Source organism: Oncorhynchus keta, chromosome 4, assembly GCF_023373465.1.
Source record: "Oncorhynchus keta strain PuntledgeMale-10-30-2019 chromosome 4, Oket_V2, whole genome shotgun sequence".
Taxonomy (NCBI): domain Eukaryota; kingdom Metazoa; phylum Chordata; class Actinopteri; order Salmoniformes; family Salmonidae; genus Oncorhynchus; species Oncorhynchus keta.
The window spans coordinates 29,871,274-29,998,013 of NC_068424.1; the positions used below are offsets into that span (position 1 = coordinate 29,871,274).

At 43.2% G+C, this 126,740-nt stretch overlaps 2 protein-coding genes and 1 non-coding gene across 7 annotated transcripts; 1 reads left to right on the forward strand and 2 right to left on the reverse strand.

Moving 5' to 3' along the window:
- Positions 1-571: 571 nt before the first annotated feature.
- Positions 572-18,835, reverse strand: LOC118373102 (poly(U)-binding-splicing factor PUF60-like). Of its 4 annotated transcripts, none has more exons than XM_035759186.2 (12): positions 18,696-18,835; positions 17,968-18,053; positions 17,551-17,646; positions 17,348-17,437; positions 16,706-16,756; positions 15,238-15,399; positions 14,976-15,068; positions 13,345-13,558; positions 13,062-13,252; positions 9,895-10,060; positions 9,291-9,550; positions 572-1,239 (listed from the first exon to the last, which is right to left on the reverse strand). In XM_035759186.2, the coding sequence occupies exons 3-12, from the start codon at positions 17,629-17,631 to the stop codon at positions 940-942; spliced, it is 1,608 nt and encodes a 535-aa protein (XP_035615079.1). In that variant the 5' UTR covers positions 17,632-17,646; positions 17,968-18,053; positions 18,696-18,835; the 3' UTR covers positions 572-939. The 4 variants fall into 4 exon arrangements, with proteins under 4 accessions (XP_035615079.1, XP_035615064.1, XP_035615084.1 ...); XM_035759171.2 differs by having other exon boundaries at positions 13,020-13,252; XM_035759191.2 differs by having other exon boundaries at positions 9,913-10,060; positions 18,696-18,834.
- On the forward strand, positions 13,678-13,752 carry trnaa-ugc (transfer RNA alanine (anticodon UGC)). The gene has a single exon. It is a non-coding gene; the product is annotated as a tRNA-Ala (tRNA).
- Positions 18,836-32,357: 13,522 nt separating the features above from the next.
- Positions 32,358-83,732, reverse strand: LOC118373133 (nuclear receptor-binding protein 2-like). Of its 2 annotated transcripts, none has more exons than XM_035759198.2 (17): positions 83,180-83,732; positions 57,834-57,956; positions 56,954-57,055; positions 56,680-56,769; positions 56,358-56,398; positions 55,922-56,016; positions 55,648-55,671; positions 55,451-55,537; positions 54,564-54,619; positions 39,490-39,585; positions 39,152-39,284; positions 38,666-38,819; positions 38,341-38,476; positions 36,297-36,350; positions 36,044-36,107; positions 35,894-35,949; positions 32,358-35,796 (listed from the first exon to the last, which is right to left on the reverse strand). In XM_035759198.2, the coding sequence occupies exons 1-17, from the start codon at positions 83,297-83,299 to the stop codon at positions 35,710-35,712; spliced, it is 1,518 nt and encodes a 505-aa protein (XP_035615091.1). In that variant the 5' UTR covers positions 83,300-83,732; the 3' UTR covers positions 32,358-35,709. The 2 variants fall into 2 exon arrangements, with proteins under 2 accessions (XP_035615091.1, XP_035615100.1); XM_035759207.2 differs by lacking the exon at positions 83,180-83,732 and adding an exon at positions 63,097-63,333.
- Between the last annotated feature and the right edge of the window lie 43,008 nt (positions 83,733-126,740).

Genomic DNA, 126,740 nt, shown 5'->3' on the forward strand with positions numbered 1-126,740 from the left:
ATTGTTTTGATTGAAAGTATGAATTTCAGCAACCAGCGGTTGTACAGGGCAAACATAGGTAAGTTTTCAGAATCAACATTTTTACAATGACCAACATATTTTCATGCAACACTTGCAAAGACACAGTATAATTAAGCCTATTATAGACTACAACCAGTCAATTATTCAACCTTGTAAAAAAAGCTTCCAGAATCTAAAGTTTAATATAAAATAAGCTTTATGAAACTGGGAATTCCACAATCAGAAACATTTTAACAAAATAACAGATCTCAAATGTGTTCAGTATCCATTTTCAATGCATCTAATTGATTGAAGCTCAATTTATAAAAATGTGGGGGAAAAATATTGTCCCAAACCCCAGTGATGTTGACAAAAAAAAACAAAAAAACATGGTCTTCACAGCAAAGGTCAATAATTGCTGTCAGACCGTTTTGAAATAGCTACAGTATATTTAATCATTTTAGTTAACTGAAATGACTACGTTCTATTGAAATGTCAAGAAATGAGGAATATTATTTGAAATGGGATTTTTCCTTCCCAAAACACGTAAGAAATTCACAACAGACATTCACATAGTTGAAGAATTTATTTGTGGGTAAATGGGAACCAATAGCTCTAAACGATTTTTAAAGAGTCCTGACAACTGAAAAATGGGGGTAACCTAATTAATGACTTCTCAATTTGATAACAAAAAAAAAACTGCAAATAATACAAAATAAATCAAGTCTTCACAGTAGGTGACAAAACAAAATCCATGAGGTGCAAATATTATTTTCTTAACCAATCCCTCAAAAGAGACCATTAATAATATTAATATCAACATCAATAAAAAAAATTACAATTTAAAAAGAGGCCCAAATCTCTAGCAGCAGTGATAGTGGCTGAAGTGAGTTTGAGCAACGGGTATGGGATGGGTGTTGGGCGACCATTTCAGACAGTTTATGCGGAGAGGTCACTACTGTTAAAGCGCTCTTGGTCGTAGACCTCCGCGATGACCTTGCGACCCCCAAACCAGCGGTCGTTGAGTGCCTGGATGGCCTTGTTCATCTCCGAAACCATGGAGAACTCCACAAAGATCTTGACGATGATCTCTGCATCCTCCTCCTCCCCCTGCTTCTCCTGGTAGATGATGACCCGGTTTACGGCACCAAACTTGCCGCACTCCTCTGTCACCTCGCCCTCCAGGTCATCATCGATGTCCTCTGGCCCCACCATGTTCCGTAACACCATCACCGTAGACTGGGGAGGGGAAGACAAGTCAATATGTATTCCTACCCAAATCGCATTTACATTCAAAATAAATCTAAAATAAATCTACTTTTCAGTGAAAGTATTGCAACTTTTGTACATATTTTGCAATTAAACAAGGCAAATACAGTGCATTCGGAAAGTATTGAGACATTGACTTTTTCCAAATTCTTCCAGCCTTATTCTAAAATGGATCAAATAAAAATCCTCCATCTATACACAATACTACATAATGACAAAGCAAAAAAAAGAAATTGCATTTACATAAGTATTCAGACCCTTTACTCAGTACTTTCTTGAAGCACCTTTGGCAGTGATTAAAGCCTAGACTTCTTGGGTATGACACGACAAACCCGGCACACCTGTATTTGGAGAGTTTATCCCATTCTTCTCTGTTTTGTTCCATGGAATAAATGTTGTCGATCTTAATGTTTTTCCTCATAATCCTGGACTATCGGACCACCATTTTATTACGTTTGCAATTGCAACAAATAATCTGCTCAGACCTCAACCAAGGAACATCAAAAGTGGTGGAATAAATTCACAGACAACAAAGATTCCTTGATGTCTTTCCAGATTCCCTCTGTCTACCCAAGGACGTCAGAGGACAAAAATCAGTTAACCACCTAACTGAGGAACTCAATTTAACCTTGTGCAATACCCTAGATGCAGTTGCACCCCTAAAAACTAAAAACATTTCTCATAAGAAACTAGCTCCCTGGTACACAGAAAATATCCGAGCTCTGAAGCAAGCTTCCAGAAAACGGAAATGGCGCCACACCAAACTGGAAGTCTTCCGACTAGCTTGGAAAGACAGTACCGAAGAGCCCTTACTGCTGCTCGATCATCCTATTTTTCTAACTTAATTGAGGAAAATAAGAACAATCCGAAATTCCTTTTTGATACTGTCGCAAAGCTAACTAAAAAGCAGCATTCCCCAAGAGAGGATGACTTTCACTTTAGCTGTGATAAATTCATGAACTTCTTTGAGGAAAAGATTATGATTATTAGAAAGCAAATTACGGACTCCTCTTTAAATCTGCGTATTCCTTCAAAGCTCAGTTGTCCTGAGTCTGCACAACTCTGCCAGGACCTAGGATCAAGAGAGACGCTCAAGTGTTTTAGTACTATATCTCTTGACACAATGACGAAAATAATCACGGCCTCGAAACCTTCAAGCTGCATACTGGACCCTATTCCAACTAAACTACTGAAAGAGCTGCTTCCTGTGCTTGGCCCTCCTATGTTGAACACAATAAACGGCTCTCTATCCACTGGATGTGTACCAAACTCCCTAAAAGTGGCAGTAATAATAATCTCTTGAAAAAGCCAAACCTTGACCCAGAAAATATAAAAAGCTATCGGCCTATATCGAATCTTCCATTCCTCTCAAACATTTTAGAGAAGGCTGTTGCGCAGCAACTCACTGCCTTCCTGAAGACAAACAATGTATACGAAATGCTTCAGTCTGGTTTTAGACCCCATCATAGCGCTGAGACGGCACTTGTGAAGGTGGTAAATTACATTTTAATGGCATCGGACCGAGGCTCTGCATCTGTCCTCGTGCTCCTAGAACTTAGTGCTGCTTTTGATACCATCGATCACCACATTCTTTTTGAGAGATTGGAAACCCAAATTGGTCTACACGGACAAGTTCTGGCCTGGTTTAGATCTTATCTGTCGGAAAGATATCAGTTTGTCTCTGTGAATGGTTTGTCCTCTGACAAATCAACTGTACATTTCGGTGTTCCTCAAGGTTCTGTTTTAGGACCACTATTGTTTTCACTATATATTTTACCTCTTGGGGATGTTATTCGAAAACATAATGTTAACTTTCACTACTATGCGGATGACACACAGCTGTACATTTCAATGAAACATGGTGAAGCCCCAAAATTGCCCTTGCTAGAAGCATGTGTTTCAGACATAAGGAAGTGGATGGCTGCAAACTTTCTACTTTTAAACCCGGACAAAACAGAGATGCTTGTTCTAGGTCCCAAGAAACAAAGAGATCTTCTGTTGAATCTGACAATTAATCTTAATGGTTGTACAGTCGTCTCAAATAAAACTGTGAAGGACCTCGGCGTTACTCTGGACCCTGATCTCTCTTTTGAAGAACATATCAAGACCATTTCAAGGACAGCTTTTTTCCATCTACGTAACATTGCAAAAATCAGAAACTTTGTCCAAAAATGATGCAGAAAAATTAATCCATGCTTTTGTCACTTCTAGGTTAGACTACTGCAATGCTCTACTTTCCGGCTACCCGGATAAAGCACTAAATAAACTTCAGTTAGTGCTAAATACGGCTGCTGGAATCCTGACTAGAACCAAAATATTTGATCATATTACTCCAGTGCTAGCCTCTCTACACTGGCTTCCTGTCCAAAGCAAGGGCTGATTTCAAGGTTTTACTGCTAACCTACAAAGCATTACATGGGCTTGCTCCTACCTATCTCTCTGATTTGGTCCTGCCGTACATACCTACACGTACGCTACGGTCACAAGACGCAGGCCTCCTAATTGTCCCTAGAATTTCTAAGCAAACAGCTGGAGGCAGGGCTTTCTCCTATAGAGCTCCATTTTTATGGAACGGTCTGCCTACCCATGTCAGAGACGCAAACTCGGTCTCAAGCTTCAAGTCTTTACTGAAGACTCATCTCTTCAGTGGGTCATATGATTGAGTGTAGTCTGGCCCAGGAGCGGGAAGGTGAACGGAAAGGCTCTGGAGCAACGAACCGCCCTTGCTGTCTCTGCCTGGCCGGTTCCCCTCTTTCCACTGGGATTCTCTGCCTCTAACCCTATTACAGGGGCTGAGTCACTGGCTTACTGGGGCTCTCTCATGCCGTCCCTGGAAGGGGTGTCACCTGAGTGGGTTGATTCACTGATGTGGTCATCCTGTCTGGGTTGCCCCCCTTTGGGTTGTGCCGTGGCGGGGAGATCTTTGTGGGCTATACTCAGCCTCGTCTCAGGATGGTAAGTTGGTGGTTGAAGATATCTCTCTAGTGGTGTGGGGGCTGTGTTTTGTCAAAGTGGGTGGGGTTATATCCTTCCTGTTTGGCCCTGTCCGGGGGTGTCCTCGGATGGGGCCACAGTGTCTCCTGACCACTCCTGTCTCAGCCTCCAGTATTTATGCTGCAGTAGTTTATGTGTCGGGGGGCTAGGGTCAGTTTGTTATTTCTGGAGTACTTCTCCTGTCCTATTCGGTGTCCTGTGTGAATTTAAGTATGCTCTCTCTTTCTTTCTCTCTCTCGGAGGACCATGCCCCAGGACTACCTGACATGATGACTCCTTGCTGTCCCCAGTCCACCTGGCCGTGCTGCTGCTCCAGTTTCAACTGTTCTGCCTTATTATTATTCGACCATGCTGGTCATTTATGAACATTTGAACATCTTGGCCATGTTCTGTTATAATCTCCACCTGGTACAGCCAGAAGAGGACTGGCCACCCCACATAGCCTGGTTCCTCTCTAGGTTTCTTCCTAGGTTTTGGCCTTTCTAGGGAGTTTTTCCTAGCCACCGTGCTTCTACACCTGCATTGCTTGCTGTTTGTGGTTTTAGGCTGGGTTTCTGTACAGCACTTTGAGATATCAACTGATGTACGAAGGGCTATATAAATAAATTTGATTTTGATTTGATTTTCTGCAGATGTGTGGTGCCAGGACAACAACCTCTCCCCCAACGTGATCAAGACAAAGGAGATGATTGTGGACTAATGGAAAAGGAGGACCAAGCAAACGCCAATTCTCTTCAACAGGGCTGTAGTGGAACAGGTTGAGAGCTTCAACTTCCTTGGTGTCCATATTAACAAACTTATTTTTCTTTCATCTTTATTTAACCAGGTAGGCCAGTTGAGAACAAGTTCTCATTTACAACTGCGACCTGGCCAAGATAAAGCAAAGCAGTGGGATAAACAAACGTACAGTCAATAAAACAATAGAAAAGGTACAGTGAGTGCAAATGGCATGAGGTGGTAAGGCAATAAATAGGCCATAGTAGCGAAGAACTTACAATTCAGCAAATTAACACTGGAGTGATAGATGTGCAGATGATGTGCAAATAAAAATACTGGTGTGCAAAAGAGCAAAAAAAGTAAATAAAAACAATATGGGGATGAGGTAGGTAGTTGGATGGGCTTTTTACAGATAGGCTGTATACAGCTGCACCGATCGGTAACCTGCTCAGACTGCTGATGCTTAAAGTTAGTGAAGGAGATAAGTCTCCAACTTCAGCTATTTTTGCAATTCGGTCCAGTCATTGGCAGCAGAGAACTGTAAGGAAAGGTGTCCAAAGGAAGTGTTGGCTTTGGGGGTGACCAGTGAGATATACCTGCTGGAGCGCGTGCTACGGGTGGGTGCTGCTACGGTGACCAGTGAGCTGGGAAAAGGCAGAGATTTACCTAGAAAAGTGGGTCTGACGAGGAATATGTAGCGAGGGCCAGCCGACGAGAGCATACAGGTCACAGTGGTGGGTGGAATTTGGGGCTTTGGTGACAAAACGGATGGCACTGTGATAGACTGCATCCAGTTTGCTGAGTAGTGTTGGAGGCTATTTTGTAAATTACATTGCCGAAGTCGAGGGTCGGTTGGATAGTCAATTTTACGAGGCTGTTTGGCAGCATCAATGAAGGATGCTTTGTTGCGAAATAGGAAGCCGATTCTAGATTAAATTTTGGATTGGAGATGTTTAATATGAGTCTGGAAGGAGAGTTTACAGTCTAGCCTGACACCTAGGTATTTGTAGTTGTCCATATATTCTAAGTCAGAACGATCCAGAGTAGTGATGCTAGTCGGACGGGAGGGAATGATCGGTTGAAAAGCATGCATTTAGTTTTACTAGCGTTTAAAAGCAGTTCGAGGCCATGGAAGGAGTGTTGTATGGCATTGACGCTCGTTTGGAGGTTTGTTAACAGTGTCCAAAGAAGGGCCAGATGTATACAGAATGGTGTCGTCTGCTTTGAGGTGGATCATGGAATCACCAGCAGCAAGAGACATTGATATATACAGAGAAAAGAGTCGGCCCGAGAATTGAACCCTGTGGTACCGCCCATAGAGACTGCCAGAGGTCCGGACAACAGGCCCTCCGATTTGACACACTGAACTCTATCTGAGAAGTAGTTGGTGAACCAGGCGAGGCAGTCATTTGAGAAACCAAGGCTGTTGAGTCTGCCAATAAGAATACGATGATTGACAGAGTCGAAAGCCTTGGCCAGGTCGATGAAGACTGCTACACAGTACGGTCTTTTATCAATGGCGGTTATGATATCGTTTAGTACCTTGAGCGTGGCTGAGGTGCACCCGTGACCAGCTCAGAAACAGGACTGCACAGCGGAGAAGGTACAGTGGGAGTCAAAATGATAACTTGGCCTTCTAAGACTTTAGAAAGGCAGGGCAGGATGGATATAGGTCTGTACCAGTTTGGATTTAGGAGTGTCGCCCCCTTTGAAGAGGGGGATGACCGCAGCAGCTTTCCAATCTTTAGGAATCTCAGACGATATGAAAGAGAGTTTGAACTTATTGGATTTAGAGCTACAGGATGCACATTTATTTTTGAAAAAGCTAGCCTTTGCTTTTCTAACTATACACAGTCGTGTATTGGTTCCTGACTTCCCTGAAAAGTTGCATATTGCGGGGACTATACGATGCAAGTGCAGTCCGCCACAGGATGTTTTTGTGCTGGTCAAGGGCAGTCTAGTCTGGAGTGAACCAAGGGCTATATCTATTCTTAGTTCTTCATTTTTTGAAAGGGGAATGCTTATTTAAGATGGTGAGAAAATAATAATAATAATAATAATAATAAATGCCATTTAGCAGACGCTTTTATCCAAAGCGACTTACAGTCATGTGACTTTAAAAGAACAGCTAGGCATCCTCTACTGATGGGATGAGGTCAACATCCTTCCAGGATACCCGAGCCAGGTTGATTAGAAAGGCCTGCTCGCTGAAGTGTTTTAGGGAGCGTTTGACAGTGATGAGGGGTGGTCGTTTGACCGCGGACCCATAGTGGATGCAGGCAATGAGGCAGTGATTGCTGAGATCCTGATTGAAAACAGCAGAGGTGGATTTGGAAGGCAAGTTGGTCAGGATAATATCTATGAGGGTGCCCATGTTTACGGATTTAGGGTTGTACCTGGTGGGTTCCTTGATAATTTGTGTGAGATTGAGGGCATTTAGCTTAGATTGTAGGATGGCCGGGGTGTTAAGGATGTCCCAGTTCAGGTCACCGAACAGTATGAACTCTGAAGATAGATGGGGGGCGATAAATTCACATATGGTGTCCAGGGCACAACTGAGGGCAGAGGGGGGTCTATAACTAGCGGCAACGGTGAGAGACTTGTTTCTGGAAAGGTGGATTTTTAAAAGTAGGGGCTATAATTGTTTGGGCACAGACTTGGATAGTATGACTGAACTTTGCAGGCTCTCTCTGCAGTGGATTTCAACTACTCCCCCTTTGGCAGTTCCATCTTCACAGAAAATGTTGTAGTTGGGGATGGAAATTTCAGAATTTTTGGTGGCCTTCCTAAGCCAGGATTCAGACACGGCATGGACATTAGGGTTGGCAGAGTGTGCTAAAGAAGTGAATTTAAAAATATATATATATATTAAAACTTTGGGAAGAGGATTCTGATGTATCAAATACTTATGTTATGCAATAAAATGCAAATTAATTACTTAAAAATCATACAATGTGATGTTTTAGATTCCGTCTCTCACAGTTGAAGTGTACCTATGATAAAAATTACAGACCTCAACATGCTTTGTAAGTAGGAAAACCTGCAAAATTGGCAGTGTATCAAATACTTATTCTCCCCACTGTATGTAGCCAAGTTATCATAGGGTCCAATGAACAGCAACAGATGAAACAGGGAAGCCGCTAGGTAGTCGTTACTACGCTAGCAAGCGGGAGACACTGCGTTCAAAAAAAAAAGTTAGCAGGCCAGGGCTAGTAGAAGCGTCTGCGCCGACGTCCGGCAAAGGCCGGTTGAGGGCACAACGGATGGAATTACGTCGGCAGACCAGTCGTGATTGAACGGCGGGCCTCCGTGTCGACAAAGGGTCCAGGCCAGTTGGCAAAAGAGGTATTGTAGCTGGAGTAATTTTGTTTGCTAGCCAGGAGATGCGCCTGGCTGGCAGCTAACTAGTGCTTGCGTCAGGACAAGGGAGTTAGCCACTATAGCCACTCGGTAGCAGCGATGATCCGATGCAAAGATCCAGAGCTTACGGCAAGAATCCGGTGGTGTAGTGGATTCTAGTCTTGTTAGTTAAGAGTCCGGGAGGCATCAGCGGTGTAGCCGAGTGATCATAGGGTCCACTGAGCAGGCCCGGGAGATGGGCCTAGCTCAAGGACAGCTTTGGGCTGGGCCACTCGGTGGCAGCTTGCTTGCTGTGATGATCAGGAGTAATGGTTCAGGGCTTACGGCAGGAATCCGGTGTTGTAGTGGAGAAAAACAGTCCGATATGCACAGGGTTAGTAACGCAGGTAAAACCTGCTGCAGAGCACTCAGGACCTCAGACTGGGGCGAAGGTTCACCTTCCAACAGGACAACGACCTTAAGCACACAGCCAAGACAATGCAGGAGTGGCTTCAGGACAAGTCTCTGAATGTCCTTGAGTAGGCAAGCCAGAGCCCGGACTTGAAACCGATCTAACATCTCTGGAGACACCTGAAAATAGCTGTGCAGCGATGATCCACATCCAACCTGACAGAGCTTGAGAGAATCTGCAGAGAAGAATGGAGGAATTCCCCAAATACAGGTGTGCCAAGCTTGCCAAGATACATACCATAGAAGAATTGAGGCTGTAATCGCTGCCAAAAGGTGCTTCAACAAAGTACTGAGTAAAGAGTCTGAATAATTATAAAATGTACAAACATTTGTAAAAAACTGTTTTTGCTTTGTCTTTATGGGGTAGGTGGGGGGGGGGGGGAAGAAACAATTTAACCTATTTTAGAATGAGGTTGTAACGTAACCATGTGGGAAAAGTGTAGGGTTCTGAATACTTTCCGAAAGCACTATATACACACAATCTTCATGTTTGATCTTACCTCTGATTTCCTCAGCAGTTTCTGCATGACCATGTGCCTGGCGCTGCTTCCGGAAATGCTCATGTGTTCTTGGTCGCTCAACATCTCCTGGCCTGTCCCATCCTGCAGCATCTCTTTCTCCTCCTGCTTCTTCTTCTGAAGCTCTTGTAGAGAGGGGTTGATTTGGGCCGGGTTGGTGATCACAGGTGGTGAGGCCAGCACAGGGTTGACCAGGCCCACCTGGGGCAGCACTGGCAGGTTAGGACGCACTGGTGTCACACCTACAGGGACATTCACACACATCAGCCATACATAAATACATCTTCATTGATATGGTTTCTCCGAGAGAACATGGCCATTCATAGGAGTCAAAACCTGTTGCAATTTCATTGTTTCTCTAATTGGTCGCATGTGAACCAACTGTAGTCAAGCTTTTTTTAACACACTCAAATAAGCAGGATCAGATGGAAAAACTACATAAACTGGCTGACCAGATAATCCTGCTCAACACAGTAGCATTGAGTAGATAAGATACACACTTGAAATAATTTAAAACGATAATAATCTAACCCTCTAAAAAGATTCAAAACAGTGCACAGGTCAGTGGGCAATACTCTGTACTCACACATGTCTCGATACACACCTGTGATCATTCCGGGGGCCTGGGCAGCCATGACTGCCTGAGGGATGCCCATAGAGCCCATCGGACCCATTTGTCCCATCTGACTCATTTGGCCCATCTGGTTCGCCCCGGCCATCGCCCCCAAGATGGACGCCCCGGTCACAGCCTCCTTGAGAGAGGGGCGGGACGCATTAGCAGGAAAACACAGTGAGGTTGCACAGTCAGACTTGATACAGCATGTATAGTGCTCTACTCTGCATTAGGGTTGGGGGATGTCCACCTTTGTCCTATCGTGATTAAGTACCCATAAAACATTGCGATATTCAATGATACTGACCCCTACTGGCCAACCACCCAAAAGACGTAACAAAAATACAATTTTTAAAAAGACTGGTAAAAAAGGACCACTAGCGCAAGCTCGCAGGACAGTCAGAGGGAAAGTCATTCATATTCAGGTGACTGGTTGAGTCTTCTTGGGTGAGTGACGTCACAAGTGTTTCTTGTTCACCACCATGAGCACTAAGCACTGAACAACTTGGGAAACCCAGCTTCAGCTTAATTAAGAAATATATTAAAGCCTTACCAGCTAGCTAACCAATCCATTTTACTGTCTGATCCTTCATAAAACGAGTCCACTAATTGTTATTTTTTTACCTTTCCGCAAGCCATCTGTTGCTTGATATGAGCAAGTTCACACAAATGAATCAAATCATAGGTCATCCACAACTAGTTGTCTAGTAACATTAGTGGCTATTGGCTGGCCAGTCAACTTAGTGTATGTAAACTTCTGACCCACTAAAATTGTGATAGTGAGTTATAAGTGAAATAGTCTGTCTGTAAACAATTGTTGGAAAAATGACTTGTCAGGCTCAAAGTAGATGTCCTAACCGACTTGCCAAAACTATAGTTTGTTATCAACAAATTTGTGGAGTGGTTGAAAAACAGGTTTTAATGACTCCAACCTAAGTGTATGTAAACTTCCGACTTCAACTGTATATATAAATCATTCTGACAGGACATTTTGTGCTGCTTTGTTGAAAATCTTAGCTCCGTCTACATTGTTCTTTCATTGTGTAAATGGTTTAACATTTATTGAAACTGCTACAGCCCGCATAACCTAAGGAATAGGCAACTTGCCGTGGCCCTCACTACAATTGTCAGATTAGTAGTGCCAAGCCAATATACAATATTCTACAACTACAAATTGCCAATATAAACTTCCACTGAACTCAACAATACTATTTATTACTAAACAGAACTATGACTACTGTTAACAGTGCCAGATATAGCAGTGAGGGTGTGTGCTTGCTTAAGCAGTGAGACTCCAGGGAGTAATTAGCTTCCACACCCAAAAGCACTGAACAAAAAATATAAAACACAAGTGTTGGTCCCATGTTACATAGGCTGAAAAAATAAATCCCATAAATGTTCCATATGCACAAAAAGCTTATTTCTCAAATCGTTAACAAATTTGTTTACATCCATGTTAGTTAGCATTTCTCCTTTGCCAAGATAATTCATCCACCTGACAGGTGTGGCCTATCAAGAAGATGATTAAAAACGTATGATCATTACACAAGTGCACCTTGTGCTGGGGAAAATAATTGTTTTGCAGTTGACACAACACCACAGATGTTTCAAGTTGAGGGAGCATTCAGTTTGGCATGCTGGCTGCAGGAATATCCACCAGAGCTGTTGCCAGAGAATTGAATGTTAATTTCTCTACAACAAGCTGCCTCTAATGTCAGACCACAGTAGAATTGCTTCTTAGTATTATAGTACTTAGAATTACAAGGGAAGAGGGCCAGCCCTCATTTCACAGGGGATAAACTTTTGCAACAGTGGGTTGAGCTCACATCACAACAAGCAGACATGGCACAGCAAATGTTGTTAGCAAACACAGAGCAGTGAGCATAGAAGACTTTATATTGCCCTGCACGGGTTCTGCATTATCAATTCATCAAATACTGTATTAAATTCTACAGCAGGGCACATCAAAATATATGTTCATGTGCACAGAAAATAGAAGATTCAGATTTATATACACATACATTATATTTCTTATACTTATCACATTTTAACAAAAGGTCACACCTAGCTACCTACAGTGAGCTCCAAAAGTAGTGGGACAGTGACAAATATTTTGTTGTTTTGGCTCTATACTCCAGCACTTTGGATTTGAAACGATACAGTAACTGAGGTTAAAGTGCAGATTTTCAGCTTTAATTTGAGGGTATTTTGATATCGGGTGAACCGTTTAGAACTTACAGCACTATTTGTACATAGTTTCCCCCCCATTTTTAGGAGACCAAAAGTATTGGGACAAATTCACTTCTGTATTATACATTAAAATGTTTAGTATTTGGTCCTATATTCATAGCACGCAATGACTACATCAAGCTTGTGACTCTACACATTTTTTGGATGTATTTATTGTTTGTTTTGGTTGCGTTTCAGATTATTTTGTGCCCAATAGAAATGAATGGTAAATAATAGAGTCACTTATTGTAAATAAGAATAGAATCTTTCTAAACACTTCAACATTAATGTGGATGCTACAGTGATTGTGGATAATCCTGAATTAATCCTGAGTAATGATTAGTGAGAAAGTTAGAGGCACATATATTTTTTGTAGTTAGACTTGTCGCATCGCTGCAACAGGAGTCGCTAGAGCGCGATGGGACATGGACATCCCGGCCGGCCAAACCCTCCCCTAACCCGGACGATGCTGGACCAATTGTGCGCCGCCTCATGGGTCACCCAGCCGGCTTCAACACAGCCTGGGATTGAACCCGGGCCTGTAGTGACGCCTCAAGCATTGCGATGCAGTGTCTTAAACCGCTACGCCACTCGGGAGGCTAGCACAAATATTTGTACTAGTTTAATACACATAAGTGACTTTGTCCCAATATGTTTGGTCCCCCATGTACAAAAAGTGCCGTAATTTCTAAATGGGTCACCAGATACGGGTGAAAATACCCTAACATTAAAGTTGACAGTCAGCACTTTACCCCCAGTCATTGTATCATTTCAAATCCGAAGTGCTGAAGTACAGAGCCAAAATAACAAGAAAATGTGTCGCTGTCCCAACACTTTTGGAGATCACTGTATATCAGAGGTATATTTACCTGGAAGGCCAATAGATCCCTTTGGAAGGGAATCATACTTGCCTGGGCCGTTATCTTAGCGGTGGCTGCTGCAGCAGCCACGGCTGCAGCGGGCGGCAGGCCACCAGGCTGGGTGGGGGTCAGCATGGGCATGGGCGGGGTTACGGCCTTGCCCACCCGCAAGTACTGGCCCCCCAGGTCAAACAGGTTCATGGAGGACACTGCATCCAGGGAGGACTGGGGCTTGTCATACTCTGCCAGGTAGAGAGGGGGGAAAAGAGGAGTTAGGAGGACAAACACACAGCAACAGCACATCCTGAGGGCTGCCAAACGCCTCTCTGCTCACCGATGAAGCCAAAGCTCTTGTGTCTTCCTGTGGTGGGGTCCCTGGCTAACGTGCAGGACTTGATCCTCCCGAAGGCCTCAAAGACGCTCTTGATGTCCTCGTCTGAGAGGTCAGGGTGGACGGAAGCCACGAAGATCCGGTTGTAGGCGCGCGCCTCCTCTGCCAGCTGGTCGATGATGGGTTGCGCCTGACCAATGTTACCTGGCCGCCCCACCTACAGCACAGATACCAGCACAGGGCCAATGAGTGGGGTGTCACAGCCCACTGACCGAGCAACGCAACACCTCGAGCTCCAAAACCGAAGATCGAAGGAGACCATTTCTCTTTGCAATTGGTCCCGTGTGGCTCAGCTGGTAGAGCATGGTGCTTGCAACACCAGGGTTGTGGGTTCGATTCCCACGGGGACCAGTACGAAAATGTACCAAAAAAAAAAAAATGTACGCACTCACTACTGTAAGTTTCTCTGGATAAGAGCATCCGCTAAATAACTAAAATGTAATCGCAGCCCAATGTATTCTTTGCCAAGTTTCCACTAGCCTTGCTAAACAGCATCTTTCCACCAGGGCTTTCTGCAAAGGCTTAGGTAATACGAGTGATGTGAAACGTGACAACCTGCACTATAGAGTAGAGACAACACCTTCTATTGACACTTTTCTCACTCTCCCCCCCTTTTCTTTCTGGATTTTAGAAACTGACAACATACCAACAACTCAGATAGTCACTTTAAAATCGTCACCTGGAAATGAACTAGAGCGAAGATCACGTAAAAAAAATAAAAAACGAAAAGGAGATCAAGAAAATAGCCTGTCTAGAACTAATGAAGATAATTCTACTGTAAAAGCTGCTTCACTCACTCAGGCAGTTTCGAACAACACTGAAAGGCCTGTTCAGAATGCCTCAGCCAGAGCTGCGGCTGAGGATCAACTAGTGGAAATGCTTAAAGAATTAACAAGATAAAACCACACATGTGGCTAGCACTACACTTTCTAGAGTAGTTGGAGGTATTTCCTCTAACTGTCCATCTATAGGCTAGTGTTTGGAGCGTCTCTATTAGCGGCTATGTAGTATATGATCTGTGCTGCAGGTGGGGCGGCCAAGCGACACCAACCAGGCGCAGCCCATCATCAGCACATCTCGGACACAGAGCAACACATCATCGTACGCTGCCCGGGCATCCTAGAGGAACTGGTCACTAAAACAATGTGGTGATGACATCATGGAAGCAGAACACAGCAGACATTCACAAAAAAACACCCGCGCGCACACAGACATGCGCGCACACACACAAAACACACACGCACCCAAACACACACACGCATACCTGTAAATGAATTGACATACATACAAGCAAAGAAAGACAAAAGAAATGAGTGGCTTTAGATAACACTTCCATACAGAATTTAGAGAGGCTACCAATTAGTGATTCACACAGAAATAATAGTTCAGTTACACGGAAAGAGCGAAATGAGGATTTCGAACTGGATCCATGCATTCTCGATAGAAATGAAAAGAAAACAAAAAGAAGGTTAAAAAGGTAATAGCAGGAGCACCCATCTTTCCAGGGGTATAGAGGGGGTTCTGAGAGGTCCACTTCCACTGGGCCGGACAGGCTGACTCTCCAGGCCACTCACCTTGATGTTCCTGCCCCCAAGCATGACTGAGTTCATCTGCTCCAAAGCCAGCTGTGCCGCCTCCGGGATCTCATACTCCACAAAGGCAAAGCCCTGCACAGACAGATACAACCATGGGACAACAGTCCACCGCATTACAGACACGTGCATGCCACATTCCCCTGTAGTGCTTCAGTTTCCCCTCACATCATTTAGTATAGATGTGATTCTAATCACATTGCAACGCTGTGTGATGTGGTTTAAGGGTGCTCTATACACGGACCTTGTGCTTCATTGTAACGGAGTCCCATGACATGTCAATGCTCTTGATGGGGCCAAAAGGGGCAAAGGCCTGTCTGATGGTATCCTCCCCGAGCTCATAGTATATGGAGCCCACATACACCCGGCACATGATGGCTAGAGCACGCTGACGCTGAGCCGCCACCTGGTAACCCCGGAGAAAAACACACCATGATGTTTAGGGGGTCTATGAAAGCAAGAACACACTAAAATAAATATATCTAGATGTGTATGGGCAAATAATTTTTTTATATTGGAAATGTAATTTATTTGTTTAATTCTGTATGGTGTTTGCTTTTCCCAACAATAGACGTACAGGCCAATGTCAGGGACAGACGCAATCTGGGCATACGCAACAGAGTCCGGGACAACGATTTTGCGACTATCTACACAAAGATGAACAATTTGGTGAATGCTGGCACCCAAACAGCTACGTAATTTAAAAAAAATGTATGTTTCTCATTACTGCATTAATATGGGTGAATGCACTGAAGGTGACATGGATGTCCTTCGCTAATATTTGGCCCCTGAAACAGACCTGTAGTCCAGGGCTGCATATAGTGTTAGTGTATATTGTGACATTTCAACATGGCAAACAAATTAAATAAAAACACCTATATCAGTTGAATAACATCCATTAAAAGCCTAAGGAAAACATTTTACACTTACGTCTCTAAGGGGAGTGAGGGATGGTTAACCACTGAAAGCAGAGTTTACTGGGTCCTTTACTCAAGTATTTTTTACTTGAGCATAGCTGCTTTTACTATCACCCACAGACAAAACTAACAGCCTAATCTATTACAGAAGAGAAAAGTGATTTCCCCTATTACAGCATCAAATTTGAGATTGCCAAAAATTCCTGTTTGAGCAGTTCTCTCATCATAGGTTATTGAAAGAGACTGCTAACCCTCTTTAGCCCCACACCAAAGATGGCTTTTTCAGCTTCAATCAATGCAAAGTACAAGCATATTTACAAAGAAGACATGGACTTCCCCCATGTTAATTTTCTCAACCACCCTTGGATAGCCATTTCAGGCTAGTGTAAAAAGCCATCATACTGCTAAAATGGCCCGATGAAGTTTGTATTGTGCTCAAATGTATGAATTCATACATAACGTCCTAATATAAATCACTTTCAGTGTAAAAACAAACAGAAAAACACATCAACAGCTGTTGCCACTAGTGGAAGTACTTCTGGGCATTTCTTCTGGAATGGTGCAGTGGGCATACAAACACAGCTTCAATAACCAGACTGAATTAAGCTTAAACAGTGTGTGTAAGAACTGGTCCCTCATAATTATTATGTTAAAAACCATGTCTTCTTTTGAAATATGAGTTCTTTGGTCAGCTGCTATGGCTATGATTGAGGCCAGAGTGGCCAATCAAAGAAGGGTAACTGTCCTTTTTAACAGGAATGCGAACAGAGAAAAAAAGTTTAATAATCTATTGACCGATTGTAAAGGTGAGAGAGGATCTCCAAAGCCCATTGTCACTGCTGCCATCTGAAAGACAGTAAAGATGAAAAAGGTGCTGAAAAGTAGGTTAGATATATATTTAAGCTTTGCTTTTTCAAATGTCATTGCTTTGATATACATCAGCTAGACACACATCCCCTAAAAGACTTTCAGGAGTGATTTGACTTTCCCTCTGCAGTCCCACCCACTCCAATCTGCCCCAAAGCATTTCACAATATTACCCCACATTCAAGACATTCAAAAGCCCTATGTGGGACCAAGTGCAAAGCATTCAACATGTCTAACTAAGTCTTCATGTTGATCTTCTCCAGCTGAAAAAGAAGAGGCAGAAGCAAGAGGACAAACATCCCTATCCCATCACCGTAAGCAGAGAAATACACTTGTATATGCTGTACTGCAGTTGTGAAGGATGTTACTATTGTTTTGTGCTACTGAACAATCAAGTATTGTTTGTAACTACAAAGTTACTCGGGCAGATGCTTTTAACTGTACATGTGATTTTCCAAGTTACTCTTAGAAATAAGGCTAAAATTGAGTGTGGTTGGTGTTAAGGGAAGAACATATGGTCAAGAGGATGGAGAGTTTAGTTGCAGGAGTACAGAATTCAGCACATCTCACCTGCAAGTTGGTGAGCTGCTGTTGCTGATGGGCAATGGTCTGCTTCACCAAGACACTCTTAATGCTCTGCTCCATGGCATATTTCTTTGCCTGGAGAAAAGTCCGTCAGCGTGAGAAAGAATCGTGGAACCGCAGGCAAATTGACTGATCTTGAGTCATTACGTATACACCTGTATTTAGTCATGCTTATGTAGTAGGCTCACCCTTTGTAGAGCCTCCTGCTGCTCCGGGGTGAGAGGCGGCAGGCCAAGCTTCCCACCTGTGCCCTGTCCATTCTCCATCATCAGAGCTGTCCCTCCCTGAAGAACCACAGCAGGAAAGAAATTAATACACATCTGAGCATCCTCAGAGACAGGAACACTTATTCATTGGAGAAATTGCCATGCACTGCACATTTGGTATGCCGCTTGTCTGTTCTTCTATGACCATCTTTAAGAGATTTGAGGTATAGAAATTGAGAATCATCACAGTGCATATATCGTACTGGAGAAGCAGAAGCAGTTAATCTGGATTTGGAAGCAGTAATCTCGATTAGAATAGTTATAGGCCTAAAAGCACAAAATCCGACCAGTAACCAGTGATTGGAACGCACAATGGGTGCGTAGAGATGATTTCCTTACCTACAACCTGATAAACGCTGGGACCACCAGAGGCAGGATAACCCCAAGGGGAAGAGTGATGGGGAAGCCTTAACAATTCAAAAAGTCTGAGAGAGAGAAAATGCTTTCAGACTAATGTTAGCAGCTGCAAGGCGGTAAACATGGTATCCTCCATTTGCACCGAGTGTTTGCCTAGGTAATTTCCTACCAATTTAGCTAGATAACTATGTAGCTAGTTAGTATATAATGCATAGTGTTCGTAAGCAAGTACAAAGCTAGCTAAAGTTAACTAAATTCGTTGACTAACTTGATACACTTCAGTAAAGCTCAATTTAACGTCGGTTGGGCTAACGTTAGGCGAGCTATAGTCAGTTAACTAGCAGTCTAGCTAAACTGGTCGATGCATCGTTAGGCTAAATAACATTTCACCATTTTCAATCTTGACTCGTGCATTGTAATTCCAACAATAGTCTGTCACACTAGCAGTTCGATCTGTGATTAGTTGGCTACAAATACGACACATTTAGCGATTGCTTTATTTGTGTAGCTAAATAGCATTAGCCAGGAGCATATTGTCGCAGTAGATAGCAAGCTAGCTAAAAGGCCTCATGCCTAAATTCAGGTTTTGTAAATTAAACATGGTTAATGGGAATAAACAAATAATTCCCACAATATATGTATACACACAACTATTAAACAAAGAAAACAATAACGGAGTTCATATTTAACTTATTTAGCAAGCTATTTACCGCAATCTCCGTCACCGCCATAAGCACACCTTCTTGAATAGGCCCCGCCGTTCTTCTTCTTCTTTAAATTGAATTAGCGGATTGCGTCAAACTGTGAGGTGCATACATCGCCATCTCCTGTACTGGAGTGTGAGTCCGGTCACGGGCCACTGACTGTATCCCTATATAGCTACACAAAAATGGAAGGGAAAAGGACTGGGAAAAGGGAAGAAATATTGCCCTATAAGCAACAACAACTCAACAGTATTATGCTACTTGGTCCTATCTGATCCTACACCAGGCCCGGCAGCTTGAGAGAACGGCAAAACCATCTTCAACCATCTTGTACACCCAAGTACTTCTCTGTAGCTGCCACCACAGCATCTATTTTATGTGATTTACGTTCCATTTATGCGGTACAGTAGATAACCATGGCTTTGAATGTTAAGAAGCCTTAATGCGAACCTTAATGAAGCACATGGTATTCCTATTGCTCTCTATTGGCCTTGACCTACTCACGGGGAGCCTCTTAGGATGCCTTGCCCTGGACCGATCTTCCTCTACTACTCTCTTCACTGCCTCAGAATAAGACACCTTGTGTGCTACTCTGACCCTGGCAACCTCGACCTGTCTTTCTCTAACCGGGACACTTCTGATCTCCAGCAACATGGGTATCCCTCAATGATGTATATAAGAATAAGGTATTTTATTGTCACATACACAGGATAGGTGCAGCCGTTAGGCTACTTGCCACCTTGGATTGCTGATGTTATGTATTGGCCAATAACAGGCCATATTGGCACTACTCAGAAAAGCAGTCCTCCATAGAAATTAATGAAATTCTACAGCCAGGCATCAAACCCTAAGGGATTTTCCCCCCTTAATAATATCACAATCAACCTTTACCTGTTCAATGTAGACACAAATATAATACTTTTTTGTATAAAAAATATTCAGAAATATTGTATGTAAATATGCAAATGAGGCAACAATGAATTAAATATAAACATATTTGCATATCCTGCAAATACGTTTTCTGGACACTGGATTACGTCAGCCTAAATATTTGGGTTTCATATTGTTAAAGATGTTTTCACATATAGTCCTCTTTAAGGGTGTTTTCACCAATTTCTGTGAACTCAGTGCGGTTCGCGTTATTTTTTGTGCAGTGTTAACACTCCAAAGAAACTCAGACACCTTCAAAGAGCCCCCCGAAGCATAGCACCTCTTTAAAGTGAACTCTGGGGTAAAAAAAAAAAAGCTATAGAACTCAGTTCTCTTTGTATTCACACTGCCCTTGCCTTTGAATGTGTACCCTTTTGCCAGTTCACTTCACCTATTTTGTGGTCTGTGTCATCTTTGCATTTTCCAACATCCACTCAAAGCACTCTGGGTTTTCACAAAGTGCAGGACAAGCCATTCTGTCAGATATATATACCTACTTACATTTTGGAAGCTGAAAGACTGCATTTAGTTGAAAGATGAGACATAATACATATAATCAGAAGATAATATTAACATGTACATGATATTGGTAACTAATAAATATCAGAAAATTGTACACCCAATGTAGGCTTCTGCCCCTTTATGAGCTAGCATTGATTTTGTACCCGATGTTGTGATTCTCACCAAATATTGTTTTCTCACACTATTCAAACCAATGATTCATATATACACTGGATGACAAATAGGGGTGCTGTGTTGAAGCCATATTGGCATTCCCCCACTGTTGTAAAAAATATGTTGTAGGCTATAGAAATGCATTTATTAATGTCTACATTAGTTTTTGACCAATGTATTATATTACAGACACCTTAATGCATACTTTTACATTATATTATGTAAGCTAAACATGATCAAATATAAAAACATTTTCCTTAAAGGATCTTTTTCAGAGATTATTAATTAACAAAAAGCATTCAAAGACATGTAATATGTCCTTGAAACATTTAACTGAAATACTGTAGAATTCAATTCATTCCTATGGAGGACTGCTCCTACTGGGGAGTACCAATATGGCCGACCGACGGTTTCAAAGCCTCTCAATGGCAAATACGTAGCATCGGGCAATCAAGGGTTTATATACATTTTTGATTCAAATCCACATCTGAATAAACAGCTTATGAAGGTCTCGTAGCCTATAGATCACATACAGTATTTCAAACAAATAATCTGAGCAATGTGTCGGTACAAAACTCCATACCTGACAATCACTAATCAATGTCCAAAAACAGCACAGGGCTCATTTGAGGGGTCTGAGTTCAATTGGAGCATTCACACTGCAGAAAAAATTATGTGAACAGCACTGACTTCACAAAAATAGCCCGAAAGGGTCCAAGTGTGAAAACACTCTTCCAGTATGGAAGACCAAACCTGCCGTAATTAGAATGAAATGAATAAATATATGCAGACATAAATAGATAAATATATCCACACATAATTAAATAAATGAGCAAGGAAATACTAAAATGCTGACTAAAATGTATATATTTTCTCTACATATCTGTATGTATTTCATTATTTCTGTATGTGTTATCTAATTATACAAACTTTAATTGTATTCATTTATATATTTATTCATTTATTTATTTCCAGTGGGGAGAACAAGTATTTGATACACTGCCGATTTTGCAGGTTTTCCTACTTACAAAGCATGTAGAGGTCTGTAATTTTTATCATAGGTACACTTCAACTGTGAGAGACGGAATCTAAAACAAAAATCCAGAAAATCACATTGTATGATTTTTAAGTAATTCATTGGCATTTTATTGCATGACATAAGTATTTGATACATCAGAAAAGCAGAAATTAATATTTGGTACAGAAACATTTGTTTGCAATTACAGAGATCATACGTTTCCTGTAGTTCTTGACCAGGCTTGCACACACTGCAGCAGTGATTTTGGCCCACTCCTCCATACAGACCTTCTCCAGATCCTTCAGGTTTCAGGGCTGTCGCTGGGCAATACGGACTTTCAGCTCCCTCCAAAGATTTTCTATTGGGTTCAGGTCTGGAGACTGGCCAGGAGCTTGATATGCTTCTTACGGAGCCACTCCTTAGTTGCCCTGGCTGTGTGTTTCGGGTCGTTGTCACGCTGGAAGACCCAGCCACGACCCATCTTCAATGCTCTTACTGAGGGAAGGAGGTTGTTGGCCAAGATCTCGCGATACATGGCCCCATCCATCCTCCCCTCAATACGGTGCAGTCATCATGTTCCCTTTGCAGAAAAGCATCCCCAAAGAATGATGTTTCCACCTCCATGCTTCACGGTTGGGATGGTGTTCTTGGGGTTGTACTCATCCTTCTTCCTCCAAACAAGGCGAGTGGAGTTTAGACCAAAAAGCTGTATTTTTGTCTCATCAGACCACATGACCCTATCCCATTCCTCCTCTGGATCATCCAGATGGTCATTGGCAAACTTCAGAAAGGCCTGGACATGCGCTGACTTGAGCAGGGGGACCTTGCCTGCGCTGCAGGATTTTAATCCATGACGGTGTAGTGTGTTACTAATGGTTTTCTTTGAGACTGTGGTCCCAGCTCTCTTCAGGTCATTGACCAGGTCCCGCCGTGTAGTTCTGGGCTGATCCCTCACCTTCCTCATGATCATTGATGCCCCACGAGGTGAGATCTTGCATGGAGCCCCAGACCGAGGATGATTGACCGTCATCTTGAACTTCTTCCATTTCCTAATAATTGTGCCAACAGTTGTTGCCTTCTCACCAAGCTGCTTGCCTATTGTCCTGTAGCCCATCCCAGCCTTGTGCAGGTCTACAATTTTATCCCTGATGTCCTTACACAGCTCTCTGGTCTTGGCCATTGTGGAGAGGTTGGAGTCTGTTTGATTGAGTGTGTGGACAGGTGTCTTTTATAAAGGTAACGAGTTCAAACAGGTGCAGTTAATACAGGTAATGAGTGGAGAACAGGAGGGATTCTTAATTAAAGAACAACTAACAGGTCTGTGAGAGCCGGAATTCTTTCTGGTTGGTAGGTGATCAAATACTTATGTCATGCAATAAAATGCTAATTAATTACTTAAAAATCATACAATGTGATTTTCTGGATTTTTGATTCCGTCTCTCACAGTTGAAGTGTACCTATGATAAAAATTACAGACCTCAACATGCTTTGTAAGTAGGAAAACCTGCAAAATCGGCAGTGTATCAAATACTTGTTCTCCCCACTGTATGTATTTCTTCCTCCAATATGATAATGAGGGTGAGTCAGTCAAATGTCTGTGACATTGATCAAATCATTGGTTGATCAATGTTACAGCGCATTGCTTGATCCATAGGTATCAATCAGCCTACTAAGTGACACCCACAGAACACAACTGTGAAGAGTTTACAGACATATTAAGGTCACATCTTCTACTGCAGGACTTTGATACCACTGTGAAATGAGCCACATTAGCTCACCAGTCAATAGGCTGAATAGTGAGGTGATTTCCCACAGTCAGTCCTGAGAGCTACGACACCAATATTTGTGTACACTATTCACATTTGTGTTCTATGGGTGTCACTGAGTAGGCTGATACCTAATTTCATGGACCCAACATCCTTAGGTAAGACTGTACATTGCAATTTGAATGTTCAATACACATAGTAGGTTGACTTGTGAAATAATGTGGCTCATTTCACAGGGGTGTCAAAGTCTTGCAAAAAGAGCTTTGACACTAATATTTGTGTGAACTTTTCACAGTTGTGTTTTGTGGCTGTCACTGAGTAGGCTGATACCTATGGATCTTGAGTCCATGAAATGGGGTAAGGCTGTACATTGTGTATATAAATGTGCAATACGCATAATAGACTTACTGGGGAGGTGATTTCCCACACTCAAAGTCCTGCAATAAGATATTACACTAATATGTGTAAACTCTTCACAGTTGTGTTCTCTGGAGGTCACTGAGAAGGCTGATACCCCATTTGCATGGACCCAAGATCCATAGGTAAGGCTGTACATTACAATATGAATGTTCAATATTCACAATAGGCTGAATAGTGAGTTCTGCAATAAGAGCTAGGAGGTTAATATGTGTGTAAACTCTTCACAGTTGTGTTCTGTGGGTGTCACTGAATAGGCTGATTCCCAATTTCATTGATCCACAATGCAGGTAGCCTAGTGGTTAGAGTGTTGGGCCAGTAACTGAAAGGTTGCTGGATCGAATCCCCAAGCTGACAAGGTAAACATCTGTTTTTCCACCCCTGAGCAAAGCAATTAACCCATTGTTCCCTGTGTGCTGTGGATGTTGATTATGGCAGCCCCCCCGCCCTTTAAATACGTTACTCATTGCTTCAAGCCACACCCTGCACACCCACTGAACTGCGGTGTTGTTTTCATATAATTTGGCTGATTTGGGGGGCTTGTGCACAGTTCGCTACATGACAGTTTCATTTGCTAGTTAGCAAAGTTACTGACTTGACTAAGCAAATTATTTTTCATGTTTTTGTTGCATTTCAGGTGGAGTGGCATTACTGTCCGGCCAGCATACTGACAGGCAAGGGCCCATATTCACAACTGAGTTAATTGGTCAGGTCGGTTAAATCAAAAACATGAAGTGCCTGCAGTTTTTGGTTAGGCGTAGTCCCCCAGAAAATCAATATTTTACACGCAGACTAGCCTATGTTCTGTTCAGTTTGAGAAGGAGAGCACGAAAATGAGAATGAGGACCAGAGGGCAACTTTGATATTTAAGGAAAAACAGGTAGGCCTACCTGTTCGACAGACAAAATTAAACTAAATACTATATCTATAGATTTGTCGGTCAATTCCTTCACCCACCATGCCTACCTCCATGTCAGTGAAGGGCTGTTAAGTTAAAACCAAGACTTGAATTGAGGGGGTATGAGAGGGTATGCCATAGGCCTACCTTTTTATTAAAGAAAATTGCAAAAAGCACACCTTAAAACAGATCAGAATATATAAAGTGATCTGTAACAGCGCTTTGGTCTGCGATACGATACGTTGAGAAGTAATCTAATTCTGTCACTATCATTTGATTAAACTACTGTATTCACAGGTAAAACATTTAACTTGTTTAGTATGATCCATTTGTAACTATTCACTACTTGTAGCTGTATAATCTGTGTGTTTGTGTTGTTGGTCTTGGCTAGCTTAATGTTCCGATCAGTAGTTAGCTAGTGACTCACTCATGTGGCTGTTAGCACGGTCATGAAAAGGGGCATGAAGGGAAGCCCTACAATATTACGGTTTTCTAACTAGTGAGAACGCTAATGAGTAGGCAATGTTTAAAAGTAATCTTTATAGTTTTGTAATTGACTAAAACAAGGAGACAAGACAATTGCTTTTGAAAAAGGTAAAGTTTTTACCCTGAGCAACTGGAGTAACCTAGTTAACCACAGGTTGCTTACCCCAATGGCGGGCGGGACCGCAACATTTTTTCTGATACAGTGGCATGCAAAAGTTTCACCCCCCTTGGCATTTTTCATATTTTTTTGCCTTACAACCTGGAATAAAAATTGATATTATATTATATTTTTGTTGGGGGTGGGGGGGGGTGGGGGGTTGTATCATTTGATTTACACAACATGCCTAACACTTTGAAGATGCAAAATATTTTTTTACTGTGAAACAAACAAGAAATAAGACCAAAAAAAAACTTGGGCTTGCATAACTATTCACACCCCAAAGTCAATACTTTGTAGAGCCACCCTTTGCAGCAATTACAGTCTCTTGGGGTATGTCTCTATAAACCTGGCACAACAAGCCACTGGGATTTTTGCCCATTCTTCAGGGCAACACTGCTCCAGCTCCTTCAAGTTGGATGGGTTCCGCTGGTGTACAGCAATCTTTAAGTCATACCACAGATTCTCATTTGGATTGAGGTCTGGGCTTTGACTAGGCCATTCCAAGACATTTAAATATTTCCCGTTAAACCATTTGAGTTTTGCTTTAGCAGTATGCTTAGGGTCATTGTCCTGCTGGGCGGTGAACCTCCGTCCCAGTCTCAAATCTCTGGAAGACTGAAACAGGTTTCCCCTCAAGAATTTCCCTGTATTTAGTGCCATTCATCATTCCTTCAATTCTGACCAGTTTCCCAGTCCCTGCCGATGGAAAAACATCCACACAGCATGATGCTGCCACCACCATGCTTCACTGTGGGGATGATGTTCTCGAGGTGATGAGAGGTGTTGGGTTTGTGCCAGAAATAGTGTTTTCCTTGGTGGCCAATTATTTAATTTTTTAAGACTGTGGAGTGTACAGCTTAAAGTGGTCCTATGGACAGATTCTCCAATCTCCGCTTGCAGCTCCTTCAGGGTTATCTTCGGCCTCTTTGTTGCCTCTCTGATTAATGCCCTCCTTGCCTGGTCTGTGAGTTTTGGTGGGCGGCCCTCTCTTGGCAGGTTTGTTGTGGTGATATATTCTTTTAAAAATGTAATAATGGACTTAATGGTGCTCCGTGGGATGTTCAAAGTTTCCAATATTTTTTTATAACCCTACCCACAACCTTGTCCCTGACCTGTTTGGAGAGCTCCTTGGTCTTCAGGGTGCCGCTTGCTTAGTGGTGCCCCTTGCTTAGTGGTGTTGCAGTCTCTGGGGCCTTTCAGAACAGGTGTATGTATCCTGAGATCATGTGACAGATCATTTGACACTTAGATTGCAGACAAGTGGACTTTATTTAACTAATTATGTGACTTCTGAAGGTAATTTGTTGCACCAAATCTTGTTTAGGGGCTTCATAGCAAAGGGGTGAATATTTCTGCACGCACCAATTTTGTTTTTTATTTTTTTTAATTAAAAAAAAAAAAAACATTTTTCATTTCACTTCACCAATTTAAACTATTTTGTGTATGTCCATTACATGAAATACAAATTAAAATTTAAATTACAGGTTGTAATGCAACAAAATAGGAAAAATGCCATGGGGGATGAATAACTTTGCAAGGCACTGTACCCACTTGGAGTATTGGTCAACAATGATGGCAACCCTTTTTCACAATAGCTAAATTGTGAATAAATTACTGATCTACAAAATTAAAATGACTGCTTATTTATGATGCAAGGTTTTTTGTATATCAGTCAATCGGCAGTTGCCTGCACTGTCATTGGCTGCAATGAATAGAATTGAACTATGCTCCTACGAAGGTTCTAACAATAAACTAAAGCGCTTTTCAGACAGCCAGTGGAATATCGCCATGTACAGTACACCACTTGTCCCTCTAGTCAAAGCGGCTAGCTAGTGCCTTCACACACAAGAGTGACAGCCACTGAGGTATAATAAGAATTGGAGACTGCATTCAAGATGTCCGACTGTTATTTTCAAGGTAATCTACTCAAGTTCGCATATGATGATTCATGAACCTTCTATATCCCTGTTGCATCCAGTTTAAACTGACCAACATCACATGTGCACTAGCACTCAGTTAGCACAGGGAGCAGAGCGAGCAGTGACTTTGTCATCACATCATCCAAAAACATGGCAGACTTTAACTTCGGAAAGTAGTCAGACCCCTTGACCTTTCCCACGTTTTGTTGCATTACAGCCTTATTCTAAAATTGTTTTTTTTGTAAAACCTCAGCGATCTGCACCCAAATACCCCATAATGACAAAGCGAAAACAGGTTTTTAGAAATGTTTGCAAATTGATTAAAATTTTAAAACGTAATATTACATTTACATAAGTTTTTCAGACCCTTTGCTATGAGACTCGAAATTGAGCTCATGTGCATCTTGTTTCCATTGATCATTCTTGAGATGTTTCTACAACCTGATTGGAGTCCACCTGTGGTAGATTCATTTGATTGGACATGATTTGGAAAGGCACATACCTGTCTATATAAGGTCCCACAGTTGACAGTGTATGTCAGAGCAAAAACCAAGCCATCTTTGTGGGCTATACTCAGCCTTGTCTCAGGATGGTAAGTTGGTGGTTGAAGATATCCCTCTAGTGGTGTGAGGGCTGTGCTTTGGCAAAGTGGGTGGGGTTATATCCTTCCTGTTTGGCCCTGTCCGGGGGTGTCCTCGGATGGGGCCACAGTGTCTCCTGACCCCTCCTGTCTCAGCCTCCAGTATTTATGCTGCAGTAGTTTATGTGTCGGGGGGCTAGGGTCAGTTTGTTATATCTGGAGTACTTCTCCTGTCCTATTCGGTGTCCTGTGTGAATCTAAGTGTGCGTTCTCTAATTCTCTCTTTCTTTCTCTCTCTCAGAGGACCTGAGCCCTAGGACCATGCCCCAGGACTACCTGGCATGATGACTCCTTGCTGTCCCCAGTCCACCTGACCGTGCTGCTGCTCCAGTTTCAACTGTTCTGCCTTATTATTATTCGACCATGCTGGTCATTTATGAACATTTGAACATCTTGGCCATGTTCTGTTATAATCTCCACCCGGCACAGCCAGAAGAGGACTGGCCACCCCACATAGCCTGGTTCCTCTCTAGGTTTCTTCCTAGGTTTTGGCCTTTCTAGGGAGTTTTTCCTAGCCACTGTGCACCTGCATTGCTTGCTGTTTGGGGTTTTAGGCTGGGTTTCTGTACAGCACTTTGAGATATCAGCTGATGTACGAAGGGCTATATATGAATAAATTTGATTTGATTTGATGAGGTCTAAGGAATTGTCCGTAGATGGCGTAGCAGTGAAGACGTGTTTTGTTCGTGTCTCGTGTACTTTTGTATTTTTCGTATTTTTTGTATATATATTTCAATTTTATTTTCAATCTCTTTTCGATTTTTAATTCGATTATATCTTCCGGTAACCTGCCTCACCCAATGTGATACGGTATCGCTAATATTTTTAATTTTAGAACACATTCAAGAACCTCCAGAAGCTAACCAGCTAATTAGCTATTCAGTCATTGTTAGCCACTGCTAGCGGCTTTTACCTTCTGCACAGATACCAGCCCTGTTCTTAGCCTGGATAATACTCGCCAGTCTACCAGTATCGGACTGGACCACTACTTCTGATCTTCACAGCTAGCTTGCAGCTAGCTAGCTCACAGCTTGCAGCTAGCTAGCTCAGTGAGCGAGCTCACCGTGGCACCCAGTACCGAAGCTATCCCTGAGGCCCACCTCCCAGCCTACTCAGCTGTTCACCCGAACCCCACTCATACACGGCTAGAGCCCGATACTCCACCGGATCCTTGCTGTAAACTCTGGACCTTGGCACCGGATCACCGCTGCTACCGATTGGCTATAGTGGCTAACGCCACTGCCACGAAGCTAGCGCCAGTTAGCCGTGAGCCAGGCGCATCTCCCAGCCAGCAAACTAAATTCTACAATACCTCTTTCGCCATCTGGCTTGGATTCTCTGTCGACACAGCGCCCCGCCGCACCACCACGATTGGTCTGCCGACGAATACTCCATCCGCTGTGCCTTCAACCGGCCTCCGTCGGAGGGCTACTAACTTTAAACGCCTTGTCGCCTGCTAGCGTAGTGGCGGGTTCCCTGTTCCATCTACTGCTGCCCCCTGGACACTATGATCACTTGGCTACATAGGTGATGCCTGCTGGACTATCCATTAATCACGGTACTCCATTCTGTTTATTTATTTTTAATCTGTCGGCCCCAGCCACGAACTCAGGCTCTGTTTGTAGTTAATCAGACCCTCTCTGCCTAGTCATCGCCATTTTACCTGCTGTTGTTGTGTTAGCTGATTAGCTGTTATTGTCTCACCTGTTGTTTTAGATAGCTCTCCCAATCAACACCTGCAATTACTTTATGCCTCGCTGTATGTCTCTCTCAAATGTCAATATGCCTTGTATACTGTTGTTCAGGTTAGTTATCATTGTTATAGTTTACAATGGAGCCCCCAGTTCCACTCTTCATACCTCTGATACCTCCTTTTTCCCACCTCCCACACATGCGGTGACCTCACCCATTACAAACAGCATGTCCAGAGATACAATCTCTCTTATCATCACCCAGTGCCTGGGCTTACCTCCGCTGTACCCGCACCCCACCATACCCCTGTCTGCGCATTATGCCCTGAATATAGTTTACCATGCCCAGAAATCTGCTCCTTCTATTCTTTGTCCCCAACGCTCTAGGCGACCAGTTTTGATAGCCTTTAGCCGCACCCTCATACTACTCCTCCTCTGTTCCGCGGGTGATGTGGAGGTAAACCCAGGCCCTGCATGTCCCCAGGCACCCTCATTTGTTGACTTCTGTGATCGAAAAAGCCTTGGTTTCATGCATGTAATTTTAAAAATGACCCTCACCAGAAATAAGTCTCTCACTGTTGCCGCCTGCTACCGACCCCCCCTCAGCTCCCAGCTGTGCCCTGGACACCAATTGTGAATTGATCGCCCCCCATCTAGCTTCAGAGTTTGTTCTGTTAGGTGACCTAAACTGGGATATGCTTAACACCCCGGCAGTCCTACAATCTAAGCTAGGTGCCCTCAATCTCACACAAATCATCAAGGAGCCCACCAGGTATAAACCTAAATCTGTAAACAAGGGCACCCTCATAAACGTTATCCTGACCAACTGGCCCTCCAAATACACCTCCGCTGTCTTCAACCAGAATCTCAGCGATCACTGCCTCATTGCCTCTATCCGCTACGGGTCCTCAGTCAAACGGCCACCCCTCATCACTGTCAAACGCTCCCTAAAACACTTATGCGAGCAGGCCTTTCTAATCGACCTGGCCGGGGTATCCTGGAAGGATATTGACCTCATCCCGTCAGTTGAGGAAGCCTGGTCATTCTTAAAAGTAACTTCCTCAGTATCTTAGATAAGCATGCTCTGTTCAAAAAATGCAGAACTAAGAACAGATATAGCCCTTGGTTCACTCCAGACCTGACTGCCCTTGACCAGCACAAAAACATCCTGTGGCAGACTGCAATAGCATCGAATAGTCCCTGCGATATGCAACTGTTAGGGATGTCAGGAACCAATACACGCAGTCAGTCAGGAAAGCAAAGGCCAGCTTTTTCAAGCAGAAATTTGCATCCTGTAGCTCTAACTTCAAAAAGTTCTGGGACACTGTAAAATCCATGGAGAACAAGAGCACCTCCTCCCAGCTGCCCACTGCACTGAGGCTTGGTAACACGGTCACCACTGATAAATCCATGATAATCGTAAACTTCAACAAGCATTTCTCAACGGCTGGCCATGCCTTCCTCCTGGCTACTCCAACCTCGACCAACAGCTCCGCCCCCCCGCAGCTACTCGCCCAAGCCTCCCCAGCTTCTCCTTTACCCAAATCCAGATAGCAGATGTTCTGAATGAGCTGCAAAATCTGGACCCGTACAAATCAGCTGGGCTTGACAATCTGGACCCTCTATTTCTGAAACTATCTGCCGCCATTGTCGCAACCCCTATTACCAGCCTGTTCAACCTCTCTTTCATATCTTCTGAGATCCCCAAGGATTGGAAAGCTGCCGCAGTCATCCCCCTCTTCAATGGGGGAGACACCCTGGACCCAAACTGTTCCAGACCTATATCCATCCTGCCCTGCCTATCTAAGGTCTTCGAAAGCCAAGTCAACAAACAGATCACTGACCATCTTCGAATCCCACCGTACCTTCTCCGCTGTGCAATCTGGTTTCCGAGCCGGTCACGGGTGCACCTCAGCCACGCACAAGGTACTAAACGATATCATAACCGCCATCGATAAAAGACAGTACTGTGCAGCCGTCTTCATCGACCTGGCCAAGGCTTTCGACTCTGTCAATCACCATATTCTTATCGGCAGACTCAGTAGCCTCGGTTTTTCTAATGACTTCCTTGCCTGGTGCCTTGACTACTTTGCAGACAGAGTTCAGTGTGTCAAATTGGAGGGCATGTTGTCCGGTCCTCTGGCAGTCTCTATGGGGGTGCCACAGAGTTCAATTCTCGGGCCGACTCTTTTCTCTGTATATATCAATGATGTTGCTCTTGCTGCGGGCGATTCCCTGATCCACCTCTACGCAGACGACACCATTCCGTATACTTCTGGCCCTTCCTTGGACACTGTGCTATCTAACCTCCAAACAAGCTTCAAAGCCATACAAAACTCCTTCCGTGGCCTCCAACTGCTCTTAAACGCTAGTAAAACCAAATGCATTCTTTTCAACCGATCGCTGCCTGCACCCGCACGCCCGACTAGCATCACCACCCTGGATAGTTCCGACCTAGAATATGTGGACATCTATAAGTACCTAGGTGTCTGGCTAGACTGTAAACTCTTCCAGACTCATATCAAACATCTCCAATCTAAAATCAAATCTAGAGTCGGCTTTCTATTCCGCAACAAAGCCTCCTTCACTCACGCCGCCAAACTTACCCTAGTAAAACTGACTATCCTACCGATCCTCGACTTCGGCGATGTCCTCTACAAAATAGCTTCCAATACTCTACTCTGCAAACTGGATGCCGTTTATCGCAGTGCCATCCGTTTTGTTAGTAAATCACCTTATACCACCCACCACTGCGACCTGTATGCTCTAGTCAGCTGGCCCTCGTTACATTACATTTACATTTAAGTCATTTAGCAGACGCTCTTATCCAGAGCGACTTACAAATTGGTGCATTCACCTTATGACATCCAGTAGAACAGTCACTTTACAATAGTGTATCTAAATCTTAAAGGGGGGGGGGGGTGAGAAGGATTACTTATCCTATTCTAGGTATTCCTTAAAGAGGTGGGGTTTCAGGTGTCTCCGGAAGGTGGTGATTGACTCTGCTGTCCTGGCGTCGTGAGGGACCCCAAGATTCAATAACATTAAAAAAGCCTCTGTAAACCCAGTCTCACCATGATGTGACATCACATTGTTTTATTTTCATTCATTGCAGAACAATATTTTACAGAAGGATGAGTAGAACACGTCCAGTACAATACAGAGCCGACATACAACAGAATCCAGACTCGGGAGAAAGAAGTGATCGCTACGGAAAAAGACTAATGGATAAATGGGCTTTGCTTAGTCTGAACATTCATTTTTCCTGATCAAGTCAATGGAGCTCCGTCAATGACTAAGGCAATCTTGGAAAAGAAGTGTCTGAACAGTTTGGAGCTATTATTAAGACATGCATTGCAGACTACTAGACAACAGTAGCACCACTCCGAGCATTCATACTTCTGTTCAAGGGAAACACCTTTGAACAGACACATATTTATGTACACCATATCCTACAGATAAATGACTGGGAGAAGCGCTTTCCCCAAGAGATTAGCTGATAAAAGGCTTGACATTTTAAGAGCAATGAGCATATTATGCAACATCTATACAGGAGTGTAATTGTAATAGGACCAGAGATTTACAGATAGCATAAGAACTAAAACGTCATATTGTTAACAGAACGGGGGTATGGTAGTATGTGCCAGGTGCACTGGTTTAAGTGTGTTAAGAACTGCAACACAGCTGCGTTTTTTACACTCAACAGCTTCCCATGTGTATCAAGAATGGTCCACCACCCAAGGGAGATCCAGCCAACTTGACACAACTCTGGGAAGCTTTGGAGTCAACATGGGCCAGCATCCCTGTGGAACGCTTTCGACACCTTGTAGAATCCATGTCCCAACGAATTGAGGCAGTTTTAAGGGGCAAAGGGGGGTGCAACTCAATATTAGGATGGTGCTCCTATTGTACACTCAGTGTATACTGTTCAAGATTAAGAAAAGTTGTTTTTAATATATATATTTTTTACTTTAAAGCAATCAATAAATTACTAAATCCCACTGCGATAGATCTATTATTGACTTTTCCTTGCTTTAGAATGCTTCGGACATCTGTGGACACTTACGCAGAATTCAGCTTCAACCTCCAGAAGTATATAATGCTTTTTTGTGTGTTGTGTACTGTAGTAGTTCAGTGTAGTTCAGTGTTGTGTACTGTAGTAGTTCATATCGTTCAGTGGAACAGTAATTAATTGCTTTCAAAAAAATATATTCTGGGCTTTATTTATTTGAAACCCTTCACTATTCAACAAAACCCTCCATTCAAAATCGCGTTCTCAAATGGCTCATTCGGCGTGGACTATATTCTATGTGTTTAGCTGATCCATTTCCTAGAATGGATTTAGACATTCCTAGGGTACAAGCTGTGGCCCCTCAACACATTCACAAGCTGGTTTTCAGAATAAATGAAAAGTATAGCATTCTGTTGACACCAACCCAATAGACTGAATCGTTGACTGTCAGGAGTTTTTGTCATTTCTGAAGTTGCGTTATGTTGCTGTGTGTTTTGTATTATGGGTTTTGTACATAGTGGGTTGCCATCACAGGCACTTTGCAAGTCTTTGGCTTACAGAACACTTTCACAGGGAAAACCCTTAAGAGCACTACAGGCTAAAAGAGAGGCATCATCTCATTGCTCGTTACTACTAAATGCACAGAGATTCATTCAGGCTAGCAAAGCACTGTTAGAATGCGCTGCGAGTGTGTTTTGAAGACCATTATACACCATTAAAACGTCAACAGAAAAAGGTCTGTGCAACGCTAATATTGTTCATAGAACTAAGCAAAAATAATGAAGTTAACTTAAGTGTTAGCATGTTGACCATGCATGTTGGACGGTTCTCATCTTTGTCATCAAGTTTGCTCTCTAAGAGCTAGACATTTCTATGGTAGGTATTGCTTGGGCTTATAAAACTATTTATTTAAAAAAAAACGTTTTATAGATTATTTTCCAAAAACAACTTCCAAATGTACATTTCTGGAGTTATCAACTATTAATTAGAAGACTGTAAAATAACATAAAACAGCTGTTTTATTGGTTTGTCTTGAATGCACTACATCCATTCATCATTGGAAACATCTCTACTGGCACTACAGTATAGTAGTGGCATTATGGATGATTACATCTTAATGCATTACAGCCCTTTTAGGCAATCTTCCACTGCATTGTGGGATAGCTGAACCTAGCCGGGTAAAACCATTTGAATTCAATCACTTTTTGACAGCATCTCTTGATTTAAACAAAACTTTCCATACACGTTTGCCCATGGAAGAAGTGGTCAGAAAGAACAGATTTTCAGAAAGATTTAAAACAACAAATATTCCCATTCAAGTTAACATTCTCTGATTATCTTTGTGGTACCATTTGAAAGTTGACATTTTCATTTTATTCCCATTTTAGTACATTTTTCTGCCAAAACATGACACTCACCCTGTACCTTAGAGGCTGCTGCCCTATGTACATAGACATGGAATCACTGGTCACTTTAATAATGGCACACTAGTCACTTTAATCATGTTTACATATGTATATATATATATATATTCCATTCTACTGTATTTTAGTTAATGCCACTCCGACATTGCTCGTCCTAATATTTATATTACTTAATTCCATTCTTTTACTTTTAGATTTGTGTGCATTGTTGTGAATCGTTAGATACTACTGCACTGTTGGAGCTAGGAACACAAGCATTTCACTACACCCGCAATAACATCTGCTAAATATGTGTATATGATTTTGATTTATTCAAGAGCATGTTGTGTCTCAACCAATGGCGGGCATAACACAAAACCTTAGATGATGTAAAATAGGGTCTAAGTTGCAACATATGTGAAAAGATAATTGACGTTAAAGGTCAAAAATAAAACATTTGTATAATGTTTTTATATTTTTGCCAGAAATTATAAAATATTTGACAACCCTGTTTGTATGCATTTAAATTATATAAATCTCAACTGATTATATTTTCCAGTGATGAAGACATGGATGTCTCATGGTATGGTGGAGTTTGCAAAATCAGTCAACTTTGAGCACTTTTATCACTTGAATGTCACTTTCGGAGCACTTCTACAATGGGCAAATATGTATGGCAGATTTTGTTCAAATCAAAAGGGGTGTTGTCAAAAAGTGATTGAATTCAAATGGATTTAACAAGCCATGATGCCTCTGAGTCATCCAACCGGAGATGCTTTCAGTCCCTCTCAGTCCTGGCCAGCCTAGCCCTCTTTGGGATGATCCACCAATCATCAGGCCCAGTCCCAATCACCACTCATCAGGCTCAATCCTTCAAACCCTCACTGGAGCCAGTCCCTCTGATCCTGGCTGAGTCATCCTGCCTTCTAGCCCCTGTCTTGCTCTGTTTGAGTGGTCAATGCTCGAGGCCCCTCTCTGCAGGCCAGCTTCCGGAGAGGCCCCTTCTCACTGTGTGATCCCAGAGGCCAGCGCTTTGCCCTTGTGTCTGGTGAGCGCGTCCTCAAGGAACCCTGCCAGCTTCCCACAGTCCTCCTGCATGGGGTTACACAGGGTTTGAGGTTAGATCATTACAGGTTATTGCAAATGACTATGGCCGTTTGCAATAACATTAGGCGACAAAGATACCTACCTCACTTATGAAGGCGTAATGAACAAGTTCATTGGCAAGGTCTTTGGAGCTGTCAGCTGAAAGATTCATACAAAATAGTTCAGCCTCATACCACGATATGTAAAAAAACAAAACATAATAATGGATATGAAAGTGTCCATTAGAACTCACTCGGAAGGATGTCACAGCTAAGTTGTCGATGGAGCTTGTCGTCCATCTTAAGAAACAGAGAGAGCTAAGGAGAGGACAGGAATATATTTTGTCAACACAGAATATGCTTATCCCCCAAATGCAATGAGGATCAGAATGGATTTTTAAAAATAGTGATGTTATGTCATGTTATAGTATCTCCAAAAGGCCACGTGACATGGGGGGTTGTACACATTGACACCATTATTTAAAAGAAGACTATAGTCAAACTCACATGAGTTTTGGTCCCTTCTTCATTTGACTCCAAGTTACAGTGCATCTGAATCACCTGCAACACACCATCAGACCAACCATCAGTTAGAGTGATCAGCGCACTTTAACATGCACTATTCTCTTTAAAGCCTGGGACTAGTATTATTACAGACGTCGGTTATGTAATCATTATCTCAGCATGGGCATTATTTCAGAGGAAGATTGCACAGGATTCTTTATTTTCTTTTTCATTCAATTGAGTCTTCGATGGAAGCCTGGAGTGGAGGTTTTTATATTCTAGACATGAAGATATTTCATCATCACGTCTAGACGATAATAAACTACAATTGTAACTTGTGCTTAGCTGCCAAATATATACAGTAGCAGTCAAAGGTTTTTGACGAACCCACTCATACCAGGGTTTTTCAAGAGTGTGCAAATCTCTCATCAAGGCAAACAGTGGCTACTTTGAATAATCTAAAATATACAATATATTTAGATTTGTTTAACACTTTTATAGTTAATACATGATTCCATATGTGTTCTTTCATAGTTCTGATGTCTTCCCTATTATTCTACAATGTAGAACATGATAAAAAAAGAAAGAAACTCTTGAATGAGTAGGTGTGTCCAAACGTTTGACCGGTACTGTAGGTGTCCTCATAATATTTCAAGTGTAATTATAATGATTATTTTAGCGATCCACGGTAGATGTCCCTCCTAATAAAAATTTGAGAGTCTGGACAGTATTTGCTTGATATGATTTTATGGATGATAAACTTGCTATTTACTAAAAGGTTAGCTCAGTGGGGAATACGGGAATGCCCTGCTTTGTCATCTGTTGCCTAATTCATCAACAGCCAGGGTTGAATTAATTAAGATTATAGGCACACGTTTTTTTTATTCCACATTTAGGCCTACTTAAACTGACACATTTGGCGATGTTCAACTTTAATTCTATGGCACAAAATGTTTAGACACAATAATTCACTGTGAAAGTTGCTAAATGCAGGCCATTCATATGAAATATATGCAGCACTTTGTTTAAGCATTAATTCTATGTTTTCTTGCTCAAACTTCCAGCAGTACCTGTCAAACGCTGTAATATCTCTGTAAACACAAAGATGTCGATACGCACGGAACTAGTATTATGAGAGGACCTTGGAGTTTGCTGAAAAACAGTAGGTTACTCTGTCCGGAATTGTATATTGGCACGAGACTAGTACATCCAGAACATCCGTTATTCCAGAGTACGATTCAGACAGGATTCATTTTTTCCAAACATGCCCCCCCGTAATTCGTTATTTTTTTCTAGGCGTGATACTATTTCAACAAGTCCAGGCGATAACAGGTCTACACTGACAACTCAAACCATACCAAACCCTCTTTGATATCATGTCGGCGTAATATTTGAATTGAGGAAGTGTGATCATAAATTAATTCCACAATAGACGTCCTAAACGCCCCCCATCCCTCAGACGTGAGCTAAACGGTGCAATTGCACTTGAGATGCGTTTTAAGTCGTTGAATGAGAAAGTGAACTTATCATTTCCAAAAGTTTAGTTAAGCTGTAGGCTGCTTTGCCATCTATTAACAGCAAGGGTTACATTATTATTATTTTATTTTTTTACATCGGCAATATTAAATGAATACGCACAAAACATATAAATAAAAGCATTCACTGTGAAAGTTGATACATAGGGCCTTCATATATATAGGCTATGCGCAGCACTTCGTTCAATTTATTGAATCACATTTTTTTCTTGCTCAAATCATGAGCAACACCTTTTTTTGTAATTATTACGTAATTACATAATTACGTTACCCGACCTGTCCAAATAGGGCTTAACACACACAAACAAATAGAAAGACAGACAGACAGACAGACACACACCTTTGTGGTCCTTCTGTAGCTCAGTTGGTAGAGCATGGCGCTTGTAATGCCAGGGTAGTGGGTTCGATCCCCGGGACCACCCATACGTAGAATGTATGCACACATGACTGTAAGTCGCTTTGGATAAAAGCGTCTGATAAATGGCATATATTATTATTATTATTATTATTACCTTTCTGCTCTCTGTCTCTTGGGGCTCAGGGGTGGGGGACTTCGCCGTCTCCACCTGTTCGTGGGACAGGGATAGGGCACGGGGGACGGGGTGGGGCCGCGACGACGCAAAGTTCATGAGGGGGTATATCCCATTCCTAAAGAGGGATGAGTCAGAATGATGTCAGGGGCCACAAGGCCATTTCTTAATGACACCCTACACAAAGCCCATAAGAGGCAATGACCAAGGCAGCTCTTTAAGGCTGCATCCTAAATTGCACCATATTCGCTATAATAGTGCACTACTTTTGACCAGAGCCCAATGGGTGAATGGAATTAGCCCTTACTTGACGTCCTCCAGGAACTTGTCCAGCTCCAAAGGAGACACATGGGAATACTTGAGCTGAACGCCAGGCCGGTTGCCATGTTTAATTTCTGCCATGAGACCATTGGGGTCAAAGGACTTGGTCTTCTCCTCCACACAGTTCTCTGGCAGCAGGTCTGCAAAGAGAGATGGGTAAGGGAGTGTTACATGGATGCCACACCAGTTTGGCATATAGCAAAACGAATCAAAAAACATTTCCACTTCCATTGTAACAACAGACGTTCAAAGAAATCCCACAAAATCCAATGAAGGATTTCAGTATTTTTCAGCTGTCCCATAACAAAAAGGAAATAAGATGTGGAAACATTTTCTCTCTCCCACACAAATGGCTAGCCTGGTTTGCATTTTGTTTGTGCCATCATGCCACTCTCTGTCAAAAAATTGGCAGTTGTCAATCCACAGATTGCATGCCATGTGCATGGGCGGCTTCAGAGATGGAGACACTCACACTGGTTGCTGATGAGGCAGTGGGCAGCCAGTAGCTTGAGGGAGTGAACCTCAAACAGCACGCGGTGGAAGAGCAGGTCGTGGGCTGTGGGACGCTGCTTGGCCTCGTGACGCACACACGACTGAGTAAACTCCTGCAAGAGGGAGTGGAGGTCAAAGGTCAGAGCTATGTAGTGTATTAGTTAGGGTTTAATTTGTGTGTTGGGATCCGTTAAAATGTACATTCAATAAACTTGATTTCATACGGTGTGGGTTTTAATCAAATGTTTTTTTGCACATTGGCCAATTTTGATGCTTTGCTATATTTGGGCCATGGATGGAAACATGAGTGAGACTGACTCTCATGAGGGGATCCTCCAGAGACTGGCCTGCGTTGGTGATGGCCTCTTTGGACACAACAGCATCTCCATTAGCCTGTATTTCCAGGACAGCCATCTATAAGTAAATACAGAGATTCCATTAAGAATTGAACATGGGTATATTAATGTGGTCTCCTTGGTGTGAGGGCCTCTTGGTGTGTGCTGGTATACAGTCTGTGTCATCTATTAGACTGAGATAGGGCATGTGAACATATGAACACAACTTCAATTTTTTACTTGAGTTTATTTAGGAAATACTTTTCTTAACTCTTATTTTTCTTAAAACTGCATTGTTGGTTAAGGGCTTGTAAGTAAGCATTTCACTGTAAGGTCTACTACACCTGTTGTATTTGGCGCATGTGACAAATATATTTTGATTTGATTTGATACAAAGAGGACAATGCAATTAGGGCTGTAGCGGTCATGAAATGTCAGCTGGTTATTGTCACGCAAAAGACTGCCGGGCTCAAGGTAATTGTCCGTTAATGAACATAAACACGTTAAGCATCTCCTGCCCTCCCCACATACAAGCTGCCGATGTGCGCCTTTGGAACATGTCTATTTAAAAAAGTAGAATAAATCAATTTAATATACACCATCACAAAAATGTCATTATTCATTTTAGGCAGGTATATAGAAACATTATGATATTAGTATTTATTATGCATCCCCATTAGCTGCTGTTAAGGCAGCAGCTAGTCTTCCTGGGGTCCAGCAATATTAAGACAGTTATACAATTTATAGAACATTACAATACATTCACAACAGATTTCACAACACATTAATTGTGTGCCCTCAGGCCACTACTCTACTACCACATATCTACAACACAAAATTCATGTGTGTGTATAGTGCGTATGTTATTGTGTGTGTGTATGCATGTGTCTCTTCACAGTCCCCGCTGTTCCATAAGGTGTATTTTATCTGTTTTTTAATATATAATTTTAAAGCTTGCATGAGTTGCTTGATGTGGAATAGAGTTCCATGTAGTCATGACTAGTACTGTGTGTAGTACTGTGTGCCTCCCATAGTCTGTTCTGGACTTTTGGACTGTGAAGAGACCTGGTGGCATATATTGTGGGGTATGCATGGGTGCCGGAGCTGTGTGCCAGTAGTTCAAACAGACAGCTCGGTGCAACATGTCAATACCTCTCAAAAATACAAGTAATGATGAAGTAAATCTGTACTTTACTTTGAGCCAGGTGAGATCGACATGCATATTATTAATGTTAGCACTCTGTGTACATCCAGGGGCCAGCCGTGCTGCCCTGTTCTGAGCCAATTGCAATTTTCCTAATCCCCTCTTTGTGGCACCTGACCACATGACTGAACAGTAGTCCAGGTGCAACAAAACTAGGGCCTGTAGGACCTGCCTTGTTGATAGCGCTGTTAAGGCAGAGCAGCACTTTATTATGGAGAGACTTCTCCCCATCTTAGCTGCCGAGTGGTGCAGCGCTCTAAGGCACTGCATCTCAGTGCAAGAGGTGTCACTGCAGTCCCTGGTTTGTATCCAGGCTGCATTAAATCCGGCTGTGATTGGGGTGATTGGGAGTCCCATAGGGCGGTGCACAATTGGCCCAGCGTTGTATGGGTTTGGCCTGCGGTAGTTGCCATTGTAAATAAGAATTTGTTCTGAACTGACTTGCGCAGTTAAATAAAGGTTAAATAAAATTAAAAAGATACTCTTGTATCAATATGTTTTGACCATGACAGTATACAATCCAGGGTTACTCCAAGCTGTTTAGTCACCTCAACTTGCTCAATTTCCACATTATTCATTACAAGATTTAGTTGAGGTTTAGTGAATGATTTGTCCCAAATACGTTGCTTTTAGTTTGTTATATTTTTTATATAACTTATTCCTTGCCACCCATTCTGAAACTAACTGCAGCTCTTTGTTAAGTGTTTCAGTCATTTCCATCGCTGTAGTAGCTGACGTGTATAGTGTTGAGTCTTCTGCATACATAGACACACTGGCTTTACTCAAAAAGTAAGGGGCCTAGACAGCTGCCCCGGGGAATTCGTGATTCTACCTGGATTATGTGGAGATGCTTCCATTAAAGAACACCCTTTGTGTTCTGATGGACAGGTAACTCTTTATCCACAATATAGCAGGGGGTGTAAAGCCATAACACATACGTTTTTCCATCAGCAGACTATTATCGATAAAGTCTAACAAAACAGCCCACACAATCTTTTTATCATACATTTCTCTCAGTCAATCATCAGTCATTTGTGTAAGTGCTGTGGTTATCGAGTGTCCTTCACTAAAAGCGTGCTGAAAGTCTGTTGTCAATTTGTTTACTGTAAATTAGCATTGTATCTGGTCAAACACAATTTTTACCAAAAGTTTACGAAGGGTTGATAACAGGATGATTGGATGGCTATTTGAGACAGGAAAGGGGGCTTTACTATTCTTAGGTAGCGGAATGACTTTTGCTTCCCTCTGGGCCTGAGGGCAAACAATTTCTAGTAGGCTTAAATTGAAGATGTGGCAATATCATCCACTATTATCCTCAGTCATTTTCCATCCAAGTTGTCAGACCCCGGTGGCTTATCATTGTTGATAGACAGCAATCATTTTTACCTCTTCCACTCTCACTTTATGGAATTCAAAATTAAAATGCTTGTCTTTCATAATTTTGTCAGATATACTTGGACGTGTAGTGTCAGAGTTTGTTGCTGGCATGTAATGCCTAAGTTTGCTAATCCTACAAGTGAAAAAATAATTGAAGTAGTTTGCAATATCAGTTGATTTTGTGATGAATGAGCCATCTGATTCAATGAACGATGGAGCTGAGTTTTCCTTTTTTCCCAAAATGTAATTTAAAGTGCTCCAAAGATTTTTACTGTCATTCTTTATATTATTTATTTTTGTTTCGTAGTATAGTTTCTTATTTTTCTGCAGTTTAGTCACATGATTACTCAATTTGCAGTACGACTGCCAATCGGTTGCACTGCCAGACTTATTTGCCATACCCTTTGCCTCATCTCTCTAAACCATACCACTTTTCAATTCCTCATCAATCCAAGGGGATTTAAACGTTTTTTGAGTCATTAACTAAATAAAATAGAAAAGCAATTGGTTCCATTCTGGAGTGAGTGTGCATATGAAGTGGCTATGTTGAGCATAAAAGTGATCATTTGAAACAGGTCCTATACGCAAGATTTAGAATTTATTTGTCAACTTTAGTTGTGAATGATAGTTGTGAATATCTTAGAAATCAAAACATATGTGACCTACATGATGCGACTATAGGCTATTGATGACTTGAGAACGTAGCAAAAAAAAAGCTTGCGCTCTGTTCCTTGCCTCAGGCTAAACACGCTGTTCTTATCTCACTTTAATATTGTCTTTACTAATATAGGATAGCGAGTGGAGGCTGCTTTCCCACTGGTCGTTTTTCAATCTGGCTGGTTGGCTTCTCCGGTTATTTCACCACATGCATAAACCACTGTTTGAAGAGCATGCAGCCTCTCACTGCATGACAGGTGATATTCTGCCCAAACTCTGTATGCCATGGTCTCTCCAACCCTGTTCCTGCAGCTAGCCAGTGCTTCATTTGGAAAACCAAGTGAAATCTGTTCGGGAACATTGATAGCAACATGTTTTCGCAACAAAACATATTTCATTAAACTGTTGACCTCCCCTCTCTCTACACGCTGGAGAAAGGAATGAAGGAGAGAGGGGAGATTGAAACGCATGGTGGTGAGATATTCTGTAGCTAAAGGTATTTTCTCAGCCTATTAATTATGACAATATAAAAAATGCCCTATTAGGCTCTACTATACTTTTAAAATGAAGTGCTTTGTAACACCAAAGCTAGTGGCAACTGAACTGCCACCAACTTCAAGGAGATGAAACCTTAACTTTCCTGGAGTATTGAAACACATCATCCTGAGATGTCTTGAAACATTACATGGTGTGTTGTAACACCACTTAATATCAAGTGTTGTGTGCCAGGGGGCCGGGAGCACTACCCCAAAACATTGAAAACACTATTATGGTGTTTCAAGTCCTGTCTAGTTGTAATGTCTGCTTCCAACTCACACACATAGATCCCCTGAACACAGCTCACTCTCCAGATCCCAATCGACTGAACTCTGATCACCTGTTCACACATCTATATGTCATTATCACACACTATTTAGTTCAGTTCTCTGCACCCCAACATTGTGAGGTATTGTTTGTTTTGTGACACACTTCTATTCGGAGCTCTGTTTTTCCCCATAATTTACTCCCCCTGTGTATGATTGTTTTTTCCTGCCTCATTAACGACGCATTTTGCCTGCCGGTACTTTAGCCTATCCGATTTCCTGTTATCAACCTATTGCCTGATCTCCCGGACGACGTTAGTAGCCTTTTCCCTGCCTATACTATTGCCGTTTTGGACAACTGTGTATGACCTTCTGTCTGCCCCTGGATCCAGCTTCATGTTAACATCAGAAGCCTCCTCCCTAAGTTTGTTTTACTCACTGCCTTAGCACATTCCGCCAACCCCAATGTCCTTGTCGTGTCTGAATTCTGGCTTAGGAAGGCCACCAAAAAATCTGAAATTTCCATAACCAACTACAACATTTTCTGTCAATATAGAACTGCCAAAGGGGGAGGAGTTGCAATCTACTGCAAAGATAGCTTGCAAAGTTCTGTCATACTTTCCAGGTCTATGCCCAAACAGTTAGAGTTTCTAATTTAAAAAACAAATCTCTCCAGAAATAAGTCTCTCACTGTTCCCGCCTGTTACAGGCCCCCTCAGCTCCCAGCTGTGCCCTGGACACCATATGTGAATTGATTGCCCCCCATCTATCTTCAGATTTCGTTCTGTTAGGTGACCTAAACTGGGATATGCTTAACACCCCAGCAGTCATACAATCTAAGCTAGATGCCTTCAATCTCACACAAATTATCAAGGAAACCACCAGGTACAACCCTAAATCCGTAAACATGGGCACCCTCATAGATATTATCCTGACCTACTTGCCTTCCAAATACACCTCTGCTGTTTTCAATCAGGATCTCAGCGATCACTGCCTCATTGCCTGCATCCGCTATGGGTCTGCGGTCAAACGACCACTCCTCATCACCGTCGAACGCTCCCTAAAACACTTCTGCAAGCAGGCCTTTCTAATCGTCCTGGCCCGGGTATCCTGGAAGGATATTGACCTCATCCCGTCAGTAGAGGATGCCTGGTCGTTCTTCAAAAGTAATTTCCTCACTATCTTAAATAAGCATGCCCCTTTCAAAAAATGTAAAAATAAGAACAGATATAGCCCTTGGTTCACTTCAGACCTGACTGCCCTTGACCAGCACAAAAACATCCTGTGGCGGACTACAATAGCATCGAATAGTCCCCGCGATATGCAACTGTTCAGGGAAGTCAGGAACCAATATCCACAGTCAGTCAGGAAAGCAAAGGCTAGCTTTTTCAAAAAGACATTTGCATCATGTAGCTCTAACTCCAAAAGGTTTTGGGACACTAAAGTCCATGGAGAACAAGAGCACCTCCTCCCAGCTGCCCACTGCACTGAGGCTAGGTAACACGGTCACCACTGATAAATCCATGATCATCTAAAATTTAAATAGACATTTCTCTACGGCTGGCCATGCTTTCCTCCTGGCTACCCCGGCCAACAGCTCCGCACCCCCACAGCTACTTGCCCAAGACTCCCCAGCTTCTCCTTCACCCAAATCCAGATAGCAGAAGTTCTGAAAGAGCTGCAAAACCTGGACCCATACAAATCAGCTGGGCTAGATAATCTGAACCCTCTCTTTCTAAAATTATCCGCCGCCATTGTTGCAACCCCTATTACCAGTCTGTTCAACCTCTCTTTCGTATCGTCTGAGATCCCTAAAGATTGTAAAGCTGCCACGGTCATCCACCTCTTCAAAGGGGGTGACACTCTAGACCCAAACTGTTATAGACCTAAATCCATCCTGCCCTGCCTTTCTAAAGTCTTTGAAAGCCATGTTAATAAACAGATCACTGACCATTTCAAATCCCACCGTACCTTCTCTGCTGTGCAATCTGGTTTCCGAGCTGGTCATGGGTGCACCTCAGCCGCTAAGTACTAAACGATATAACCGCCATTGATAAAAGACATTACTGTGCAGCCATCTTCATCGACCTGGCCAAGGCTTTCCACTCTGTCAATCCCCGTATTCTTATCGGCAGACTCAATAGCTTTGGTTTCTCAAATGACCGCCTCGCCTGGTTCACCAACTACTTCGCAGACTGAGTTCAGTGTGTCAAATCGGAGGGCCTGTTGTCCGGACCTCTGGCAGTCTATATGGGGGGTACCACAGGGTTCAATTCTCGGGCCAACTCTTTTCTCTATATATATATATATATATATATCAACGATGTCGCTCTTGCTGCGGGCGATTCCCTGATCCACCTCTACGCAGACGACACCATTCTGTATACATCTGGCCCGTCTTTGGACACTGTGTTAACTAACCTCCAAACGAGCTTCAATGCAATACAACACTCCTTCCGTGGCCTCCAACTGCTCTTAAACGCTAGTAAAACTAAATGCATGCTTTTCACCTGTTCGCTGCCCGCACCCGCCCGCCCGACTATTGCCACAGGAAAAAGTATTTTGGGTTGAAGAATCTCGGCGAAATGCCAGGGAGATGGATTCTAAAGAGGTAACAAATGAAAATTATCTGGCCAAACACTCCTTGCAACTCAGAAAACCTTGGGGGGGTTTAATCCCATGAGACATTTTGTGTCGTTTTCTTATGAAATAGATTCACATTTTATATAGTCTGATCTGTCCTCTCTTGAGGTTATCATGGAAGGTGACGTCAGAGGGTGTCTTAATGCATGGTAGGAATAATTTGACCACAAACAGTGTGTGTGAACCTCAAAACCCTCCCTAACCGGCTGAAGAAAAATTGACTAAGGCGTTCTATGCGACAGTGACTTGTAACACTCCTATCTGAGTCCGAGCCATCAACCTGGGTAGGGGCGGCAGGAATGCGCCATGAGTCCTGAGACCGCGCATATGGAGAGAGATAACATTCAAACTTCTCTCATGCTCCTGGTGTAGTGGTGGGAGAAATGGACCAGACAGAATGGTGGTAGCGGCTCAGGTGAGAGACTCGTGTACGTGGGAAAACGGACGACTTTATATTGAAATCGGGACATTATCAAGGGCTATCAAATGTAACAGGCAAGAGTTTCATATGTGTCGTTGGGAAGATGAATCGTAACACTATAAGGAAGTGCCGGGAAAAGGGGGGTGGTATTGAAAAGATTTGGCATGGGTCCTCAGATCCTCAAAAGGTTCTACAGCTGCACCATCGAGAGCATCCTGACTGGTTGCATCACTGCCTGGGATGGCAACTGCTTGGCCTCTGACCGCAAGGCACTACAGAGGGTAGTGCGTTCGGCCCAGTACATCACTGGGGCCAAGCTTCCTGCCATCCAGGACTTCTATACCAGGTGGTGTCAGAGGAAGGCCCTAAAAATTGTCAGCAACCCCAGCCACCCTAGTCATAGAATGTTCTCTCTGCTACCGCACGGCAAGCGGTACCTGAGTGCCAAGTCTAGGTACAAGAGGCTTCTAAACAGCTTCTACTCCCAAGCCATAAGACTACTGAACAGCTAATCAAATGGCTACCCAGACTATTTGCTTCCTCCCCCCCTTTTACGACACTGCTACTCTCTGTTATTATCTATGCATAGCCACTTTAATAACTCTACCTACATGTACATATTACCTCAATCTCCTCAACTGGCTGGTGTCCCCGCCCATTGGCTCTGTACCGGTACCCCCTGTATATAGTCTCGCTATCGTTATTTTACTTGTTACTTTTATTTCTTATTCTTATTCCTATTTTTTAAACTGCATTTTTGGTTAGGGGCTTGTAAGTAAGAATTTCACTGTAAGGTCTACAACTGTTGTATTCGGCACATGTGACAAATACAATTTGATTTGATTTGATTGAGGAAGTTCTACACACTGCGAACAATTTCATTACCATGCCACTCGCGACAGTAAAACAAGGACAAAGGAGACTTGAAATGAGAAGAGTTATTACCGGCAATAAAAGGTCCCGTTTATAAATGTACATTCTAACCGTGACGATGTGTGCTAGGTTGAGAAGCTTGAATTTGAGTGATAGACTCAAAGTAAAGCACTAAGGACTGTCATTCTAAATTTGGGTTGGATAATTTAGAAAATATTTTAGTTATGATTTGGATACAGCGAGAGAGAGTTGCGCTCAAACTGTGAGGTTTGGATGCACTGATCAAATTTATTGGGCCTAGAGAGAGGCTCTAGAAACCTTATCTTTAAGTGTCCTCTGACAGGGAGGTTATTAGAGAACTCACTGGAGGTTAGCTTGGGTCAATCGTTACGTTTTTTACATTTTTACCATGTCATCAGAATTTTTATGTTAAATCGCATCAATATGTATAGATTGCTGGATGATACGGTACAATTCATTGCATACAAGGCTCATAGTCTGTGTCTTGCGTTATAACACCCAAGGATGAAAATGAAGGAGACGGGCATGGAGACCAGCATCACATGGGCATGGAGACCAGCATCACATGGGCATGGAGACCAGCATCACATGGGCAGGGAACGTAACGGATGGACGGTTCTGTCCCCAGTCCTAGTTTCATCAAGGGTGGTGTGAAATTATTAAACATGTATTTTCTCTTTTCCCTGTTTAAGTCTATATGTTTTTAGGTTTCGTGGAACATGAGAGTGATCATTGTTCCAGAGGAGGGACTGATGTATATTGACTAATTGAGTTGAGAATGTTTTAGAACGTTTATAACTTTAGAATTCAAATCAAATCAAATGTTTTTGTCACATACACATGGTTAGCAGATGTTAATGAGAGTGTGGCGAAATGCTTGTGCTTCTAGTTCCGACAACGCAGTAATAACCAACGAGTAATCTAACCTAACAATTCCAAAACTACTACCTTCTAATTGCATTAGGAGTAGTGACCATTGTGTTATGGGTTTGATGGAATGATATATGTGCAAATGTATCTGTAGCTGTAATGAATACGATGGGAGACAGAGAGTTGGTTTCAAGCGCAGGGCACAGGAGGGGGCAAGTACCTGGGTCCAGGGGCAGGCAGAAGGTCATACACAGGTGGTCCAAAAAGGCAACAGTACAGGCAGGGAAAAGGCTAGTAAATGTGGTCCGGGACAGGAAATCCCATAGGCAAAAGTACAGGCAGGGAAAAGGCTAGTAACGTGGTCCGGGACAGGAAATCCCATAGGCAAAAGTACAGGCAGGGAAAAGGCTAGTAACGTGGTCCGGGACAGGAAATCCCATAGGCAAAAGTACAGGCAGGGAAAAGGCTAGTAACGTGGTCCGGGACAGGAAATCCCATAGGCAAAAGTACAGGCAGGGAAAAGGCTAGTAAACGTGGTCCGGGACAGGAAATCCCATAGGCAAAAGTACAGGCAGGGAAAAGGCTAGTAACGTGGTCCGGGACAGGAAATCCCATAGGCAAAAGTACAGGCAGGGAAAAGGCTAGTAAACGTGGTCCGGGACAGGAAATCCGATAGGCAAAAGTACAGGCAGGGAAAAGGCTAGTAAACGTGGTCCGGGACAAGAAATCCGATAGGCAACAGTACAGGCAGGGAAAAGGCTAGTAAACGTGGTCCGGGACAGGAAATCCGATAGGCAAAAGTACAGGCAGGGAATAGGCAAAAAGGCGTAGTTAGTGAGGGTGGCCAAAGCTATGATACACGGGAGGACTAATATGGGAAAAAACAAACAATACCTCACAATGATGGGGTACAAAGAACTGAACTAAATAGAGTGTGTAAATGACATACAGGTGTGTGAACAGGTGATCCAAATTCAGATAATTGGGATCTGGAGAGTGAGCTGCGTTCTGGGGATCTACGTGTTTGAGAGTGTGAGTTGGAAAGTGGGCTGGAAAGTGAGCTGCGTTCAGGGGGATCTACGTGTTTGAGAGTGTGAACTGGAAGCAGACGTTACAGTAGCAGGAGGCGAGGTATACATGAGCCCTGCGTATGAGACAGAATGTTTACACAAGGCTGTTAAGTGGGATGGAATGTGGCATGGGTCGAGATCTGTGGGGGCTCATAAATTAAGGTTGTGGTGAGTGATATCATTCCCAGAGACTATGTATATTGTTACAGGACATAGCTGTCTCCCTCTCCTACGAGCTAACTGTGCACAATATAGGGACTATTATGAAGTTAAATTGAACGTTACACATACCCAGATCATGGTGAGAGTAGCAGAGATAGTGTTGGAGTTTCAGACACTATTGTCAACCTTCAAGAAACCTGTGAGTTTTGTTAGGTTGGATATTCTTCCAACACCATTCATCTCTTCCCCATTTACAATATCCAGCAAACACTTGACAGATTCCATGCAGTAGTTATTCTCCCGGCAGTCGCTGTAGGGGCAGTAATTAAAGGAGGCTAACGTAACAGCATGGAACTTAACTACGGAGCAAATGAGGGAGTTTGAGATATGCATCACTGGCAGTGTCAGTAGTAGCAGGGGTTACTTTAGTAGCATTGTAGGGATATCGTTATATGAGGACTCATGCCACATGGCTTGGTAGCTGGTAGCTGGGAGACCGATGCGAGTACTGGGGGCTGTTATTCACATGTCACAAATTAGTGATCTAGCCATAAGAGGAGAGTCTATGTTGTCCTGTTGTCAGGAAATTACCCATTCGTTGCAGTGTGTATATTCCCGGGTGAACGCGGCACACGAAGAGCAGGAGATAACCGAGGGCACGGGCTGAATTCTGGAGGTTGAGTGTACATGATTATACACCAGGCGGGGGTGTTGGGACAGCGTTGGTCTGGTCCACACACAGTACTCCTTACAGCACCTTCAGCTGTAAAGATAGTCTTGTCTCTCGCTGGTGGATTCACACTTCTCACGTGAAGTGAGGTCCAGCTGCATAATGGGTGAGCTTGAAGATGCCATGACAGAGGAAGCGGAGCTAAAGAGAGAGAAAGACCACTGTATACATACAGATGGGTTGGGTCTGGGAGCTACTTTAACCGCCATAGTTGGCCATGGGATAGTTGCTTTATTGGTTAATGCATCATATAAAAGGATAGATGTTGGGGTAATTGTACACCGGACAACATTCTGAAGGCATTGATGTGAAAGCATACAGTGCTGAGTTACCTCAAGAGGATGTTGCGTTGATTAGGGCTGCGCACTTGCCTATCAGGTGACATGCCTATCAGGTGGCAATGGAGGAAGAAGATGGGGAACAAAGTGAAAATGACATGGCTTGGGAACAAAGTGAAAATGACATGGCTTGGGAACACCTCTCGGAGGCCAGAGAGGTGAAGGCTGGGTGAAAGCTTGAGGAGGTTCTCCAGGGCCTTCCTTTTTGTGGAATCTAGCACAAAAGTATCCTGGAGGCATAGAGTCAGGCAAAGAGAGAGTGGGAATTGTCACGTTATCCGACTTTGGGTGTCTTTGCATATATAATTATGCATAGCTTACCACCTAGTTAATACTGTTATGTGTTTTGTGTTTCTCGTTGCTTTTCAAGTCTTGTGCTATCAGGAGAAAGTTGAACTGGAAGAAGTCAACAGGACCCATTATCAGGTCAGATGAAGTAAGGAAGAACAGGTATCACTAAGGTTCTGTCTAGCAACAGAGATGCATCGGCTGTTCAGATATGTAGGCGAAGATTCGACATAGGAGAAAGGGTTAAATATCAGTGCTGTATCGACCCAATGGGCGAATAAACTTGGTTTAAGCTTTACTAACCATCAGTGAGTTTTACTATGTTCATTTAGAACATAACAACAGCGAGCATTGCAGGATACTTTGCCTCTACATTAAAATGTGGAAATGTGGGAATGGGTCATCTCATCAATGAACGTCCTTTTCCCTGATGGTTTAGATATCCGTCCTTAATGATCCATTGCACATCGTAGCACAACAAGCTTCTTAATACTAATATAGTATACTTTTCTTTCTTCAAAAATACATACAACATTGTGTAAAATAATTATAGTCTAAATATAAATAATTACCCACAATCCTCCAAAATCAGAGCAAGATGGGAAGTGTAAGGAGCTTAAAACCAAATACTTCCAATGAATTAAGTCACTCAATTGTCTCTCTCTCTCTTTGGTTATTCTTACGAAAGATCCTTAAATTTTGAGAAACATATTAAATTGGATTTATTCTTAAATGTTTTGGTAAAATGAAATTAACAAATCATTTAAACAACTTGCATTCATTTTTATTTTATTTTGCTGTGTGGTTGAGTGTGGTTGAGTGTGAGTCGGGGGTTTAATTCCTGCTTCCACCTAATATAATAATAATAATATATGCCATTTAGCAGATGCTTTTATCCAAAGCGACTTACAGTCATGTGTGCATACATTCTACGTATGGGTGGTCCCGGGAATCGAACCCACTACCCTGGCATTACAAGCGCCATGCTCTACCAACTGAGCTACAGAAGGTCCCACTTTCACTCATTTTCTATCTCCTCCTGTTTCTAATTTGTATAAATAAAGCTATGACAAAATGAAGGTGTAATTTTACAAGAAAATATTCTCCATAGGCCCTTATCATCAATCAATATTTAGGCTATAAACCAATTGCATTTCTTAACAATTTGATTGTATGAGAGACACAGTCTGTCTGCCAAATAATATGTTGTGTGTTTTGATGTTGCCTTTTACATGTACTGAATACCCCAAAAGGTGTTTTGCTTTCACAACACTTAAAAACACCAATATTCAAATTGAAGAACCAATTTGGGTGTTTCAGAGTACTTCTATGTTTTAAAACCCTTTCTGTGTATCGTAAAAAATGTTTTATTTTATATTCAAACACCCTCCAAACACAAGTTCTCAGGTTAGATGCACCCATTTTCATGGTTTCATTCAGTCTTTCTATTTTTACAGTGTAGGCTATTCAAAGTCAAATACAAATTCACTATAATTGTAGGCTTAGCCGCCCTGCACAATTGATGAACCAACAGGCCTATACGTTCTCTCCCAGACTCATGAACAGAACGTTTGGAACGTAGCATAAGGTAACTAGTCCATCCAGCATGCATAATAAAATACAGTCCCACACTCAAAGGTGATTATTATAATTTGTTTACATTTTGGAGCATATACTAGAACAATGATGTACCAAAGACATCTTAAAATCATTTTATTTTATTTTATGTTTTTCTCCCATGCGTAGTATGCTGCAGGCTATGTATAGTATAACGGCACAATCATTATTTGAATTTATGTTTTTTTTCCCAGGCTTGGGCTCAAAGGCCTATGCGTAAGCTCTAATATGTGTATGGGGGTTTTGAATTAATTATCACCTTAGAAAGCGCTGCCCATTTAGTTATGTTAGGCTTTGAAACAACATTTCAAGCTGCTGTTGAACTTCTTTCTTCAAATTGATCAATCACAGTGAGGTGAGTTTTAAAAGCATTTTATTGTTTTGATGATAAGTGTTTGATCTGCTTTTCGATTGGATTTCTATTGATGTCAGAGTGGTTTGAGAGACAATAGAGCCCTGAGTACCAGGACATTAGGGTAGTTAGCGAGTTGGGTACTGCCAACGCATGTACGAGTAGGGCTGTTGCGGTGACCGTATTACCGCCACACTGGGGGTCACTAGTCATGAAGGCAGTCAAATTCTACCGTGACTGTTTAGTCACGGCTTCTCCAAGCTCTGATGCTGCTGATAGTCATTAGTAGCCTACCAAACTTGCTAACTGCCTGGCACTGAGCACTCTAATGTCCCTCTAATCACTCTGACATCAATGCAAATGTAATCGAAAATATAATCAAACACTTCATGAGAGCTCATGAGCTCATGTTGCGCTACTTTTCTATAGGCTATGCAATTGCACAAGAAAGTTTGATGGCCTCTATTAAAAAGAGGAGGATCCCATTAGCTTTCTATAGGCTAGGCCTACCATATTTATTTCTCAACTTCCTAATATTAAGCACATTGCTTATCTTTACAACAGGAGCATAGCCTACCTGGCTGGCATGAAAACGAACCACGGGAAAAGCGTCCTCGCATTGCTGCGCTTATAATGTGAAGAAATAGCCTAATAGTTTGTCAACATTTAAAGCTAAACGTTTTGATCTGTTGTGTCAGCCACATTGCTTAAAAACGTTTTTTTGGGGTGATGCTAGTAAGTTGTATTAATTTGGGATCTATTGCATCCTACAACTGTCCCAGACTATGTTTGGAATATTTATTTCTCGCACAGAATAGAATAGGTCAAATTTTGTACTACTGAGGATGGTAGATTAACATGATTTTGCTGTTCGTTAGACCTACTCATCTTTTTGGCAGATGAAAAGTAAATGTGGACAGTTCTTCCAATATCTTCAATATGCACCTCGGAATTGGATAAGGACGCACGCAGTTGCATCCCCGATATGTCGGTCTTCACTTGTAGCCTGTGAGAAAGACCCAATCACGTTATGGAGTTATGTGAGTGAGAGGTGCTTCGGGGATGGATTTTTTTAGTGTGCATTATGGCCACACAAAGGGGATGCCACCGTGAAATTTGAGGCATTATCAAGTGCTTGTCAAATTGTGAATGAGAGGCTGATAGTGTGTACAGCTTGCGCAAAAAAAGAAAGCAGTGCGCATGCCTTTCAAGAAACTTGGAGTCGCATCGTGCAGCGTTACAATGTATTAAAACTCAAAACATATAGCCCAACGTTTGTAAAACAACTAAAGTTACATTTATTTTTGAACCGCTCAACACAGAATAGCCGCATGTGCGCACTCCCTCAAATCGTTTGGAGAAAATATCCATTCAATTTTATTCAGCTTTGTTCAATTGTATTCCTCCTAATATAACATAAATCCACGGAATTCTAAGTTATTTCGTGACCGCAACAGCCCTAGTCCAGAGTGCATAAAAGGAGATTACCGTAACTCAACGGTCACGTGGAATTTTACTGTGGTCATGACTCATGACTGCATGTGTGGCGGTAATACGGTCACCGCAACAGCCCTAAATGCAACACATAAGGTTCATAATACATTTATAAACCATGGCAGCTGGATTCTCACCTCCAGAGCACAGATCCCGAAGGAGAAGATGTCAATAGCATAGTCATCCTCAGCCACTAGACATAAAGAGAACAGTTGGAATCAATATGTAAGATAATGACTGTCTAGTCACAGCATGTTGAGAAATTCCATAGATGCTGTAAAGAGGTCAATGGAACGCAGACCATGGGGGATAGAGGACGCTGTATTAGCTATTAGCGCACATTCAACAAATCTGATCGAAGAAAGTGGATATTCGTCAAATCCGTCATGACTGATGTATTGTAACAGGTCCACAATGGGGTTACTAAAGTCTGATTTGGATATATTGGGCTGTTTTCGCAACATAACATTTAGAAGTTGTTTGCTAAATGCTAACTCCCGTTCGTATTAGCTGTTAGCATTGCGAGCATGCAGAAATCGGTGGTGGTAGTCAATGTCTTTATTTACCTGTAATGCAGTTGATTGAAGAAGATGACATGAACATGTATTGGGGTTGACATCCATACAGGCATTATACACAGATTTTCACCTCAACATAGTGTGAAGTAGCCTAAATGTAGGCTTAACTATATACAATAGCTTAAATGTAGGCTTATTTTGCTGGGGGGCAATGAGGAGATTTGGGATCTTTCCCCAACACGTTTCCATGGCATTTCTATTGTTTTGGAGTTCCAATGACCTCTTTTCCCGCATCTATAGTGAAACTGGCAACCCATAAACGCAAGAAAGGCCCATATTCATTCAAGCGTCTAGGATCAGTTTAGCCTTTTAGATCATAATGAATAAGATTACATGAATAAAAAGGACCTGATCCTAGAACAGCACCCCTACTCTGAGATGCTTTATGAATACGGGCCCAGACATAATAGATATAGAAATAGAGGAAGGCTCAGTAAAACACTCACAACCATATTCAGGAGAGAAGAAGTGCAGGTTCCTCTGTTCGTCTCGGTTTGGGCGGACTTTACCATGAACACTGGCCTCCGGAAACACTAGGAGGGCAAGATAGACAGATACAAATTTTTAACCCAGACACCAGACCACACAGAATATTGTGACATTCACTGAGATTAAGATATGCAGCACGTTATATGGTTCTTACCATTCACAAACAGCCGGTGCCATACTGCGGATAGAAAAGAGCAGAGTATCCAGTATTAACTTCAGTGGCATAGAACGACAACAACAATGACAATATACCTTCGGGTAATTGTATTACACACAAGTTTGCTAGTATGCAATGCTCACTGTTATTACTACCATTTATTCAGATAAAGCTGTCAAGTCACAACTGAGTTGTTCCTAAAGGCCATGCTACGACAGAGTTAGGTATATGTTAGGGTTAGGTTAGGTAGAAAGCCTTTACTGTGTCAGACCTGAGCCAATCTTGATGAGGCCATTGTGTTGGATAAAGATGGTGTCACAGGTCAGGTTGCCATGGATAATGGGCGGTTCACAGGAGTGCAGGTAACTGGTGGTAAATAACATGTCAATCAAGTGACTGGACACTTTGGGTCTCGAATTTCAACTCTTGACCCCGGAAAACTACTGGACCATGATTAGTAGAATCCCGGGACCATCCATATGTACAATAAAATATGCACGCATGACTGTAAGTCACTTTGGCTAAAGGTGTCTGCTAAATGGCATATATTATTATTACTATTATATTAATCAGATGTGTTACTGCTGGACTGGAACAAAAGCCTGCACACCCATTAGCTCTCCACGACATGAGATCCCCAGTCCTAGAGTAATAGTTTACACTGCCACTGAAAATAATAGTGGGGACGAGAATGTTATTGGTCTTACCTGAGGGCAGAGAGAATTTGGGTACACCATCGCTTCCAAGCCTGGAATACATAAGAGTGAACTGCAGACACTTGAAAAGTGGGATATGATTGAAGTTTGCGACGGATAGAAAACGACTTAAGTATAATCCCCTAACATCTGACCAGGGAAGGGTTCAGTACAAGGTAGCAAAACATTTTGGAATGTACAAAGAAAATGTGTGTTTTTAGTGGAAATATAGTGTTCATGCAGTACCTCCCTGTTTTAACTGTTTCAAAACGTGTAACTCACTGACTCGTGTCACAGTCAGCAGACGTTTCCCATATAGGAGAAAGACACTGACCTTGACGTTCATGGTCTTATGGTTTTTCTTGGTTTTCTTGAGAAACTGCTTGAGGCTGCCTGAGGACATGTACTCTGTGATAAAGATGACCTGTCCAGCAGATAGCAGAAAGAGATACTATCAGGGTGCAGACCAAAGCAATCGATCCCAGTTCAGAGATACTGTCAGTGTGCAGACCAATAGTTTCGGGTTTCAGAGATAAAGAGAGAGACATTTCCTAAGAGAATGAGTGAGAATGACAGACCATAGTGATTGATCAAGATAGCTGACTTACCCGAGCTCGGCTCTCTTTCATGTCCAGCCAGTACTTATGGAATTTGACTATGTTTGGGTGCTCAACCTGCATCAGGTTCTCAAACATCTCTTTAATCTTCTCCTGAAAAAGAGATGGAGTGGGGAGAGGTTTGAGTACTTACGAGTAGCACAGATGGTTCGCCAAAATATGCACTTTTAAACCATTGACTCGTACTTCCATTTGTGTGCTCGCTCTGGAGAATGGAAGTACATCGAATGGAACATACAGCCAGTGACAATAGAAACTCTGTCTGCATCCCAAATGGCACCCTATTCCCTATATACACTGAGTATACCAAACATTGGGAACATCTTCCTAATATTGAGGTGCACCCCCTTTGGGTGATGGACCATTCTTGATACACGCGGGAAACAGTTGAGCGTGAAAAACCCAGCAGCATTGCAGTTCTTGACACACACCGGGTGCGTCTGGCACCTACTACCATACCCTGAATGGCAAACATACACAATCCATGTCTCAATTGTCTCAAGGCTTTAAAATCCTTCTTTAACCTGTCTCCTCCCCTTCATCTACACTGATTGAAGTAACAAGTGACATCAACAAGGGATCATAGCTTTCACCGGGATACACCTGGTCTATGTGATGGAAAGACAGTGTTCTTAATGTTTTGTATACTCAGTGTAGTGCACTACTTTTTTTTAACCTTTATTTAACTAGGCAAGTCAGTTAAGAACAAATTCTTATTTTCAATGACAGCCTAGGAACAGTGGGTTAACTGCCTGTTCAGGGGCAGAACGACAGATTTGTACCTTGTCAGCTTTTGACCTGGTCAAAAGTAGTGCACTATATAGGGAGTAGGGTGCTATTTGTGACATCCCCCTGTCTAACTTTGCCGTACCTCCTGTGCCTTGAAGACCTTCCTGTCATTGAAAAGCACCTCATTCCACACCACCTCGACTCCCTCCTCTGTGTCCATGGCCAGCGACGCACTCTCAACACCGGGGACATTACCTTGACTGATCTGCAGGGGGAGACAAACACACATGAGAGATCCCTCAAGCACCGCAGACGCTATAACTGAAGAGGAACAACCATAAATATGGCATGTGTGTTGTTGCAGACACAATTTACTACATGTAGCCGCTATCATGAATAATTGAGATGTTTCCGAATCAGCTCTGTGTGGCTGCAAAACCTCACAGGAGATCTATTTATTTTTCAAAACCTAAATGGAGACCGGTTTTCATTCATTAAATGGACGGATATGGATCTTATGTAAAAAAAAAAAAGCACTGATAACGTCAGACTACTAAAAACCTTATGGCCTGACCATCTGTGTCTGTATGATGTAAAAAGACAAGGGGGTGAGGATCAGAGATTCTGTCGGAGTGAAGAGATGGATTAATGAAAGAGCGAGACAAGGGGGGGATGGGACAGAGAGCAAAAGGCAGAGATTGGGAGTAGGGGATTGGGAGATGAGCGATGGAGAGCAAGAGAAATTGGGAGTGAGGGATTGGGAGAGGGTGAGCCAGAGGCAGAGATAAAGACAGAGGCAGAGAGTGAGGGACGGAAATATGTGTGAGAGGTGGAGGGGGAGGGGAGCCGGCTGCCGGGAGCATGTGCTGCTACCAGACCTATGAGGACACTGAGTCAGGGAAAAGGCCAGACTGACTCGGAGCGGAAACATCGGCAGCACTGTTTGCGTCTGTGTTCCAGAGTCTGGCAGAGCTGACAGAGACAGACAGGCCCTGGGCTCCCATTCATTCCACCCTCAGATTAGCAAGGAGTACGCATTGACACAGCACTGAGATGACTGCTCAACCCAGAATACAACCAAAGAACAGTCAGTCACACACTGCATCTCAAAGCCTGAGATAAAACACACACACACACACGCTAACTTATCCCAATCTCTTTTCCCCTGATGGACAGATAACACCAAAGAGGGCAAAAGAACACAGGTAGTGGTCAAACCTGTTCGTTACAGATACTGGTGGGCATCCCGCAGAGACCGAAGAATTCCGAGCAGTAGAAAGAACGTCCGTTACTATGACATCGTCACATACAGCTACACATCTGGTGTAGCATGCTATTTCGTTTTGGGTGTCCTGTATTAAAGTTACTAGTTAAGTGTTCATAAGCAGTCGAGTTATGATTGAATGAACTATTAACGTATTGTTAAAAAGCAATTACATAGTAGTAGCGCATTAAGACATTTTCATAGGCGCCAATCACGAAATGAAGAAGCTCACAGTTCTAAATGGACTAAAAATGGCTTCTTTCACCACGGTTAATCAACAAGCAGACACCCAATCAACTGCCATAAATATACAGCCCAGATGACAGCGGCCTGACACATTGGTATCCTACCAGGCTGCTTTGGCCCAAGTGAGGTTGCAACACAGTGTGACCACACAATGCGCTTTTAATATCACGGTTATGTCCCTGGCTAGAGCAAACCATTATCTGAGGTGTACTGTACACACCCTATCCATTTCATAGTTAAAACATTATTGTAAACACTGTTGGCTTTGTCCACAACACAACCAGCTGCGAGGTTCCAATACTCTCCTACTCAAAGTACAGAGAGGCCTAATCGAGAGGGGGCTGCAGTGGGGAGATCTCTCTCTCTCTTTGTTCTACTCCTACTGATTATGGGGCAATACAGGGCAGGAAGTAGGAACACAATGCTCTGACATAGTGACCCTAATGGAGAGCCAGGGCTGGCTGGGAATTCCCAGCTAAAGCATGTCTACCGGGGCTACACAGGGACTCATGTTTGGGTGCTGTTGTACATTTTCTCTGGGTGTTACGAAACAGTTAGGCCCCTGTGCTGGACTTGGCTCCCGGAGTGTTTGGTGGGGTGGAGGGGTTGGGTGCTCAGTCATGGTAGGGTGAAACTAGTAAACAGCCTGTGATTGGCTGCCGAAGGGAGGTGGGTTAAGCGTGTGGAAGAGGTCGGTGGGTTCACGTCCAAACAACACAAACATCGACATTGATGTTTTGCTGATCAGACAGATTATCAGATAACAGAGGTAATTTCGGTAAATCTGTCTGAAAGGCTTTCTGTTGTTTGGAATATCTATTTAGTTTGATAGATTAACTACATGCTTGTTTATTTACATTAAGTGTAACCAGTCCATTTCCTGATACTAATAAACAAGGAAACTGGTCAGCTACATTTTAGACAGCCTTCAGTTATGGATTAAATGTATGTATGGATTAAAAAAAATAGATCTTGATCACTCGCAAATTGATCAAAAAAAGACGATGCCGATAACATAACATGAATTTTCATATTGCTTGCAGTTCAGGAGTAGGTCCTACCTCTATCTACAGGAATCCACAGACAGTCAGCCACAGGTAAGCCTTGGCGAGTGACTGTCTGAGCTCAAGTGATCAGCACAGATTACCCGCAATCCTCCGACCCGGGGCGTTGCCCCAAGGCCACACCGTTAATACACACTGTCCGTATGAGGTCAGGGGCTGTGCGTCCCCCGCGGACGTTGGTCTCCAACCCGCAGAGCTATGTCACAACGGGACACAGGCGACCGCGTCTCAGGACTATGATTTATACATTATAGTAGGCATAAATAGGTTTGTGGAGGCCCACCTCCGGCTCCACTCCAAACCCTACGTGAGGCCTGCCTCTCAAATGACAATCTAGTCCCTATAGCGCATTACTTTTGACCAGAACCATATGGCTATGGGCCCTGGTCAATAGTAGTGCCATTTGGGACAAAGTCCGGTTGACTAAAGATCTGATCTCAGACCTCCCTGGACATAACCTGATTACAGATACACTCCCGGGCAACCCACCAGTAGAGCCATCCCCAGTACACACAGAATGAGGAGGAGTAAAAGCTCATTCACATGTGGCACAAGGCCAGCATATTGTCTCTGTGTGTGTGTTAGAGACAGGGTGCTAGAATTAGTGCGGTGAGTCAGACCGAGAGGAGATAATGGAGAGAGGCTTAGGGAGGATGGTGGAAGGGAGGATGTTAAGGCCCTCTACAATGTGTCAGCTCGTCACTATCCATGGCCCTGCAGTGGGCGTCTCTGTCTCTGTACTGACCTATAGTCTCACTGTAGCAGAGAACAAATGAAAGAGTGCCGTTGTCTGAGGGAGAAACAATGTAGGCGTGTGGGTCCTGACAATAACAAAGCACTCAGTCTCCCCACTCTACCATGTTTCTCTTGCTCTCCGCCTCCTCCTACACCAATTTCAATACCAGATGACGAATCAGAGTAGGCCTACTGCACGACTACATTTAGTTACGTCAACTTAACATTAATAGTAGACTTGATACAGACCATTGAGGCTGCTGCAGCCAGAATATCTGCATTACACCACACGGTGTGGCGCTGGCGTACAGTAGAGTATGTACATGAGGGAGTCTGTTTCCATGGTTTTCTGCCTTCTCTCTCTCTGAGGGTTGTCTGGGACCAAAGCAGAGCACACATCAAAGAAGTGCCTCGGCTCCTTTGCTACGGAGGTGACTGTTGATGTGTGGCACACAGAACAGTGATTCCCAACGCCCTGGCAATGCAGATATAGAAGAATGGGTGGAGAGGTAGAGGAAGTTTGGCGCTCTTTTTGTTCTGCGATTCACTGGTTTTCCCAACTAACAATTCCAGTAACATTCTTTACTTTTAACAAATATAAAATAGTTTGTAATAATACAAAATGACGTCCATCACAACACTGCAAACCAAGGAATAACTTGAATGATATATGGAAGGTAAAACCATTTCCCAACATGGAATTTGTCATCGCTTAGCTCAGTCTCATTGTAAAGCTCATGTTCCTTCAAGGGAAAAGGCCCACTGCCAGGACCCACTACCAATTACCAAGACCCCCTGCCTTACTCGGTGACCTTCACAATCTGGACAGGTCACTGCGAATTTAGTCTAATGGCCCGTCCAAATAGAAGACTCTGTCCCTGTCAACTTCACAAAGAGATGTGATGGAGATAAGTTGACATCAAGTTTCACTTGTTCATTTCCTTAGAGGCCCATGTCAAGAATGGAATGTAGGAGAGCAAGGCAGGCTGGGAGATCTTAAGTCCAGAGTCAGTAGTATCAAAGGCTGTACCAAAACACAAGAGCCGTTATTACACTCAAAGCACACTGTATGACGGCGGAAGCCTTGTTGATGTTGCCTGGAGAGCTTGAGTGGGAAGTGGAGACTGCAAGATTCCTAATCATTCCCCAAATGGAAAACAGTCTATTTGTTACACCACTCAAATCAACTAATTGAAAACACACAACTTCATATGTGCTTGGACTTGCAATAACATGTTGCAAGAATGTTGACAGAACAGCCTTTCTGAGTTCTTTAAAAAGGTTCCCAGAACATTTCATTAAGTTGTGGGTACATTATAAGAGATAGGTTCCCAAAACACAAAATACCTTCACAGTTGTGATGACATTCATACAATGTTTAAATTAGGTTGCACAGGACATTCCCTTCATGTTGTAAGAATGAAATATGTCTGTTTTTAGGACGTCCATAGCATATTTGTTTTAGGTTGAAAAAATATTCCATTGATGTTCACGCAAGGACATTTAATCATACAAAAACACAACCGTCATTTTGACACGTCATATCCCCACAATGTTCCCACCAGACACTTCCCAAAACCCTAATGAAACATTCTGGGAACCATTAAAGAACAAGACGAAATGTGCTATGGGAACGTTCTTGTAACATCAGGTGAATTTCTTTTTTGCTCCCTGAAAGAAACATTGTAGAATCATCTGCATCATTCCCTCTCTTTGTCTGCTGTCTACAGTGTGTTGTGCTTCCGATAGTACCAGGGTTAAAAGATTACACTAGCCACATTGTCCTTGTTCCCCTTGTCTGCCTTGTGACAAAGCTCTGTATTTGGAGCGCCAGTGGGGGAGAGAGATGACTAAAACACAATCCCATTGTAGAAGTTAAAAGTCATCTGGTCTATGATGTGATAAGCATTAGAATGAGTGTTGAACAGCCTCTTTATATAAGCCAATCTGCTCAGTCTGGTGAAAAGGACTCTTTGATCTCATCTCCACCTCTAAAAGAGATGTGGGTGTCTTCGTTTTCGCATATGATGTGTGTGCCTGTGTGTGTGTGTCTGCACATACCCGTGTGTGTGTGTGTGTGTGCTATTGTCTCTCACCTCTGGTTTATTCATGCGAAGGCCTTCCTTTCCATTCTAACACTGTAACCTCAAGTGTTCTTGCCTACAGACAGAAACTAAAACAAGAAGCTCCCACGCTGAGGTCTGTCCAAGGCGCAGCGTGGTATGCTCACATTCTAATTTTTTAAAAGAATGAACACTGAACAAACTAACAACAAAACAAACCATGAAGCTAATATGAATAGTGCAGACAGGCAACTAAACATAGAACAAGATCCCACAAACACCAAAGGGAAATGGCTACCTAAATATGATCCCCAATCAGAGACAACTATAAACAGCTGCCCTGATTGGGAACCATATCAGGCCACCATAGACATACAAAAACCCTAGACAATACAAAAACTAGCATACCCACCCTGGTCACAGGGGTGGCAGGGTAGCCGAGTGGTTAGAGCGTTGGACTAGTAACTGGAAGGTTGCAAGTTCAAATCCCAGAGCTGACATGGTACAAATCTGTCGTTCTACCCCTGAACAGGCAGTTGACCTAATAAGAATTTGTTCTTAACTGCCTAGTAGAAGAATCAAACTGTCACACCCTGACCTTTCTCTGCCTAGTTAAATAAAGGTATAAAACACTCTGATCTAACCAAAATATAAAGAAAACAGAGAAAGGTCAGGGTGTGACAGTTTGATTCTTCTACTGTGAAGGAGGGGGGAATGGGAGCTGAATGAGTCAAAGGTCTGCCAGAGTGGCATGAGGTGAGAGTGACCTGCGTTTCTACAGACAAAGGAATTCTCCGGTTGGAAGACATATGTTAAAAACATCCTAAAGATTGATTCTATACTTCGTTTGACATGTTTCTACGAACTGTAATATGACATTTCATCTGGACTTGCCCATGCATTGTGAGTTTGGATTGTGTACTAAACGCGCAAACAAAAAGGAGCTATTTGGACATAAATGATGGACTTTACTGAACAGTTTCCTGTGAGTGCATTCTGATGAAGATCATCAAAGGTAAGTGAATATTTATAATGCTATTTCAGCAAAAAAAGAAACGTCTCTTTTTCAAGACCCTGTCTTTCAAAGATAATGAGTAAAAATCCAAATAACTTCTCAGATCTTCACTGTAAAGGGTTTAAACACGGTTTCCCATGCTTGTTCAATGACCCATAAACAATTAATGAACATGCACCTGTGGAAAGGTCGTTAAGACACTAACAGCTTACAGATGGTAGGCAATTAAGGTCACAGTTAGGACACTAAAGAGGCCTTTCTACTGAAAGACACCAAAAGAAAGATGCCCAGGGTCACTGCTCATCTGCGTGAATGTGCCTTAGGCATGCTGCAAGGAGGCATGAGGACTGCAGATGTGGCCAGGGCAATAAATTGCAATGTCCGTACTGTGAGACGCCTAACACAGCGCTACAGGGAGACAGGACGGACAGCTGATCATCCTCGCATTGGCAGACCACATGTAACATCACCTGCACAGGATCGGTACATCCGAACATCACTCCTGCAGGACAGGTACAGGATGGTAACAACAACTGCCTGAGTTACACCAGGAACGCACAATCCCTCCGTCAGTGCTCAGACTGTCCACAATAGGCTGAGAGAGGCTGGACTGAGGGCTTGTAGGCCTGTTGTAAGGCAGATCCTCACCAGACATCACCGGCAATGTTATGGGCACAAACCCACCGTCACTGGACCAGACAGGACTGGCAAAAAGTGCACTTCACTGACGAGTCGCGGTTTTGTCTCACCAGGGGTGATGGTCATATTCGCGTTTATCGTTGAAGGAATGAGTGTTACACCGAGGCCTGTACTCTGGAGAGGGATCAATTTGGAGGTGGAGGGTCTGTCATGGTCTGGGGTGGTGTGTCACAGCATCATCGGACTGAGCTTGTTGTCATTGCAGGCAATGTCAATTCTGTGCGTTACAGGGAAGACATCCTCCTCCCTCATGTGGTACCCTTCCTGCAGGCTCATCCTGACATGACCCTCCAGCATGACAATGCCACCAGCCATACTGCTCCTTCTGTGGGTGATTTCCTGGGAAGAGGGAAGGGGCCAGGGAAGAACCCGGATCTCAATCCCATTGAGCACGTCTGGGACCTTTTGGATCGGAGGGTGAGGGCTAGGGCCATTCCCCCCAGAAATGTCTGGGAACTTGCAGGTGCCTTGGTGGAAGAGTGGGGTAACATCTCACAGCAAGAACTGGCACATCTGGTGCAGTCCATAAGGAGGAGATGCACTGCTGTACTTAATGCAGCACATGGCCACACCAGATACTGACAGTTACTTTTGATTTTGAACCCCCCTTTGTTCAGGGACACATGATTCCATTTCTGTTTGTCACATGTCTGTGGAACTTGTTCAGTTTGATGGGATGAATGAGCCAATTGTAAACTGGAGATTATTAGGTGACCATGATGGTTTGAGGGCCACTGTGTGTGTGTGTGTGTGTGTGTGTGTGTGTGTGTGTGTGTGTGTGTGTGTGTGTGTGTGTGTGTGTGTGTGTGTGTGTGTGTGTGTGTGTGTGTGTGTGTGTGTGTGTGTGTGTGTGTGTGTGTGTGTGTGTGTATATACACAGTGCAATCGGAAAGTATTCAGACCCCTTGACCTTTTCCCAAAAAATGTACGTTACAGTTTTATTCTAAAATTGATTAAATTGTTTATTTCTCTCAAACTACACACATGATTAAAGCAAAAACAGGTTTTTAGAATGTTTTTCAAATGTATTAATAATTAAAAACAGAAATATAAAGGCACAAATACAACATGTACATAAGTATTCAGACTCTTTGCTCAGTACTTTGTTGAAGCACCTTTGGCAGAGATTACAGCCTGAGTCTTCTTGGGTATGACGCTACAAGCTTGGCACAACTGTCATTGGGGAGTTTCTCACATTTTTCTCTGCAGATCCGCTTAAGTTCTGTCAGGTTGGCTGGGGAGCGTCACTTCACAGTGATTTTCCGGTCTCTCCAGAGATGTTCAATCGGGTTCAAATCCAGGCTCTGGCTGGGACACTCTAGGACATTCTCGGATATGTCCCAAAGCCACTCCTGAGTTGTCTTGGCTGCGTGCTTAGGGTTGTTGTCCTGTTGGAAAGTGAACCTTTGCCCCAGTCTGAGGTCCTGAGGTCTCTGTACTTTTCTCCATTCATCTTTCCCTTGATCCTGACTAGTCTCCCAGTCCCTGCCACTGACAAACATCCCTACTGCATGATGCTGCCACCACCATGCTTCACCGTAGGGATGGTGCCAGTTTTCCTCCAGACATGACACTTGGCATTCAGGCCAAAGAGTTCAATCTTGGTTTCATCAGACCAGAGAATCTTGTTTCTCACGGTGTTTGGCAAACTTTGGCAAACTCCAAGCAGGCTGTCATGTGCCTCTTACTGAGGAGTGGCTTCCATCTGGTTACTCTACCATAAAGGCCTGAGTGCTGCAGAGATGGCTGTCCTTCTGGAAGGTTCTCCTATCTCCACAGATGAACTCTGAAGCTCTGTCAGAGTGACTATTGGGTTCTTGGTCCCATCCCTGACCAAAGCCCTTCTCCCCTGATTGCTCAGTTTGGCCGTGCGGCCAGCTCTAGGAAGAGTCTTGGTGGTTCCAAACTTCTTTAATTTAAGAACGATGGAGGCCACTTTGTTCTTGGGGACTTTCAAAGCTGCTGACATTTTTTGGTACCCTTCCCCAGATCTGTGCAGACATTCTTTGGTACCCCTCCCCAGATCTGTGCCTCGACACAATCCTGTCTCGGAGCTCTACGGACAATTCATTCAACCTCAAGGCTTGATTTTTGCTCTGACATGCACTGTCAACTATACACTACCGTTCAAAAGTTTGGGGTCATGTCCTTTTTTTAAAAAGAAAAGCACATTTTTTGTCCATTAAAATAACATCAAATTTATCAGAAATACAGCGTAGATAATGTTAATGTTGTAAATGTCTATTATAGCTGGAAACAGCTTTTTATGGAATATCTACATAGGTGTTCAGACCATCCTTTCAAAGGACTTCATGGATACAGATATATAGTCATTTAGGCAGGTTGTCTTGGTGTTCTTGGGCACAGGGACTATGGTGGAATGACTATGGTGGTCTATTATATACTCGGCCAGGGACATGCTGAAAATGTCAGTGAAGACACTTGCCAGTTTGTCAACGCATGCTCGGAGTATACGTCCTGGTAATTAGACTGCTACAAATAATATAGATGAAAACTCTCTTGGTAAATAGTGTGGTCTATAGCTTATCATGAGATACTCTACCTCAGGTGACCAACACCTTGAGACTTCCTTAATATTTGATTTTGCGCACCAGCTGTTATTGAGAAATAGGCACAGACCACCATCCCTTGTCTTGAACGGAGCTCATAGTTTTGAACGGAGCTTATCCATTTTATTCTCCAGCGATTAGACGTTGGCCAATAGGACAGATGGTAGAGGTGGGTTACCCACTCGCCAACGCATTCTCACAAGGCAACCGGACCTGCGTCCCTGTATTGGTGTATTTTCTTCATGCGAACGATGGGGATTTGGGCCTGGTCTGGTATCTGGTGTAAATCCTTTGTGTCCGACTCATTAAATAAAATATCTTTGCCCAGTTCGAGGTGAGTAATCACTGTTCTGATATCCAGAAGTTATTTTCAGTCATAAGAGACGGTGGCAGAAACATTATGTACAAAATAAGTTTCAAACAACATGATAAAACGCACGGCACCACAATTGGTTAGGAGCTTGTAAAACGGCAGCCATCTTCCTGCAGCACCATTCTTCTCTCATGGTCAGTCCATGTCAGGGTGCACAGGGTCCATGTCAGGGTGCACTTTCATTTTTTGGCCCTATCACTACACAGCTGATTCAAATAACCAACTCACCAAGCTTTGATTATTTGAATCAGTTGTGTAGTGCTAGGGCAAAAACCAAAATGTGCACCCAGTGGGGTCCCAGGAAAGAGTTTGGGAAACCCTGGTCTATGTCATATTTAAGCAAAAATGCCTGCGGGGGTGTGGTGCTGTGATGTGGTTGGACCCAGTTGCAGAGAAGAGACCAGACGAGGAATGGTTAAGGATAAACATAAATACTTCACTGGTAAACAGTTGCCGCAGGATCACAGTACACTGGGGAAAAACAACAAACAATAAGTCTCAAAAACTCACTCAGGAAACACAGACAGACAGACAGACAGACAGACAGACAGACAGACAGACAGACAGACAGACAGACAGACAGACAGACAGACAGACAGACTGACAGAGCCTCTGGTGATAGGTAGAACCATGACAGGTACAGTATATGGCCAAGGGCTGTTCTTAGGCACGATGCAACGCTGTGTACCTGAATACAGCCCTTAGCCATGGTATATTGGCAATATACCACAAGCACCCGAGGTGCCTTATTGCTGTCATAAACGGGTTATCAATGTAATGAGAGCAGTAAAAATACGTGTTTTGTCATACCCGTGGTATACGGTCTGATATATAACGGCTTCAATCAATTTCACACATTCTTCAACTTCAACGAGAATGACTCCAATGATTAAAGAATGTCATGCATGGGGGATTTATGACGATCAATGTGACTGTCATCCTCCAACAGGCCAGTTGCAACGCAACATTATGGAGATCATGTGTACGGCATACCACTTTTAGCTGTATTTCCAAATCACCACTTAAAGTGAGGAACTAGATCTTCCACTAATGCAGACAACAATACTAAATCAAATGGATGTTTATACCTTCCAAGACCATAAACATAATATCATGAGAGAATCAGAAGCAGGGCCTCCATTTTAATTATTATCTTTGGGTGGAAATCTGGTCCTGCTTTGCTCAGCAGCTGGAGCCCTTTCAGGCAATTACATTCATTTGCACCTCTACAATGCTGGCAGCAGCCAGTCGTGAGAATAAAAAAAACATTCAAATGGCAGATTTACAAAACAAAGATGGAGAGTGTTAAAAAATGTGTCATTTTTGGTGAACAAAAACAATTCCAATTCCAGGAAGAGGGATTAGAACTGGGTGAGACTTTTTCATGACACAGTCAGTCAGTCAGTCAGTCGGTCGGGCAGCTGGGCTAATGGGACGTGTGTTTGCTTTGACCTGAATCTGGCATCCGTCCCACTCCTTCAAAACATCTGGGATTGACTTGGTTCCCGGAGAGGCTTATTAGAGCCTGGCAAAGTCCACCCATGTATTAAAGTTCTCCATAAAGAGTGGTAATTGCTGCCCACTGGATTACCCAATTCATGCTTGTAAATCACACATACTGCTTGTTTAAAGGGCTATGGCAGAACCAGAGGAGGAGGAACAACGGGGTCTCAGTCTGAACCTCCTGCAAAACCTCAGAGGTCGAACAAGCTCAGCACTGTGCCAGGAAGAGTAGGCAAGAGGTAACACGGGGTGAAAGCTAACAGCTTGGCTTGATTTGGCCAGTTTGGCAAAGACATAAGTTTGCACTATTTGACACGTAAAGGCTTCTGCATGTCTCAGTTTGGCTAGCGCCTAGCCAAAAGAGTGTGCTCGCATACTCCCTTCAAAGACCTTTGCCTGAAAAATGAGAAAAATAAGCAATAGTGTTGTTTGTCCATCTTAAGATGCCGTAGGCAGTATACACTTCAACAAAATAGTCCGAACTGAATGTCGGACACATCCAATGGGCATTATCTTACACCTAGAGAAGATTGTAAAAGGTTGGCACAATATCTGGTAAGGGCAAGGGAATGCGCTTAACACTTATTCTCTTCAGCTTGTGTGGCCTACCACTTCACGGCTGAGCCGTTGTTGCTCCTAGATGTTGACTTCACAGCACTTACAGTTGGCCGGGGCAGCTTTAACAGGGCAGAAATTTGATGAACTGACTTGTTGGAAAGGTGGCATCATATGACGGTGCCACGTTGAAAGTCCCTGAGCTCTTCAGTATGGCCATTCTATTGCCAATGTAATATTCTATTGCCAATGTTTGTATATGGAGATTGCATAGCTGTGTGGTCGATTTTATACACCTGTCAGCAAAGGGTGTGGCTGAAATAGCCGAATCCACTAATTTGAAGGGGTGTCCACATACTTTTGTATATATAGTGTATTTACTACAATCACTCTTTAATAAATATCCAATGCCACTTCCCCTGAGCTGTCCACAAAGACAGCCTACTGCACTAGTAAAGCTATGTCTCATAAGCTCAAAGCAGGAGGCCATTCACAGAAGCCAGAGCCATGTTAAATTCATGAAGAGTCGATCGGTGTTGAGTCACATTTTATTCTTCTCTGGCCCCTGCATGCAAAAGACCTGCTTACTTCTCGCCAGGCTGCTGAAACAAGAATGAGATGCATTCAAATTTGAAAATGCAAATCTCCTATAATCCCTTAAGCATGGAGGACAGGAGTTATTTTTATTGAGGCGGTGGTGAGATTTCTTCCGCCATGGTAATGATTATGGACAATAATGCGATAGAGCATATGAACTTGGAGGGTTCTGAGGGATTGACAGGTACATAATAAGGTTAGATGTTCATTGATCACATCCCTGACCTAAAACTCTTCTCTTCTCGTAGTTTCACATTTGCCTTGCTTTGGGTTTAGGTAAAGAAGCCTACACCTCTCACAAAATGCTTCTTGGGTTAAGGTTGCATGACATCTCTAGTTTTTGGAAAGTCTGGTTTTAGTCTGAGGGAAAAAGCATTTGAAGTAGGAATGTTAATGTTTTGTTGGCCTCATGACCTTGCTCCTTCCTGTAGGCCCCTTAATCCTCTCATGCTGGTTGGGGGGAGGGGGATGACCTTTGGGTTCAATAATGAGACTGCAAGGCTGTTATTCTTCGGACTTGTAATAGTGTTGACCCTGTTGCTATGCTTTGAGGCATCTTGGCTATACAATTGCACATACTGTATCTTCAGCCTATAGAGCACTGATGGGCGAATACGGTATATCCTAGACTGTCACCCCACCACTAAACATAAAATGCGACTGAGAGCGTCCAACACAACGAAGCAGAACACATCGAGCGCTTACCCTCGCGTTTGCCCAACACTGTGAGTCAAAACCTGAATTTGACATAGGGACTCATACAGCTGTGAATGAGCTGCGAGCTGTTGCTCAAAACCAGAATTCCTCACAAAACTACAGGAGCCAATGCCTTACATGAGTCATGGCATTTATTCTCTCAGACACGGCGCAAATGACTAAAAGCAACTTTCAAAGAGAGAGGCGCCATCTCCTTTGCATCGAACAAGATGGATATTAATATTTCATGCAGAATAGGAAAATGGAGGCCAATTGAAAAAGCTCTGCTTCTCCCTACTGTCAATGAGAAATGGGAGAGAAACGGATCAGCGGATGCCTTATGCTTTAAATTATGCAAATCTTACTGGCTCTGTCAGTAGTAATATGCACTTTTCAGATGTATCTCTAGTACTCAAAATGAACATGTCAGAATGAAGGAAGAAGTAGGCAGAATGTTAATCAAATCAACCATACAAAACAGGGCTAAAATCAACAATTTGCCACTCAAACGGCTATGGGCCAAAGAGTAACGCTTGAGTTTTGACATTGAGAATTACACACCAGTGGCAGTCTCAAACTGCGAAGTGACACTGTGGCATGGATCCAAGGTGGCAGGGAAGTCATGACATTTAGACAACGGTAACATCTACGGAGGAGGCTTGCAGGAGACGTCAGCCATTCCTCAAAGATTTCGTCCCATGCCAGCTCCCTTGTCAGAGGGAACGCGAGAATGAGAAGACTCAAGTGGAAAACGGTGACGGATACCGCACTGTGTACGACGGCCCTAAAGGGCCTCATCAATGAACGCTCTCACATGTTGTCAATGGCTTACTTAATAAAGTCCTCTCTTGCCACACAAATGTCCATACTCATGACCTACCAAGGTAATATAGGCCTAATCAGTTCAGACATTACACTAGCACAATAGCAGTATCCATCAGTGCGACATATCAAGCATTACAAGTGAAAACCGTTTAAAATTGCAGCACTTTTTTCAAACAAGAGGATCGAGAGGATCGCCGCCCCTGTTAACGACAGACTCGAATTGGTTTGGTTGGGTTGGACACCATCTGGTCTGTTGTTTGCTTTGACGGAGCTCCTGCCTCGTTCAGATCTCAGCCCCATGACACTGGGCGATATGGGTTCGGTAACATGGCAACATGATCTATCCACACTACTGCACCTGACAGACACTATTCTTAGCCCAGGCCAGGAAGACCTTTCTCTTTCTCCCGTTGCACTCCTCTTGGTACTCCAGGGTCATGTTCATTCGGCAACCAACGGGGGGGGACTGAACCAGGGTGGGACTACATGGACTTGATCAATGAGAAATGCTCATTTGCGTTTTCCATTGCAAAACATTTTACATTGTATGTGCCCTAATGTACACAACCCAGGCTGCAGTGGAGAGAGACTGGGCTGGGGCCGTTAGTGGACTTGGTTTAGGCACAGCAGGCAGCCAGCCACTCCAAGTCTTCCCTACCAGGTGGCCAGAGGGTAAATAATACCTGGAAATGCCATGTGCTGTGCTGTGTGAAAGGCTGACAGCCTATTGTAGACACTGACTGGCAGTTGTTTGGATTACATATTTTGTTTCTGCTCCCTGACATCAGACAGTAATGGGCCACTTAAGAAGATTGATCACCAATGTCAGTTATTTCATTAACGCTTTTCTAGCGTTTATTAACACCTCTGAACTATCCATCTGTGTTTGCTAGAGTAGGAATGTGCATGGCAGCATATTTTCTATACGTTTGTTTCAAAGGCAAACACAACGTCATTTCATGAAAGTGTATGACCAATGGCTGAGATAAACCGATTTGTGTGGCAACAATGTTTTATTATTAGTTAGGAGAGCGTTTAAAAGCCACCGACAGATCAACTCGATGCTGTATCTGGAGTGATGTGAATATTAACTAGTGTGGTAAAATGCAGAGTTGGAAATAGTATTACTGTGCAGTCGTGCTAGCTGCTGGTGTAACTACTCTCATGTCTGGCAGACCCATAAAAGGAGGGCCATAAAACATGTCTTCACAACCAACAAAGGTCAATTACAGTGGGGTGTGAAATTATTGACACCCTTAATAAAGATGAGCAAAAATGACTATATAAAATAAATAATTAAATTACTGAGCTATGTTGTATGCTCTAAAGAATTCGGAAATTATATTATTTTATACTAATAAAATTACTCAGAGGAAGAGATTTTGTTTAACAAGTACTACATTTTTTCTTTCATTTAGGTAGGAGTCAAAATTATTGACACCCCTGTTTTCAATTCCCTTTCAATACATCACCGTGCGAGGATTGGACTGAGATTGAGACGAATGTCAATTTTGTGGCCAATTCACCATTTATTTGTGGATTTTGATGTGTGCTTGGAGTTATTATTTCGCTTTATGATCCTCTTATGGTCAAGTTTCAGCCTCATGGCAGAGGCAACCAGGTTTTTGGCAAAAATATCCCGGTACTGGGTGAAGTTCATGATGCCATTGACCTTAACAAGGACCCCAGGACCAGTAGGTATGGAGTTCTTTTCTGCTGATGCATTCTCATTTCGACGCCAAACCCACCACTGGTATATGTGGCCAAAGAGCTCTATTTTCATGGCAATGCCGTTTAACATACTCTGCCCAAGCCTAAACAGGGCTGTCAATCATTTTGACACCTACTTTTTCGAGAGAGAAAAAGTATTACATGTTGAACAAAATCTCTTTCTCTGAGTAATTGTATTCGTTTAAAATAATATCATTTCCCATTTTTTTGGAGCATATAATAAACTCAGTATTTCAATTATTTATTTTATACAGTAATTTTTGCTCATCTTTATCAAGGGTGTTAATCATTTCAGACCCCCACTGTACATTTGTAGAGGATGACAAAGTACAGTTCGCCTTCGGTGTGGACTGTGGAGTATCAAATGAGGGGTACATTGTACATTATGCCCAAGGCGAGATTCCCGTGCCATCTTAACTCCTCTGCTGTTCAGTGATACAGGACACTGTCTGCCTGCCGCTATGTCATAAAACCATTCATTCATAAATCTCCTGATGCACCCAAAGAGGGAGGGACATTATATCACTACTTCATACAAACAGTGGCCATCATTCCAGGTGAGAAAACCTCCCGTCGACGCACAGATATGAAGCCAATTCTGAGACCAGGTCTTGTGGTAACGGTAGCCAGGCGTGCTACACTTTAGTAATGTATCAATGGTCAATGGTTTATTATGATGGATCAGGTTTAACTGCAGTCTTATTCTATATCTTCATTAAGGAGGTCCTCCCTTAAAGGCAAGATATTCCAACACGAACATCGGCCATGCGCAGAGGGTGACCAGCCTCTGGCCACAGAACATCGTCCGTCATTTCATTTGTCGACACCCAGCAGGTGATCTACGGCGCATGGCTGATGTTCGTGTGGGTCTGTCTTGTTTTTTGGAATTCTATCCAACAGGCCTAACCAGATATATTCGTAAGCAATTCTTCAAAACTAACGTAATAGTTTTTTGGTACTTTCATCTTGATGCTTGCTTTTTAATTTTGTCTGAAGTTTATGTGTTCCACAATGACAGATAATCCAACACTCTCCATGAAAGTGTACATGTAATTCAACCTGATTGGATATCATCCATGGCCGTTGTTATATCTTAACACCCCTGGTCTCCAGCGATGTGATGGGGGGGATTCATTTCTGTTAATTTCTTTTGCATAACAGCGAGTGTTTATTTAAGACATGACATGACTTGCCATACTTTTTGGCTCTTTTGCACACCAGTATCTCTGTATCTCTACTTGCACATGTTCATCTGATCATTAATCACTCCAGTGTTAATCTACTAAATTGTAATTATTCACTCCTATTGCCTGTTTATTGCCTACCTCCTCATGCCTTTTGCACACAATGTATATAGATTTTTAAAATTATACTATGTTATTGACTTGTTTATTGTTTTCTCCATGTGTAACTCTGTGTTGTCTGTTCACACTGCTATGCTTTATCTTGGCCAGGTCGCAGTTGCAAATGAGAACTTGTTCTCAACTAGCCTACCTGGTTAAATAAAGGTGAAATAAAAAATTAAAAATTAAATTGCTGTGATAGTGGATACAAGCATGATATGATGGAAAATGTGTGTCTCTCTAGGGAGGATTATTTTGGTAAAGATCTCTCCCCTGCCCCCCTGGGGTTAAGTGGTGAAGGGGCGTTGGTTGGGCTGCAGGGGGCGGAGGGCTCACTCATCGATGGGCCTCTTTCATTATCCACTGCTCCCTGGACTAGTGATTATCTCCCCAACTAGGCAACAGATAAAGGTCCCACTCTTACAGGTCAGGGTAGAGTAGAGTCGCTCCACCAGGGCCCTTGGGGAACAATAGAACTCCAAAGGGCATGGAATGGAATGTACACTCCTTCCGAATAGGATGATAAGAAACCAAGGATGGGCAAGAGTATTCATTTTTGAGAAGGGGGGGGGGCTTCGTCTCAATTAAATAAAATTATCTATGTGGCATTGCTACACACAAGGATATACCACGACATTTGAAATTCTTAATTTCATAAATCGACAAACTTTTGATGGAAGTTTTTAATGATGTACGCACGTTTCATGCTTGTAGATTGTTGTTATTTTCTGCCAATAAAAGTGGTGCGCACTAAAGTCAGAGTCTCCATGTGTAGCAACGTGAAGTGGGAAATCTCTAATCAATGGAAAATGTCAATCAAATTACATAATTAAGTTAGCTAAAAGTGAAGGAGTAGGCTACAATGAGCAACTGACAGGTAGGCTGTTGTTTAATCTGAATGGAGTTGTTGTAGACAAGGATAGGGAGCACAGCAAAATAGCCTCAACTAGCCTAGCTAGCTGGCTAGTTAACATAGCTAGCTGGATATCTTAGCTAGCTTCTTTACATCAATTTGATCCAGTAAATACCGGCACTGCCAGATGGGATGACAGATAACGTATGGTATTTACATGTTTGTCTAACTAGCGTGAATCAGTGGCCTCTCTCTCTCTCTCTCGCAACACACATGGCCCTCCAGAGTCGCGCAGACTGTGCAGCAAGTACTTGTCTAAGTTCAAAACAAAAGTTACCAAAAAAATACATGTATTTCAACTGTTTTTCAAAACATTCATGAGATTATTTGAATAGTGAAATTATTTCAAATGCCTATCTGTGTTTTATCTTAAAAAGGGATGGAATTTTGTGATGACTCAACAGATTGCTTTTGTCATGCTTTCTGAGGTCCATCTGGCTATCCTCGTGTGAGGGCTGCACAAACACCCAAACCAGAAACTAAGATTGCCCCAAATAAGCAGTCCACTAGAACGCTTTGAAGTCAAGTAGTTGAGTTGGCGACTACTTAGCCTGGGTGCCAGTCTGTTTCTGCTTTCTTGCCAACTCCTTATGGAATTGTTGTGTTTGGCATGACAATGAGTGACAAGGAGTTGGCAAAGTAAGATGACACAAACAGCCTGGGACCAGGCTAGTCACTGCTAGCTATCATTTTGCAATGATGTGTAAATTGATAGTGATTGCTAATAAAAACATGACACACAATTGACAAAGAGGAAACAAGGCCTGGAAAAACCAACATGAGCCAACTTAGTACAAATCTGCTCCTTGTTCCCTCAGCCTATCCCCATCACACAGAACTACCCTACGCCTTGACCTCTTTCTCCCTTCTCTATCCATATGAAATCATGCGACTAGTGAGGACCAGCCACCTGACAACTTGCCCACTCGACTCCATCCCCTCATCCCTTCTCCAGATCATCTCTAGAGACCTTCTCCCATTCCTCACTTCCCGATCACTGGCTGCGTCCTGTCTGACTTCAAAATGGCCCGAGTTGCTCCCCTCCTCAAGAAACCAACACTAGACTCCTCTTGACGTCAAAAACTACAGACCAGTATCCCTTCTTTATTTTCTTTCCAAAACACTTCAACGTGCTGTCTCTGACCAACTCTCTCACTATCTCTCTCATAACAATCTTCTTGACCCTAACCAGTCAGCCTTCAAGATGGGTCACTCCACCGAGGCTGCTCTTCTCTGTGTCACTGAGGCTCTCTGCACTGTCAAAGCTGACTCTCTCGCCTTTGTTCTCATCCTCCTAGATCTATCTGCTGCAGTGGACACCGTGAACCATAAGCTCCTCCTCTCCAACCTTTCAGGGCTGGACGTCTTAGGCTCTGCACACTCTTGGATTGCATCCTACCTGGCAGGCCGCCCGACCAGGTGATGTAGAGAGGATCTGTGTCTGCACCACGTATTCTCACTACTGGTGTCCCTCAGGGATCGGTTCTAGGCCCTCTCCTCTTCTCTCTATACACCAAGTAATTCCACTCCATCATAACCTCACATGGCCTTGCCTATCATTGCTATGCGGATGGCACTTAACTACTTTCTCCAGGTGGTGACACGCATCTCTGCGTGCCTGGCAGATATCTCAGCTTGGATGTCGGCCCACCACCTCAAGTTCAACCTCGACAAGACTGAGCTGCTCTTCCTCCCGGGGAAGGCCTGCCCACTCCAAGACCTCTCCATCACGGTTGACAACTCCACCACAATGTCCCCCTCCCAGAGTGCAAAGAATCTTGGCGTGACCCTGGACAACACCATGTCGTTCTCTGCAAACATCAAAGCAGTGACTCGCTCCTGCAGGTTCACGCTCTACAACACTCTTAGAGTATGACCCTACCTCACACAGGACGCGGCGCAGGTCCTAATCCAGGCACTTGTCTTCTCCTGTCCGGACTACTGCAACTCGCTGTTGGCTGGGCTCCCCGCTTGTGCCGTCAAAACCCTACAACTTATCCAGAACGCTGCAGCCCGCCTGGTGTTCAACCTTACCAAGTTCTCCCATATCACCCCGCTCCTCCACACACTCCGCTGGCTTCCAGTTGAAGCTCGCATCCACTCCAACACCATAGTACTTGCCTACGGAGAAACTAGAGGATCTGCCCCTCCCTACATTCAGGCTATGCTCAAACCCTACATCCTAACCCGAGCACTCCGCTCTGCCACCTCTGGTCTTTTGGCTCTCCCACCCCTACGGGAGGGCAGCTCCCGCTCAGCCCAGGCCAAGCTCTTCTCAGTCCTGGCACCCCATGGTGGAACCAGCTTCCCGCTGAAAGTCCCTGCCCATCTTCAGAAAACATCTGAAACCCTACCTCTTCAAAAATGTATCTTAAATAATCCCCCAGTGATATGTGGTTGTCCCACCTAGCTATCTTCAGATAAATATACTAACTGTAATTCGCTCTGGATAAGAGCATCTGCTAGCCTCCCAGGTGGCACAGCGGTTAAGGGTGCTATACTGCAGCGCCAGCTGTGCCACCAGAGACTCTGGGTTCGTGCCCAGGCTCTGACGTGACCGGGAGGTCCGTGGGGCGACGCACAATTGGCCTAGTGTCATCCGGGTTGGGGAGGGTTTGGCCGGTTGGGATATACTGGTCTCATCGCGCACCAGCGACTCCTGTGGCGGGCCGAGCGCAGTGCGTGCTAACCAAGGTTGCCAGGTGCACAATGTTTCCTCTGACACATTGGTGCGGCTGGCTTCCAGGTTGGATGCTCGCTGTGTTAAGAAGCAGTGCAGCTTGGTTGGGTATCGGAGGACGCTTGACTTTCAACCTTCGTCTCTCCCAAACCCATACGGGAGTTGTAGCGATGAGACAAGATAGTAGCTACTTCGAAATTGGGGAGAAAAAGGGGTAAAAAAAAAACTTTTTTTTTTTTTTTTTAAGAGCGTCTGTTAAATGACTCAAATGTAAATGTAAAATAGATTACATCAAAAGCGTTTCTGCCTGCCACAGAATTACTGTCTTCCTAACATTGATTTCTTCCCATATCTAGGTGAAGGGACGGGGTAGGTTTAACCTAATCAGTCACTCCAACAAGCAGGATTGATCTGGCTTCTTGTTTCTGCCTGCTTGAGACACATGACAAAGGCTTTGGCTTAACGTCTTGTTTTGCCTTTCACATGGATGTCAATGGAAAACAACACATGGATATCGGTTGTAATTGTTGACGGAAAATGTCTTCCTTTGGCTAGTATTTCAACCTCTGGGGCCTTGCTTACTTAGTCTGTCTCTGAAAGCAATCAAACCACTGTCTAATAAGGTCTGAGGAGTAATATCGGCCAACTCACTCCTAAGGATATAAAACCGATATACTTAACATTGCCTATAGCTTGTTCTGCTTAGGACAGAAACAAACTCGTATAAGCATTTGGTTCACCATGAGTAAAGACAACAATAATACCATGTGCTGGAATAGAAACATGTGTGTCCAGCCAGGCTAACCTTTCCCCTATTGACTTCTTTATTGAACATCTAAATGCACTCAGTATGCTGCCAGCCTGGACACACCCAGGGCTGCAGAATGGTGCAACAGCGATTCTAAACAATGTGACTCCGTGGATAGCACTGAGCACTAACTCAAAACAGTCCTGTTTTCTTATTGTATCAATGAGCTCATTGTCCTATAATTTATGATTCAGCTCGAGCTCATAAAAATCACACAATAGAACAAAAGCACTCATCATGTAGCTTGATAAGTGTTCTGTATTATAACCATGTAATAGGCCAATCATCCTTCATACATATTAGAGGAGCAGCCAACAGTAAAAGGTAATAGCGTGATTCCATGGAAAGGTCAACCGGAGTATGTACAGATAAAGTTAGTCATTTCCAAATGAAACCACGTTCTTAAGGTTTACACACCATATGTGTGCCATTTAGAGGTTGAATGTAGAAGACAAAAGATTTCAGTGCCTTTGAATGGGTATGGTAGTAGGTGTCGGTTTGTGTCAAGAACTGCAACGCTGCTGGGTTTTTCACACTCAACAGTCTCCCTGTGTGTATCAAGAACGGTCCACCACCCAAAGGACATCCAGCCAACTTGACACAAATGTGGGAAGCATTGGAGTCAACATGGGCCAACATCCCTTGTGGAACACTTTCGACACCTTGTAGAGTCCATGCACAAACGAATTGAGGCTGTTCTGATAGAAAAGGGGGACCTCAATATTAGGAAGGTGTTCCTAATGTTTGGTATACGCAGGGTATGTTGGAGTTCAGGCTTTATTTGACCAGTTTAATTAGGAAATTGCATGAATTTGGACAATTACAGAGTGGGAAGCCAAGACTCAAAAAAAGGTTTACCAGACAACCATATTTCATGGCTTTTAGAAAGGGGCTCACAACTGTCCCACGGTGTTAGTTATGACGATGAGATTTTATGAAGCAATACAGACCAGATGGAAGCGTCTTGAGTTTGTTTGCGTGTTCTGCTACAAGATAGGGGGTGATTGGGACAGGCAATGTAGGGGGTGACTGGGACAGGCAATGTAGGGGGTGACTGGGACAGGCAATGTAGGGGGTGACTGGGACAGGCAATGTAGGGGGTGACTGGGACAGGCATTGTAGGGGGTGACTGGGTCAGGCATTGTAGGGGGTGACTGGGACAGGCAATGTAGGGGGTGACTGGGACAGGCAATTTAGGGGGTGACTGGGACAGGCTATGTAGGGGGTGACTGAGACAGGCAATGTAACATCCCTAATGTTTTTTAGGAAAAGTTTTTGTAAAACAATCACCTTACATGTTACACCTTAAACCTCACCTTGCACCTTGCTTATTTTTCTGGATTATGTGTGTATTGTTGAGTTTTTATTGATCGGTATTACTGCACTATTGGAGCTAGAAACACAAGCATTTTGCCGCATCTGCGAAAACATCTGCAAATCTTTGTACATGGCGACCAATAAACTTTGATTTGATTTTACATTGGATCATCTTGAAACATTCGCCGTAAAGCCAACTTTCAACAAGGTTTTATATGGTCTATAATTGGTTTCTCTCTTGTCCTTGTCAGTATCCTTGTTCAGCGTTATGATATGCGTAACGTCCATAAAAGGTTGTGGATGTGATGGATATTGATGTATCATGTCTTAGCTTCAGAAGCTTGTGCATCCACAGAATCGTGTTCTGAGCAGTGTTCTTCAGACTTTTCCTGAAGCAATTGTTGATATCTCTCTAAAATCACGAGTTCTAGCTAAGATTCTCATGGAAAATATATGCTGAAATGCAGGCGTCATACACGGCAGTACTGTTTTTTTGAGATAGAAAGATGAGAAGAGTATTTATCAACAATCCGTGAATAGATGAAGGTGTTTATTAAGTCACATGCACAGGGTCGCAGATGTAGTTGCAGTGTATAGTGAAATACAGTGCAGGTCTGAATGAAACATTAATACCAAATTAAATAATAATAATAATAATAATAATAATAATATATACATATTTACAGCTGTGACACTGATAAATAGTCCTGGAGTGTATATATTAAATGAAAAGCCTCCCAAAATATAGTGACTTCATTCAGTGTCCAGAAAAGTGGATTGTCAGTAAAGGCACATGTATAGTCTAATTTACATATTTTGTTACAATATTTCAGAAAAATTTGGATACAAAAACATCTCATATTTGTGTCTACATTCAACTGGTAAAGGTTATTTGTTATATACACAACAGGTCAAAAGTTTTTGAACACCAACTCATTCAAGGGTTTTTCTTTATTTTTTAAAAATGTTCTACATTGTAGAATAATAGTGAAGACATCAAAACTATGAAATAACACATATGGAATCATGTAGTATCCACAAAAAAAGTGTTAAACAAATCCAAATATATTTGAGATTTGAGATTCTTCAAATAGCCACCCGTTGGCTTGATGACAGCTTTGCACAGACTTACAAACTCCCAGACTTTTGCTAATATGTTCAGTCTCCCTAAAAAGCTTGTCCATTTAATGTACCATCCATACCTTTATTTATCCAACATGCCAATATTTAAAAGTTCACTGTTTGGGGGTACTATAGACACACACATCTGTATTTTGTTTTTCTATTCTGTGAGACATTAAAGTTGTGATTTTGCATGCAAATGTAATGTCCATAACGCTGGAACCGCCCAGTAAAAGGTGAGATGCTACATGCTACACATGAATGAAAGTCTCATTCATGAATTGCTCCATCCTATCAATGTGCTCTCACTCTCCTCTCCTAGAAGCATTCCTACCATTTTGAAACGAGAGCATCGTAAGAGTGTCACTGGCGGGCTTATGGTAAATGTGTGACAGACAAAGTGACCCAGAAACCAGCAAACACACTGATGTGTAATCAATGAGTGGAAAAACACTGGGAGCGACGGTGGGAGGTGGTGTGTGTATGTGAGTGCTGTTGGCCAACCGCGGCTGTCATGTGAAGTACGCTGTGTTGGAGAGAGATAGGAGGGAGGTCAGGCAGTTGTGGGAAGCACGGTGGAAGCTACGGGTGTCCCACAGAGATAACCTTCAGTATCAACATTGAAGCCTTATCTTCTCTAGAACTATAGAAGCGGCACTTGCTACTCACTTGGCAGGGCCATTCTGATGCAGTTGTTGATGATGGAGTTGGTTTTTCTAACTGTCTTCCAGACAGGTCTGATGTACTACATTGTATTGTATTAACCATATTGGACACACCATTGTGGTCAGCATTGCCTCTGTGTTGCCCGTATCATTAGTGAGGCAGATTGCAGATACAATGTGGCTAAATATCATATTCATACAATTGTATTACTGTATAATACAGCAAGTGCAATTTCTTAATTAGTCTAAAAATCATCGATCAACACAGATCATTTGGAAAAATAGAATAATTGTCAAACCATTGCCAGTATAAGCTCTCAATGATACGAGGGTTCGGGTTCAATAAGTAGTCCATCACTCCACAATAATTGTGTGTTCCATGCAATTAATTTGATAAGGGCCCACGCCCTTTTCTGTTAAAGAATAGAACTGAGGGGCGGTTTAAACACTACTGTAGCCGTTGCACCTGCTGCTGCTACAACAATACAGACATCCAGGCACCACCATCCAACCCCCAATAATCGGTTATTAGATACATTACGACGGATAGGCCTAGCAGACGTCTCATGTTCCAAACGGACTGATGTTTTTTTCTTGTCTCCCCTTTAGATGTTAGTATATGTAGAGCCCCACAAGGCAGCAATGGAAAAGCCTGCAGCAGTTGATTCACCGGCGTGATAGATAAACCAAATAGATAAACCAACCTGCTCCTTTCGCTTTTGCCAGCGACCGCATGGGCTTTCTTCGAGAATTTCGCTCTCATCTTCACTCTCCTCCTCCTTCCCCTCGGACCCTGAATTCCTCTCCGGGACTGACATAGTCATTGTATTCCGTGTTTTATGTTATTCCCCGTTGGTTTCACTCGAAAGTAGCGCAGACGTCGCGCGCGAATAAAGGTTTCACAAAACACCTTAGAAATGTACGCCGTATAAAGTTACAATAAAAAGCTTAAATAAATTATGTAATATTCATGTTACTACGTTAAACAAGGAAAAAGGTTCCAGTCTAGTGCGCGCACTCAACTGTATGCAAAATAGATTGCGAAATGTTGCCCCTACTATCCGTATTCACAGATGAAGAGCAAAACCACTCGTATGGAAAAAGCCTGTATGGGAAAGACGAAGTTGTTTTCCGATACCTCCTTTTGTTTCGTTATTTACTTTTACCATTTACGGTATGAAGTATTTGTTTTTTATACATATATCACCACCATGTCGGTGTTGTTGGTTCATTTGCTTCACCTATGTGAAGCTAGACACTAACGATTAGCCACAAAAGTGGAATTTGGCGTCTCGCCTTCAAAATAAAAGTCCCTATTGAATGTGCTGCAAACGGATATAAATCAGTCTACTCAGTGACACCCACACAGAACACAACCGTGAAGAGCTTACACACATATTAGCGTCATAGCTTTTATTGTGGAACTTTAACTATGGGGAGTCAACTCACTATCCAGGCTATTGGACCCTGAACATCTGCCCCCAAGCCATAAAACTGCTAAATAGTCAGTCCAGCTCGCTATTTGGTTAACTGCGCATTGACCCACCTTTTCGCTATTTGGTTAACTGCGCATTGACCCACCTTTTCGCTATTTGGTTAACTGCGCATTGACCCACCTTTGCACTCTCTTTAGACTCATCACATGCAGTGCATTCGGAAAGTATTCAGACCCCTTCACTTTTTCCATATTTTGTTATGTTACAGCCGTGTTCTATTTTTTAAAAATAGTTTCCCCCCTCATCAATATACACACAATACCCAATAATGACAAAGCAAAAACAGTATAGCACTCTTCTTTTTTTTTAACCCGGAAATATCACATTTACATAAGTATTCAGACCCTTTACTCAGTACTTTGTTGAAGCACCTTTGGCAGCAATTACAGCCTCAAGTATTCTTGGGTATGACGCTACAAACTTGGCACACCTGTATTTGGAGAGATTCTCCCATTCTTCTCTGCAGATCCCGTTTCCTCCAGCATCTTCACAAGGTCCTTTTCTGTTGTTCTGGGATTGATTTGCACTTTTTGCACCAAAGTACGTTCATCTCTAGGAGATAGAACGCTTCTCCTTCCTGAGCGGTATGACGGCTGCGTGGTCCCATGGTGTTTATACTTGCGTACTATTGTTTGTACAGATGAACGTGGTACCTTCATGCGTTTGGAACTTGCTCCCAAAGATGAACCAGACTTGTGGAGGTCTACAATTGTTTTTCTGAGGTCTTAGCTGATATCATTTGATTTTCCCATGATGTCAAGCAAAGAGGCATTGAGTTTGAAGTTAGGCCTTGAAATACATCCACAGGTACACCTCCAATTGACTATTATTATTATTATAAAATGATATCAATTAGCCTATCCTAAGCTTCTAAAGCCATGATATAATTTTCTGGAATTTTCCAAGCTGTTTAAAGGCGCAGTCAACTTAGTGTATGTCAACTTCTGACCCACTGGAATTGTGATACAGTGAATTATAAATGGAATAATCTGTCTGTAAACAATTGTTGGAAAATGTCCTAACCGACTTGCCAAAGCTATAGTTTGTCAACAAGAAATTTGCGGAGTGGTTCAAAAACTAGTTTTAATGACTCCAACCTAAGTGTATGTAAACTTCCGACTTCAACTGTATATCCATCCTGCCCTGCCTTTCTAAAATCTTCGTAAGCCAAGTTAATAAACAGATCACCAACCATTTTGAATCCCACGGAACCTTCTCCACTAAGCAATCTGGTTTCCGAGCTTGTCATGGGTGCACCTCAGCCACGCTCAAGGTCCTAAACGATATCATAACCGCCATCGATAAAAGACAGTACTGTGCTGCCGTCTTCATCGACCTGGCCAAGTCTTTCGAATCTGTCAATCACCGCATTCTTATCAGCCATCCCAATAGCATTGGCTTCTCAAATGACTGCCTCACCTGGTCCACCAACTACTTCTCAGATAGAGTTCAGTGTGTCAAATCGGAGGGCCTGTTTTCCGGACCTCTGGCAGTCTCTATGGAGGTGCCACAGGGTTCAATTCCCGGGCCGACTCTTTTCTCTGTATACATCAATGATGTCGCTCTTGCTGCTGGTGATTGATTCTCTGATCCACCTCTACGCAGACGACATCCTTCTGTATTCTTCTTGCCTTCTTTGGACGCTGTGTTAACAAACCTCCAGACGAGCTTCAATGCCATATAACACTCCTTCCGTGGCCTCCAACTGCTCTTAAATGTAAGTAAAACTAAATTAATGTTCTTCAACTGATCGCTGCCCGCACCTGCCCGCCCGTGTAGCATCACTACTCTGGACGGTTCTAACCTAGAATATGTGGACAACTACAAATACTTAGATGTTAGACAGTAAACTCTCCTTCCAGACTCACATTAAGCATCTCCAATCCAAAATTAAATCTAGAATCGGCTTCCTATTTCGCAACAAAGCATCCTTCACTCATGCCACCAAACTTACCCTCGTAACACTGACTATCCTACCAATCCTTGACTTCGGTGATGTCATTTACAAAATAGCCTCCAACACTCTACTCAGCTAACTGGATGTAGTCTATCACAGTGCCATCTGTTTTATCACCAAAGGCCCATATGCTACCCACCACTGTGACCTGTATGCTCTCGTTGGCTGGCCCTCACTACATATCCGTCGTCAGACCCAATGGCTTCAGGTCATCTATAAGTCTTTGCTAGGTAAAGTCCCGCCTTATCTCAGTTTTCTGGTCACCATAGTAACACCCACCCGTAGCGCAGGTATATTGCACTGGTCATCCCCAAAGCCAACACTTGCTTTGGCCACCTTTCCTTCCAGTTCTCTGCTGCCAATGACTGGAACAAATTGCAAAAATCTCTGAAGCTGGAGTCTTATATCTCCCTCTTTAACTTTAAGCATCAGCTGTCTGAGCAGCTTACCGATCACTGTACCTGTACACAGCCAATCAGTAAATAGCACACCCGAATACCTGATCCCCATATTATTACATACACTCTTGCTCTTTCGCACCCCAGTATCTCTACTTGCACATCTTCACATCTATCACTCCAGTATTAATGCTAAATTGTAATTATTTTTGCCTATAGGGCTTATTTATTACCTACCTCCCTACTCTTCTACATTTGCACACACTGTACATAGATTTATCTATTTTTATTTTGTGTTATTGACTGTACGTTTGTTTATGTGTAACTCGGTGTTGTTGTTTTTGTCGCACTGCTTTGCTTTATCTTGGCCAGGTTGCAGTTGTAAATCAGAACTTGTTCTCAACTGTCCTGCCTGGTTAAATAAAGGTGAAATAAAAAATAAAAACAATTCAGGCGAAAGAGTTCAATCTTGGTTTCGTCAGACCAGAGAATCTTGTTTCTTTTGGTCTAAGAGTCTTTAGGTGCCTTTTGGAAAACTCCAAGCAGGCTATCATGTGCCTTTTACTAGACAATGGCTCCGTCTGGCCCCTCTACCATAAAGGCCTGATTGGTGGAGTGCTGCAGAGATGATTGTCCTTCTGGAAGGTTCTCCCATCTCCACAGAGGAACTCTAGAGCTCTGTCAGAGTGACCATGGCCCTTCTCCCCCGATTGCTCAGTTTGGCCGGGTGGCCAGCTGTAGGCAGAGTCTTGGTGGTTCCAAACTTCTTACATTTATGAATGATGGAGGCCATCATTCCTTCAACCTCATGGCTTGGTCAACCTCATACACTGTCAACTGTGGGACCTTATGTAGACAGGTGTGTGCCTTTCCAAATCATGTCCAATCAATTGAATTTACCACAGGTGGAATACAATCAAGTTGTAGATCCATCTCAAGGATGGTCAATGGAAACAGGATGCAGCTGGGCTCATTTTTTTGAGTCTCATAGCAAAGGGTTTGAATAACTATGTAAATAAGGTATTTCTGTTTTTTAATTAGCAAAAAATTCAGAAAACCTGTTTTCGCTTTGTCATTATGGAGTATTGTGTGTAGATTGCTGAAGTTTTTATTTATTTAATTCATTTTCGAATAAGGCTGTAAGATAACACAATGTGGAAAAGCTCAAAGGGTCTGAATACTTTCCGAAGGCACTGTATGCTACTGCCACTGTTAATGATCTATTCTGTTGCCTAGGCATTATATCCCTCCCTATACTGTATGTATATCTACCTCAATTACCTCGTACCCCTGCACATCAACTAAATACTGGTCCCACGTATATATAGCCAAGTAATCGTTACTCACTGTGTATTTATTCCTTGCATTATTATCTTACTATTATTTTTATGTCTCTCTGTGCATTGTTGGGAAGGGCCTGTAAGTAATCGATTCACTGTTAGTCTACACCTGTGAAAAAAAAAATGTATTAGATGTTTAATTAGATTGAATATTGTGCACATTGACATTCATGTTGCAATGTACAGCCTTACCTCTGGATTGTGGATCATATAATGGGGTATCAGTCGGCTCCGTGACACCCACAGGACATAACTGTCAAGAGTTTCCACAAGTATTAGCATTGTAGCTCTTATTGCAGTGGGAAATCATCTTCCCAATTAGCCTACTGTCCGTTTATACAGTCTTACCCATAGATTGAGGATCCATGAAATTGAGTATCAGCCTACTCATTGTCACCCAAAGAACACAACTATGTAGAGTTAGGTGTTTTTCAACAATTACTTAGGGCAAATATAACATGACCCAATTATTTTTAGCCGTTCAATTAAGGACTTTTATTTGGAAATTAAACCGACAAATTGCACTATTGTGGCTAATCGTTATTGTGGCTAGCTTCACATAGGTATCTGCTTCAACCATGCATGGGCTTCAGCATTGTGAACCTAACAGCAATAAAGGTCACATGAACATATATTTTAAAAATTAAGTCCCCCTGTAAAACCTTTTTACTTATCCGTTACAGAACGTTTGTCTGATTTAAAATCAGAACAATTATAGTTTAAAGTTACTTAAACATACATTTATGAAAAAATACAAAACAATATTACATTTACATAATTTAGCAGAGCTCTTATCCAGAGTGATTTACAAGAGCAATTAAGATTAAGTGCCTTGCTCAAGGGCACATTGACAGATTTTCAGCTAGTCGGCTCGGGGATTCAAAATAGCAACCTTTCGGTTAGCTCGCCCAATGCTCTTACTGCTAACTGCATAGTATTGAAAGATCGATGTACTGTTCTTTTTTTTACTATTATGATGATGTTTTTTGTTATACTCCCAAGTAAAAAAACAACAACAACAATAACACAATAATGGAAGTATTAGTGTTTTTTAACTGCTGTCAACTTGTGACAGAAAAGGATTTAATCATATTTTGAAGAGATCATTTTCAATTTGGCCGTGTTAATGGGTAACAATGTCCCCCGAACCCCCCTGTCTTAGACCCCAGTATATATGCTGCATTTAGCCTATATTCTGGGGGCCTTGGGTCAGTCGGTCTTATCGGGTGTATTGTTTGATCTTAGGAACGCTCTCTCTAATTCCCCTCTATCTTTCTTTCTCCACTCCTGGAGGACCTGAACCCTAGGACCAAGCATCAGGACTACCTGGGCTGACGACTCCTGGTTGTCCCTGTACCCAGTCCACCTGGTTGTGCTGGCGATCCAGTTCTGAATGAAGCTGTGGACCTCTGACCTGATTAACCTGTCGTGCTACTTTGTCCCGAACCAGCTGTTTTGGTTTTGACTCTCTGACTCTCTCTCGGTCTCTCTCTCTCTGTCTCTCTCTCTCTACCTCTGAATGCATCGCAGTGTTGCAAGGCACTGCATCGCAGCGTTGCAAGGCACTACAGCCACAATTGGCCCAGCGTTGTCTGGGTTATGGGAGGGTTTGGCGGGGTGAGCTTTACTTGGCTCATCATGTTCTAGAGACTCCTTGTGGTGGGCCGGGCCTCCATCAGTGCTCAGACTGTCCGCAATAGGCTGAGAGAGGCTGGACTGACAACTTGTAGACCTGTTGTAAGGCAGGTCCACACCGGCAACAACATCACCTATGGGTACAAACCCACTGTCGCTGGACCAGAGGACTGGCAAAAAGTGCTCTTCACTGACGAGTCGCGGTTTTGTCTCACCAGGGGTGAAGGTCGGATTGGCGTTTTTCATTGAAGGAATGAGCGTTACACTGAAGCCTGTACTCTGGATCGGGATCGATTTGGAGGTGAAGGGTCTGTCATGGTCTGGGGGCGATCTCAACACTGTGCGTTACAGGGAAGACATCCTCCTCCCTTTACATTTACATTTAAGTCATTTAGCAGACGCTCTTATCCAGAGCGACTTACAAATTGGTGCATTCACCTTATGACATCCAGTGGAACAGCCACGTTACAATAGTGCATATAAATCTTTTAAGGGGGGTGAGAAGGATTACTTTATCCTATCCTAGGTATTCCTTAAAGAGGTGGGGTTTCAGGTGTCTCCGGAAGGTGGTGATTGACTCCGCTGTCCTGGCGTCGTGAGGGAGTTTGTTCCACCATTGGGGGCCAGAGCAGCGAACAGTTTTGACTGGGCTGAGCGGGAACTGTACTTCCTCAGTGGTAGGGAGGCGAGCAGGCCAGAGGTGGATGAACGCAGTGCCCTTGTTTGGGTGCAGGGCCTGATCAGAGCCTGGAGGTACTGAGGTGCCGTTCCCCTCACAGCTCCGTAGAGCAAGCACCATGGTCTTGTAGCGGATGCGAGCTTCAACTGGAAGCCAGTGTAGAGAGCGGAGGAGCGGGGTGACGTGAGAGAACTTGGGAAGGTTGAACACCAGACGGGCTGCGGCGTTCTGGATGAGTTGTAGGGGTTTAATGGCACAGGCAGGGAGCCCAGCCAACAGCGAGTTGCAGTAATCCAGACGGGAGATGACAAGTGCCTGGATTAGGACCTGCGCCGCTTCCTGTGTGAGGCAGGGTCGTACTCTGCGGATGTTGTAGAGCATGAACCTACAGGAACGGGCCACCGCCTTGATGTTAGTTGAGAACGACAGGGTGTTGTCCAGGATCACGCCAAGGTTCTTAGCGCTCTGGGAGGAGGACACAATGGAGTTGTCAACCGTGATGGCGAGATCACGGGCAGTCCTTCCCGGGAGGAAGAGCAGCTCCGTCTTGCCGAGGTTCAGCTTGAGGTGGTGATCCGTCATCCACACTGATATGTCTGCCAGACATGCAGAGATGCGATTCGCCACCTGGTCATCAGAAGGGGGAAAGGAGAAGATTAATTGTGTGTCGTCTGCATAGCAATGATAGGAGAGACCATGTGAGGTTATGACAGAGCCAAGTGACTTGGTGTATAGCGAGAATAGGAGAGGGCCTAGAACAGAGCCCTGGGGGACACCAGTGGTGAAGCGCGTGGTGAGGAGACAGATTCTCGCCACGCCACCTGGTAGGAGCGACCTGTCAGGTAGGACGCAATCAAGCGTGGGCCGCGCCGAGATGCCCAACTCGGAGAGGGTGGAGAGGAGGATCTGATGGTTCACAGTATCGAAGGCAGCCGATAGGTCTAGAAGGATGAGAGCAGAGGAGAGAGAGTTAGCTTTAGCGGTGCGGAGCGCCTCCGTGATACAGAGAAGAGCAGTCTCAGTTGAATGACTAGTCTTGAAACCTGACTGATTTGGATCAAGAAGGTCATTCTGAGAGAGATAGCGGGAGAGCTGGCCAAGGACGGCACGTTCAAGAGTTTTGGAGAGAAAAGAAAGAAGGGATACTGGTCTGTAGTTGTTGACATCGGAGGATCGAGTGTATGTTTTTTCAGAAGGGGTGCAACTCTCGCTCTCTTGAAGACGGAAGGGACGTAGCCAGCAGTCAGGGATGAGTTGATGAGCGAGGTGAGGTAAGGGAGAAGGTCTCCGGAAATGGTCTGGAGAAGAGAGGAGGGGATAGGGTCAAGCGGGCAGGTTGTTGGGCGGCCGGCCGTCACAAGACGCGAGATTTCATCTGGAGAGAGAGGGAGAAAGAGGTCAGAGCACAGGGTAGGGCAGTGTGAGCAGAACCAGCGGTGTCGTTTGACTTAGCAAACGAGGATCGGATGTCGTCGACCTTCTTTTCAAAATGGTTGACGAAGTCATCTGCAGAGAGGGAGGAGGGGGAGGATTCAGGAGGGAGGAGAAGGTGGCAAAGAGCTTCCTAGGGTTAGAGGCAGATGCTTGGAATTTAGAGTGGTAGAAAGTGGCTTTAGCAGCAGAGACAGAGGAGGAAAATGTAGAGAGGAGGGAGTGAAAGGATGCCAGGTCCGCAGGAGGCAAGTTTTCCTCCATTTCCGCTCGGCTGCCTGGAGCCCTGTTCTGTGAGCTCGCAATGAGTCGTCGAGCCACGGAGGCGGGAGGGGAGGACCGAGCCGGCCTGGAGGATAGGGGACATAGAGAGTCAAAGGATGCAGAAAGGGGGAGAGGAGGGTTGAGGAGGCAGAATCAGGAGATAGGTTGGAGAAGGTTTGAGCAGAGGGGAAGAGATGATAGGATGGAAGAGGAGAGAGTAGCGGGGAGAGAGAGCGAAGGTTGGGACGGCGCGATACCATCCAGTAGGGGCAGCGAGAGGGAAAAGGATACAAGGTAGTGGTCGGAGACTTGGAGGGAGTTGCAATGAGGTTAGTAGAAGAACAGCATCTAGTAAAGATGAGGTCGGGCGTATTGCCTGCCTTGTGAGTAGGGGGAAGGTGAGAGGGTGAGGTCAAAGAGGAGAGGAGTGGAAAGAAGGAGGCAGAGAGGAATGAGTCAAAGGTAGACGTGGGGAGGTTAAAGTCGCCCAGAACTGTGAGAGGTGAGCCGTCCTCAGGAAAGGAGCTTATCAAGGCATCAAGCTCATTGATGAACTCTCCGAGGGAACCTGGAGGGCGATAAATGATAAGGATGTTAAGCTTGAAAGGGCTGGTAACTGTGAGAGCATGGAATTCAAAGGAGGCGATAGACAGATGGGTAAGGGGAGAAAGAATGACCACTTGGGAGAGATGAGGATCCCGGTGCCACCACCCCGCTGACCAGAAGCTCTCGGGGTGTGCGAGAACACGTGGGCGGACGTGTACCCTTCCTGCAGGCTCATCCTGACATGACCCCCCAGCATGACAATGCCATCATACTGCTCGTTCTGTGCGTGATTTCCTGCAAGACAGGAATGTCAGTGTTCTACCATTGCCAGCGAAGAGCACGCCTGGGACCTGTTCAATCGGAGGGTGAGGGCTAGCACCATTCCCCTCAGAAATGTCCGGGAACTGGCAGGTGCCTTGGTGGAAGAGTGGGGTAACATATCACAGCAAGAACTGGCAAATCTGGTGCAGTCCATGAGGAGGAGATGCACTGCAGTACTTAATGCAGCTGGTGGCCACATCAGATACTGACTGTTACTTTTGATTTTGACCCCCCCTTTGTTCAGGGACACATTATTCCATTTCTGTTAGTCACATGTCTGTGGAACATGTTCAGTTATGTCTCAGTTGTTCAATCTTGTTGTTCATACAAATATTTACACGTTAAGTTTGCTTAAAATAAACACAGTTGACAGGGAGAGTATGTCTCTTTTTTATAAATGAATAAATGAAACAGTACATCATACTAGGCATTGTGCATTGTGCTCCATTGCTTCATGGCATGCATGTTATTGATATTAGCCCTCCGTGTACATTTAAGGGCTAGCTGTAATTTCAAATCAAATCAAATTGTATTTGTCACATGCACTGAATACAACAGGTGACATGATTACTTATGGACCCTTAACCAACAATGCAGTTTTTAAGAAAAAATAAATAAATAGTTAAGTAAAAAATAGATCAGTAAAAAATGTAAATAACAAATAAGCTCTGTTCGGTCATAAGAGATGGTGGCAGAAACATTACGTACAAAATAAGTTACAAATAACGCGAAGAAACACACACAATAGCACAATTGGTTAGGAGACAGTAAAACGGCAGCCATCTCCTCTGGCGCCATTGATAACCATGATAGTCCTTCTTTGTGGCACTTGACCATATAACTGGGCAGTTGTCCAGGTGTAACAAAACTGGGCATGTAGGACTTGTTTTGTGGATTGTGATGTCAAAGAAAGCAGAGCAGCACATTATCAAGGACAGACCTCTCGCCATCTTAGCTGCAGTTGTCAGTTTACAATCTAGGGTTACACTAAGTAGTTTAGTCTACTTAACTTCTTTCTCAATTGCCACATTATTTATTACAAGATTTAGATGAGGTTTAGTGTTTAGTGAATCATTTGTCCCAAATAGAATGCTTTTAGTTTTTGATATACAGTAATTGGGACTAGCTTATTATTAGCCACCCTTTCTAAAACTGACTGCAGCTCTTTGTTAAGGGATGCAGGGATTTCACTTGCTGTGGTAGCTGACGTGTATAATGATGAGTCATCAGCATACATAGACACACAGGCTTTACTCAAGGCTAGTGGTAGGTTAATAGTCAAATTTGAAAATAGTAAGACAGCTTCCTTGAGGTATGCCAAACTCTACCTGGTTTATGTTAGAGAGGCTTCCATTAAAGAACACCCTCCGTGTTCTGTTAGATAGGTAACTCTCGGTCCACGATATGGCGGAAGATGTAAAACTATAACACATAATTGTTTTCAGCAGCAGACTATGATGATTGATCATGTCAAAAGCTGTACGGAAGTCTAACAAAACAGCTCCCACCATCTTCTTACTATCAATTCCTTTCAGCCAATCATCAGTCATTTGTGTTGGTGCCCTTCCCTATACACATGCTGAAAGTTTGATGTTCATTTGTGAAATATGAAATGAAATGTTAATACTGTGAAATAGCATTGTATCTGGTCTAACACCATTTTTTCCCAAAAGTTTCCAAAGGGTCGGTAGCAGGCTGATTTACTGGTGGGTTGAGGAATTAATTTAGCATCCCTTCAGGCCTGAGGGTACACACTTACCTGTAGGCTTAGAGAGAAGAAATGGAAAATAGGAGTGGCAATATAGTCCGCTACCATCCTCAATAATTTTTCATCCAAGTTGTCAGTACCAGGTGGTTGGTCATTATTGATAGAAAACAAGCAATTCAGCTCTTCCACACTTTACAGAATTCAAAATGGTGGTTTAGCTGTTTTATGGCCACATCCAGAAGACAACTGGCCACCCTCAGAAACTGGTTCCTCTCTAGGTTTCTTCCTAGGTTCCTGCCTTCTGGGGAGTTTTTCTTAGCCACTGTGCTTTGCATTTGCATTTACATTGCTTGCTCTTTGGGGGATTTGGCTGGGTATCTGTAAAGCACTGTAAAAGGGCTTTATAAAATACATTTAATTGATTGATCAAAACATGTTTGCTTCTGTACCATTTAAACTAAATATGTCGTCAAGAATAAAAGGGAGTGATTTAGAATCATCAGAGACATTATGAATAGGATCTGGTGTCATATCATTAGGATTTGCATCATTAGTGTCTTTTTTCGGCAGAAAGCTACTGCCACTGACGAAAATGGCCATTTTCAACTAAGGCCTTTTCTACAGTACTATACAGCTGTATATATAGCGTGCACAAGTAGGAAGTCCTGTGAAAAAATAGAGACCCCCGAATGTCACAGTATAATTAGCACTCTGACTGTAGTGCTTAATCTATAGACGTTGTCACCAATAAGGGGGTGAATTGGAATCCTCAGACACTATCAGGACCGGCGGCAGAACGAATCAGTTGGATGGGCATTTGAGTTCCAGAGGGGGGCACTTTTTATTCACGGGACCTCATAAACATTTTTTAAGGGTGTTATAGTAAAGACCATAAGCAACTCGTTCATATGCGTTTTCATATGCGCATTTTGGTGGAACATTTTTATTTCAATAATAAAGTTTTTGTTTTTCAAAATCATTTTCAGTTGGTAAATCATAAAAATCTGATTTAAAATGATATAAATCTAAAAGTGTATGGCAGAGGCACCAGCCATACGGACACATTGATACACAGTGATCCATTGGCGGCTAAAGAAATGAGCTCATGAAACTCAGAGATAGCCTATAGGCCAATGTAGCAGTGGGGCTATAACTTCCATCATCAACATAAGAAAAATACATGGGCCTAAAGCTGACAAATAAAAACAGTTTTTCCATCGCATTCATCTCTCTACTCCACCTGTCTGCCTCCCTTTTAACCTGTCTTGACTTCAGCTATCACTAGTGAAGTGCAACATTGTATCAAATCCATCAACTGGGTCCAGCCTGAAGCTGTCACGAGCAAACTTGCAGCATTGTATCAACTAGCCTATACCGGACCCTCAAAGTTTCTTGAGCCAGTGAGCTTGGGGCAGACAGTTGTTTTCGTGCAAGGGAAAAGTGTTCAGATATTTGAAGATGTTTCAAATGGATATACGGTGCATTCAGAAAGTATTCAGAACCCTTGACTTTTTCCACATTACGTTATGTTACAATACTTTTTTAAATCATCAATCTACACACAATACCCCATAATATTATTTTTTTGCACATTTATTAAAAATAAAAACAGAAATACCTTATTTGCATAAGTATTCAGACCCTTTGCTATGAGACTCGAAACTGAGCTCAGGTGCATCCTGTTTCCATTGATCATCCTTGAGATGTTTCTGCAACTTGATTGGAGTCATGGTAAATTCAATTGATTGAACATGATTTGGAAAGGCACACACCTGTCTATATAAGGTCACACAGTTGACAGTGCATGTCTGAGCAAAAACCAAGCCATGAGGTTTAAGAAATTGTCCGTAGTGCTCTGAGACAGGATTGTGTTGAGGTACAGATCTGGGGAAGGGTACCAAAATAATTTCTGCAACATTAAAGGTCCTCAAGAACACAGTGGCCTCCATCGTTTGGAACCAACAAGACTCTTCCTAGAGCTGGCCACCCGGCCAAACTGAGCAATCAGGGGAGAAGGGCCTTGATCAGGGAGGTGACCAAGAACCCGATGGTCACACTGACAGAGCTCCTCTGTGGGGATGGGAGAACCTTCCAGAAGGACAACCATCTCTGCAGCACAACCATCTCTGGCTTTGGTCTGGTCACTCTACCATAAAGGCCTGATCCTTTATGGTAGAGTGACCAGACAGAAGCCAATCCTCAGTAAAAGGCACTTGGCACCCCGCTTGGAGTTTGCCAAAAGGCACCTAAAGGACTCTCAGACAATGAGAAATAAGATTCTCTGGCGTGATGAAACCAAGATTGAACTCTTTGGCCTGAATGCCAAGCGTCATGCCTGGAGGAAACCTGGCACCATCCCTACAGTGAAGCATGGTGGTGGCAGCATAATTCTGTGGGGATTTTGTCAGCGGCAGGGACTGGGAGACTAGTCAAGATCGAAGGAAAGATGAACAGAGCAAAGTACAGAGAGATACTTGATGAAAACCTGCTCCAGAGCACTCAGGACCTCAGACTAGGGCGAAGGTTCACTTTCAAAAAGGAAAGCGACCTTAAGAGCACCGCCATGACAAAGCGGTGTGGCCCAGCCAGAGCCCGGATTTGAACCCGATTGAACATCTCTGTAGAGACCTGAAAGAAGAATGGGAGAAAATTCCCAAATACAGGTGTGCCAAGCTCATACCCAAGAAGACTCGAGGAGGCTGTAACCGCTGCCAAAGGTGCTTCACCAAAGTACAGAGTAAAGGGTCTGCATAATTATGGTAACGTGATGTTTCAGTATATGTATAATTGTAGAATAAGGTTGTAACGTAACAAAATGTGGAAAAAGTCAAGGGGTCTGAATACTCTCCGAATGCTCTGTAGGCTATGGGATCATCAGATCATGATATTTTGCTCTTTCACACCGAGCCTTGGTGATTATTGAGGCCGGAGAGTGTTGGAAAGATTTTGTTGACCTACTAAAAAAATGACTCAGCTTATTAGTGGTGGACTTGGTGAGTTAGGACAATCAGAAATCAGACATACCCAAATGGGCACTTTCCTACATTTGCATTTATATATTTATTTGTTGATTTATTCCTGTATTTCTTCCTCCAATAAGATCATGAGGGGCTATCAATCAAACGTCTGTGGGTGGTATCTAACACATCATTGGTTGATCAATGCACTGCACATTGCTTTTGCACCACTTATATGAAGCTAGCCACAATAACGATTAGCTACATTAGTGGACTTTGCAGTATGCCTTCAAAATGAAAGTTGTGCATTGAAACTGATGCAAACAGGTACAACTTGTGGAATCATACCATATTTGGACTAGATAATGCTTAACACATTTGGGATGTTGTTATATAAAATCAACAAAAGTTAACAAAAATAATTATAATTCATTGAAACCTATTTACCTTGAGTTGATGAAATGTGGGCTATTAGCAGGACAATATACCTTTTCCAACACCTCTCTGTATTTTGATACTTTGTGGATGGGGCCTTCCCGGGTGGCGCAGTGCAAAATGCGTTGCTATAGATGCAGGTTTGATACCGGTGCCGGCCGCCACCGGGAGACCCATGAGGCGGCTTTTGGTTTTAATTTAGAATCCTCCAATCCTCTATATGTAATTATTGGTAGAGAGCCACGTCATATTTTTTCAATGTACTGTAGGCCGTCTCCTGCGAGTCCACACGAGACAAGGATTCTTTAGCTAAATAGCCCAGCACTGTAGCCTACTCCCGACCGTCAAGTTGTACAGCTCCATATTTTCCGTTCCGTCGTAACAGAAACCCAGAGGGTTTTTTGTTTTTCTTGGAATAGAAACACCATAATATTACAAGGCAAATTAAATGATCTAAGCTATTATTTATATTATGGCACCACGTCTCATCTCAGTAATAATTGATATGCAAAAAGCAAATTCCACCATTGTGGCTAATCCGTAGTGTGGCTTCTTCTTCTTCGTCTTTAAATTTGTATTGTGGATCGCAACCATGAGGTGAATATGTAACAGTATAGCTTCCATCCCTCTCCTCGCCCCGAACCAGGGACCCTCTGCACACATAGACAACAGCCACCCTCGAAGCATTTGTTACCCATCGCTCCACAAAAGCCACGGCCCTTGCAAAGCAAGGGGAACTACTACTTCAAGGTCTCAGAGTGAGTGAAGTCACCAATTGAAACACTATTAGCGCGCACCCAGCTAACCGGTTACACTCACCCCCCTTTTGACCTCCTCCTTTTCTGCAGCAACCAGTGATCTGGGTCATGGCAACCATGTAACAGCATAACTTCCGTCCCTCTCCTCACCCATACCTTGGCTCGAACCAGGGACCCTCTGCACACATAAACAAAAGCCACCCTCAAAGCGTCATTAACCATCGCTCCACAAAAGCCACGGCCCTTGCAAAGCAAGGGGAACAAATACTTCAAGGTCTCAGAGCGAGTGACGTCACCAATTGAAATGCTATTAGCGCGCACCCCACTAACTGGCTAGCCATTTCACACCGGTTACACATACACCGCCACCTACTGTACTGGAGTGTGAGGCCATTCACGGCCTTCCTATTAATATATTCCTCTTATCTAGCTCTGTGTTTCCACCTACTGTTCTGGAGTGTGAGTTTATAACATTTAGTAGAAAAATTGCCCTACCAACCCTACACCCATTAAAAAAAACTCACCACTATTCCACTACTTGTCCCCATCTGATCCCACACCAGGCCGGCAGCCTGGGAGGATGGGACACTATAGCTCAACACAGCTTGTAACTCTTCTGCAGTTCAATCTCGTACACCCAAGTACTTCCCTGCAGCTGCCACCACCACAGCTATTTTCTGTGATTTTACGTTCCATTTCTGCAGTGCCATGGCTATGAATGATTTCCACCTTACTGAAGTAGATGTTATTCCTATCACTTTCTATAGGCCTCGTCCTACTCACAGGTTCTTCTTAGGCTCCCTCGCCCTGGACTCATAAGCCTCTACCACTCTCTTTACGGCCTCAGCATACAAAACCTTCTGTACTACTCTGATCCTGGTAACCTCAACCTACCTTTCTCTCACCGGAGACTTCTGATCTCCAGCACCATGGGTACAGTTAACACACACAACCTCTTCCACCGATACTACACAATCCTTTGTCTCATGCCCTCCTGCATTCTTCTCACATCTAGGAGTCTCCCTCCTACACGCTGGTACAACATGACCATAAGCTTGGCACCCAGACAAAAGCTCTCACGAGGTAACTGACATACCCTAATGCAAATTTATTGGGTAAAGACTCTGCATCAAAACTCAGCAGGACAGACAGTCTTTTCTGTTTCACCACGCTCTCCACCAAGTCTGCGTCGCACCAAATGGCGGACCTCACAGACCCACGGATTCTTCAATTTCAATTGCTCCTCCTCAACACTTAACGCAACTCCAGTTATCAAATCAAATGAAATGTATTTGTCACATGCGCCGAATACAACAGGTGTAGTAGACCTTACAGTGAAATGCTTACTTATAAGCCCTTAACCAACAATGCAATTAAGAAAAAAATGTGTTAAAAAAGTATTTATTAAAATAAACTGAAGTAAAAAACTAAATAAAACACTCCTTTCAACGGGATCCTGCTCCGGAGAGCAAAGCAAGTCACAGTACTTGTCCCTAGGCGCTTGGTTATGAAGCGCCCAATCCTTTTCGATGGAAGAAACACAAAAATCATCACGAGTCCACTTCAAATTACTTTCACAAACTCAACAGTCCCAAACATCTTCTCCACCCAACCTGAGAACACATGTGGATCTGCCAGAAGGATAGGAGGAATTTTCTCCAAAATCTCACTCTCACTGGGCCAGAATCATCTTTGTCATCAACAGGACAAGGCTCAATTTTGGCCGTCTTCACCGCACCTGCCACCACAGGTAATTTATCCTTTATCTTGTCAAGTTTAGTGGTAGATGTTGCCTTCTTCGACTTTTCCCTTCCTTCGTCTTCCTCCCTCCCATCCTCACTCTTGTCAGGTGTAGTGGTAGATGTTGCCTTCTTCAACTTTTCCCTTCCTTCGTCTTCTTCCCTCCCATCCTCACTCTTGTCAGTTGTAGTGGTAGATGTTGCCTTCTTCGACTTTTCCCTTCCTTCGTCTTCTTCCCTCCCATCCTCACTCTTGTCAGGTGTAGTGGTAGATGTTGCCTTCTTCGACTTTTCCCTTCCTTCGTCTTCATCCCTCCTATCCTCACTCTTGTCAGGTGTAGTGGTAGATGTGGCCTTCTTCCATATTTTGATTTCCTGCCATGCTCAACATATTTTCATTGACCCCAGTTGTCGAGTCTCTATCTCTTGCCAAAACCCTGAGGCTACCGAAAATGGCATGACTCCTGTTTTCCAGCGTGTAGCTTCACTGTCTTGACTTCCATCCCACATTGTGCCTATCTTCACATAAGTATCAGAGGAGGCTGGTGGGAGGAGCTATAGGAGGACGGGCAAATTTTAATGGCTGGAATGGAATTAATGGAACGGAGTCAAAGATGTGGTTTCCATATGTTTGATACCATTCCATTAATTCCATTCCAGACATTACAATGAGCCTGTCCTCCTATAGCTCCTACCACCAGCCTCCTCTGATAAGTATCCACTCTATTGATTAATAAGTGATCTAGCAACGTGAGCTAGCCAACATGCATTGCTTCTGACACATGGCATGGTCCTGCTTGCTTTACATCTGACAGATATTTAGCTACCGTAGCAACATGCAACAATTTCAAAGATTTTACTGGGTTACAGTTCATGTCAGGAAATCAGTCAATTTAAATAAATTCATTATGCCCTAATCTATGGATTTCATATGACTGGGAATACAGATATGCATCGGTTAGGGCGTGGATCAGAAAACCAGTCAGTATCTGGTGTGACCAACATTTGCCTCATGCAGCGTGAAATACATCTCCTTCTGTCACGTTCAAACCAAATCAAATCAAATTGTATTTGTCACATACACATGGTTAGCAGATGTTAGTGCGAGTGTAGCGAAATGCTTGTGCTTCTAGTTCCGACAATGCAGTAATAACCAACAAGGAATCTAGCTAACAATTCCAAAACTACTACCTTATAGACACAAGTGTAAGGGGATAAAGAATATGTACATAAGATGTATGAATGAGTGATGGTACAGAGCGGCATAGGCAAGATACAGTAGATAGTATTGAGTGCAGTATATACATATGAGATGAGTATGTAAACAAAGTGGCATAGTTATATGAGATGAATAATGTAGGGTATGTAAACATTATATTAGGTAGCATTGTTTAAAGTGGCTAGTGATGTATTTTACATCATTTCCCATCAATTCCCATTATTAAAAAGTGGCTGGAGTTGAGTCAGTGTGTTGGCAGCAGCCACTCAATGTTAGTGGTGGCTGTTTAACAGTCTGATGACCTTGAGATAGAAGCTGTTTTTCAGTCTCTCGGTCCCAGCTTTGATGCACCTGTACTGACCTCGCCTTCTGGATGATAGCGGGGTGAACAGGCAATGGCTCGGGTGGTTGCTGTCCTTGATGATCTTTATGGCCTTCCTGTGACATCGGGTGGTGTAGGTGTCCTGGAGGGCAGGTAGTTTGCCCCCGGTGATGCGTTGTGCAGACCTCACTACCCTCTGGAGAGCCTTACGGTTGTGGGCGGAGCAGTTGCCGTACCAGGCGGTGATACAGCCCGACAGGATGCTCTTGATTGTGCATCTGTAGAAGTGTTCCCTCTGCTGTTTCCTGAAGTCCACAATCATCTCCTTAGTTTTGTTGACGTTGAGTGTGAGGTTATTTTCCTGACACCACACTCCGAGGGCCCTCACCTCCTCCCTGTAGGCCGTCTCGTCGTTGTTGGTAATCAAGCCTACTACTGTTGTGTCGTCCGCAAACTTGATGATTGAGTTGGAAGCGCACGTGGCCACGCAGTCGTGGGTGAACAGGGAGTACAGGAGAGGGCTCAGAACACACCCTAGTGGGGCCCCAGTGTTGAGGATCAGCGGGGTGGAGATGTTGTTGCCTACCCTCACCACCTGGGGGCGGCCCGTCAGGAAGTCCAGTACCCAGTTACACAGGGGGGTCGAGACCCAGGGTCTCGAGCTTGATGACGAGCTTGGAGGGCACTATGGTGTTAAATGCCGAGCTGTAGTCGATGAACAGCATTCTCACATAGGTATTCCTCTTGTCCAGATGGGTTAGGGCAGTGTGCTGTGTGGTTGAGATTGCATCGTCTGTGGACCTATTTGGGCGGTAAGCAAATTGGAGTGGGTCTAGGGTGTCAGGTAGGGTGGAGGTGATATGGTCCTTGACTAGTCTCTCAATGCACTTCATGATGACGGAAGTGAGTGCTATGGGGCGGTAGTCGTTTAGCTCAGCTACCTTAGCTTTCTTGGGAACAGGAACAATGGTGGCCCTCTTGAAGCATGTGGGAACAACAGACTGGGATAGGGATTGATTGAATATGTCCGTAAACACACCAGCCAGCTGGTCTGCGCATGCTCTGAGGGCGCGGCTGGGGATGCCGTCTGGGCCTGCAGCCTTGCGAGGGTTGACACGTTTAAATGTTTTCTCCTCACGTCGGCTGCAGTGAAGGAGAGTCTGCATGTTTTAGTTGCGGGCAGTGTCAGTGGCACTGTATTGTCCTCAAAGCGGGCAAAAAGTTATTTAGTCTGCCTGGGAGCAAGACATCCTGGTCCGTGACGGTGCTGGTTTTTTTTTGTAATCCGTGATTGACTGTAGACCCTGCCACATACCTCTTGTGTCTGAGCCGTTGAATTGAGATTCTACTTTGTCTCTATACTGAGGCTTAGCTTGTTTGATTGCCTTGCGGAGGGAATAGTTACACTGTTTGTGTTCGGTCATGTTTCCAGTCACCTTGCCCTGATTAAAAGCAGTGGTTCGCGCTTTCAGTTTCACGCGAATGCTGCCATCAATCCACGGTTTCTGGTTTGGGAATGTTTTAATCGTTGCTATGGGAACGAGATCTTCAACACACGTTCTAATGAACTCGCACACCGAATCAGCGTATTCATCAATGTTGTCGTCTGACGCAATACGGAACATATCCCAGTCCACGTGATGGAAGCAGTCTTGGAGTGTGGAATCAGATTGGTCGGACCAGCGTTGAACAGACCTCAGCGCGGGAGCTTCTTGTTTTAGTTTCTGTCTGTAGGCAGGGATCAGCAAAATGGAGTCGTGGTCAGCTTTTCCGAAAGGAGGGCGGGGCAGGGCCTTATATGCGTCGCGGAAGTTGGAATAGCAATGATCCAAGGTTTTTCCGGCCCTGGTTGCGCAATCGATATGCTGAGTCTTGTTTTCAGATTAGCCTTGTTAAAATCCCCAGCTTCAATGAATGCAGCCTCCGGATATATGGATTCCAGTTTGTAAAGAGTCAAATAAAGTTCGTTCAGAGCCATCGATGTGTCTGCTTGGGGGGGAATATATACGGCTGTGATTATAATCGAAGAGAATTCCCTTGGTAGATAATGAGGTCTACATTTGATTGTGAGGAATTCTAAATCAGGTGAACAGGAGGACTTGAGTTCCTGTATGTTGTTATGATCACACCACGTCCCGTTAACCATAAAGCATACGCCTCCGCCCCTCTTCTTACCAGAAAGATGTTTGTTTCTGTCCGCGCGATGCGTGGAGAAACCAGCTGGCTGCACCGTCTCCGATAGCGTCTCTCCAGTGAGCCATGTTTCCGTGAAGCAAAGAACGTTACAGTCTCTGATGTCCCTCTGGAATGCTACCCTTGCTCGGATTTCATCAACCTTGTTGTCAAGAGACTGGACATTGGCGAGGAGAATGCTAGGGAGTGGTGCACGATGTGCCCGTCTCCGGAGTCTGACCAGAAGACGGCTTCATTTTCCCCTTTTTCGAAGTCGTTTTTTTGGGTCGCCGGCTGGGATACACAACCCAACCAAGCCGCACTGCTTCTTAACACAGCACGCATCCAACCCAGAAGCCAGCCGCACCAATGTGTCGGAGGAAACACCGTGCACCTGGCAACCTTGGTTAGCGCGCACTGCGCCCGGCCTGCCACAGGAGTAGCTGGTGCATGATGAGACAAGGACACCCCTACCGACCAAGCCCTCCCTAACCTGGACGACGCTAGGCCAATTGTGCGTCGCCCCACGGACCTCCTGGTCGCGGCCGGTTATGACAGAGCCTGGGCGCGAACCCAGGGACTCTGATAGGAGCACACTCTTAAAGGGAGTGCTCCTAATCTCAGCTTGTTACTTGTATAAAAGACACCTGTCCACAGAAGCAATCAATCAATCAGATTCCAAACTCTCCACCATGGCCAAGACCAAAGAGCTCTCCAAGGATGTCAGGGACAAGATTGTATCGCCAAGCAGCTTGGTGAGACGGTGACAACAGTTGGTGCGATTATTCGCAAATGGAAGAAACACAAAAGAACTGTCAATCTCCCTCGGCCTGGGGCTCCATGCAAGATCTCACCTCGTGGAGTTGCAATGTTCATGAGAACGGTGAGGAATCAGCCCAGAACTACATGGGAGGATCTTGTCAATGATCTCAAGGCAGCTAGTCACCAAGAAAACAATTGGTAACACACTACGCTGTGAATGACTGAAATCCTGCAGCACTCGCAAGGTCCCCCTGCTCAAGAAAGCACATATACATGCCCATCTGAAGTTTGCCAATGAACATCTGAATGATTCAGAGGACCACTGGGTGAAAGTGTTGTGGTCAGATGAGACCAAAATGGAGCTCTTTGGCATCAACTCAACTCGCCGTGTTTGGAGGAGGAGGAATGCTGCCTATGACCCCAAGAATACCATCCCCACCATCAAACATGGAGGTGTAAACATTATGCTTTGGGGGTGTTTTTCTGCAAAGGGGACAGGACAACTTCACCGCATCAAAGGGACGATGGACGGGGCCATGTACCGTCAAATCTTGGGTGAGAACCTCCTTCCCTCAGCCAAGGCATTGAAAATGGGTTGTGGATGGGTATTCCAGCAACGTCAGTCTCGAAACCTTAATGACTTGGAGAAGATCTGTAAAGAGGAGTGGGACAAAATCCCTCCTGAGATGTGTGCAAACCTGGTGCCCAACTACAAGAAACGTCTGACCTCTGTGATTTTGCCACCAAGTACTAAGTCATGTTTTGCAGAGGGGTCAAATACTGATTTCCCTCATTAAAATGCAAATCAATTCATAACGTTTTTGACATGTGTTTTGTTTGTTATTCTGTCTCTCACTGTTCAAATAAACCTACCATTAAAATTATAGACGGATCATTTCTTTGTCAGTGGGCAAATGCACAAAATCAGCAGGGGATCAAATACTTTTTTCCCTCACAGTATAAATGTACACCAAGGTCATTATTTGTAGGATCAGATGGTGACAGGTGTCTCAGCAGAGTCAGGCAACCAGGGAAGTCTAGTCTGTGACAGCGCTGAGGTGAACTTTTGCAGATACAACACTTCATTCTCTCTGTGCAGCAAACACTGGACAAGCCAGAAGCTTAAAAGATTGACAAACCTCTAAAGTTGATTTCCAAATTGTATCAAGGGTTGATAGAGACTTTTCCCAATGACACAAAACATGCCAAACAAAAATGTGTGGAAGATCTGGGAGACACTATTGATGATGATAAATGGATATAGATATGTTTATATAATCTCAGACATAAATTAGTGCAGTTTAAGACCAATCATATAACATACTATATTCCAGTGAAACTGAATATCATGCACTCTGAAATAATTCCTCTGCTGGAGGTGTAAAACACAAAAGGTGACATGTTTGCATATGTTATTATCATGTGAAGGCTAGCCGAATTCTGGCAAAGAGTATGTTCTTTTATTCCAGCAGATCTATGGATTCTACCTTCTCCACGTTTTTGTTTGCTTTGAAATGTTGATACCGGAAACTTAATAGAAGATGTGTAACTTAGCATTTATAGTGGCTAAGAAATGCATTCCTATTAATTGGAAAGTTGGTTATTCTCCCACAATGTCACAATAGATGGCAGAAATGTCAAGTTAGGTATCACTAGATTTTCTGTATTACAAGATTAAGGGTATCCTGTGCACCTTTCAGTGCCTTATATGAAATACTGTATGACAAAAGGGGCCTGTATTGAACACAGTCGAGCAGTCGCAAATATGTATTTTGTTTCACGGCACATGATACACATATCTGATTTGCGCCTGTCTCAGTGGACTAATCCATTCAGGGATGCCACAGTCCAAGAATATGGGCATTGGGGCTCAGATGCACGAGGCACACCTCTCTCCAGAATGCGCTCTCTCCCGACATTTTGTGGGTATTCATTGTTTCATAATGTCATTGTTTGCCATGTCTATCAATTCCCCATCACATATATCACCAGTAGTAGCCTACATTTACAATGAATTCCCATAATTTCTGTTTGGTTACGATAATTTCTGTTAATGCATTCAATATATTATTACTACAGTAGTTTACCGTTCTCATTGTCTTAGTGAACATGTGTTTTTCAGGAGTCAACTTATGCTACACTTGGGAGAAACCAGTTTTTGTTTATTTCATTCCTTTTAAGAGTTTTGTCAATTTATTAATTGTATTTTGTTTGAAACGCTCCTGTAAATGTCGAAAAACAACACGCACCTGATTACGCATATAGAAGTAAGACTAGTCTACTTGACCTGTGCACAAATGTATGCCTATAAATGTGCCCATTTTGGGATGTCTGATAGTATTTTCTAGGTAGATCCGGCCGCACCTACTGTACCTATCTGTTTTTGTGTTGCCTTTGTGTAGGCTATTTTTACATAGTTGGAAATGGAAATACAATGTAGTTCTAGATGTCTATAATTTTCATTTAGATAGAATGTAGGTTAACCACAGACAATGATTTTGAGATACAAAATTAATTCAACTGTCCCCAAAAATGGGCTTATGAAAATCATAACTGGCAAGCAGATTGGTAGAAATGGTAAGGTAAATTGGCACACCAAATGGAAAAGGTTGTTGACCGCTGGTGTAGCCTATTACCAGCAACTTCAGGAGCATCATGGAAGGCCAGTGGCTGGAGCGTCCGGAAAAGTTTTTTTTCTTCTGGATAGGCTATCTTGTTGAGTCATTTGTGTGTCTTAATTATTTAATCAAACAGCATGCTTAAAGCATCAGACAAGTTCAGTACATATAGTTGATTGTATTAAAACACACACAAACACACACACACACACACACACACACACAGTGCAGTGCAGTGCATTCGGGAAAGAAGTCAGAATCCTTGACTTTTTCCACATTTTCTTACGTTAAAGCCTTGTTCTAAAATGGATTGAATTGTTTTTTCCCCCTCATCAGTCTGCACACTATATCCCATAAAGACAAAGCAAAAATCATTTTGTATAAAATAAAATAAATCTTTAAAATTACATTTACATTCAGTTGAAGTCAGAAGTTTACAAACACCTTAGCCAAATACATTTAAACTCAGTTTTTCACAATTCCTGAAATTTAATCCGAGTAAAATATCCCTGTTTTAGGTCAGGTCACCACTTTATTTTAAGAATGTGAAATGTCAGAATAATAGTGGAAATAATTATTTATTTCAGATTTTACTTCTTTCATCACATTCCCAGTGGGTCAGAAGTTTACATACACTCAATTAGTATTTGGCAGCATTGCCTTTAAATTGTTTAACTTGGGTCAAACATTTCGGGTAGCCTTCCATAAGCTGCCCGTTCCTCCTGACAGAGCTGGTGTAACTGAGTCAGGTTTTTAGGCGTCCTTGCTCGCACATGCTTTATCAGTTCTGCTCACACATTGTCTATGAGATTGAGGTCAGGGCTTTGTGATGGCAACTCCAATACCTTGACTTTGTTGTGCTTAAGCCATTTTGTCACAACTTTGGAAGTATGCTTGGGGTCATTGTCCATTTGAAAGACCCATTTGCAACCAAGCTTTAACTTCCTGACCAATGTCTTGAGATGTTGCTTCAATATATTCGCAAAATGTTCCTCCTTGTGAAGCCATCTATTTTGTGAAGTGCACCAGTCCCTCCTGCAGCAAAGCACCCCCACAACATGATGCTGCCAGCCCCGTGCTTCACGGTTGGGATGGTGTTCTTTGGCTTGCAAGCATCCTTTTTCCTCCAAACAGAATGATGGTCATTATGGCCAAACAGTTCTATTTTTGTTCCATCAGAGCAGAGGACATTTTTCCTTTGTCCCCATGTACAGTTGCAAACCATAGTCTGGCTTTTTATGGCAGTGGCTTCTTCCTTGCTGAGAGGCCTTTCACGTTATGTCGATATAAAACTCATTTTACTGTGGATATATATACTTTTGTACCTGTTTCCTCCAGCATTTTCACAAGGACCTTTTTTATTTGCACTTTTCACACCAAAGTACGTTAATTTCTAGGAGACAGAATGCTTCTCCTTCCTGAGCGGTATGGCGGCTGCAAAGTCCCATGGTGTTTATACGTGGTACCTTCAGGCATTTGGAAATTGCTCCCAAGGATGAACCAGACGTGTTGAGGTCAACCATTTATTTCTGAGGTCTTGGCTGATTTCTTTTGATTTCCCCATGATGTCAAGCAAAGAGGCACTGAATTTGAAGGTAGGCATTGAAATACATCCACAGGTACACCTCCAATTGACTTAAATGATGTCAATTAGTCTAACAGAAGCTTCTAAAGCCATGACATAATTTTCTGGAATTTCCCTAGCTGTTTAAAGGCACTGTCAACTTAGTGTATGATAACTTCTGACCCACTGGAATTGTGATACAGTGAATTATAAGTTAAATAAGCTGTCTGTAAACAATTGTTGGATGAATTATTTGTGCACAAAGTAGACGTCCTAACCGACTTGCCAAAACTATATTTTGTTAACAAGAAATTTGTGGAGTCGTTGAAAAACGAGTTTTAATTACTTCGACCTAAGTGTATGTAAACAACTGTAAGTATTCAGACCCTTTACTCAGTACTTTGTTGAACCACCTTTGGCAGTGACTACAGCCTTGAGTCTCCTTGGGTATGACGCCACAAGCTTGGCACACCTGTATTTGGGGAGCTTCTCCCATTCTTCTCTGCAGATCTTCTCAAGCTCTGTCAGGTTGGATGGGGAGCGTCGCTGCACATCTATTTTCAATTTCCAGAGACGTACAATTGGCTTCAAGTCCAGGCTCTTGCTGGGCCACTCAAGGACATTCAGTGACTTGTCCAGAAGCCACTCCTGCGTTGACTTGGCTGTGTGCCTAGAGTCATTGACCTGTTGGAAGGTGAACCCCCACCCCAGTCTGAGGTCCTGAGTGCACTGGAGCAGGTTTTCATCAAGGATCTCTCTGTACATTGCTCAGTTCATCTTTCCCTCGATCCTGACTATTCTCCCAGTCCCTGCCACTGAAAAACATCCCCACGGCATGATGAAGCCACCACCATCCTTCACCTTAGGGATGGTGCCAGGTTTCCTCCAGACGTGAGGCTTGGCATTCAGGTCAAAGATTTCAATCTTGGTTTCATCAGACCAGAGAATCTTGTTTCTCATGGTCTGAGAGTCTTTAGGTGCCCTTTTTCAAACTCCAAGCGGACAGTCATGTTCCTTTTACTGATGAGTGGCTTCCGTCTGGCCACTCTACCATAAAGGCCTGATTGGTGGAGTGCTGCAGAGATGGTAATGACAATCAAAATAGCCTAGTTACAGCTGCTCTGTCTCCGTGACTCAGCTGCCAACTGCAGTGCTCTCTCAACACACACACCAACGCCCGCCCCACAACTCACTCAGTAACAACAGCCTGCTCACTGCCCGATAGTCAGCAGCAGCAGGGCACAATAAATATTAATTTTTTTAAAGGCAAAAAAAAGAAAAAAGAAAGATAAATGCCAGCCGTGGTACAATTTAGAAGTAGCCACCCAAAAACGCAACCCGCGAGCAATACATTTTCACCCGCGACATCGTTTTCAAAGTAGCCCAATTCCAGGAAAATCGCGGACATGGCAAGCCTGACAGTGAGTCCTAAAACAGGATTAAAACACCCGACCACCAGCTGTCTGCCATATGGGAGCAGGAAAATAGATCATGAGATTAGAGAAGAAAAATACATGTTTAGAATGTATAATTGATGGCATGGTGCAAGAATGACTACAATTGATTTATTTATTTATTGAATGTTATGGACACACGCTCTGCTCAACGAACTCGAGAACAAATCATTTGAGGGGCTGCAGTTCGCGAACGACTGTGTTTATCACATTGTCTGTCTACGCCACGCCCACGGATGTCAGTTGATTTTCCACAATGAGAAATATTCTAAGGAGCAAACCACAGAGCAGTGGAGAATTGTGTGTCGTCAGATTACTTAATACCCCCACGGCAGTCAAGCAATGAATTCCGACAAGAGTCGTTCACAATCTCTAGTCTGATTCCGGCCACAACTAGACCTCGTTTCAAATGTATAAATAAATCGTCTAATTTGTATGCCTAACAATCAACAAATGTACATTGTTTAAAGCACACGTTTTACAAGTCTCAGTCACAAAGGACAGCTCCAATAAACTCCCTATGGTGAACGACATGTGAAGGAGAGGCTCATAGAATCATGACTATTTTGAGTTTTCAGTTAATTGTTCGCAGGTAGGGTGTCAGGGGGACATTATTTGTCAAGACAGTCTGCTACTACTGAGGTAAAAGAGAGCCAAACAATCAGCATAGCAACGGAAGCTTTGGTTTATTAAGGGTGTGTTCCTAAATTCAATCTGGAGTGCCAGACTGCGCTCAAAGCGTGCTCTGGGCTTCGAAAATTCAGAGCGTTGTCTGATTGTCCTTTAGTAAATGTAGAGCATTTCGCTCTTGGAGCATTCAGAGCGTCCAGTGTACGCTCTGGCTGACGAGTGGGATTTGATCCGAGAGTTCTGACCTCACGAAGGCTGTCAAGTACCCAAGCTAAAGTTGGCTAACTTGCTAGCTACAGTTGGGAGTCGGAAGTTTACATACACTTGAATTCATTAAAACTCGTTTTTCAACCACTCCACAAATGTCTTGTTAACAAACTATAGTTTTGGCAAGTCGGTTAGGACATCTTCTTTGTGCATGACACAAGTCAATTTCCCAACAATTGTTTACAGACAGATTATTTCACTTATAATTCACTGTATCACAATTCCAGTGGGCCAGAAGTTTACTTACAATAAATTGACTGTGCCTTTAAACAGCTTGGAAAATTCCAGAAAATGATGTCATGGCTTTAGAAGCTTCTGATAGGCTAATTGACATAATTTAAGTCAATTGGAGGTGTACCTACGGATGTATCTCAAGGCCTACCTTCAAACTCAGTGCCTCTTTGCTTGTCATCATGGGGAAATCAAAAGAAATCAGCCAAGACCTCAGAAAAATAATTATAGACCTCCACAAGTCTGGTTCATCCTCGGGAGCAATTTCCAAATGCTTGAAGGTACCACGTTCATCTGTACAAGCAATAGTACGCAAGTGTAAACACCATGGGACCACGCAGCCGTCATAACGCTCAGGAAGAAGACGCGTTTTGTCTCTTAGAGATGAACGTACTTTGGTGAGAAAAGGACAAATCAATCCCAGAACAACAGAAAAGGACCCTGTGAAGATAATGGAGGAAACCGGTACAAAAGTATCTAAATCCACAGTAAAATGAGTCCTATATCGATATAACCTGAAAGGCCTCTCGGCAAGGAAGAAGCCACTGCTCCAAAACCGCCATAAAAAAGCTGGACTACGGTTTGCAACTGCACATGGGGATTGTACTTTTTGGAGAAATGTCCTCTGTTCTGATGGAACAAAAATAGAACTGCTTGGCCATAATGTCCATCGTTATGTTTGGAGGCAAAAGGGGCCTTGCAAGCCGAAGCCTTGCAAGCCGAAGAACACCATCCCAACCATGAAGCATGGGGGTGGCAGCATCATGTTGTGGGGCTGCTTTGCTGCAGGAGGGACTGGTGCACTTCACAAAATAGATGGCATCATGAGAGGAAAATTATGTGGATATATTGAAGCAACATCTCAAGACATCAGTCAGGAAGTTAAATCTTGGTCGCAAATGGGTCTTCCAAATGGATAATGACCCCAAGCATACTTCCAAAGTTGTGGCAAAATGGCTTCAGGACAACAAAGTCAAGATATTGGAATCCTATAGAAAATTTGTGGGCAGAACTGAAAAAGAGTGTGCGAGCAAGGAGGCCTTAAAACCTGACTCAGTTACACCACCTCTGTCAGGAGGAATGGGCCAAAATTCACCTAATTTATTGTGGAAAACTTGTGGAAGGCTACCTGGAATGTTTGACCCAAGTTAAACAATTTAAAGGTAATGCTACCAAATACTAAATGAGGGTATGTAAACCTCTGACCCACTGGGAATGTGATGAAATAAATAAATCATTCTCTCTACGATTATTCTGACATTTCACATTCTTAAAATAAAGTGGTGATCCTAACTGACCTAGGACAGGGATTTTTTTTTTACCCGGATCAAATGTCAGGAATTGTGAAAAACTTAGTTTAAATGTATTTGGCTAAGGTGTATGTAAACTTACAACTTCAACTGTATATATGTGGCCATTTATTTATTTATCTATTCATATGTGCATTTATTTATTAATGTATTTATTTACCTAACTTTGTTAACTTAACATTTTTAAATAAATGTCAACTACAGAGGTTGTGAAATTTGAACACAAGACTCACATGCTTTTGATAGGACTGCTATTATTTTCTAATGGTAGCATGATGAAAATCCTAACAAAGTGGAGTGAGGGTAGGAAAGAGATGGTGGATCAAAAAAGCAAGGGCTTGGGCTCTGTTTCAAAATACCACTTTTTTTTGGCTCCCGAGTGGCGCAGCGGTCTAAGGGCCCTGCATCGAAGTGCTGAGGTACCACTACAGTCACAGCCGGCCTTGACCTGGAGCCCCATAGGGCAGTGCACAATTGGCCCAGTGCCGGGGGAGGGGATGGTTTGGCCGGGGGCTTTCCTTGGCTCATCGTGCTCTAGCGACTCCTTGTGGCGGGCTGGGCACATGCAAGCTGACTTCAGTCGTCAGACCAATGGTGTTACCTCCCACTTCCAGGTTAATCGAGCAGTATGTTAAGAAGCAGCGTGGCTTGGCAGGTCATGTTTCGGAGGACACATGTCTCGACCTTCACCTCTCCTGGGCCTGTTGGGGAGTCGCAGCGATGAGACAAGATTGTAACTACCAATTAGATATCACGAAATTGTGGTGAAAAATTGGGTAAAATAAATACATAAAATATTCACTTTTTTATATGACAGCGGTTCCACACATTCCCGTGACACAAGTTGTGTCGGAAAAATATGATTAGTATTTTATTCTGTTATGTTCCATTATATTCTTACTGTTGACTGTAAATCGGGTAGGTGTGTCTTGTCTGTTTAGTGAACAAAATAACAAACTATTGATTTCATTTTGAAAGCTCAGCCATGCTGAAAAACATCCCCACAGCATGATGCTGCCACCACCATGTTTCACCGTAGGGATGGTGCCAGGTTTCCTCCAGACGTGACGCTTGGCATTCAGGCCAAAGAGTTCAATCTTGGTCTCATCAGACTAGATAATCTTGTTTCTCATGGTCTGAGAGTCCTTTGGGTGCCTTTTGACAAATTCCAAGCGGGCTGTTATTGGCCTTTTACTGAGGAGTGGCTTCCATCTGGCCACTCTACCATAAAGGCCTGATTGGTGGAGTGCTACAGAGATGGTTGTTCTTCTGGAAGGTTCTCCCATCTCCACAGAGGAACTCTAGAGCTCTGTCAGAGTGACCATCAGGTTCTTGGTCATCTCCCTGACCAAGGCCCTTCTCCCCCGATTGCTCAGCTTGGCCAGGCAGCCAGCTCTAGGAAGAGTCTTGGTGGTTCCAAACTTCTTCAATTTAAGAATGTTGGAGGCTACTGTGTTCTCTGAGACCTTCAGTCCTGCAGACATTTGTTGGTACCCTTCCCCAGATCTGTGCCTCGACACAGTACTGCTCAGAGATCTGCGGACAATTCCTTCGACCTCATGGCTTGATTTTTGCTCTGACATACATTGTCAATTGTTTGTGCCTTTCCAAATCATGTCCAATCAATGGAATTTACCACAGGTGAACTCCAATCAAGTTGTAGAAACATCTCAAGGATGATCAATGGAAACAGGATGCACCTGAGATAACATTGCAAAGGGTCTGAATACTTATGTAAATAAGTATTTCTGTTTTTTTTAATTATACATTTGCAAAAATGTATTTCACTTTGTCATTATGGGATTATTCTGTTTAGATTGCTGAGGGGAAAAACTATTGAATACATTTTAGAATAAGGCTGTAATGTAACAAAATGTGGAAAAGTCAAAGGGTCTGAATACTTTCCGAATGCACTTACAAACAGTCACATTTTTACCACATTCTTGCCTGCATATGCCTTTTATACCTCCTGTGCACATTCAAGTAAATTCATTGAAGCCTGCACCCACGTCTGCACACCGCTACAACCACTCGTCACCGGCATGTGCACAGGAGGTATAAAAGGCATATGCAGGCAAGAATGTGGTAAAAATGGGCCTGTTTGTAAGAGGGTCATATGAACATTGTAAAAAAAAAATTCTACGTGGGCTTCTCCCAAATAGTTACAACATGTGAAGCCGCTGTGTTGTGAATTATATTTATTTTGCGAACATAGTTGGTTAAAGACGTTCTTGCCCTGGGCCCCATAATTTGTTATTCCGGCCCAAATGGCTCTGGTCCGGTGTATATCAGAACAATGTAAATGCTTTGCTTATTGGTTATGAAGTACATTGGCATGCACAGAAAACTGTTGGTGGAAGAGTAGTTGCATATATTTGATATATCTATAAATAATCCTGATCATGGTCTTGCACCATCTCTGAGGCTAGGGAACTACAAAGGACAAATAATAAATGCAAAAATTGTGCAAAATGCACAGTTCAACTTACTAAAACAAATGTAAGGCTTGGCTACATACAGCCAACTAATACAGCATAACTGAATGACAACCAGTCCAGAATGAGAAAATAAAGACAACACATATCTTATCAAGTCCATATCTTGAGTGGAAAAAACATGTCACGACTCCATGCCTTTACTCCATCTCTGGTGTCCATCATCTTTACTCCATCTCTGGTGTCCATCATCACCAAATCCTGCTACACACACACACACACACACATTTCACATTTGAACTGGGAGGTGACAATAATAGAATGGTTCAGGCTGTCCAGTTTTAGGCTGTGGCTCAATGTATTGAATGGCCTTTTTTTCAAGAAATCTATTTTTTTTAAGCACACAAAAAAAATACTAAAATCACAGTTCACACCAGAGTATGTTAGCGGAGTGTGGAGCGAGATTCCCAAAGACTGGAGTGTTGGTCTTCTTGCCCGCTCCAATAGTGCTCACTTCACAAGCTCAGGGCATGCCCACCCTGGCATGCATTTGTAGTCTAATTGTGTGCTATTATAGCCCGATGCTTTATCTACTTTCATGGAGTTAGTTAAATATTTTCATAAAGAAACTGATAAAACACACAGGGGCTTAATCAAGATGACTTACAAAGATGAAGACCAAGAGCAAGAGAGGTAGTGCGGTGATGTAGTGTCCACAACTAAAGAATCATTGTAGAATCTGAAAAGACAGGTATCCCAAAAGCATGATGGTGTACTAGCTACATGCACATGCTAAAAGAAAGGAACGAGGTGGGTAGATAACTAAATGCTTTCTGTTTTGATTGGGTTATTTTGCCTAAAAATGTTTTTGGCCTACCAATAAATATATTTTTAAAAACAACTCTGCATCTCTGCCCAGCCTGGCAAGAGTGGCTAAAAGGGTGTTAAAAGCATACCCATTGGCTCTGCAAGTGTGGAGAGGATAGAAGATATTCTGATACACTGCTGACCTGGTTTTTAGCGGAGTGGGTCGCAAGCATTGCTCCATGAGTGATGGGATTTCCAACCGCTCAACTCCGCTTACATGCTCTGGTTCACACATACACAAAACACAATATTTATTATTATTTTCATATTATTTCTGCTTTTAGGCATTCACAAATTCAACATGGTGTTCCATTGACCCCTTTGGTTAATGTATGGCCTTTATCACCCCTCATACATATACACATGCATACTGACACCATGCATGCACACAGGCACACACACACACACACACACACACACACACACACACACACACACACACACACACACACACACACACACACACACACACACACACACACACACACACACACACACACACACACACACACACTGCTGCTTCTTATTTTTTACTCTTATTATTATCATCCTCATGCCTAGTTGCTTTATCCCTGCCTACATGTGCATGTCACATGTTGCCCTCCCTTATATTTTCCCCTTGGAGTACCAGCCCTTGTGTGCATTTTGTTGTTTAACTTTGGTTTGCAGTGACCTTTATTTAAGATAGTGTGTGCCTTATTTTATACTTTTACATGATTTCTTATGGTTTGCTGTGTTTCTGTCTCTTGTGCTTCCCCCATTGATTTATTCAAGACTCCTTGCCTGACCTCCTTTCAGGCAGACCATAGACCCTGTGCTCAAGATGCCAAGGTAACCTGACCAAATGACTATCGCCCCGTAGCACTCACATCTGTAGCCATGAAATGCTTTGAAAGGTTGGTCATGGCTCACATCAACACCATCATCCCAGACACCCTGGACCCACTCCAATTTTGTTGTGATATATTACAAATTACAATTGGTATGATATGTAAGTTATGAATTGCAATTTGTACAATATGTTACAAATTTGCAAAATGTACAATATATTATGAATTTGTGTATGATATGTTAACTCCAAATGGATGTGGCTAACATTAGCTAGGTGGCTAACGCTAATGTTAGCTAGCTGGTCAGTGATCTGTTTGTTAACTTGGCTTTCAAAGACTTTAGAAAGGCAGGGCAGGATGGATATAGGTCTATAACAGTTTGGGTCTAGAGTGTCACCCCCTTTGAAGAGTGGGATGACCGCAGCAGGTTTCCAATCTTTAGGAATCTCGGACGATACGAAAGAGATGTTGAACAGACTAGTAATAGGGGTTGCAACAATGGCGGCGGATCATTTTAGAAAGAGAGGGTCCAGATTGTCTATTCCAGCTGATTTGTACGGGTCCAGGTTTTGCAGCTCTTTCAGAACATCTGCTAAGGGAGAGGCATTGTGCCTCAAGGTGTTGCTTTATCTGTTTTTTGAAACCAGGTTTGCTGTTTATTTGAGCAGTATGAGATGGAAGGAAGTTCCATGCAATATCTTAAATAAAGGTCACTGCAAACCAAAGGCTTGTTTTCAAGTTGCTGTGCGTTTTGTTGCCAACCTATTTTGCTACCTGACAACTTTACGGTTTTCACTTTTTAATTACCGTTCATATATTTATTTATTTTTTCCTCAACTTTTTCACTCCGGACGCTTTATCTGGACACGATTCGTCAGGACCTCCAACAGCCGAAGCTAAGTAGTAACATTAACATGATGCCTTCTAATTGTAGTCGCTGTACTCGCCTTACGGCGAGGATAGCTGTGCTACAAGCCCAGCTTCAGACGCAATCGTTAGGCAAGGGTAGTTTCAGTGTAGGAAAGGATGAAACAGCGTCTGTGCCACCAGTAAGTACAGATAGTAGTATAAATCCCCTGGCACAGTCCCCGCAGCCGGACAACTTTCTCACGGTTTCTGGAAGGAAATGCTGTAGGAAAGCTCAACCGGTGTCGGTCGGAGTCAGAGGCCGAGTCTTCTCTGGTCTCTACTCTTCCCGTTACGGGGTCTGAGACGCTGAAGCTTCCCACCATTAGCTCTGACAAATTGAAAACTCTAGTCATTGGCGACTCCATTACCCGCAGTATTAAACTTAAAACGAATCATCCAGCGATCATACACTTTTTACCAGGGGACAGGGCTACCGACGTTAAGGCTAATGGTGAAGATGGTGCTGTCTAAAGCTAAAAATGGCGAGTGTAGAGAGTATAGAGATATTGTTACGTCGGCACCAACGATGTTAGGATGAAACAGTCAGAGATCACCAAGCGCAACATAGCTTCTGCGTGCATATCAGCTAGAAAGATGTGTCGGCATCGAGTAATTGTCTCTGGCCCCCTCCCAGTTAGGGGGAGTGATGAGCTCTACAGCAGTCTCACAACTCAATCGCTGGTTGAAAACTGTTTTCTGCCCCTCCCAAAAGATAGAATTTGTAGATAACTGGCCCTCTTTCTGGGACTCGCCCACAAACAGGACCAAGCCTGACCTGCTGAGGAGTGACGGACTCCATCCTAGCTGGAGGGGTGCTCTCATCTTATCTACCAACATAGACAGGGCTCTAACTCCTCTAGCTCCACAATGAAATAGGGTGCAGGCCAGGCAGCAGGCTGTTAGCCAGCCTGCCAGCATAGTGGAGTCTGCCACTAGCACAGTCAGTGTAGTCAGCTCAGCTATCACCATTGAGACCGTGTCTGTGCCTCGACCTAGGTTGGGCAAAACTAAACATGGCAGTGTTCGCCTTAGCAATCTCACTAGGATAAAGACCACCTCCATTCCTGTCATTACTGAAAGAGATCATGATACCTCACATCTCAAAATAGGGCTACTTAATGTTAGATCCCTTACTTCAAAGGCAATTATAATCAATTAACTAATCACTGATCATAATCTTGATGTGATTGGCCTGACTGAAACATGGCTTAAGCCTGACGAATTTACTGTTTTAAATGAGGCCTCACCTCCTGGCTACACTAGTGACCATATCCCCCGTGCATCCCGCAAAGGTGGAGGTGTTGCTAACATTTACGATAGCAAATTTCAATTTACAAAAAAAAATTTACGTTTTCGTCTTTTGAGCTTCTAGTCATGAAATCTATGCAGCCGACTCAATCACTTTTTATAGCTACTGTTTACAGGCCTCCTGGGCCATATACAGCATTTCTCACTGAGTTCCCTGAATTCCTATCGGACCTTGTAGTCATAGCAGATAATATTCTAATCTTTGGTGACTTTAATATTCACATGGAAAAGTCCACAGACCCACTCCAAAAGGCTTTCGGAGCCATCATCGACTCAGTGGGTTTTGTCCAACATGTCTCTGGACCCACTCACTGTCACAGTCATACGCTGGACCTAGTTTTGTCCCATGGAATAAATGTTGTCGATCTTAATGTTTTTCCTCATAATCCTGGACTATCGGACCACCATTTTATTACGTTTGCAATTGCAACAAATAATCTTCTCAGACCCCAACCAAGGACCATCAAAAGTCGTGCTATAAATTCACAGACAACACAAAGATTCCTAGATGCCCTTCCAGACTCCCTCTGACTACCCAAGGACGCCAGAGGACAAAAATCAGTTAACCACCTAACTGAGGATCTCGATTTAACCTTGCGCAATACCCTAGATGCAGTTGCACCCCTAAAAACTAAAAACATTTCTCATAAGAAACTAGCTCCCTGGTACACAGAAAATACCCGAGCTCTGAAGCAGGCTTCCAGAAAATTGGAACGGAAATGGCGCCACACCAAACTGGAAGTCTTCCGACTAGCTTGGTAAGACAGTACCGTGCAGTACCGAACAGCCCATACTACTGCTCGATCATCCTATTTTTCTAACTTAATTGAGGAAAATAAGAACATTCCAAAATTCCTTTTTGATACTGTCGCAAAGCTAACTAAAAAGCAGCATTCCCCAAGAGAGGATGACTTTCACTTTAGCAGTGATAAATTCATGAACTTCTTTGAGGAAAAGATTATGATTATTAGAAAGCAAATTACGGACTCCTCTTTAAACCTGCGTATTCCTCCAAACCTCAGTTGTCCTGAGTCTGCACAACTCTGCCAGGTCCTAGGATCAAGAGAGACGCTCAAGTGTTTTAGTACTATATCTCTTGACACAATGATGAAAATAATCATGGCCTCTAAACCTTCAAGCTGCATACTGGACCCTATTCCAACTAAACTACTGAAAGAGCTGCTTCCTGTGCTTGGCCCTCCTATGTTGAACACAATAAACGGCTCTCTATCCACTGGATGTGTACCAAACTCACTAAAAAAGCCTCTCTTGAAAAAGCCAAACCTTGACCCAGAAAATATAAAAAACTATCGGCCTATATCGAATCTTCCATTCCTCTCAAAAATTTTAGAAAAGGCTGTTGCGCAGCAACTCATTGCCTTCCTGAAGACAAACAATGTATACGAAATGCTTCAGTCTGGTTTTAGACCCCATCATAGCACTGAGACGGCACTTGTGAAGGTGGTAAATTACATTTTAATGGCATCGGACCGAGGCACTGCATCTGTCCTTGTGCTCCTAGACCTTAGTGCTGCTTTTGATACCATCGATCACCACATTCTTTTGGAGAGATTGGAAACCCAAATTGGTCTACACGGACATGTTCTGGCCTGATTTAGATCTTATCTGTCGGAAAGATATCAGTTTGTCTCTGTGAATGGTTTGTCCTCTGACAAATCAACTGTAAATTTCGGTGTTCCTCAAGGTTCTGTTTTAGGACCACTATTGTTTTCACTATACATTTTACCTCTTGGGGATGTTATTCGAAAACATAATGTTAACTTTCACTGCTATGCGGATGACACACAGCTGTACATTTCAATGAAACATGGTGAAGCCCCAAAATTGCCCTCACTAGAAGCATGTGTTTCAGACATAAGGAAGTGGATGGCTGCAAACGTTCTACTATTAAACTCGGACAAAACAGAGATGCTTGTTCTAGGTCCCAAGAAACAAAGAGATCTTCTGTTGAATCTGACAATTAATCTTAATGGTTGTACAGTCGTCTCAAATAAAACTGTGAAGGACCTCAGCGTTACTCTGGACCCTGATCTCTCTTTTGAAGAACATATCAAGACCATTTCGAGGACAGCTTTTTTCCATCTACGTAATATTGCAAAAATCAGAAACTTTCTGTCCAAAAATGATGCAGAAAAATTAATCCATGCTTTTGTCACTTCTAGGTTAGACAACTGCAATGCTCTACTTTCCGGCTACCCGGATAAAGCACTAAATAGACTTCAGTTAGTGCTAAATACGGCTGCTAGAATCCTGACTAGAACCAAAAAATTTGATCATATTACTCCAGTGCTAGCCTCTCTACACTGGCTTCCTGTCAAAGCAAGGGCTGATTTCAAGGTTTTACTGCTAACCGACAAAGCATTACATGGGCTTGCTCCTACCTATCTCTCTGATTTGGTCCTGCCGTACATACCTACACGTACGCTACGGTCACAAGACGCAGGCCTCCTAATTGTCCCTAGAATTTCTAAGCAAACAGCTGGAGGCAGGGCTTTCTCCTATAGAGCTCCATTTTTATGGAACGGTCTGCCTACCCATGTCAGAGACGCAAACTCGGTCTCAACCTTTAAGTCTTTACTGAAGACTCATCTCTTCAGTGGGTCATATGATTGAGTGTAGTCTGGCCCAGGAGTGGGAAGGTGAACGGAAAGGCTCTGGAGCAACGAACCGCCCTTGCTGTCTCTGCCTGGCCAGTTCCCCTCTTTCCACTGGGATTCTCTGCCTCTAACCCTATTACAGGGGCTGAGTCACTGGCTTACTGGGGCTCTCTCATGCCGTCCCTGCAGGGGGTGCGTCACCTGAGTGGGTTGATTCACTGTTGTGGTCATCCTGTCTGGGTTGGCGCCCCCCTTGGGTTGTGCCGTGGCGGAGATCTTTGTGGGCTATACTCAGCCTTGTCTCAGGATGGTAAGTTGGTGGTTGAAGATATCCCTCTAGTGGTGTGGGGGCTGTGCTTTGGCAAAGTGGGTGGGGTTATATCCTTCCTGTTTGGCCCTGTCCGGGGTGTCCTCGGATGGGGCCACAGTGTCTCCTGACCCCTCCTGTCTCAGCCTCCAGTATTTATGCTGCAGTAGTTTTTTGTGTCGGGGGCTAGGGTCAGTTTGTCATATCTGGAGTACTTCTCCTGTCCTATTCGGTGTCCTGTGTGAATCTAAGTGTGCGTTCTCTAATTCTCTCCTTCTTTCTTTCTCTCTCTCGGAGGACCTGAGCCCTAGGACCATGCCCCAGGACTACCTGACATGATGGCTCCTTGCTGTCCCCAGTCCACCTGGCCATGCTGCTGCTCCAGTTTCAACTGACCTGAGCCCTAGGACCATGCCCCAGGACTACCTGACATGATGACTCCTTGCTGTCCCCAGTCCACCTGGCCATGCTGCTGCTCCAGTTTCAACTGTTCTGCCTTACTATTATTTGACCATGCTGGTCATTTATGAACATTTGAACATCTTGGCCATGTTCTGTTATAATCTCCACCCGGCACAGCCAGAAGAGGACTGGCCACCCCACATATGCTCTCTCTAATTCTCTCTTTCTTTCTCTCTCTCGGAGGACCGGAGGTCACCTAGGACCGTGCCCCAGGACGACCTGACATGATGACTCCTTGCTGTCCCCAGTCCACCTGACTGTGCTGCTGCTCCAGTTTCAACTATTCTGCCTTGTTATTATTCGACCATGCTGGTCATTTATGAACATTTGAACATCTTGGCCATGTTCTGTTATAATCTCCACCCGGCACAGCCAGAAGAGGACTGGCCACCCCACATAGCCTGGTTCCTCTCTAGGTTTCTTCCTAGGTTTTGGCCTTTCTAGGTAGTTTTTCCTAGCCACCGTGCTTCTACACCTGCATTGCTTGCTGTTTGGGGTTTTAGGCTGGGTTTCTGTACAGCACTTTGAGATATCAGCTGATGTACGAAGGGCTATATAAATAAAATTTGATTGATTGATTTGAATAAGGGCTATATATAATATTTCTTGAAATTTTCTGGATTTTGGGATTGTGAAAAGACCCCTGGTGGCATGTCTGGTGGGATAAGTGTGTGTGTGTCAGGGCTGTGTGTAAATTGACTATGCAAACAATTTGGGATTTTCAACACAATGTTTCTTATGAAAAGAAGAAGTGATACAGTCAGTCTCTCCTCAACTCTTAGCCAAGAGAGACTGGCATGCAAAGTATTTATATCAGCCCTCTGATTACAATAAAGAGCCAAATGTGCTGCTCTGTTCTGGGCCAGCTGCAGCTTAACTAGGTCTTTCCTTGCAGCACTGGACCACACGACTGGACAATAATCACGATTAGACAAAACTAGAGCCTGTTTAACTTGCTTTCTGGAGTGTGGTGTCAAAAAAAAACTACACTCCAAAAGCTAGCATTTATCAGGCCAGCAAACAGTAAAAACACAACATGTAAAGTGTTGCTACAATGTTTCATGAACTGAAATAAAAGATCACCGAAATACGCACAAAAAGTTTTCTTCCCAAATTGTGTGCACAAATTTGTTTTACATACCTTTTAGTGAGCATTTCTCCTTTTTGTGAGCATGATCATTACACAGATGCACTTTGTGCCGGGGACAATAAAAGGCCACTCTAAAAAGTGCCGTTTTTTCACACAACACAATGCCACAGCGAGGGAGCGTGCAATTGGCATGCTGACTGCAGGAATGTCCACCAGAGCTGTGGCCAGAGAATTGAATGTTAATTGCTTTACCACATGACAGCTCCAATGCCATTTTACAACCGCAGACCACATGTAACCACGCCAGTCCAGGACATCCACATCCAGCTTCTTCACCTGCAGGATCATCTGAGATCAGCCAGCTCTATGCGTCACACCAGACACTGACTGATTTTCTGATCCACCCCCCCCTAACTTTTTTAAAGTTATCTGTGACTAACAGATGCAATATATATATATATACTTAACCTTTATTTAACTAGGCAAGTCAGTTAAGAACATATTCTTCTTTACAATGACGGCCTACACAGGCCAAACCCAGACAATGCTGGGCCAATTGTGCGCAGCCCTATGGGACTCGCAATCACAGCTGGTTGTGATACAGCCTGGATTTGAACCAGGGTGTCTGTAGTGACGCCTCTAGCACTGACATGCAATGCCTTAGACCACTGCACCACTCAGGAGCCCATATCTGTATTCCCAGTTGTGTGAAATCCAGAGATTAGGGCCTAAATAAATCTATTTCCATTGACTGACTTCCTTATATGAAATGTAACTCCGTAAAATCTTTGAAATTGTTGCATTTTGCATTTATATTTTTGTTCAGCTTAAGATGGCCAATTCAAAACATAACTTGAAGCAGTTATCTTGCTAGTTAACTATAGCTAACTAAGCATTAATGTCGTTGTCGCCTTTCCACCGGCACTGTAGATCCTAAATAAATCTGCATCGTTGGAAAGCTGGCCTTTATTAAAGAGTAGCATGTAATTGCGACAACACTAAACATATTCTAAGAATAGCCTAATTGACAAATAACCTGCTGTGCATAGATCTCACCTAAAACATGAATATTCGAGCCTTATATATAAACATGTCTAGTTAGATACCTTGCTTTGAAGTAGCCTTCCTAATTTCATCCCTGATTCATTGAATGATGGAATAATTTTATAAAGACAAAAGTCATTGTTGGTTCGCTAATGTTTTTATTGCCACTATTGTACTGTCCTCACACAGGTGTGGGCAATTGTAATTATCACCTAGGCATCTGCATATGAAAAACTATAGCTTTGGCACATCTCTTGATGCTCTGATGAAGGCATAACATCCGAAACGCGTTATCTGCCAGCCAAAAATAAAAAGGTGAAATGAGGTGATGCTTATTTGTCCTTTAAAAAAAAAAGTTTCCCAATGTTCTTGAACTAGGGATTTAATTTGAAGGCCACACCTGTTGTTTACAAAGCATGTGACGAATAACATTTGATTTGATTTGGTATAGAAAATGGGAAATGGCTGTAATCTTAGTCATGACGCTAATTATATGAGAGATTCTGACAGCCAAGTAGACCAGAGGGCGACTCACAAAAAGCCTGAACTCACACTTGACTGTGAGTGTGTGTGTGCGTGTGTGCGTATGTGTGTGTATGTGTGTGTGTGTGTGTGTGTGTGTGTGTGTGTGTGTGTGTGTGTGTGTGTGTGTGTGTGTGTGTGTGTGTGTGTGTGTGTGTGTGTGTGTGTGTGTGTGTGTGTGTGTGTGCGCATGCGTCTGTCGGAAACGTAGTCTCTTCATCCTACCTCTTTTCAGCCTTTATAAGAAGCTCAGGGAAAAAATAAATGTCATGGAAAATTTAGCGGTGTAAATGTGCTAGCCTTGGCAGTTATTTCCAGAACTGGACACAGTCTTTGACACAGTCTTGGCAGGTCTTACAGTGTTCATTGTACTGCCTTTTTGGCCATTTTAGGGGTTTTCCATAATTTATAAGAAACAAATTGTCTGTATGAGACTCATGCAGAATGATAAACTGACAATTGATTGTGGGAGTAAAAACCATATCCTAGGGTTAAGTTAGGACAAGTTAACATAGGATTATCCATTGGTTTGAAGTGATGAAGGATCAATATATTGGGTGCATTTGGGTTGTTCCGGCTCCAAACAGTCAGCAGCTCAAGCCAGAGCCAAACTCCTCTTGCAGCTCTGCATCAGATTACATTTACCAAATCAGAACAAAAAGGTTTCCCTCGTAAAAGCATTGTCTGCCATCTAGTGGACTCTTGACAGAACTTTCTAGAAATGGACAGATCAGATTTGAAAAATGTGATTCATCATTAAAGGCTGCAGATCATGATCAGTTTAATTTCACATTTTAAGACCAAAAATAGATATTAAAATATATTTTGGTGTTTGCCTCTTAACTTTGACCACAGTTGTTACTCTCCACTGATCATTGGTTAGAGGTCAAGAGTAACAATCCTGTTTTATAGATTCAAAATAACAGACAATATGCCCAGATACACTGTATATACAAAAGTATGTGGTAGGCCACACAAGCTCACAATACGGACCACTGTGCGCTGAAGCACGTAGCGCCTAAAATTTGTCTGTCCTCAGTTGCAACACTCACCACCGCGTTCCAAACGGCCTCTGGAAGCAACATCAGCTCAAGAACTGCTCGTCGGGAGGTTCATGAAATAAGTTTTCATGGTCGAGCAGCAGCACACAAGCCTAAGATCACCTTGCGCAATGCCAAGTGTTGGCTGGAGTGGTGTAAAGCTCTCTGACATTGGACTCTGGAGAAGTAGAAATGCGTTCTCTGGAGTGATGAATCACACTTCACCATCTGGCAGTCCGACGAATTAATCTGGTTTGGCAGATGCCAGGAGAACACTACCTGCCCCAATACATAGTGCAAACTGTAAAGTTTGGTGGAGGAGGAATAATAGTCTTGGGGTGTTTTTCATGGTTTGGACTAGGTCCCTTAGTTCCAGTGAAGTGAAATCTTAATGCTATAGCCTACAATGACTTTCTGGTAGATTCTGTGCTTCCAACTTTGTGGCAACAGTTTGGGGAAGGCCCTTTTCTGTTTCAGCATGACAATTTTCCCATGCACAGCTCTTGTGGCTGAATGGAAATGGGGGGACCAACTTCATATTAATGCCCATGATTTTGGAATGAGATGTTTGACTAGCAAGTGTCCACATACTTTTGATCATGTCGTGTATAAACCCATTC

Bases quoted from the DNA above. Each gene is read 5' to 3' on its own strand.
- LOC118373102 (XM_035759171.2), bottom strand. From the start codon at position 17,631: ATGATGGAGAATGGACAGGGCACAGGTGGGAAGCTTGGCCTGCCGCCT. The intron at 17,438-17,550 runs GTGAGCCTACTA...ACTTTTCTCCAG, and splicing joins AGCAGGAGGCTCTACAAAGG to GCAAAGAAATATGCCATGGA. The intron at 15,400-16,705 runs GTCAATAGATTA...CGGGGTTACCAG, and splicing joins CTCTCTCACCTTTACAATCG to GTGGCGGCTCAGCGTCAGCG.
- LOC118373133 (XM_035759198.2), bottom strand. From the start codon at position 83,299: ATGACTATGTCAGTCCCGGAGAGGAATTCAGGGTCCGAGGGGAAGGAG. The intron at 56,017-56,357 runs GTAAGACCAATA...ATTTACCACCAG, and splicing joins CAAATTCTCTCTGCCCTCAG to TTACCTGCACTCCTGTGAAC. The intron at 36,351-38,340 runs GTAATAATAATA...GGTGTGTTGCAG, and splicing joins AAGAGACAGAGAGCAGAAAG to GTGATTCAGATGCACTGTAA.